The 121,896-nt window shown below is 45.2% G+C and overlaps 9 protein-coding genes and 1 long non-coding RNA gene across 11 annotated transcripts; all 10 read left to right on the forward strand.

Moving 5' to 3' along the window:
• The first annotated feature begins 3,294 nt into the window (after positions 1-3,294).
• On the forward strand, positions 3,295-6,409 carry LOC120910163 (zinc finger protein 432-like). The gene is made up of 3 exons (XM_040322044.1): positions 3,295-3,329; positions 3,442-3,583; positions 5,028-6,409. Exons 2-3 carry the CDS (start codon positions 3,460-3,462, stop codon positions 5,900-5,902), a joined length of 999 nt encoding a protein of 332 aa, XP_040177978.1. The 5' UTR covers positions 3,295-3,329; positions 3,442-3,459; the 3' UTR covers positions 5,903-6,409.
• A 6,984-nt stretch (positions 6,410-13,393) lies between these two features.
• Positions 13,394-16,820, forward strand: LOC120910524 (oocyte zinc finger protein XlCOF29-like). Its single transcript, XM_040322281.1, has 4 exons — positions 13,394-13,790; positions 15,856-15,975; positions 16,106-16,283; positions 16,816-16,820. The coding sequence occupies exons 2-4, from the start codon at positions 15,880-15,882 to the stop codon at positions 16,818-16,820; spliced, it is 279 nt and encodes a 92-aa protein (XP_040178215.1). The 5' UTR covers positions 13,394-13,790; positions 15,856-15,879.
• Positions 16,794-19,606, forward strand: LOC120910156 (gastrula zinc finger protein XlCGF17.1-like). The gene is made up of 2 exons (XM_040322037.1): positions 16,794-16,957; positions 17,514-19,606. Exons 1-2 carry the CDS (start codon positions 16,894-16,896, stop codon positions 18,551-18,553), a joined length of 1,104 nt encoding a protein of 367 aa, XP_040177971.1. The 5' UTR covers positions 16,794-16,893; the 3' UTR covers positions 18,554-19,606.
• Positions 19,607-30,973: 11,367 nt separating this feature from the next.
• LOC120910108 (zinc finger protein OZF-like) lies at positions 30,974-33,627 on the forward strand. The gene is made up of 5 exons (XM_040321979.1): positions 30,974-31,002; positions 31,118-31,259; positions 31,462-31,577; positions 31,660-31,807; positions 32,290-33,627. The coding sequence occupies exons 2-5, from the start codon at positions 31,196-31,198 to the stop codon at positions 33,369-33,371; spliced, it is 1,410 nt and encodes a 469-aa protein (XP_040177913.1). The 5' UTR covers positions 30,974-31,002; positions 31,118-31,195; the 3' UTR covers positions 33,372-33,627.
• A 4,637-nt stretch (positions 33,628-38,264) lies between these two features.
• Positions 38,265-53,698, forward strand: LOC120910525. The gene is made up of 8 exons (XM_040322282.1): positions 38,265-38,433; positions 39,748-42,011; positions 48,567-48,689; positions 49,081-49,113; positions 49,195-49,366; positions 49,483-49,580; positions 49,692-49,779; positions 51,140-53,698. The coding sequence occupies exons 1-8, from the start codon at positions 38,424-38,426 to the stop codon at positions 53,386-53,388; spliced, it is 5,037 nt and encodes a 1,678-aa protein (XP_040178216.1). The 5' UTR covers positions 38,265-38,423; the 3' UTR covers positions 53,389-53,698.
• A 6,648-nt stretch (positions 53,699-60,346) lies between these two features.
• On the forward strand, positions 60,347-60,796 carry LOC120910243. Its single transcript, XR_005741448.1, has 3 exons — positions 60,347-60,387; positions 60,469-60,640; positions 60,757-60,796. It is a non-coding gene; the product is annotated as an uncharacterized LOC120910243 (long non-coding RNA).
• A 161-nt stretch (positions 60,797-60,957) lies between these two features.
• On the forward strand, positions 60,958-89,522 carry LOC120910526 (zinc finger protein 850-like). The gene is made up of 8 exons (XM_040322283.1): positions 60,958-61,050; positions 61,162-61,249; positions 62,669-65,278; positions 76,735-77,592; positions 77,863-77,972; positions 85,884-86,054; positions 86,593-86,734; positions 88,145-89,522. Exons 2-8 carry the CDS (start codon positions 61,240-61,242, stop codon positions 89,113-89,115), a joined length of 4,872 nt encoding a protein of 1,623 aa, XP_040178217.1. The 5' UTR covers positions 60,958-61,050; positions 61,162-61,239; the 3' UTR covers positions 89,116-89,522.
• Positions 71,482-104,693, forward strand: LOC120909991 (zinc finger protein 260-like). Of its 2 annotated transcripts, none has more exons than XM_040321808.1 (7): positions 71,482-71,586; positions 74,676-74,846; positions 99,370-99,487; positions 99,604-99,698; positions 99,796-99,939; positions 100,075-100,192; positions 102,359-104,693. In XM_040321808.1, the coding sequence occupies exons 3-7, from the start codon at positions 99,409-99,411 to the stop codon at positions 104,209-104,211; spliced, it is 2,289 nt and encodes a 762-aa protein (XP_040177742.1). In that variant the 5' UTR covers positions 71,482-71,586; positions 74,676-74,846; positions 99,370-99,408; the 3' UTR covers positions 104,212-104,693. The 2 variants fall into 2 exon arrangements, with proteins under 2 accessions (XP_040177742.1, XP_040177741.1); XM_040321807.1 differs by lacking the exons at positions 71,482-71,586; positions 74,676-74,846 and adding exons at positions 96,966-97,167; positions 99,110-99,281.
• Positions 75,417-79,061, forward strand: LOC120910062 (gastrula zinc finger protein XlCGF57.1-like). The gene is made up of 3 exons (XM_040321912.1): positions 75,417-75,507; positions 75,616-75,754; positions 76,735-79,061. The coding sequence occupies exons 1-3, from the start codon at positions 75,445-75,447 to the stop codon at positions 78,177-78,179; spliced, it is 1,647 nt and encodes a 548-aa protein (XP_040177846.1). The 5' UTR covers positions 75,417-75,444; the 3' UTR covers positions 78,180-79,061.
• Positions 104,694-111,265: 6,572 nt separating the features above from the next.
• Positions 111,266-116,254, forward strand: LOC120910527 (gastrula zinc finger protein XlCGF26.1-like). Its single transcript, XM_040322284.1, has 7 exons — positions 111,266-111,340; positions 111,867-112,016; positions 112,160-112,301; positions 114,411-115,211; positions 115,404-115,547; positions 115,656-115,745; positions 115,824-116,254. The coding sequence occupies exons 1-7, from the start codon at positions 111,266-111,268 to the stop codon at positions 116,252-116,254; spliced, it is 1,833 nt and encodes a 610-aa protein (XP_040178218.1).
• Positions 116,255-121,896: the final 5,642 nt, after the last annotated feature.

A 121,896-nucleotide genomic window follows, 5' to 3' on the forward strand; every position in this document is an offset into this window, starting at 1 on the left:
TACATTTAGAGGGGAGTCTGAGTGTTAGTTGACTCAGACTGTATGATTTTTCACTAAATTTGGACTTCTGTTCCAGCCATGGCTGTACTGTGAGTGACCACTACTGTTGTCTGGGGTGTCGTTCTCACTCCAGGCCAAGGGTGGCAGCAGTCAGGTCAAGGTGTTTTGGGTGTTCCCCTTCGGCAGCCAATCAAGGGGAGTTGATCGTCCCGCTGTGCATGCTGGGGAAGAGTACTTAAGTGACAGACCTCATTAGTTCAGGGTCGAGGTCGCCGATCCTGGGTCTGTCGTCCCACCACCCCCTGTGTGTGGCCCTCCTGGCCGGGGGTGCTTGTTCAAGTGTTCCTGGCTCCGGGACCACGTTGGTCCGGGGTTGTGATCTACTGAGTAGGACTGGTAGTCAGACTGGGTCTACTTTTGCAGAGTGGTCCTGTGCTGTCCGTCCTGAGGGAGGAAGCCACTCGATGGAGAACCTGTCTTGGAGAGCACCAAGCACAAGGCTGGTATCTCAGGAGAGGCCTTGAACTTCATCGAAGGACTACTAAAAGGCTGAGTGATGGTCGCCTGTCAGTTCTGAGTTCACAAGAATTTACTCGAGAAATCCAAGTGCTTAATCCTGTGCTGAGAGGATTCTGGACCGAATATATCTCCACCTTTGGGAAGGTCTGTGGCAGAGACTTTTCCAAGTTTCCATGTGACACTCTGGCTGCTAGGTTAGTGAGAGAGGCCTATCCAGGTGCACAATACCCACTCTGGCTAGAGTGGCGATGAAAGCTTATTTGCTGGAAGCAGGAGTGTTTCCGAACAAAGCTATACACCTGAACCTGTTACCTATTACCCTTCCACCTCTTCAACTACTACTTTTATTCCTTTTACCATGTTGCGTAAATAAAGCAAAGAAAAAGTAGCCTAAAGTGTGGACATTGAAGTTTTTCTCAACTCTCATCTGATACCCTAAACGGCGAAGGAATAGAGGTAACATGCTGCCCAAAACAAACCAGCGGCTCCTTCGGGGGTAGTGCTACACATATATATATATATACTAGCTGAATACCCGGCATTGCCCGGTCTTCCTATCTTAACCTTTTGGGGAGATAAATGATAGTAATATAAATATACCCATCTTTTATATAAGGGTGTAGGTTAGGGTTAATTTAACTGTCATATATTTTTATTTGGCATATAAGTAATATGTGTACCAGGTATTATTGAAATATCTCCAGGCGTACAGAAGTTATGTGGGAACATACATTTCCCATTGATTTGCATGGGACTTTAAACAAAAACCCTGACCCTCACAAATGGGGGTAGTTAAGGGATAAATTAACTATCCTATAGTTTAAGTGGACATATAAGTAACATGTGACCAAGTGTTATCGAAATATCTACAGCCGTTTGGAAGTTATGAAGTAACATGTATTTCCCATAGAGTTGAATGGGACTTTAAAGAAAAACCCCGACCATGGCAAATGGGGGTGGGTAAGGGTTAAACCACCTATCCTATGTTTGCTGCTGACATATAAGTAACATGTGTGCCAAGTTTCATGTTAATATCTTTAGCCGTTTGGACGTGATGCTGGAACATACATACATACATACATACGCACGTTGAGTTTTATATATATATATAGATATATATATATATATATATATATATATATATATAATAATTTTGATTTAGTGTCCCCTTCATGAATATTTAAATACTATCAAATTGCTCAATTTTTTTCCCCTCTTGATTTTAAATGACATATAGGAGATAGGATGGGAGTAGAGATGACCCCATCTATAAGGATATACGATACATACACACAGGTCAATTGATGGAGACAAGGCCCAGATAGAAAGTCTCTATGGAAGACAGGAAGTGATGTAAGGTTATAAACAGGAAGTTCCGGGTGAGAGGTGAGTCGGGAGGAAGTAGAGAGGAGACATTGCTGGAACTGGCAGCAGAGGAGGTAATAAGATATTATTTTATATTTACACCCAGTAACCCCCCGGTCATGTCCGTCCTCTTCCTCCACAGCGATGTCTTTTTATCTCCAACAGAGGTCACACACACTATATATACACCCCAATATTACTACCCTAATAGCTATTTTTAGTATAAAAACGATTTAAAATATAGTCAAAAGTATAATAAATACATTGAAAATCCCCCCTCCTCAAGAAATGTGTAGGGTGCATAAATATATGTAAATGCCTATAGTATGATACAGTATTAGACATCCATACACGCACATTAGGAGAAGGTTTTTATTGCGTTGCAAAGCTATAATTTTGAGTATAGTAGTTTTTTTTTCAAGTGCTTGTTTTGAGGATGAATATATTTATTGTTTATTAACTCAACACAGTCACCATTCTAGACCTCCCTCGCTCTTTCCAAGTTCAAACTAAAAGGTTTGGATAGAGTTGAGCCTTTTGAAGGAATCTCCACTTGTCTATGAGTTATGATGATCATCTTGTATGGATCACATGAACACATCAATGAGGATGGAGGAGGACCTGAGTCACATGTCTGAGAGAATATTAAACCTCACCCTGGAGATCATCTACTTGCTGACCGGAGAGGTGAGGAGGATTCTGGGAGGTCACATGACATCACTCTTATCTCTATTAATAAAACACAGACCTGACCGGAGAGGTGAGGAGGATTCTGGGAGATCACATGACATCACTCTTATCTCTATTAATAAAACACAGACCTGACCGGAGAGGTGAGGAGGATTCTGGGAGGTCACATGACATTATTGTTGCTCTTTCAAAACAGAGTTGTCCTCCAGTGAAGTCTGGTGACCATTTAACGATCACAGTGCCTTCACCTCATTCCCTGAAACCCAAGAGAAACAATGACAAGAAGATTCTAGAAGTCACCAAGAAGATCATTGATCTGCTGACGGGAGAGGTGAGCGGTGCCGGGAATTCTGGGACATTATCCAGTAACAGACAAGGGATGTGTCTGGATGGTGACTGTATCATTGTGTGTGTCAGGTTCCTATAAGGTGTCAGGATGTCACTGTCTATTTCTCCATGGAGGAGTGGGAGTATTTAGAAGGACACAAGGATCTCTACAAGGACGTCATGATGGAGAATCAGCCGCCCCTCACATCACCGGGTAAGAGGAGACTTTATTGTAAAGGAGAGAGCAGTACAGAGGGTCCACCTAGATCCCCCATCATCTGATAAATACATAGAAACAATGTATTCAGTCAGTGTGTGTGTTTCCTACAGATGGATCCAGTAATGGGAACCCACCAGAGAGATGTCCCCGTCCTCTGTATTCCCGGGATTCACCACAGGAAGATCACACCATCCCTCACCATCATCAGGTAGGTGGGACTGAATATTCCAAAGTCTGTATGAGATGGTATTCTTCTACCTTGTCTCTTGTTTTAACGTTTACTTTTAAAAGATGTTATTTTCTTTCATTTTGGGGTTTAGGGTGAAGATCTGATTAATATGAAAGTTGAAGTTAAAGAGGAAGAACAGGAGACGTATGTGAGGGGAGCTGAGCAGTCTATGGAGGAGGTTGGGATGACAATGAGAAGCGAACAGGATGAACCTTCTCTAGGTATCAGCACAGGTTAGTAACAGACACTATGTAAGAAACAGTTGCTCCGTGGTTCAACTTTATTTCTACTAGAATAAAGTGTGGCGTTTAACCACTGGCCAAAGACCGGGCCACTTTTTGCGATTCGGCATTGTGTCGCTTTAACTGACAATTGCGCGGTCGTGCAATGTGACTCCCAAACACATCATTTTTCCCCCACAAATAGAGCTTTATTTTGGTGGTATTTGATCACCTCTGCGGCTTTTATTTTTTGTTAAGAGAATTAAACACTACAGAATAAAAAAACAAATACAAAACCATTTTAGATTTTGTTATAAAATATTGCAAACGGGTAATTTTTCTCCTTCATTGATGTACGCTGATGAGGCTGTGCTGATGGGCACTGAGAGGCGGAACTGGTGGGCACTGAGGTGACACTGAGAGGTGGCACTGATGGGTTCCACTGAAGGGCATTGATAGGTGGCACTGGTTGGCACTGAGAATTGGCACTGAAAGGTGGCAATGATGGGCACTGGTAGGTGAGACTGATTGGCAGCACTGCTAGTTGGCACTCATTGGCACCACTGGTGGGCATTGATAGGTCGCACTCGTGGGCATTGATAGGTGGCATTTATTGCACTGGGGGTCACTGGCGGACACTAATGAGGCTGAGGCAAAGAGGCACATCTCTTCCACTTGGGATCGATGTCCCTTACTTATGAACCGGTGATCGCCTTTTTTTTCTCCTCACAATTACTGAGCTTTGTTTACATCATATGATCAGCTGTCATTGATTGACAGCTGATCACGTGGCAAGGGGCCAAGACCAGCCCCTTACTTGGATCTGTGATCACCCGAGTCTTAGTGAGGCCGTGTGAGCGCCCTGCAGGGGGCGCGTGCAAAGTGGAGGACGTCTATTGACGTCCTCCCGGCATTTGAGGTCCGCTCTGTAGCCGTCATTCGGCTATAGCGCAGAGCCCTAGTGGTTAATATAACGTCATGTTCCAAACAAAATACTGTACATCATATGAAAGGTCCATCTCCATTCCTCAATATAACGTCATGTTCCCAACAAATGAGGAGGAGATACTGTACACCATATGAAAGGTCCATCTCCATTCCTCAATATAACGTCATGTTCCCAACAAATGAGGAGGAGATACTGTACACCATATGAAAGGTCCATCTCCATTCCTCCATATAACGTCATGTTCCCAACAAATGAGGAGGAGATACTGAGATTGCAGGCTTGGCTGGCTTAAATCAGGTTTGGTCTCCACCCAGAGACTGGCCACATTAATCACCTTGCAGGTGGACAGACAGACATGGAGAAGACCATATGAAAGGTCCATCTCTGTGTTTTTCATCCTTTATCTGGTTTGTTTTGTTATATTTCGGTGTCAGGATTCTATGAATCTGTTGACTGCTTGACCAACTTACATGACTCTTTAACTACTAACACTTTTAACTTTTTTAGATTTTTTAGCAGATGGACTCCAAGTCAGGAAAACTCTGGAGGAACATCCAATATTTGCTGGTTGTAAATCAGAAGATAATGGCTTAAGTCAAACTTCAATGTCTGTAAATTCAGTTACTCAAAATATACACGTCAGACCTTATTATTTGGAGAAATCAATAGAAGCATCTAATCCCGAAATATCTTCTGATCAATCACCTAATATGACTTCAGATATCCATTGGAGATCTCACAGTGCGTATACATCAACAGATCCATCTAATCCCAAAGAATCTGCTTTGACCCCAAAAGATGAGAGTTCGTTGTCTTGTTTGGGGTGCGGGAAATCTTTCACGAGGAGGTCTGAACTTTTCACCCATCTCAGATCTCACACCAGTGTGATCTTTACATGTTCAGAGTGCGGGGTGACTGTCTCTAAAAAGGGCGAACTTGATGCACACAGGAGAACTCACAGGAAAAAGAATTCTTATTCGTGTTCAGAGTGTGGGAAATGTTTCACTGAGAATAGAGCCCTAGTTACCCATCAGAGAAGTCACACGGGTGAACGCCCCTTTTCATGCCCAGAGTGCGGGAGAGGTTTCACTCAGAAAGGAAGCCTTCTCACGCACCAGAGAAGCCACACGGGCGAATGCCCTTATTCATGTTCAGACTGCGGGAAATCTTTCACTGTCAAAGGCAAACTGCTCGCACACCAGAGAAGTCACACGGGGGAGCGTCCTTTTTCCTGTGCGGAGTGCGGGAAATGTTTCACTCAGAAAGGAAGCCTTCTTTATCACCAGAGGATTCACACCGGCGAGCGTCCTTATTCGTGCTCAGAGTGCGGGAAATGTTTTATACATAAAGGAAATTTAATTAGACATCAGAGCACTCATTGATCCTGTTGACTATTGTGTGGGGACGTCTAACAGGAGGTTTTGGTCAGTCCAAAGAACTATATGATTATTTAAAGGGGGTTATCCCTGCAAAAGTCATTCCCTGGCAGCTTACCAGTCCTAAGATGTGGCGGCTGCATTTGGTTTTTTTTTTGTCTTTGTTTTACTTTATTTTCCCCTGCCAGTAAAATATTTCCTGCCTTAGGCTGAGAACGCTCACCTATTGTACTGTATCTCTGGAGGATCAACGTCATACCCTAGGCATGGTTTTGATTTGGACTACAGAATGTGGGTAGAGGTTGTGTAGTTCACCAATATAGCTGGGCAGGGATGATAACATTGTAGCAGAGGCAAGGAGCACAGGAAGTTCTCTAGATCTCTGAAAGGATCGACAAATATTTCTTTGCCACTTATCAAAGAGATATAACGAAACCCTTTTAACCACTTACAGACTGGGAGATTTACCCCCTTAAATGAACAGGCACTGCGGCGCGATCGTGCGACGCTGTACCCAAACAAAATTGCCGTTCTTTTTTTTCCCACAAATAGAGCTTTCTTTTGGTGGTATTTGATCACCTCTGCGGTTTTTATTTTTTGCGCTATAAACAAAAGATTTCGAAAAAAAAAATGTTTTACTTATTGCTATAATAAATATCTCATAAAATAAAATAAAAAAATGTCTTCATCAGTTTAGGCCGATATGTATTCTTCTACATAGTTTTGGTAAAGAAAATCACAATAAGCCTATATTGATTAGTTTGCGCAAAAGTTCTACCGTCTACAATATAGGGAATAGATTTATGGCATTTTTATATATTTATTTATTTATTTATTTATTTTTTACTAGTAATGGTGGCGATCTGCAATTTTTAGCAGGACTGCAACATTGCGGCGGACAGATCGGATACTTTTTTACATTTTTTTGGGACCAGTGACATTTATACAGTGATCTTTACAGTGCTAAAAAAAAATGCACTGATTACTAAATAAATTGTCACTGTCAGGGAAGGGGTTAACACTAGGGGGTGATCAAGGGGTTAAATGTGTTCCCTAGGGAGGTGTTATAACTGGTGGGGTGGGATGTAACTGACTGACTGGAGGAGGAGACATATCGCTGTTCCTGATCACTAGCAACAGACAATCTCTCTCTACTCTCCTGTCAAAACAGGGATCTGTCTGTTTACATTGACAGATCCCAGTTCTGGCTCTCATTCCCGGACATCGCCACCGCCAGCCACACGCATCGGGTCCCCGGCAGTGCAGTGGGTGCACGCTCATCTGCAATGGCTCTGAGGCCTTGTACACACGAGCAGACATGTCCGATGAAAACGGTCCGCGGACCGTTTTCATCGGACATGTCTGCTGGGAGCTTTTGGTCTGATGTGTGTACACACCATCAGACCAAAATCTGATGAACGCGGTGACGGCGGTGACGTATAAGACACCGACGTTCTCTAAGGCCGCGTACAGACGAGCATATATGTACGATGAAACCGGTCCGCCGGACCGTTTTCACCGTACATGTCTGCCCGGGGATTTCTGTATGGTGGCTGTACTCACCATCATACAGAAATCCGCGCGTAAACAATACGCGGGGCGTGTCCGCGCCGTCGCCGCGACGATGACGCGGCGACGTGGGCGGCCCTGCCAGTTCAATGCTTCCACGCATGCGTCTAAGTCATTCGACGCATGCGAGGGATGGCGGGCGCTCGGACATGTACGGTAGGTCTGTACAGACGACCGAACATGTCCGAGCGGGCAGGATTTCAGCGGGCTGTTTTAAAACAAGTCCAGAAATATTTGCCCGCTGGAAAAAGGCCTGGCGGGCAAATGTATGCTGGAATCCTGTCCGCTCGGTCCTACACACGACCGAACATGTCTGCTGAAACTGGTCCGCGGACCAGTTTCAGCAGACATGTTCGGTCGTGTGTACGGCCCTTTACACGCGAGTTCAATACTTCCACGCATGCGTCGAATCAATTCAACGCATGGGCAGGATTTCGGCCCGCTGGTTATACGTCATAACCAGCGGACATGTCCGATGAGTCGTACTAACCTTCGGACATGTCCGACGGACATGTTTCCAGTGGACAAGATTCTTAGCATGCTAAGAAACTTTTGTCTGCTGGAAACCTGTCCGCTAGGCCGGAAAACTGTCCACTAGGCCCTACACATGGTCGGACTTGTCCGTGGAAACTGGTCCGCGGACCAGTTTCAGCGGACATGTTCGGTTGTGTGTACAAGGCCTGAAAGGAGCTGACGTACACCTATGGCGATTTACAGGAACGACCCGACCTGCCGCAGTATAATGATGGGGGCTGGTTGCTATGTAGTTAATGGTATTTAACAGACCAGAAAGGGGCAAATACCCTGTTTCCCCGAAAATAAAACCTACCCCTAAAATAAGACCTAGCGCACTTTTCCAGGAGGACTGCAATATAAGCCCTACCCCGAAAATAAGCCCTAGTTTAAAATCCTATAACCCACTCTATTACAGTAGTACACAATGTACAATGTGTGTGTTTCTGTAACATAAATGCAGGGAAGAGAGCTCCGGCAGGTCACAAAAGCGCAGAGCGGCGCTATAATGAAGGTATTTGGCACAATTATATTACAGAAATACACACATTGTACATTATATACTACAGTAATAGAGTGGATTATAAGATTTTACAAGCATTTTAACTAAGTTCACACCGGGGATTCCTAACAGGCAGGTCAAGAGAGGGGAAGAGAAGACAGCTCATTACATGGTAAGACCTACCCCAAAAATAAGCCCTACTGTGTCTTTTGTTGCCAAAATTAATATAAGACCCAGGCTTATTTTCGGGGAAACACGGTAAGAGAAGTTCATTGTTGGGGTTTACACCTGTAACTAGTCAATGGACATGCAATTTGCTTCTTACCACGCAGTAAAAGAACTTTAAGTCAAACCCTCAGTAACCTCCGTATCTGCATGTACTGTACACTAATTCATTCTCAAAAGTCACAACCTGCTGTGTGTTTGTATAGGATATATGAAAAGACTTTGCATAAAGATAGGAACATGTCATCCGCCAGTGCGATTCGTTGTTGAGCCTTCCCAAGATGACGGCAAGCACATGCACATTGCTAGGAAAACCTATTGTTTGTTTGGTCGTTACTCAACAATGCTCTTTGTTTTACTTTACTGAAGAAGCTGGCTTGTCATTGGACCACCCAAGTGATATCATAGATTTATTATTATTTTATATTTTAACTTGAACGTACAGCATTCGATTTAGAATAAAGCTTGGTTTTATTTTGTCTTAATTATTCTCTAAACAGAAAAATTCCACATTCTGTCCCGAGTCCTTTATTTCTTCTTCATAGTTCTCAGCAGGGGTCAAGTCCTGGGGAAAAAAGTGTGGGAACTCCCACCCAAGATCCACTCCCCCACCAAAAAAAAAAATGATACGCTCATATGCATATATATTTCACAGAAAATGCTGGTGCTGGCCTGACTGGTCTTGGGGTGCTGGCTGGCTGGCTGGCCTCAGTGTACTCGGTGCTGGCCTGGCTGGTCTCAGTGCTGGCCTGGCTGGTCTCAGTGCTGGCCTGGCTGGTCTCAGGGTGCTGGCTGGCTGGCCTCAGGGTGCTGGCTGGCTGGCCTCAGGTTGCTGGCTGGCTGGTCAATCTAGATTTATAAATATATATTATAGCAGGGTACCAAAAGTGCTTTTTTTACAGCTCACTGCGCACACAGTGTCAGTGTCAGGGCAGAGTGAGTGTGACGGTGTGAGGAGAGGAAACGTGGGCTAGCCCTAGCGTTTCTGTGTGACTCTGCCTCCACGTGATGTCACGCGCAACGGGCCGCGTACTGAAGGACAGGTGGCAGGCGAGGTCGGAGCCTGGAAGAGGAGCTCCAAGTCTGCTCGGCTCAGTTCGCCTGCCCCTGACAGTGACTCGAGTCAAGTCCTTCACTATGCAGCAATGCTGGGCATCGCCTCTTAGTGAAGGATCGGTTCGGCTGCTCGTGGCTGCTCTAGTCAGCATGTTTTTCAGCATGTAGAAAAAACAAAGTTTTTTCCAACTTCATCATTAAAACGACGCTGCCCACACACGGTCATTTAAAAAAAATGCTCTAGTAAAGCGTGGTGACGTACGACGGCACTATAAAGGGGGAGTTCCATTCGGATGATGTCACCCTTTAGCTGATTCCTTGTTAGTAAAAGACGATTCGCGCTTTTCTGTCTGTTACAGCGTGATGAATATGCTTACTCCATTATGAATGGTAGTTTTACCAGAACGAGCGCTCCCGTCTCATAACTTGCTTCTGAGCATGCTCAGGTTTTTAACGTCGTTTTAGCCCACACACGATCATTTTTTACAACCCGAAAAATTACATTATTTCAAACTTTGTTAAAAAATGCAGCATGTTTGAATTTTAGTCGTTTTTCAGAACCCGAACAATGATGTGAAGCCCACACACGATCATTTTAAATGGCATTTTTTAAAAACGTTTTTTACATGCCGAAAAATGATCGTGTGTACGCGGCATTAAGGTCTTAGGAACCTCTGCTTAAATTATATCTCCAACTCACGGTATATTAGTGTGATCTGTAATTCGTACATTAGTGGTCAGGAAGGTAAAGTCATCTTTTTATATTGGTGGTCAGTAAGGAAATGTCCCCATGGTCAATGAAGAAGTGGCCTGTTACTTTGGTGGGGTCTTTGGGAGAAGAAACTAATTGGAATCAGTTACTCACCTGAAAAGATGAGAGGAAAGGATCTACTGGTTCCACTGCCAAAAAAGAACCCTTAAAGTAATTTTCTGGTCTTAGGGAACACCTGTCTTAAGGCCCGTACACATGATCCAATTTTATGGCCATAATTGTCTGACGGACGTGTTGTGTCAGATAATCCGACCGTGTATGCTCCATCAGACAAATGTTGGCTAAATTAACGACAACAAATGTTGGCTGTTCACGCTCACCAACTGTCTGGCAATAAATCTGTTAAGTCGGTATATCCAATCGGCCGTCCAACTAAAATCCAAAGTACAAACAGGCATGCTCGGAACCAAAGCTAAATATCACACAACAATAGCAGAAGTTTCCCAAAGGGTGGCAGTAAAGAGCTGAAAAAACACGTGGTTTGGTGAATGTTGGCTGAAAATGTTGTGCTGTCTGTATAGAGAACAAGTTCATGGCCAACACCCCTCCGACCAAAATCCACGGAAAAGTCCACTAAAAGTCTGATCGTGTGTATGAGGCTTAAAGTATATCTGCAACCAATGTTGGTCAGGAAGCAAGTGCCCCATTACCTTGGTGTTCGGTGAGAAAACATTGGTGGTCAGTAAAAAAAAACATTCTCTTACATTGATGGTCAATGAAGAAGTGCCCTGTTACTTTGGTAGTCATTGGGAGAAGTAACTCCTTAGATTGGTGGTTAGTGGTAGAAGACCCCTTAGAGGCAGATAAAACCCTAACTGGTATCACTTACTCACCTGAAAGGATGAGAGGAAAGGATCTACTGGTTTTCCCAAGGAGAAACCCTTAAAACAGTTTTCCGGTCTCAGGGATCACCTGTATAATATACAGTATATCTGCAACCATTACTGGTCAGTAGGGATGAGCCTGATGTTCGAGTCGAACGTACCCCCCCATGCAATTTTTTTTTAATTTTGGTTCGGGGGTTCCCCTTAATATTTATACCAAACCCAAAGGGCCCATGACTTTTCTTTCAATGAGTTTTATCTGTATTGCCGAGATCCGACAATTCATTATAGAGAGAGAGAGAGAGACTTGTAAAGCGCAACACATGCAAACTGAATCGCCTCTGGGCGCTGTATCCATTTCATGGGTAAGGAACCCCTTGACCTCAGAAGAGATGGGTTTTAATCTTTCTCCTGAAGGCCAAGTGGTCGGATGGTGGTTGGTAGTGCATTCCACAGGCGAGGTCCCTGGACTGCAAATCTTCGATCTCCTTTGGACTTGTATCTGGCCTTGGGTATCTGGAGGAGGTTTTGATTGGTGGATCGCATAGATATTGGGGGGCGTTTCCTTGAATACACTTATGTATTAGGCAGAGTGCCTTGAAAGTGATTCTGTCTTTTACTGGCAACCAATGAAGGGATCTCAGTGAAGGTGAGATTGATTCCCATGGTTTTTTCCCAGTCACTAGTCGAGCGGCCGTATTTTGAACGACTTGCAGACGAGTGATTTGGTATTTGGGGAGTCCTAGATAGAGGGCATTTGCGTAGTCGAGTCTGGAATTGATGATTGTTCCCACCACGACTGCAATGTCCTCTTTCGGGATAAAGGGCGTGAGTCTGCGTAGTAGGCGCAGCAGATGGTGGGATCCGCTGACTACTGACCCTATTTGTGCATCCATTGTCATGTAGGTATCGAAAATGACTCCGAGACTTTTGACTTTGGTGCTAGGGGTGATAGTTTTACCCAGAATGGGCGGGGGAGTCCATGTTGACGCGGGGTGATTTTTCTGGTTAGCGTGAAACAGGAGAAGTTCTGTTTTCGAACCATTGAGTTTAAGATAACTGTTGGTCATCCAGCTATCTATTAGAGTGAGGCATTTCTCTAGTCCAAGAGAATGATCCTTTTTGTTGCAGATGCGGAAATACAGTTGTGTGTCGTCTGCATAGGAGTGGTAAAGTAACTTCTGGTTACTGATGATTTCAAAGAGAGGGCAAAGATAGATATTATAGCCACGAGTAGTTTTAAATGGCTTGTTTTCCTTTAGAAATGTAATTTTGCTGCGGGACAGTTCTAAACACAGGAAACATGTGGCACTTTACAGGCATACTATAGACACCCCCAGGTAAGAAATTTAAAATAATATTTCACTTTTATTGTTTCACTTCAAGCATTATTAAAATCACTGCTCCTGATAGATGAAACGTGCATTTTATATACATCTATATAGATCAGACCAAAATTTGCGACAAATGAGGAGGAATGAGAGACAGACGGACATTGCTCCAAATCAGGGACAGTCCCTCGAAATCAGGGACAGTTGGGAGCTATGTTGGTGGTCAGTAAAGAAAACGTCCTCTTACATTGGTGGTCAGTAAAGAAAATGTCCTCTTGGTGTTTATTTTGGTGGTCATTGGAAGAAGAAACTGTTTAGATTGGTGGTTAGTGTTAGAAGGGTCTACTGGTCGATGGCTCAGCCAAGGTGCCCATAGGGTGGCGCAAAAGAGCTGAAAAACGATGTAGTACGTAACTACGTTCGTGTTTGTTGGCCGAAAATTGTGTGCCGTTTGTATGCAAGACAAGTTCCTGGACAACGCCCTTTGGACCAAAGTCTGAGTCTTTGTCTACAGAAAGTCTGATTGTGTGTACAAGGCTTAAGTGTACATGGAGACACTTAAATGGCCCAATAAATAGTTGTGCCTTAACTGTTTCAATTTCACTTCCCATTCTCCATTAATTAGTTTTGCATGTTTTTTTTTAATTTTGATATATAATAGAACTTTTTTTTCTTGTATTCTTTCCTTTTTTGGCCTTCAATTCAGGCGTGTACTGTATACAACCAAATTGAAGAACGCCCCAGAACGCAGCTGTCAATGTATTGAAAAACAACACAGGCTGCAGTTTTTTATATTCTCCACAAGGAGACGATCAAAGGCATTTAAATGGAACGCAAAGACACAGGAAGTGATATAAAGATCAGACAGGAAGTGATGTAATACACAGACAGGAAGTTCCAGGTGAGAGGTGAGTCAGGAGGAAGTAGAGAGAGGAGACAAGAAGGTATTATTTTAGATTTACACCCAGTAACTGGTACACATACAAATATATTTAGGAGAAATGATCGGGTGGTTGCAGAATTGGTAATCAATTGAGAAAGTTTTATACGAGGTAATGAGTTTGGAAAAATTAGGAGACAAATCTAGGTACAAAGTTACAAGGTAAGTCGCAAAAGGATCACAGATCGCATTTTTTATTAATCACGTGAATGGTTACAGTGTAGACACCCGTAATTTTTGGCTTATGATATATACTTTGTTTCTCTGTAACTTAAAGCGGAGGTTCACCCTAAAAACATGTATTTAACATTCCATTCAGCATAATTCCAACATTTACACTATGTAGTTTTTTTTTTTGCTGTACATACCGTCTTATTATTTTCCACCCGGCTTCCGGGTTCTCACTCCCGCGGGAGTAGGCATTCCTATGCAGAGGCTAGATGATTGATGCCTTGTGAAAAACTTCCCCCCCGGAGCATAAGGCGCGTCACCAGTTTTCCGAAAGTAGCCGAACTGCTAGTCGGCTCTATACGGCGCCTGCCGTGTAGAGCTGACTGCGCAGGCCCCATATAGAGCCGGCTACTTTCGGAAACTGGTGACGCGCCTTATGCGCCGGGGAGAAGTTTTTCACAAGGCGTCAATCATCTAGCCTCTGCTTAGGAATGCCTACTCCCGCGGGAGTGAGAACCCGGAAGCCGGGTGGAAAATAACAATAAGATTGGATGTACAGCAAAAAAAACGGCATAGTGTAAATGTTGGAATTATGCTGAATGGAATGTTAAATACATGTTTTTAGGGTGAACCTCTACTTTAAGGTGACCAGATTTTTAAAATGAAATCCGGGGACATTTTTTTTTACTAGTAATGGTGGCAATCAGCGACTCAATGCCTGTCGCCGCCGCTGCCCTCCTCACAGCCTGTCAAGTCTTACTCTACAGGCCCCGGCTACTACTGGGGGCCTGCCCTGAAAGTCTTGGGAGGGGGTGGACATGGCCTTCTGGCATAGTTCACCCTCTCTCATGGGGTCTCCCTTCAGGGGAGTCCCACCGAGTACTTGGGTGGGTCTGTTTCGGCAGACACTCCAGAGAACGGGGTCTGTCTGGTTTCTGCCAGATGGACCTAGTGAGTACCTCAGTCCCCGGCAAGGTCCTTCCTAAGGAAGATATTTTCTATCTCTGAAACCATTGATGGGGCTTATTTTGTCCCACTGGAATTAATGATGGGGCTTTTTTTAATCCCACCAACACCAACGATGGGACTAATTTTATCCCACTGACACCAATGATGAGACTTATTCTACACCACTGACGCCAATTATGGGGCTTATTTTATACCATTGAAACCAACAAGTACGACACTACAATGTCAACAGAAATTTGTCTTCATAAACCATTTAAGGTGCTCCCTTATTTACTGTATTTTCATTTGTTGGCAACTATGATCCCATAATTACCAAGTAATGCCTTGTACACATGATCGGTATTTCTGACGATAAAAAGTCAGATGGAATTTTTTCATCGGATATTCCAACTGTGTGTGGACCCCATCGAACCTTTTTCCGCTGGAGTTTAGAAATGGAACAATTTCGATCGTCTGTGTGAAACTCAGACGGAGAAAAAAACATGCATGCTCAGAATCAAGTCGACGCATGCTCGGAAGCATTGAACTTAATTTTTCTCGGCTCGTCGTAGTGTTTTACGTCACTGCGTTTTGGACGGTGACAGTGTGTATTCAAAACAACTTGAAGTGACTTCCTAATGAAAATTCCATCAGATTTTATCCCATCTGAAATTCCGATTGTGTGTACAAGGCATTAGACCGCTTTTGAAAGCATTACATTAGCTAATATGTTTTGTTTTCTATGAAGAAGGTAGCGTTGGAACCTCTGTCTGATTATTCCTATAGCCCCTTTGGATTTATTTTCCCTCATATCCTGTTATGTTTGACATTTACTGGAAGAAAAGTGAAGGAAATCTCCCTAACACGAACACAGGCACTGGAATATCTCAACAGAGGTTTTAACTCTCATTTATAGTTTTTAGATTGAGTGAAGAAAATGGTTAAGATTGTGTAGCGTTCTAGAGGGTTTTTCTGATATACTTTTGGAATAAAGTTAACCTAAGCCTGTAATATCATATAAGAAGCCATCTGAGATGAAGAAACTCTATGCAGACATTATTAATCCCGGTACAGTTCAGATAATTATCAGTTTATTATCCGTCTACAGAGCGGAGAGGCCTGTGTAAGTCACATGACCACATCAATGAAGATGAAGGAAGAGCAAAGTCACATGACGAGGAGGATATTGGATCTCACCCTAGAGATCATCTACCTGCTGACCGGAGAGGTGAGGAGGATTCTGGGAGGTCACATGACATCACTCTTATCTTTATTAATAAAACACAGACCTGACCGGAGAGGTGAGGAGGATTCTGGGAAGTCTGTTGTTATAATTATTACTTTTTCTCTTTACACAGGATTATAAAGTAGTGAAGAAAATATCTGGTGAACCATTAACACCCAGCAGCCGTATTCAGAGGACATCACCCATCACAGTGTCTCCACCTCACTGCTTGACAACAGAGGTAACCAGTGCCAAGAAGATTCTAGAAGTCACCAAGAAGATCATTCATCTCCTGACAGGAGAGGTGAGCGGTGCCGGGAATTCTGGGACATTATCCAGTAACAGACAAGGGATGTGTCTGGATGGTGACTGTATCATTGTGTGTGTCAGGTTCCTATAAGGTGTCAGGATGTCACTGTCTATTTTTCCATGGAGGAGTGGGAGTATTTAGAAGGACACAAGGATCTCTACATGGACGTCATGATGGAGAATCAGCCGCCCCTCACATCACCGGGTAAGAGGAGACTTTATTGTAAAGGAGAGAGCAGTACGCAGGGTCCACCTAGATCCCCCATCATCTGATAAACACATAGAAACAATATTCAGTCAGTGTGTGTGTTTCCTACAGATGGATTCAGTAATGGGAACCCACCAGAGATATGTCCCTGTCCTCTGTATTCCCGGGATTCCACACAGGAAGGTCACACCATCCCTCACCATCATCAGGTAGGTGGGAATGACCATTTAGACTTAAAAATATATTTTAAGCTGTGAAATTAAATTTTTCCATGTAATCTCTTGTACCTTTTTTAAAAATGTTTTTGGATCATCTTTGGTGTTTAGGGTGAAGAACTGAAAGACATCAAAGTTGAGATTAAAGAGGAAGAAGAAGAGACATTGGTGAGTGGAGATCAGCAGTCTATGGAGGAGGGGAAGATGATTATGAAAAGTAAACAGGAGGAATCCTCTCTACAAATAGACACAAGTAAGTAATCGACTTCTATGTATATAAAGTACACCATATGAAAGTTCCATCTGCTCTCTTCGAGAGAAAAAAACACGTACCCAACAAATGAGGAGAAGATACTGTACACCAAATAAAAGGTCCATCTCCATTCCTCAATATAATGTCTTGTTCCCAACAAATGAGGAGGAGATACAGTAAACCATATGAAAGGTCCATCTCCATTTCTCAATATAATGTCATGTTCCCAACAAATGAGGAGATACTGAGATTGCTGGCTTAAATCAGGTTTGGTCTCCACCCAGAGACTGGCCACATTAATCACCTTGCAGGTGGACAGAAAGACATGGAGAAGGTCATATGAAAGGTCCATCTCTATTCCTCAATCTAACGTCATGTTCCCAACAGATGAGGAGGAGATACTGTACACCATTTGAAAGGTCCGTCTCCAATGTTAAGGTCGCCCCCAATTCTAAAACAAAGCTAAGAGAAACTGTTTAGAGGTTTATCAGCATATGTTATTCCTGAATGTAGGACATGAATAGTTCTTATTAATTTTAAAATTGTTTCCCAACAGGTGGGCGCTATATCGGGAACACCCCAGAAGGACATCTCATGTTATCTTCAGGTTATAATGCAGAACATAATGGCATCACACAGGATTCTCCAGGAGTAAATCTGCTTACTCAAGATATACATTACAGACCTTATGATTTGGAGAGATCTATGGATCTGTCAAACCCTGACAGATCACATATTTTTACTTCAGATCTTCCACTTGGACCTCATAGTCTGTATAAATCAGCAAATTCATCTAATCCCACGGAATCTTCTTTAGGATTTGTAGGAGGTAACTCAGTGGAGGGAACATTGACATGTTCAGTGTGTCGGAAATCACTCTCTGAAAACGAAGCACTCTTCAAACAACAGAAAAATCACACGAGTGAACGTCCTTTCTCGTGCGCGGAGTGTGGGAAAAGTTTCACTGTAAAAAGAAGCCTTCTTGTACACCAGAGAAGTCACACCGGTGAGCGTCCTTTCTCATGCCCAGAGTGCGGGAAATGCTTTGCTGAGAAAAGAACGCTTCTTACACACCAGAAAAGCCACACGTGCGAGGTTTCTTATTTATGTTCCGAGTGCGGGAAATGTTTCATTCAGAAAGGAGACCTTCTTAAACACCAGAGGATTCACACCGGTGAGCGACCTTTCACCTGTTCAGAGTGCGGGAAAGGTTTCATTCAGAAATCAGACCTTCTTAGACACAAGAGGACTCACACAGGGGAGCGCCCCTATTCGTGTTTGGAGTGCGGAAAATTTTTTGGTAACAAAGGAAACCTTCTTAAACATCAGAGAACTCACACAGGTGAGCGTCCTTTTTCGTGCTCAGAGTGCGGGAAATTTTTTAATGATAAGGGAAACCTCCTTAAACATAAGAGAATTCACACGGGGGAGCGTCCTTTCTCGTGTTCGGAGTGTGGGAAATGTTTTAACGACAAAGCGAAACTTATTAGGCATCAGCGAAGTCACACGGGAGAGCGTCCTTATTTGTGTTCGGACTGCGGGAAATCTTTCACAAAGAAAGAAAGCCTCCTCAAACATCAGAAAAGTCACATTTGAAAGTTGGGGAGATGTAAGGAGATCTGATTGGACATTGAATTACACATTGCTGATGATTATGTTAACAAATGTAAGGCGGAACAATCCAGTTCATAGAAGTGTGTAATAAAACCAAATTCATTTTTTTAAAGGGTACATAGCATGGCAATAGTGTTATTGAGTTATAGGTGGAGTCTGTTCTTGAAGGCTGATGGAATATGATAAATGATAGAGACAGAATATTAACCAAAAATCCAGAAAAAACATGATACAAATGTTATAAATTGAGTTGCAGTGAGTAAAATAACGTCACTGATGAGAATATCTAATATAACCACCCAGGTGTATTCTCAGGTAATGCAAAATAACACTATAGTTACCCGTCAGATCTGAGAGAGAACGCAATGATGCACATGAACAGTTGAGTGTTATCAAAAGGTCTTTAGTTTATTGAACACAGATTCACAGTATTTATGCAGTTGGTAAAGACGAAAAAGCTTGGGTTAGGGAGGGACATACGTCATCTCTTTAGCAAGCATCTGCTTCCATCCTGACAATGCAAGTTCCTGTTTTCATCTCAATGATGTGTGTTACAGGCGCTCCGGTAATGACAGGCGCCGTAGTGCGTTCCATGCTGAAACGCATATGGCGCTCGCGCGATGATGTCATCGCCCGGCGCCGTGGTGCGTTCCAGCTTGGAACTCGGAAGTGTGCCGCTATCGACGGCAGTTTTCTGCGCACCAACTAGGAGCCATGTAGAGCTGACACGGGGGGGCGTCAGAGTGCGTGAAATCTTTTACTGAGAAAGCAAAACTTCTGATACATCAGACAATTCACACTGGTGAGCATCCTTTTTCTTGTCCAGAGTGTGGGAAGCATTTCAGTAAGAAAGAAAGCCTGGTCAAGCACCAGGAAAAACACACTTTTTATGATCAGACTGCAGGAAATGCTTTACACATAAAGGAAATCTAAATGCATATCGGAGAACACTGCTGATAAATGTATAGTGCAATATACCAAATGGAACTGTTCGGTCCAGAGAACTGTATCATTAAAAAATATTTTTTTATAGTACATCCTGGTGACATTTGTTGATAGGTGGAGTCTGTGGTAGTATGTGGAGAATGTAATGTGAATGGTGGAGTAGAACTGTCTGAAAATGTGGTGTGAATATTGGATGAGAGCTGTCGGAGAATGTAGTGTGGATGGTAGGTGGAGAGCTGTCGGAGAATGTAGTGTGGATGATGGAGGAGAGCTGTCGGAGAATGTAGTGTGGATGGTGGAGGAGATCTGTCGGAGAATGTAGTGTGGATGGTGGAGGAGAGCTGTCGGAGAATGTAGTGTGGATGGTGGGAGGATAGCTGTCGGAGAATGTAGTGTGGATGGTGGGAGGAGAGCTGTCGGAGAATGTAGTGTGGATGGTGGAGGAGAGCTGTCGGAGAATGTAGTGTGGATGGTGGGGGGAGAGCTGTCGGAGAATGTAGTGTGGATGGTGGAGGAGAGCTGTCGGAGAATGTAGTGTAGATGGTGGAGGAGAGCTGTCGGAGAATGTAGTGTGGATGGTGGAGGAGAGCTGTCAGAGAATGTAGTGTGGATGGTGGAGGAGAGCTGTCAGAGAATGTAGTGTGGATGGTGGAGGAGATCTGTCGGAGAATGTAGTGTGGATGGTGGAGGAGAGCTGTTGGAGAATGTAGTGTGGATGGTGGAAGAAGAGCTGTCGGAGAATTTAGTGTGGATGATGGAGGAGAGATATCGGAGAATGCAGTTTGGATGATGGAGGAGAGCTGTCGGAGAATGTAGTGTGGATGGTAGGAGGAGAGCTGTTAGGAGAATGCAGTGTGGATGGTGGGGGAGAGCTGTCGGAGAATGTAGTGTGGATGGTGGAGGAGATCTGTCGGAGAATGTAATGTGGATGGAGGAGAGCTGTCGTAGAATGTAGTGTGGATGGTGGGAGGAGAGCTGTCGGAGAATGCAGTGTGGATGGTGGGGGAGAGCTGTCGGAGAATGCAGTGTGGATGGTGGAGGAGAGCTGTCGGAGAATGTAGTGTGGATGGTGGAGGAGAGCTGTCGGAGAATGTAGTGTGGATGGTGGAGGAGATCTGTCGGAGAATGTAGTGTGGATGGTGGAGGAGATCTGTCAGAGACTGTAGTGTAGATGGTGGGAGGAGAGCTGTCGGAAAATGTAGTGTGGATGGTGGAGGAGATCTGTCAGAGACTGTAGTGTAGATGGTGGGAGGAGAGCTGTCGGAAAATGTAGTGTGGATGGTGGAAGGAGAGCTGTCGGAGAATGAAGTGTGGATGGTGGAGGAGAGCTGTCGGAGAATGTAGTGTGGATGGTGGAGGAGATCTGTCGGAGAATGTAGTGTGGATGGTGGAGGAGATCTGTTGGAGAATGTAGCGTGGATGGTAAATTATATCATGCGTATAGAGGAGTTATTGGCCACTGACAATAAAAACTTAGCTTTTCCCTTTCTTTCTTCTTTGGATTTCTTCCTATCTCCTAATCCCCTTTGGAAAAAGTGGCTGTTAGCGTACTACCATGTCAGACCTCTGCAGGTGCTTTTCTACCGTGAAGCGTTTCCTCCATAGTTCACAGAGTCTGTGATGGCACCGGATCAGACTTTCTTTTTCTATTCCGAATTCCCAAGGAGAAGTCGGCCAAGTGAGCCCGTAGTTGGCAGCTGTTCATACCGTTTTCTCGCACAATTGTCTCTGGACCTGCATTTGTTATTCGTAATGGATTATTATTGTTTTCACTTACTGTAACATTGTCATTGCAGTACTATGCTAATTTCCAATAATTGTCTACATACCACAGTCTTCGATACAAGTTTATAGTTTAATGACGGTAATAAATGTTCAGGGCCAGATTCAGAGAGACTTACGAGACTTACTTTGCGCGCATTCTTTTTTTTAACAGAAAGAGGTTTGCGCGCATTCTTAAACTGAGATACGCCTCACTGTTGCCAAGATACGACCGACGTAAGTCTCCTACGCCGTCGTATCTTGGGTGCATATTTATGCTGGCCGCTAGGGGCGTTTGCGTTGATTTATGCATGGAATATGTAAATGAGCAAGATATGCCAATTCACGAATGTACGTACGCCCGTCGCAGTAAGCTACGCCTTTTACTTAACACAAAGGCCGGCGTAAAGATAAAACACCTCTCTAGGTGGCGCAGCCCATGCAAGGTATGGACGTCGGAACAGCCGTCGTATTTTACGTTGTTTGCGTAAGCCGTACGTGAAAGGGGCTGGGCGTAGGTTACGTTCACGTCGAAAGCATTGAGCCGACGTCGTTTCGTAGGGAGTATTTGCAACGTGATTTTGAGCATGCGCGCGCATGTGCCATACGAACGGCCCTCATTTACATGGGGTCACGGTTAATTTAAATGTAGCCCGCCCACTACATGCCTACTTTGAATTAGGCAGGGTTACACCGGCCCATTTGCGCTACGCCGACGTAACTTAAGGAGCAAGTGCTTTGTGAATACTGGCCTTGCCTCACTATGTTACGTCGGCGTAGTGCAAATGGGATGCGCCAAAAGATACGCCTCTCTACGTGAATCTAGGTCTCAGTGTGTAGCCCCCTAATACTTACCCGACACACAGAACGGGGGTCTGGGTAAAGCATGAGTGCCCGGGTAGGTGGCAGGAGACCTGAGAAGAGGAGGATCAGAGCTGCTCTGTGCAAAACCATAACACAGAGCGGGTAAGTATAAAATGTTTGTAATTTTGAAGAAAAAAATGTGAGCCTTTAGTAACCCTTTTTTATTCAATCAACCAAGTTTCCAGACATGTTCTTGTTTTTAACTCTGATATAATATATGCTAATAAAATGAAGATCACATCATCCCGTCCCTTCTGTACTGTAATTGTACTGTCCCCCCCTCCCCTCTACATTGTAAAGCGCTGCGCTAACTGTTGGCGCTATATAAATCCTGTATAATAATAATAAATTGGCCCTCATAGAACTGAAAAATAATATAGGCTGCAGTATTTATAGTCTCCACAAGAAGGTGATCCTACGAATTGTCAATGGAACGCACAGACAGGAAGTGATGTGAGGCACAGAGAGGAAGTGATGTCAGGTATAAAAATGAAGTTCCGGGTGAAAGGTGAGTTTGGGAGAAAGTAGAGAGGAGACATTGCTGGAACTGGCAGCAGAGGAGGTAATAAAATTATTCTTATTTGAATTATTTTTCCCAACTTATCTCCACAGCCACATACACATTAGTAATTGTTAGGATCCGCTCCTCGAGCTCCCATAGGACCTCATACTAATAAGTTGAAGTTTCACCTGGGAGGCTTCATTCTCTTTTTTTCCTAGCTACATAGGATCATACCCTTAGGTACCGTAGGTTAATCCATTGCAATTTCCACCAGGTTGCGTAGATTGTGGGAAGTCCTTGGACCATCCAATGGACGCTGTGAGGATCGATTTCTTTTCCACATGTGTATGTAGTCATGAGATAGATCAGGGAAATGAAAAATTTATATCAAATACTTACTAATTACCTTCCTTCCATGGTAGCATGCTAAACTCCCCAGAAAGTGTAACGACTTCTTACCAGAATAGGACCAGCTGGGTAGGACTTTCGTCTTTTAGTAGGGGGTCCTATGGGAGCTCGGAGACCAAGCCTAACCTACATGTATGCTGCCATGAGTTAGTCGTGAAAACGCAAAATTGGTATCAAATACTTACCTTAATTTTTCTTTCGTGACTTACCTCTGTGGTAGCATGCTTCCCTCCCCAGAAAGTGTAACGACTTCTTACAAGAATAGGACCAGCTGGGTAGGACTTTCGTCTTTTAGTAGGGGGTCCTATGGAAGCTCGGAGACCAAGCCTAACCTACGTGTATGCTGCCATGAGATAGTCGGGAATATGCAAAATTGGTATCAAATACTTACCTTAAAAGGTAACTACACTTTTGTGGGGGGAAGCAAATTGTGTGATTGGCTCACCAATTTTCCCAGAAGTCTGCCTAGGATGCAAGTCAGATTTCAGGCATCACCTGCAATAAAGATTTCCTTTTTGGTGAGATGCTTCCAATAGGAACACGTCTAAAAGGATAAAGGTCCAGCAGATTTCCTCACTAGTGCCTTGCAGCTACCACAGCTGACTGGTAATTATGAAACCTCTCCAATTAGACCCACTAAGCCCAGAGGCACAGACAAACGCCCAGGGATTTCTTCAGAATAACAAAAGGTAGGAATCTACAACAAAGGTTGTTATAATCCTTGCAATGTACATAGATCCTATGTAGGAATGTTTTTTGCTCAACAAAAGTGGAGTTACACTTTAATTTTCCTTTCCTGACTTACCTCCATGGTAGCATGCTTCCCTCCCCAGAAAGTGTAACGACTTCTTACCTAAATGGGACCAGCTGGGTAGGTCTTCAGTTTTATAGTAGGAGATCCTATGGAAGCTTGAAGACCAAGCCTAACCTACATGTATGCTGCCACGGAAAAGAATCAGGAAAGAAAAATTATGGTATTTGATAACAGTTTTTCATTTTACACCCATCAACATCTTGTTGTGTTCATCCCCGTCCTCCATATTCTTTTATCTCCTGCAACTGTTTCACACAAATATTTTGAGTAGAAAGGATTGGGTGGTTTTAGGGAAAGAAATACACACAAGGTAACAAGCTGTGTCCCTTGACCTGAGGAAGGACTGATTTTAGACCAAAACTGTTGCTTTCTCCAAACACGTTTATTTTATCCCACTGATGCCAACAATAGGACTTATTTTATTTTACTGACACCAACAATGGTGCTTTATTCCACTGAGATCAATGATGGAGCTTAATTTAGTCTACTTGCGGGCATGGCCACTCACCCTGCACTTATGACCACCATTCCCGGGAACAGACGGGGACCGCAACCACGTGAGAATCAATCAGTGGGAGTAAACAATGCATCTTTGGTATTAGGGGAAGAAGAGTGCCACATTGCTGGTGTCAATAGGCAGGATAGTAACATGTTTTTGGTGTAAGTAGGAGGAATAGTGCCCCATCGCTGGTATCAGTGGGAGGAATAGTGCCCCATCGCTGGTGTCAGTGGGAGGAATAGTGCCCCATCGCTGGTATCAGTGGGAGGAATAGTGCCCCATCGTTGGTGTCAGTGGGAGGAATAGTGCCCCATCACTGGTGTCAGTTGGAGGAATTGTGCCCCATCGCTGGTGTCAGTGGGAGGAATAGTGCCCCATCATTGGTAGCAACGGGAGGAATTGTATCCCGTTGTTGGTGTCAGTGAGAGGAATAGTAACCCATCATTGGTGTCAGATTAAGGAATAGTTTCTAGAAGATTTGGTTCTTTCTACACGACATCAGCAGGAACGCTATTCTAAGACCTGGTTGCTTTGGAATTTTTTCTGGCTTCAGATGAGGGAATAACCCTCCTTGACAGTAACTTGAACAGCTAAGGGGGCACCCAAGGGTTCCATCTTATCCCCTCCATGCATTCTGCGAGCTCACACAGGGTTCACCTTCACACACATTTCACACTCTTTCAGCCTCCCCTCCTTCCCTACCTTATCATTAGTCTCTCTCTCTCTCTCTCTCTCTCTCTGCTCTCTTCTTTTTTTTCTCCCCCCTCTATCCAATTCTTTCCTTTTTCTTTTCTGGTTTCATGGACCCAGACCCTGGGGTCCAAAACCTTTCCTTAATATTTAAAGCTATAAAATCGATTAGGACAGGTCCGGGACTATGGATGGGGCAGTATATAAGGTTTAGGGTTCTGTAGACGGTGAGGCCGCCAGGAGTTAATATATTACTTTTAGCATTATTATGGTGGAATAGGAGAGATACTCTGGATGGCGACCCAATATGCTGCCTTTCTGAAGCAATGCTGTGTTCTAAATCTGAGATGTTTAATTTCAATGTTGTGTTATGTTTTTTGGAACACCCAGTTGTATGTCCTCGACTGTGTCCTATGATTAAATAAAATACTTGAGAAAAAAAAAAGGGATGTCAACCATAAAAGAATTGAGTCCCCGAGACCCCAACACTGTAGCACATATCGCAGATAGTCCCATGAGAAGGAATCAAACGTTTTATACAGTATGTGATACATTTGCCTATATGTCTCAGTGTACTGCTCCCTGTAGAGGTAGAAAGGAATTTCATGTGTGATTCATTGCTCTGACAGGTTATTGACGTGCTAATGTCCCCTCACTATTCTAAAGGTTAATTGATCTATTGTGTTGTGTAAAGAAGATCTGTGTTTACCCTTAAAAGATGAGTATTGTATCATCAGGCTAAATGATTAGAGAAGTAGTATGTTAATTATTCTGATTGCTTCAGTGTATTAATTAACTCCCCTGATGTCTTTATCTAAAGAAATGTGTCTGCATGGTCGGCTCCGACTTGTCTCCTATAATCTGTATGGGAAACCCCACTGTGTGAGGGGGGCGTTCCTAACAGGCTGTAACCACATATAAGCTGAGTTTTTGTGTCAATAAATCAGTCTTGGTTCCAGCATCCAGTCTTGACTCATGTGTGGGGAATCCTGTGATGTTCTTGTATGGAGAGGAGGGAAGGCTTGACGGGGATATCATACCGATACCATCACAATTGGTTGGTAGCAGTGGGATTTTCCCTTCTACTCTCCTTTACACCCGGGATTCCAAGCAGACACTGGAAGAACTACTGGAAGTTCGTGGAAGGATTGCTAGCAACAAAACCAAGCGGGTCATCATAGAAGAATCAATGGAGATAGACCAGGAGGACGGGATTGCAGCAACGCCAGCAGTACAAGAGATGGAGACACCAGTGATTCAGGAGGAGGAATCGCCAGCCAACAAGCTAATGAGAGAGAAGCTAGCGTGGTTCGGCCCGAACCCAACGCCGGATGTGGTGCTGAAAGTGATGGACCTGTTAGCGGAGGAGGCCAAACAAATAAGAGACGCAGAACTACAGAAGGATAAACAAATAAGGGACGCAGAGCTACAGAAGGCTAAAGAAATAAGGGACGCAGAACTACAGAAGGATAAACAAATAAGGGACGCAGAACTACAGAAGGCTAAAGAAATAAGAGACGCAGAGCTACAGAAGGCTAAAGAAATAAGAGACACAGAACTACAGAAGGATAAAGAAATAAGGGACGCAGAACTACAGAAGGATAAACAAATAAGGGACGCAGAGCTACAGTTAAAACTGGCAGCAGTCCAACAAGCAGCCGCACCTTCTACGAACAGTGAGTACAGCACAGCAGACGCAAGGAAGATTCCGTTTAGCGCTTTTAAAGCTTTTGATGAAAAGGACTGTGAGATTGATAACTACCTGGAGGATTTTGAGCGACAATGTAACCTGCACCGAATAGCTAGAAGAGAGTGGGTTGCAATATTGTCAGGCAAACTGTCAGGCAAAGCTTCTGATGCTTTCCGGACCGTGCCAGATCAGGATATCCATAGCTACGCCAGGGTTAAAGAAGCGCTCCTGGCTCGTTATGCAGTAACCCCAGAGTCCCACCGACAGAAGTTCAGGGACTCACGCAAAACCACAAAAGACTCTTACGTAGAATGGGCATGCCAGCTGTCCCTGTCGGCCTCTAACTGGGTTAACAGCAGCCAGGCCACCACCGCAGAGGACATTTTGCAACTAATGCTCCTGGAGCAATTTTACAATCACATCCAGACGGATGTCAAAGATTGGGTGAGAGATCGCAGGCCCATGACTCTACCAGAGGCCGCGAAGTTGGCGGATGAATATGCGGATACTCGCAAGACAAACCAGGTCACACCACGGGTACAACCTCCACAACCAACGGCGCCCTCACACCCACCAGCCGCTAGATACCAACCGCCTAACAGACCGATGACATCTAGCCCTCGCTACCCACGCCAGGAGGACAACGAACAACGCTGCTTCCGGTGCAAACAGTTGGGTCACTTCAAGCAGAATTGCCCCATGAATGACAACACCAGGTCAAATTGGTCTCAACCTGGGTACCGCCCACCAGCAGCAGCCCATTGTGTAGAATCGGCTTGGGATCTCCAGGAGCTGGGTCAGGAAGAACCATTGGGCACCCCTTACGAAGCCCTCATGGTACAATCTGTTATTACGGACAACAGGGAACACCATTGTCAGCTGGTCATGGGCGACAGCCATGAGCCGGAGGGGCCTTGGAGGGAGCTGGGCAGAAAGAGGCACCGCCAGCTACCCTCCAAGAAGAAGAGGTCCTGGAAGTCATATAACCAGCGGACCTGGGAGGAGAAGAAGCGACTGGAGGAGATGGAATCGCAGCGGGCGCCCCAGATGCGGGCCGAGATGTTCGCCAAGGGCCCACCGGTGGCCCCTTACACCACCACCCAGTTCCTGATGATGAAGGACCACGTGGAGAGCCTGCAGGACATGAGCAAGCAGGATCTGATCCGTGAGTACATAGAGCTGGAGGAGTGCATAAGCCGCATGGAGGAGGAGAACAACCACCTGAGGTCACAGCGGGCTGACCCCCCCAGGCTCCATGAACTGGAGATGGAGCTGGAGAAGCTCAAAGAGGAGAACCGGCGGCTGCGGAGGGAGCAGGGGGTGGCTGACCTTATGGGGCTCTGAGTCCCCTCTCCCCCCCCCCCCCCCGGACTCTGAGCACCAGTGCTACAGCATTTCAACAAATATAACTTTTTCTTTTTATGAATCTCCTGTGATTGTCACTTCAGAGCCATAACCTGCCCCCTCCCATAGCGGGACACCTAGATGGCGGCGCACAGACCCATTCGCTGTCTTCACACTGACTTCTGGTGACTTTGCAGATCGCACAAAGACTTGGGGACTGACCGGCGTGTGATCTGACGACCCGGTGACATACCTGAGTCTGAAGCAGTTGCCAAGGGAGGTCAGTCATGCCAAACGGAGTTAACCTCGGACTAAAAGCTCTAAACCCGTCAACCCTACTGGACCAGGAAAGGTCCAACCGGATTTGCCGGAGCAGGGAGCAAAAAGGGGGCCATTGTGATACATTTGCCTATATGTCTCAGTGTACTGCTCCCTGTAGAGGTAGAAAGGAATTTCATGTGCGATTCATTGCTCTGACAGGTTATTGACGTGCTAATGTCCCCTCACTATTCTAAAGGTTAATTGATCTATTGTGTTGTGTAAAGAAGATCTGTGTTTACCCTTAAAAGATGAGTATTGTATCATCAGGCTAAATGATTAGAGAAGTAGTATGTTAATTATTCTGATTGCTTCAGTGTATTAATTAACTCCCCTGATGTCTTTATCTAAAGAAATGTGTCTGCATGGTCGGCTCCGACTTGTCTCCTATAATCTGTATGGGAAACCCCACTGTGTGAGGGGGGCGTTCCTAACAGGCTGTAACCACATATAAGCTGAGTTTTTGTGTCAATAAATCAGTCTTGGTTCCAGCATCCAGTCTTGACTCATGTGTGGGGAATCCTGTGATGTTCTTGTATGGAGAGGAGGGAAGGCTTGACGGGGATATCATACCGATACCGTCACACAGTACATCCAGTTCCTATTTTCCTAAAACAGGGCAAACCGTAACCCTAAGGGAAAAGTGTATTTTTCTTCTTGGACCCTTTAAGATGTTCCCTTTATTTTTTTCCAAATGGTGACAAGCATGATCCAATATATACTAGACATGTGCACACTGAAATATTTTGTTTCGTTTTCGTCCGAAAAATACATTTATTTAGTTGCTCCCGAAATTCGTTTTCATTTATTTTGTTTTTCGTAAAACAAATGCATTCGTCCGAAAATCTAAATTAAGGTCGAATCTGTCATTGAAGGCTTATGGTGTCTGTCGAATGTTCTAAAAAAAAAAAAAAAGAAGATTCGATAGAATCTTTAAAAAAAAAAAAATTTTGACTCTTCATGTCTCTCTATGTCGAATCTTCATGTCTCTCTATGTCGAATCTTCATGTCTCTCTATGTCGAATCTTCATGTCTCTCTATGTCGAATCTTCATGTCTCTCTATGTCGAATCTTCATGTCTCTCTATGTCGAATCTTCATGTCTCTCTATGTCGAATCTTCATGTCTCTCTATGTCGAATCTTCATGTCTCTCTATGTCGAATCTTCATGTCTCTCTATGTCGAATCTTTTCTCTCTATGTCGACTCTTCTTCATGTCTCTATAATGTCGAATCTTTTCTCTTTATGTAGAATAATATTGGACCAATAGAGTTAAGGTTAGGCACATTCGACCGCAACGAAAACGAAAATAAAGCATTTGTTTATGTCGGATCTTTCGGTTTTCATTCTCTGTGCTTTCGTTATCGTTTGTTAAAACAAAAATACCTGACATTCGGACGAATGCACATGTCTAATATATACCAAGTCAGTCCTTTTTATAGCCCAACTCAACCTAAAATGTAATAGTTTTGAATTGTAAAAGGACAAATTAGGACCTCTGTAGGATTAGTTCACTCTACATCCCAATTTGGCAGATTTTTCACTCTCATTTTGTTCTGTTGGATTTCTATTACCTGGACAAGTCGTGAAGATAAATCTTCCAAACCAGGACACAGACAGAAGAATATCTCCACAGAATATCTAACATTTCTCCAGTGTATCTAAGCCTAGTTTCTGGTTAGAGTTGTGCTTTAAAGGTCTGTATATAGTATAATAAGCAGTCTGAATTAATAGAACTATGGAGGAACTCTGTGCAGACATTATTCATCCCGACACAGTCCAGATAATTCTCAGGTTTTTTTTTATCCATCTACAGAGAGGAGAGTCCTGCATAGACATGACTATTGGAAGAATGGATAAAGGCCAAAGCCATGTGACGGAGACGATACTAAATCTCACCCTAAAGATCATCTACCTTCTGACCGGAGAGGTGAGGAGAATTCTGGGAGGATCACATAATATCACTCTTATATCTATAAAATCCGGAATGGAGAAGTGAAGACATTTTTGAAAAGTCCATCGTTATAAATGTCACTTGATTTCTTCACACAGGACTATAAAGTAGTGAAGAAAAAATCTGGAGATCCTCCACCTCACTGCCTAACAGAGGTAACCAGTGCCAAGAAGATTCTAGAAGTCACCAAGAAGATCACTGAGCTTCTGACAGGAGAGGTGAGCGGTGCCGGGAATTCGGGGACATTATCCAGTAACAGAGAAGGGATGTGTCTGGATGGTGACTGTATCATTGTGTGTGTCAGGTTCCTATAAGGTGTCAGGATGTCACTGTCTATTTCTCCATGGAGGAGTGGGAGTATTTAGAAGGACACAAGGATCTCTACAAGGACGTCATGATGGAGAATCAGCCACCCCTCACATCACCGGGTAAGAGGAGACTTTATTGTAAAGGAGAGAGCAGTACGGAGGGGTCCACCTAGATCCCCCATCATCTGATAAACACATAGAAACAATGTATTCAGTGAGTGTGTGTGTTTCCTACAGATGGATCCAGTAATGGGAACCCACCAGAGAGATGTCCCCGTCCTCTGTCTTCCTGGGATTCCACACAGGATGGTCACACCATCCCTCACCATCATCAGGTAGGTGGGACTGAGCAATTAGAACTCAATAATGGTTCCAAGCTATGGAATGATTGTCTTGTATATATTTTCTTGTTCCTTTTTATGAATGTGTTCTGTCATCTTTGGGGTTTAGGGTGAAGAACCAAAAGAAATCAAATTGACCGTTAAAGGTGAAGAAGAAGAGAGGTTGGTGAGTGGAGATCAGCAGTCTATGGAGGAGGGGGAGATGATTATGAAAAGTAAACAGGAGGAATCTTCTCTACATATGGACACAAGTAAGTAATAAACACTAAATACAGAGGCAGTATTCAATTTTACATATACACCATATGAAAGGTCCATCTCCATTCCTCCATATAATGTCATGTTCCCAACAAATGAAATGTGTTTACATTATTAGTTAAAAGCAAATGTCAATCCAGTTCACTAAAAGAAAACTGAAACAATGTATTCAGTCAGTGTGTGTGTTTCCTACAGATGGATCCAGTAATGGGAACCCACCAGAGAGATGTCCCCGTCCTCTGTATTCCACACAGGAAGAAGATCACACCATCCCTCACCATCATGGGACTGAACATGTAGAGCCAATAAAAGTATTCTAAGCTATGAGAGGAATTCTTCGATGTAATCTCTTGTTTCTATTAACAAATGTATTTTGTCATCTTTGGGGTTTAGTGTGAAGAATTGAAAATCATCAAAGTTGAGTTTAAAGAGGAAGATGAAGATGAAGAAATGTTGATGATTGGAGATCAGCAGTCTATGGAGGAGGGGGAGATGATTATGGAAAGTAAACCGGAGAAATCTTCTCTGCCTATAAACATTGGTAAGAAACATACACTAAATGCAGTAAGAGAAAAAGAGAGATGACCACTGGTAGTAACCAATGTACCTACTACTCAAAATATTCCCAACAAATGAGGAGAAGATACTGAGATTGCAGGCTTGGCTGGCTTAAATCAGGTTTGGTCTCCACCCAGAGACTGGCCACATTAATCACCTTGCAGGTGGACAGACAGACATGGAGAAGGCCATATGAAAGGTCCATCTCCATTCCTCAATATAACGTCAGGTTCCCAACAAATGAGGAGGAGATACTGTACACCATATGAAAGGTCCATCTCCATTCCTCAATATAACGTCATGTTCCCAACAAATGAGGAGGAGATACTGTACACCATATGAAAGGTCCATCTCCATTCCTCAATATAACGTCATGTTCCCAACAAATGAGGAGGAGATACTGTACACCATATGAAAGGTCCACCTCCGTTTTATAACATCTATATCACAATTGTTTCCCAACAGATGGACAATATGGCTGCAATACCCCTGAGGAACATCGTATTTTATCTTCAGATTGTAATGCAGAAGATAATGACAATGCACAATATTCCCCAGAAGAAAATCTCGTTAATCAAATTACTCATCACACCGCTTACTATGTGAAGAGATTAATGGATCCCTCTAATCCTGAGGACTCCTCTGATAAATCACATATTTCATATACTGAAGGTTCTTTAGGCCATGAAGTGGTTCATACAATGGAGAGTTCATTGATAGGATTTGTAGTTAAGAACACTCTGACTGAAAACGGGACACTTTTCGAACATCAGAGAAGTCGCTCGAGGAGTGGGCCTCCATTTTCATGTTCAGAATGTGGAAAAAGCTTTACTGCAAAAAGAAACCTTCTGAGACACAAGAAAAATCACAAGGGTGAGCGTCCATTCCCATGTTCAGAGTGTGGGAAATGTTTTACTGTAAAAAGCAATCTTCTTACACACCAGAGAAGTCACACAGGTGAGCGTCCTTTCCCATGTTCAGAGTGTGGAAAACGTTTCATTGAGAAAAAAACACTTCTTACGCACCTGAGAAGTCACAGGAGCGAGTATCCTTTTTCGTGTTCAGAGTGCGAGAAATGTTTCCTTCAGAAAGAAGACCTATATAAACACCAGAAAATTCACACTGGCGAGCGTCCTTTTTTATGTGCAGAATGCGGGAAATGTTTCTTTCACAGATCAGACCTTCATCGACACCAGAGAACTCACACAGGTGAATGTCCCTATTCGTGTTCAGAGTGTGGAAAAAATTTCAACGACAAAGGAAACCTTCATAAACATCAGAAAATTCACACTGGCGAGCGTCCATTTCCATGTTCAGAGTGTGGAAAATGTTTCATTAGTAAAGGAAATCTTCTTAGACATCAGAGAAGTCACACGGGTGAACGTCCATTCCCATGCTTGCTGTGTGGGAAATCTTTCATTGAAAACAAGGACCTTCATAGACACCAGAGAATTCACACAGGTGAACGTCCTTATACATGTTCAGAGTGCGGGAAATGTTTTACTAAGAAAGAAAGCCTTCTCAGCCACCAAAAAAGTCACACCTGAAAGGAGTCAGAAAAGAGACCTCTATATAAACCACAGATGTCACACTATTCATATGAGAAAGTGGAACTATTCTTGTTCAGTGTGTTGGAAATGTTTCATTCAGAAAAACTCACTTGTTAGACACCAGAGGATGCTGGAAATCCAATAAGAAATTGGAGTACACTCAGCTTATGATTTTTCTGAACAATATACAGTGGCACTTTCAGTCCAAGAAATAAAAACTATATAATTTAAAAAAATATATAGGTGATATCTGTAGTAGTTAGTGGAGAATGTAGTGTGGATGGTGGAGGAGAGCTGTCGGTGAATGTAGTGTGGATGGTGGAGGAGAGCTGTCTGAGAATGTAGTGTGGATGGTGGAGGAGAGCTGTCGGTGAATGTAGTGTGGATGGTGGAGGAGAGCTGTCTGAGAATGTAGTGTGGATGGTGGAGGAGATCTGTCGGTGAATGTAGTGTGGATGGTGGAGGAGATCTGTCGGAGAATGTAGTGTGGATGGTGGGAGGAGAGGTGTCGGAGAATGTAGTGTGGATGGTGGTGGAGATCTGTCGGAGAATGTAGTGTGGATGGTGGAGGAGAGCTGTCGGAGAATGTAGTGTGGATGGTGGGAGGAGAGCTGTCGGAGAATGTAGTGTGGATGGTGGGAGGAGAGCTGTCGGAGAATGTAGTGTGGATGGTGGGAGGAGAGCTGTTGGAGAATGTAGTGTGGATGGTGGAGGAGAGCTGTCGGAGAATGTAGCGTGGATGGTGGAGGAGAGCTGTCGGAGAATGTAGTGTGGATGGTGGAGGAGAACTGTCAGAGAATGTAGTGTGGATGATGGGGGAGAGCTGTCTGAGAATGTAGTGTGGATGGTGGAGGAGAGCTGTTGGAGAATGTAGTGTGGATGGTGGGAGGAGAGCTGACTGATAATGTAGTGTGGATGGTGGAGGAGAGCTGTTGGAGAATGTAGTGTGGATGGTGGGAGGAGAGCAGACTGAGAATGTAGTGTGGATGGTGGAAGGAGAGCTGTCTGAGAATGTAGTGTGGATAGTGGAGGAGAACTGTCAGAGAATGTAGTGTGGATGGTGGAGGAGAACTGTCGGAGAATGTAGTGTGGATGGTGGAGGAGAGCTGTCGGTGAATGTAGTGTGGATGGTGGGGGAGAGCTGTCTGAGAATGTAGTGTGGATGGTGGAGGAGAGCTGTCGGTGAATGTAGTGTGGATGGTGGAGGAGAGCTGTCTGAGAATGTAGTGTGGATGGTGGAGGAGAGCTGTCTGAGAATGTAGTGTGGATGGTGGAGGAGATCTGTCGGTGAATGTAGTGTGGATGGTGGAGGAGATCTGTCGGTGAATGTAGTGTGGATGGTGGAGGAGATCTGTCAGGGAATGTAGTGTGGATGGTGGGAGGAGAGGTGTCGGAGAATGTAGTGTGGATGGTGGTGGAGATCTGTCGGAGAATGTAGTGTGGATGGTGGAGGAGAGCTGTCGGAGAATGTAGTGTGGATGGTGGAGGAGAGCTGTCGGAGAATGTAGTGTGGATGGTGGAGGAGAATGTAGTGTGGATGGTGGAGGAGAGCTGTCGGAGAATGAAGTGTGGATGGTGGAGGAGAATGTAGTGTGGATGGTGGAGGAGAGCTGTCGGAGAATGTAGTGTGGATGGTGGGAGGAGATCTGTCAGAGAATGTAGTGTGGATGGTGGAGGAGAGCTGTTTGTGAATGTAGTGTGGAGGGTGGAGGAGAGCTGTAGTGCGAGAATTTTCATAACTTTAGTAACCTCTTCATTTTCGATATGAGACCAGCATGCAAAAAAAAAAAACAGACTATCATTCATCTGATATTCTCATCATGTGCACGAGGCTTTATACTAAAAACTTGAAGAACACCCCCAAGAAACATCTGTCGTAGGGTGACCACGTGTCCCGGATTGCCCGGGACAGTCCCGTATTTTGCAGGTCTGTCCCGGGCACCTTCATTCCAGGACAATACAGTGTCCCGGAATAAAACTGACACAGCCACCTCCCGGGCCAATCTGATGCCCCCAAAAAAGGCCGCCACATCACCGCTTTACTCACTGACAGTACTTGCCCTGGCCGGGAATGCCCGGAGGAGCACAATCCCCGCCCCCTGCTCATAGTTGCCAACATTTTTAAAAAAAATTCAGGGACACTTTGCAGCACAGCTATTAATTAATTACCACACTGACTTCTCCGAAGCTCCACCCACTCCGCATAATCTTCGCCTGGCGAAGATTATGCATAGTGGGTGGAGCTTCGGGGAAGTGAGTGTGGTAATTAATTAATAGCTGTGCTGCAAAGTGTCCCTGGACAAATGTTGGCAACTATGATTGGAGAAATCATAAATCCCGCCTCTTGTGTCCAATCACTGTGCTGTGATTCGTTACAGCACAAGCTGATTTTTGGGAAGGGGGGGTGTCCCTGAATGGTAGTTTGGAAATGTGGTCACCCTAATCTGTCGGTGTACTAAAATACAACCTAAACTGCAGTTTTTATGATCTCCACAGAAGGTAATCCTACTATTGTGGTTGGAACGCACAAACAGGAAGTGATAGCATGGCTAACAGGAAGTGATGTCACATATAAACAGGAATATCCGGGTGAGAGGTGAGTCGGGAGGAAGTAGAGAGGAGAGATTGCTGGAACTGGCAGCTGAGGAGGGAATAAGATGTTTTATATTTACACCCAGTAACCCCCCCCCCCCCCCGTCATGTCCGTCCTCTTCCTTCATATCCTTTAGTTGTCAACATTTGTTGCAAGAAATACATTTGGGAGAAAAGATCGGGTGGTTGCAGAATTCGTATTTCATAATAATAATCAAGAAACACTTCTAGGCGCCAAGATATGAAGTAAGTCGGCGAATTATCGATCACATTGTTGCACTCTGATGTGTTTCTTTGTTGTTATAATATCGGAGCAGTTTGTTTCTTTATCACTATTGTCTCATATTGGAGTGCGTGTATAGACAGAGACATCCGCCATATCCCGTCTCCATGTATATGATAGAAATTTGAATTCTCTTGGCCCGAGTGACTTATTTGATCCTACCAACACCAATGATCGGACTTAATTTATAGAACTATCATAACGATGGGGCTTCTTTTATCCCACCGACACCAATGATGGGGCTTCTTTTATCCCACCGACACCAACGATGGGGCTTCTTTTATCCCACCGACACCAACGATGGGGCTTCTTTTATCCCACCGACACCAACGATGGGGCTTCTTTTATCCCACCGAGACCAACAATGGGGCTTATTTTACCCCAATAAATGCAACTATGAAGCTTAATTTATCCCATAGACCACTATGATGGGACTTATTTTTTCCCACTGACACCGATATTGGGGCTTATTTTATCCCACGACCACTATGACGGGATCCCAATTTGGGTTGATATTCATCCACATCCTCTTCTGTTGATATCTAGCAGTTGTACGAGAAGTGAAGGGAAATCTCCCCAACCAGAACAGACAGAAGAAGCCCTTCATGGAGGATCTAACATTTCCCCAATCAATCTAAGATTACAATACAGGGGTCCCCGACTTACCAACGCCCGACTTTACAAACTACTCCTACTTACGAAGGGGACGCTGCGGGGACCATCTTCCTTTCTGCGCATTCGCGGCCAGACGGAGCCTCGGAAAATGTTGGAAATGTCTGTAATTGGCATTCGACGTAACATTGGAAAACATCTGAAATGTCTGTAATTGTCGTTCTGCGCATGCGCGGCCAGACTTACGAACATTTCCGGATTACAAACAACAGGAAAGTCCCCCAACTCGTTCGTAAGTCGGGGACCCCCTGTAAAAGGTTTGTCACTTTCAGTGGGATTAACTCGTCCTGTAATATTATTATTATTATACAGGATTTATATAGCGCCAACAGTTTGCGCAGCGCTTTACATCAGGGAAGACAGTACAGTCACAATACAAATCAATACAGGAGGGATCAGAGGGTCCTGCTCGTTAGAGCTTACAATATAATATAAGATGCTGTCGGAGGTGTCAGAACTCTGTGCAGACATTATTCATCCCAGTACAGTCCAGATAATTCTCAGTTTATTATCCGTCTACAGAGAGGAGAGTCCCGTATAGATCACATGACCACATCAATTAAGATGGAGGAGGACCAAAATCACAAGACTAGGAGGATATTGGACCTCACCCTGGAGATCATCTACCTGCTGACCGGAGAGGTGAGGAGGATTCTGGGAGGTCACATGACATCACTCTTATCCCTGTAGTGAGCGGACTAGAAAGATGAGGAGGATTCTGGGAAGTCTGTAGTGATAATTGTAATTTTCTCTCTTTACACAGGATTATAAAGTAGTGAAGAAAATATCTGGAGATCCTCCACCTCACTGCCTGACAACAGAGGTAACCAGTGCCAAGAAGATCCTAGAAGTCACCAAGAAGATCATTGATCTGTTGACAGGAGAGGTGAGCGGTGCCGGGAATTCTGGGACATTATCCAGTAACAGACAAGGGATGTGTCTGGATGGTGACTGTATCATTGTGTGTGTCAGGTTCCTATAAGGTGTCAGGATGTCACTGTCTATTTCTCCATGGAGGAGTGGGAGTATATAGAGGGACACAAGGATCTCTACAAGGACGTCATGATGGAGAATCAGCCGCCCCTCACATCACCGGGTAAGAGGAGACTTTATTGTAAAGGAGAGAGCAGTACGGAGGGTCCACCTAGATCCCCCATCATCTGATAAACACATAGAAACAATGTATTCAGTCAGTGTGTGTGTTTCCTACAGATGGATCCAGTAATGGGAACCCACCAGAGAGATGTCCCCATCCTCTGTATTCCCGGGATTCCACACAGGAAGATTACACCATCCCCCACCATCATCAGGTAGGTTGGACTGAGCATGGAGACCTACAAATGCCTTCTGAGCTATGAGAGGACATTCTTCTATATAATCTCTTGTTCCCTTTTATAAATGTATTCGTCATCTTTGGTGTTTAGGATGGAGAAGTGAAAGACATCAAAGTTGAGGATAAAGAGGAAGAAGAAGAGACGTTGGTGAGAGGCGCTCGGCAGTCCATGGAGGAAGGTGAGACATTTATTACATTTTCTATATAACGCACACAAAAGTAAGTTGGGCAGCAATAGTCACCTTCAACCCAGAGCTGTTACCCACAGTACTTCTTCTCCACCACTAGAAGTCCACAGTCTGACATCCAGGATCATTTCACCCATTTTTGTTCTAGAGCAGGGGTCTCCAAACTTTTTAAACAGAGCCAGTTTACTGTCTGGGGGGGGGGGGGGGGGGGGGCCACTTTTGAGTAGCGTCCATGTAAGTAATCCCCCAGGCTTGTTGGTCAGCAGGAGTAAAACAAAAAGACCTGTGGTCAGTAGGAGAAATAGTGTCCCATGATTAGTATTGGTGGGAGGAATGTTGCCCCATCATTGGTGTCAGTGGGAGGACTAGTGCTGCATTGTTGGTGTCAGTGGGAGGACTAGTGCTGCATTGTTGGTGTCAGTGTGAGGAATAGTGCCCCATCATTGGTGTCAGTGGGAGGAATAGTGCCCCATCATTGGTGTCAGTGGGAGGAATAGTGTCCCATCATTGGTATCAGTGGGAGGAATAGTGTCCCATCACTGGTGTCAGTGGGAGGAATAGTGTCCCATCATTGGTATCAGTGGGAGGAATAGTGTCCCATCACTGGTGTCAGTGGGAGGAATAGTGACCCATCATTGGTATCAGTGGGAGGAATAGTGTCCCATCATTAGTATCAGTGGGAGGAATAGTGTCCCATTGTTGGTATCAGTGGGAGGAATAGTGTCCCATCATTGGTGTCAGTGGGAGGAATAGTGTCCCATCATTGGTATCAGTGGGAGGAATAGTGTCCCATCATTGGTGTCAGTGGGAGGAATAGTGTCCCATTGTTGGTATCAGTGGGAGGAATAGTTCCCCATCATTGGTATCAGTGGGAGGAATAGTGTCCCATCATTGGTATCAGTGGGAGGAATAGTGTCCCATCATTGGTGTCAGTTGGAGGAATAGTGTCCCATCATTGGTGTCAATGGGAGGAATAGAATATAGCCGTCTATCAGTATTTGAATAGAATAAAATAGAAAATTGAGTAAAACTGAATAGAATACAATAGTATATAACTGTTATTCTGAAAATCAATTCGATATGTTATATTTGAATTAAAATTGAACACTTTGAATCCAACCATTTTTTTTTTTTACTCTGGTCAAAAAGCGAATCAACAAATCGCAATTAGTAACTTAACGAATCGATCCAAAACTAATTTTTTCCGTTCTGCACACGTCTAGCTGTATAAATACATTTGTCTGATGACTAAGTCGTGAAGAAAACATATAACCAGTAACATTATATTTCATTGTTTGGAATTAGATGGACGCGATGGTCGGAGTACCTCGGAGGGACATCGGCTTCCATCTCCAAATAATACAGATGGACATTGTGTTCAGAGGACCTCTTTTGAGGGACATCGGCTTCTATCTCCAGATAATACAAATAGACACCATGGTCAGAGAACCTCCTCTGAGGGACATGGACTTTTGTCAACAAATGGACATCATGGTCAGAGAATCTTTGAAGGACATTGGCTTCTATCTCCACATAATACAGATGGACACCATGGTCAAAGGACCTCCTCTGAGGGACATCGGCTTCTATCTCCAGATAATACAGGTGGACACCATGGTCAGAGGACCTCCTCTGAGGGACATCGGCTTTTATGTACAGATAATACAGATGGACACCGTGGTCAGAGAACCTCCGCTGAGGGACATGGACTTTTGTATCCAGATAATACAGATGGATACCATGGTCAGAGAACCTCCTCTGAGGGACATCAGCTTCTATCTCCAGATAATACAGATGGACACCATGGTCAGAGGACCTCCTCTGAGGGACATCGGCTTCTATCTACAGATGGACGCCATGGTCAGAGGATCTCCTCTGAGGGACTTCGGCTTTTATCTCCAGATAATACAAATAGACACCATGGTCAGAGGACCTCCTCTGAGGGACATCGGCTTTTATCTCCAGATAATACAGATGGACACCATGGTCAGAGGACCTCCACTGAGGGACATCGGCTTTTATCTCCAGATAATACAGATGGACACCATGGTCAGAGGACCTCCTCTGAGGGACTTTTATCCCCGGATAATACAGAAGACAATGGAATCGCACAGAAGGTCCCTCACATTATACGTCGGACACCTCAGCACCCCCAACCATCCATGGATCCTTCCAGTCCTGAGGAACCATCCCACCAATCGCATACTAGGACTTCAGATGTCCATCTAAGTCCTCAGAGTGTAGACACATCTACAGATACTTCTAATCCCGAAGAATCTTCCATAAACCATGAAGGAGCTCATACGGGAGAAAGTCCACTGTCCTGTTCAGTGTGCGGGAAATCTTTCACTGAAAAGAGAAACCTTCTCACACACCAGAGAATTCACACGGGTCAGCGTCTTTTCCAATGCTCGGTGTGCGGGAAAAGTTACGTTCGGAAAGAAAAACTTGTTATCCACCAAAGAATTCACACTGGTGAGCGTCCGTATTCGTGTTCAGAGTGCGGGAAGTGTTTCACTGAAAGAGGAACGCTTCGTAGACACCTGAAATCTCACACGGGGGAGCGCCCCTATTCATGCTCTGAGTGTGGAAAAGGTTTCATTAGCAAAGAAGACCTTCTAAAACACCAGAGAATTCACACTGGTGAGCGCCCTTTTCCATGCTCAGAGTGTGGGAAATGTTTTAAAGAAAAAAGAACGCTTGTTATACACCAGAGAATTCACACAGGCGAGCGTCCTTTCTCATGTTCAGTGTGCGGGAAGTGTTTCAGTCATAAAGTAAGCCTTTTTAGACACCAGAAAATCCACACAGGTGAGCGTCCACATTCATGTCCTAAGTGCGGAAAATGTTTTGTTCGGAAAGAAGACCTTCTAAAACACCAGAGAGTTCACACTGGTGAGCGTCCTTATTCCTGCTCAGAGTGCGGGAAATCTTTTACTAAGAAAAGGACGCTTGTTATACACCACAGAGTCCACACAGGGGAGCGCCCCTATTCATGCTCAGAGTGCGGGAAATGTTTTGCTGAGAAAAGAATACTTCTTATACACCAGCGAAGCCACACGGGCGAACGTCCCTATTCATGCTCAGTGTGCGGGAAGTGTTTTAGGGAGAAAAGAAACCTTCTCACGCATCAGATCGTTCACACATGCGAGCGTCCCTATTCGTGCTCAGAGTGCGGGAAAAGTTTCAATCAGAAACAAAGCCTCCTTGCGCATCAGAAAATTCACACGAGCGACCGCCCTTTCTCATGCTCGGAGTGCGGGAAGTGTTTCATTCAGAAAGGAAACCTTCTTTCACACCAGAGAATTCACACGGGCGAGCGTCCTTTCTCATGCTCATCGTGCGGGAAATGTTTTGGCCGTAAAGCAAGCCTCCTTAGACACGAGAGAGCTCACACAGGGGAGCGTCCATTTTCATGTTCAGAGTGCGGAAGATTTTTCAGTGATAAGGGAAGCCTTCTTGAGCACCAGAGGATTCACACGGGGGAGCGTCCTTATTCGTGTTCGGAGTGCGGGAAAGGTTTTATTTACAGGAAAAAACTTTTAAGACACCAGAGAATACACACGGGCTGATTGGTCTTTCTCGTGGAAACATTTTGCAGAGATAAAAGCAAATCCAGAAAAGTCACCCGGGAGCAGGGGTTGACAAATTTGCTTGGAATCTAGGAGCCAGCTAAAAAAGTTAGGAGCCAGAAAATGCACCCCGTCCCGACGAGCTTGCACGCAGAAGCGAACACATACGTGAGCAGCGCCCGCATATGTAAACAGTGTTCAAACGCAATTTTGAAGCGTGACATGTTGGGTATGAATTTACTCGGCGTAACATTATCTTTCATAATATTAAAAAAAATGGGGATAACTTTACTGTTGTTTTATTTTTTAATTAAAAAAAGTGTAATTTTTTCCCAAAAAAGTGCGCTTGTAAGACCGCTGCGCAAATACGGCGAGACAGAAAGTATTGCAACGATCGCCATTTTATTCTCTAGGGTGTTAGGATAAAAAATATATATAATGTTTGGGGGTTCTAATTAGAGGGAAGAAGATGGCAGTGAAAATAGTGAAAAATGACATTAGAATTGCTGTTTAACTTGTAATGCTTAACTTGTAATACCAACGGCCACCACCAGATGGCACCAGCTCACAAAAAAAAACTTTTTTTTTTTTTTTGCCCACCTTCCAAGCCAAGTCGCCAGGACACTATTTCTAGTCGCCATGGCGACCTGGCGCCCGGGATTTGTCGATCCCTGCCCGGGAGGATCTATTTCATGAAGAAAACAATATGGCGTCACTTTGGTTCTGTAGAGATTGTGGTTGGAAGGTCTGGCGGTGTCATGGTCTTACCTCTTTGCAGGCTTCTTACATCTGACATGTGCTGGCGGCCATGTTTGCTTCCTGGGGTTCTTATAAACTTACCACACCCTGCGGCTCCTCCTTCCCACTGGGAGGAGCTGGATGCCTTGCATATATATAGGAGGGCTGTTGCTGCAGTTCCTTGCTTGGTCCTCTTGTATACACATGCTCCTGAGATTGTGCTGCTGCTCTTGGTTACCGACCCGGCTCCCACGGACGATCCTTCTGGCTTGTCTTACCACCTCTCTCTTGTTACGGACTCCGGCTTGGCTGACTCTCATCCCTGGCTATCGAACCCTGGCTCCGGTGGAAGACTCTGCTGACTGTTTGATCATCCGTTTGGACTTTAACCTTGCTGTTTGGTTTTTAACCACTTCCATACCAGCCCATTGTAAAATGATGTCCACAACGGACCTCTAACGATCCGGGTGGACGTCATATGACGTCCTGGGCTTTGCGGGTGGATATCTGAATGATGCCTGCAGCTAGAGGCATTATTCAGATATCCTTCTCTTGTGCCGGCGATTCTGCACAACGTAAGAACGATCATAGCGGCGGTTCCACCGCTAGATCATTCTTACAGGCGGCGGGATGGGACATCCCCCCCCCCCCTCCCGCCGCCATCCGGTGCTTCTCCGGGCTCTCCCGTGCCATCGGGGGCCCGGAGAACGAATCGTCCGGCGCTGGCAGGAAGCATAGAGATGACTGGTGACCAGATGGTCACCAGTCATCTCTATGACCGTCGGAGGACCCGGGCGCGATGTGATGACGTCACGCCCGGGTCCCCGTAAGTAAACAAAGCCGCAATTGCGGCTGCTAAGCAACAGTAATCATGAGATCGGTGAATTTTTTTTCACCGATCTCATGCTTTCCAGCCTGGAGGAGAGATGTGGGGTCTTATTGACCATCTCTCCATAAAGAGGACCTGTCACACACATTCCTATTACAAGGGATGTTTACATTCCTTGTAATAGGAATAAAAGTGATAATAAAAAAAATAGAATAAAAAAGTGTAAAAAATTAAATAAATATGTAAAAAAAAAAAAAAATTTTTTAACGCCCCTGTCCCCAGTATTTTGCGCGCAGAAGCGAACGCACACGCAAGTCCCGCCGACATATGTAAACGCCGTGCGTTAGAGTGCCAGCAACAATTCTAGCACTAGATCTCATCTGTAAATCTAAACTGGTAACCTGTAAAAAATTTCAAAGCGTTGCCCATGGAGATTGTTAAGTACCGAAGTTTGGCGCCATTCCATGAGTGTGCGCAATTTTAAAGCGTGACATGTTAGGTATCTATTTACTCGGTGTAACCTAATCTTTCATATTTTACAAAAAAATTGGGCTAACTTTACTGTTTTGTTATTTTTTTAATTAATGAAACAATTTTTTTCCAAAAAAAAGGCGTTTGAAAAATGATTGCGTAAATACCGTGCAAGATAAAACGTTTCAATGACCGTCGTTTTATTCCCTAGGATGTCTGCTAAAAAAACATATATAATGTTTGGGGGTTCTGCGTAATTTTCTAGCAAAAAAAATATGATTTGTACATGTAGGAGAGAAGTGCCAGAATAGGCCTGGTAGGGATGTGTGTTTAAAAGCCCGGTATGGAAGCGGTTAATAAAGCCTTCCTATTTCATTTATCTGTTGTTGTACGTCTGATTCATGCTTCCGTGACAGGCGGCCTGTAATAACGAATCCATATCTAGACCTAGCCAATGGCTGAGCTCCCTCATCGTTTCTCTCCATACAATCATTATTACATACTATATTACCAAAAGTATTGGGACGCCAGACTTTACACACACACACACATGGACTTTAATAGCATCCCTGTCTCTTTAGGTAACTCATAGTACTCTGGGAATCCTTTGTCATATATTATGTTTATATAAAAACAAAGCTATACACTATATTGTCTTTAGTATTGGGACGCCTGCCTTTACACGCACATGAACATTATTGCCATCCCAGTCTTAGTCCGTAGGGTGCAATATTGAGATGGCCCCGCCCTTTACAGCTATAAAAGCTTCAACTCTTCTGGGAAGGCCGTCCACAAAAACATCAATTGCCGCCACTGTGCCCATCAAACACAGCCACTGTGCCATAAAATTGCCCATCAATTGTCGCCACTGTGCCATGCCAAATGCAGCCACTGTGCCCATCAATTGTCGCCACTGTGCCCATCAATTGTCACCACTGTGCCATCAAACGCAGCCACTGTGCCCATCAATTGTCACCACTGTGCCATCAAACGCAGCCACTGTGCCCATCAATTGTCGCTACTGTGCCATGCCAAATGCAGCCACTGTGCCATCAATTGTCGCCACTGTGTCATGCCAAACACAGCCACTGTGCCCATCAATTGTCGCCACTGTGCCATGCCAAACGCAGCCATTGTGCCCATCAATTGTTGCCACTATGCCATCAAACGCAGCCAGTGTGCCCAGCAATTGTCGCCGCTGTGCCATGCCATTGTCGCCACTGTGCCCATCAATTGTCGCCACTGTGCCATGCCAAATGCAGCCCCTGTGCCATCAGATTGCACACCCCCCCCCGCCTGGCACTTACCTTTCTCGTCAGCCATCCTCGGATCCTCCTCCACGATCCCTTCGATGTCGCTTCAGCCATCAGGTTACCGGTAACCAGATCCGGTGAACCTGATTGGCCTAGACGCCTGTCAGTGTTAATCAGGGAATGCACACCCCCTGCGTCCCCTGGTTAACTATTTGGAAGCCGATTACCGCCGCTGGCTCTGATAGACACTTCCACAGCCAACCAGCTGCCGTTATTCAGATGGCCGGCGCTCGCCAGGGGGCCGGCCATCTGAATAGTGGGCGGCAGTGGCGACAATACATAGGTTCATGCACGCATGAATCTATGTATTGTTTTTCAGTGGCGGTGCAGGAGAGAGAGGGGGCGGTGCTCCTGCGCCCTCTATGGACGCACCGCCACTGGGCTATCCCCAAACTGTTCTCACAAAGTTAGGAGCATGAAATTGTCCAAATTGTCTTGGTATGCTGACGCCTTAAGAGTTTCCTTCACTGGAACTAAGGTGCCAAGCCCAACCCCTGAGAGGCCAAGCCCAACCCCTGAGGGGCCAAGCCCAACCCCTGAGGCGCCAAGCCCACACCATAATCCCCCCTCCACCAAAACAGACTTATCATTCATCTGATATTCTTATCATGTGCACGAGGCTTTATACTAAAAACTTGAAAAACACCCCCAGGAAGCATCTGTCGTAGGGTGACCACGTGTTTTGGATTGCTGCTCGGGACAGTCCCGTATTTTGCAGGTCTGTCCCGGGCACCTTCATTCCAGGACAATACAGTGTCTCGGAATGAAACTGACACAGCCCACCCCGGGCCAATCTGATGCCCCCAAAAAAGGCCGCCACATCACTGCTTTACTCACTGACAGTACTTGCCCTGGCCGGGAATGCCCGGAGGAGCACAATCCCCGCCCCCTGCTTGTGATTGGAGAAATCATAAATCCCGCCTCTTGTGTCCAATCACTGTGCTGTGATTCGTTACAGCACAAGCTGATTTTTGGGAAGGGGGGGTGTCCCTGAATGGTAGTTTGGAAATGTGGTCACCCTAATCTGTCGGTGTACTAAAATACTACCTAAACTGCAGTTTTTATGATCTCCACAGAAGGTAATCCTACGTATCGTGGTTGGAACGCACAAACAGGAAGTGATAGCATGGCTAACAGGAAGTGATGTCACATATAAACAGGAATATCCGGGTGAGAGGTGAGTCGGGAGGAAGTAGACAGGAGACATTGCTGGAACTGGCAGCTGAGGAGGTAATAAGATGTTTTATATTTACTCCCAGTAACCCCCCCTCCTTCATGTCCATCCTCTTCCTTCATATCCTTTAGTTGTCAACATTTTTTGCAAGAAATACATTTGGGAGAAAAGATCGGGTGGTTGCAGAATTCGTATTTCATAATAATAATCAAGAAACACTTCTAGGCGCCAAGATATGAAGTAAGTCGGCGAATTATCGATCACATTGTTGCACTCTGATGTGTTTCTTTGTTGTTATAATATCAAATTCCATTTCTCTTGGCCCGAGTGACTTATTTGATCCTACCAACATCAATGATCGGACTTAGTTTATAGAACTATCATAATGATGGGGCTCCTTTTTATCCCACCGACACCAACGATGGGGCTTCATTTATCCCACCGACACCAACGATGGGGCTTCTTTTATCCCACCGACACCAACGATGGGGCTTCTTTTATCCCACCGACACCAACGATGGTGCTTCTTTTATCCCACCGACACCAACGATGGTGCTTCTTTTATCCCACCGACACCAACGATGGGGCTTCTTTTATCCCACCGACACCAACGATGGGGCTTCTTTTATCCCACCGACACCAACGATGGTGCTTCTTTTATCCCACCGACACCAACGATGGGGCTTCTTTTATCCCACCGACACCAACGATGGGGCTTCTTTTATCCCACCGACACCAACGATGGGGCTTCTTTTATCCCACTGACACCAACGATGGGGCTTCTTTCATCCCACCGACACCAACCATAGGGGTTGTTTTATCCCACAGGCCTCAATGACAGGACTTATGTTATCCAACCAACTCCAATGATCGGACTTAATTTATATAACTATCATAATGATGGGGCTCATTTTATCCCACCGACACCAACAATGGGGCTCATTTTATCCCACCGAGACCAACAATGGGGCTTATTTTACCCCAATAAATGCAACTATGGAGCTTAATTTATCCCATAAACCACTATGATGGGACTTATTTTTTCCCACTGACACTGATATTGGGGCTTTTTTTATTACACCAACTTATTTTATCCCACGACCACTATGACGGGATCCCAATTTGGGTTGATATTCATCCACATCCTCTTCTGTTGATATCTAGCAGTTGTACGAGAAGTGAAGGGAAATCTCCCCAACCAGAACAGACAGAAGAAGCCCTTCATGGAGGATCTAACATTTCCCCAATCAATCTAATATTACAATACAGGGGTCCCCGACTTACCAACGCCCGACTTTACAAACTACTCCTACTTACGAATGGGGACGCTGCGGGGACCATCTGCCTTTCTGCGCATGCGCGGACAGACTGAGCCTCGGAAAATGTTGGAAATATCCGTAATTGGAATTCGACGGAACATCTGTATTCATCGAAATGTCCGTAATTGTCGTATTGCGCATGCGCAGCCAGATGGAGCCCCGGAAAACATCGTTGGGAATGTCTGTAATTGGCATTCAACGGAACATCGGAAAACATCTGAAATGTCCGTAATTGTCGTTCTGCGCATGCGCGGCCCGACTTACGAACATTTCCGGATTACAAACAACAGGAAGGTCCCCAACTCGTTCGTAAGTCGGGGACCCCATGTAAAAGGTTTGTCACTTTCAGTGGGATTAACGAGTCCTGTAATGTAATATAAGATGCTGTTGGAGGTGTCAGAACTCTGTGCAGATATAATTCATCCCAGTACAGTCCAGATAATTCTCAGTTTATTATCCGTCTACAGAGAGGAGAGTCCCGTATAGATCACATGACCACATCAATGAAGATGGAGGAGGACCAAAATCACATGACTGAGATGATATTGGACCTCACCCTGGAGATCATCTACCTGCTGACCGGAGAGGTGAGGAGGATTCTGGGAGGTCACATGACATCACTCTAATCCCTGTAGTGAGCGGACTAGAAAGATGAGGAGGATTCTGGGAAGTCTGTAGTGATAATTGTAATTTTCTCTCTTTACACAGGATTATAAAGTAGTGAAGAAAACATCTGGAGATCCTCCACCTCACTGCCTGACAACAGAGGTAACCAGAGCCAAGAAGATCCTAGAAGTCACAAAGAAGATCGTTGATCTGCTGACAGGAGAGGTGAGCGGTGCCGGGAATTCTGGGACATTATCCAGTAACAGACAAGGGATGTGTCTGGATGGTGACTGTATCATTGTGTGTGTCAGGTTCCTATAAGGTGTCAGGATGTCACTGTCTATTTCTCCATGGAGGAGTGGGAGTATTTAGAAGGACACAAGGATCTCTACAAGGACTTCATGATGGAGAATCAGCCGCCCCTCACATCACCGGGTAAGAGGAGACTTTATTGTAAAGGAGAGATCAGTACGGAGGGTCCACCTAGATCCCCCATCATCTGATAAACACATAGAAACAATGTATTCAGTCAGTGTGTGTGTTTCCTACAGATGGATCCAGTAATGGGAACCCACCAGAGAGATGTCCCCGTCCTCTGTACTCCCGGGATTCCACACAGGAAGATCACACCATCCCCCACCATCATCAGGTAGGTGGGAATGACCATGTAGACCTAAAAATGTGTTCTACGCTATGAGAGGACATTCTTCTACATAATCTCTTGTTCTAGCAATCCTATCATTTTGGGGTTCAGGATGAAGAACTGAAAGACATCAAAGTTGAGGTAAAAGAGGAAGAAGAAGAGACGATGGTGAGTGGGGATCAGCAGTCTATGGACAAGCAGGAGATGATTATGAAAAGTGAACAGGCGGAATCTTCACTTTATATCGACACATCACCGGGTAAGAGGAGACTTTATTGTAAAGGAGAGAGCAGTACGGAGGCTCCACCTAGATCCCCCATCATCTGATAAACACATAGAAACAATGTATTCAGCCAGTGTGTGTGTTTCCTACAGATGGATCCAGTAATGGGAACCCACCAGAGAGATGTCCTCGTCCTCTGTATTCCCGGGATTCCACACAGGAAGATCATAACTATGTACACCATGATCAGGTAGGAGTGACCATGGAGACCTACAAATGCCTTCTGAGCTATGAGAGGACATTCTTCTATATAATCTCTTGTTCCCTTTTATGAATGTATTCGATCATCTTTGGGGTTTAGGGCGAAGAAGTGAAAGACATCAAAGTTGAGGATAAAGAGGAAGAAGAAGAGAGGTTGGTGAGAGGCGCTCAGCAGTCCATGGAGGAAGGTGAGACATTTATTACATTTTCTATATAACACACACAAAAGTAAGTTGGGCAGCAATAGTCACCTTCAACCCAGAGCTGTTACCCACAGTACTTCTCCACCACTAGAAGGCCACAGTCTGACATCCAGGAGGATCATTTCACCCATTTTTGTTCTAGAGCAGGGGTCTCCAAACTTTTTAAACAGAGCCAGTTTACTGTCCGGGGGGGGGGGGGGGGGGGGTTGGGGCCACTTTGAGTAGCGTCCATGTAAGTAATCCCCCCGGCTTGTTGGTCAGTAGGAGTAAAACAAAAAGACCTGTGGTCAGTAGGAGAAATAGTGTCCCATGATTAGTATTGGTGGGAGGAATGTTGCCCCATCATTGGTGTCAGTGGGAGGACTAGTGCTGCATTGTTGGTGTCAGTGGGAAGAATAGATTCCCATTGTTGGTATCAGTTGGAGGAATAGTGTCCCATCATTGGTATCAGTTGGAGGAATAGTGTCCCATCATTGGTATCAGTGGGAGGAATAGTGTCCCATTGTTGGTATCAGTGGGAGGAATAGTGTCCCATTGTTGGTATCAGTGGGAGGAATAGTGTCCCATTGTTGGTATCAGTGGGAGGAATAGTGACCCATCATTGGTGTCAGTGGGAGGAATAGTGACCCATCGTTGGTATCAGTGGGAGGAATAGTGTCCAGTCATTGGTGTCAGTGGGAGGAATAGTGTCCCATCATTGGTATCAGTGGGAGGATAGTGACCCATCGTTGGTATCAGTGGGAGGAATAGTGACCCATCGTTGGTGTCAGTGGGAGGAATAGTGTCCCATCATTGGTATCAGTGGGAGGAATAGTGACCCATCATTGGTGTCAGTGGGAGGAATAGTGACCCATCGTTGGTATCAGTGGGAGGAATAGTGTCCCATCATTGGTGTTAGTGGGAGGAATAGTGCTCCATCGTTGGTGTCAGTGGGAGGAATAGTGTCCCATTTTTGGTATCAGTGGGAGGACTAGTTCCCAATCATTGGGAGGAATAGTGACCCATCATTGGTGTCAGTGGGAGGAATAGTGTCCCATCGTTGGTGTCAGTGGATGGAATAGAATAGAATATAGCCGTCTATCAGTATTTGAATAGAATAAAATAGAAAATTGAGTAAAACAGAATAGAATACAATAGTATATAACTGTTATTCTGAAAATCAATTCGATATTTTATATTTGAATTAAAATTGAACACTTTGAATACATTTTTTTTAACGAATCGATCCAAAACTAATTTTTTTCGTTCTGCACACGTCTAGCTGTATAAATACATTTGTCTGATGACTGTAAGTCCTGAAGAAAACATATAACCAGAAATTTTATTTTTCTTTGTTTGAAATTAGATGGACGCGATGGTCGGAGTACCTCGGAGGGACATCGGCTTCCATCTCCAGATAATACAGATGGACACCATGGTCAGAGGACCTCCTCTGAGGGACATCTGCTTTTATGTACAGATAATACAGATGGACACCGTGGTCAGAGAACCTCCTCTGAGGGACATGGACTTTTATCAACAAATAGACACCATGGTCCGAGAACCTCTGAGGGACATCGGCTTTTATCTCCAGATAATACAGATGGACACCATGGTCAGAGAACCTCCTCTGAGGGACATCGGCTTCTATCTCCAGATAATACAGATGGACATCGTGGTCAGAGGACCTCCTCTGAGGGACATCTGCTTTTATCTCCAGATAATACAGATGGACACCGTCGTCAGAGAACCTCCTCTGAGGGACATGGACTTTTATCAACAAATGGACACCATGGTCCGAGAACCTCTGAGGGACATCGGCTTTTATCTCCAGATAATACAGATGGACACCATGGTCAGAGGATCTCCTCTGAGGGACATCGGCTTTTATCTCCAGATAATACAGATGGACACCATGGTCAGAGGACCTCCTCTGAGGGACATCGGCTTCTATCTCCAGATAATACAAATAGACACCATGGTCAGAGGACCTCCTCTGAGGGACTCTTATCTCCGGATAATACAGAAGATAATGGAATCGCACAGAAGGTCCCTCACATTATACGTCGGACACCTCAGCACCCCCAACCATCCATGGATCCTTCCAGTCCTGAGGAACCATCCCACCAATCACATACTAGGACTTCAGATGTCCATCTAAGTCCTCACAGTGTAGACACATCTACAGATACTTCTAATCCCCAAGAATCTTCCATAAACCATGAAGGAGCTCATACGGGACAAAGTCCACTGTCCTGTTCAGTGTGCGGGAAATCTTTCACTGAAAAGAGAAACCTTCTCACACACCAGAGAATTCACACGAGTCAGCGTGTTTTCCAATGCTCGGTGTGCGGGAAAAGTTATGTTCGGAAAGAAAAACTTGTTATCCACCAAAGAATTCACACTGGTGAGCGTCCTTATTCGTGTTCAGAGTGCTGGAAGTGTTTCGCTGAAAGGGGAACGCTTCGTAGACACCTGAAATCTCACACGGGGGAGCGCCCCTATTCATGCTCTGAGTGTGGGAAAGGTTTCATTAGCAAAGAAGACCTTCTAAAACACCAGAGAATTCACACTGGTGAGCGCCCTTTTCCATGCTCAGAGTGCGGGAAATGTTTTAAAGAAAAAAGAACGCTTGTTATACACCAGAGAATTCACACAGGCGAGCGTCCTTTCTCATGTTCAGTGTGCGGGAAGTGTTTCAGTCATAAAGTAAGCCTATTTAGACACCAGAAAATCCACACAGGTGAGCGACCACATTCATGTCCTAAGTGCGGAAAATGTTTTGTTCGGAAAGAAGACCTTCTAAAACACCAGAGAGTTCACACTGGTGAGCGCCCTTATTCCTGCTCAGAGTGCGGGAAATCTTTTACTAAGAAAAGGATGCTTGTTATACACCACAGAGTCCACACAGGGGAGCGCCCCTATTCATGCTCAGAGTGCGGGAAATGTTTTGCTGAGAAAAGAATACTACTTATACACCAGCGAAGCCACACGGGCGAACGTCCCTATTCATGCTCAGTGTGCGGGAAGTGTTTAAGGGAGAAAAGAAACCTTCTCACGCATCAGATCGTTCACACATGCGAGCGTCCCTATTCGTGCTCAGAGTGCGGGAAAAGTTTCAATCAGAAACAAAGCCTCCTTACGCATCAGAAAATTCACACGAGCGACCGCCCTTTCTCATGCTCGGAGTGCGGGAAGTGTTTCATTCAGAAAGGAAACCTTCTTTCACACCAGAGAATTCACACAGGTGAGCGTCCTTTTTCATGCTCAGCGTGCGGGAAATGTTTCGGCCGTAAAGCAAGCCTCCTTAGACACGAGAGAGTTCACACAGGGGAGCGTCCATTTTCATGTTCAGAGTGCGGAAGATTTTTCAGTGATAAGGGAAGCCTTTCCTTAGCACCAGAGGATTCACACGGGGGAGCGTCCTTATTCGTGTTCGGAGTGCGGGAAAGGTTTTATTTACAGGAAAAAACTTTTAAGACACCAGAGAATTCACACGGGCTGATTGGTCTTTCTCGTGGAAACATTTCGCAGAGAAAAAAGCAAATCCAGAAAAGTCACCCGGGAGGATCTATTTCACGAAGAAAACAATATGGCGTCACTTTGGTTCTGTAGAGATTGTGGTTGGAAGGTCTGGCGGCCCGTAATAACGAATCCATATCTAGAACTAGCCAATGGCTGAGCTCCCTCATCGTTTCTCTCCATACAATCGTTATTACACACTATATTACCAAAAGTATTGGGACGCCTGACTTTACACACACATGAACTTTAATGGCATCCCTGTCTCTTTAGGTAACTCATAGTACTCTGGGAATCCTTTGTCATATATTTAGGTTTATTTAAAAACAAAGCTATACACTATATATTGTCTTCAGTATTGGGACGCCTGCCTTTACACACACATGAACTTTAATGGCATCCCTGTCTTAGTCCGTAGGGTTCAATATTGAGATAACCCCGTCCTTTGCAGCTATAACAGCTTCAACTCTTCTGGGAAGGCTGTCCACAAAAACATCAATTGCCACCACTGTGCCCATCAAACACAGCCACTGTGCCATAAAATTGCCACCACTGTGCCATGCCATCAATTGTCACCACTGTGCCCATCAATTGTCGCCACTGTGCCATGCCAAATGCAGCCACTGTGCCCATCAATTGTCGCCACTGTGCCCATCAATTGTCACCACTGTGCCATCAAACGCAGCCACTGTGCCATGCAATTGTCGCCACTGTGCCATGCCAAATGCAGCCACTGTGCCATCAATTGTCACCACTGTGTCATGCCAAACGCAGCCACTGTGCCCATCAATTGTCACCACTTTACCATCAAACGCAGCCAGTGTGCCCATCAATTGTCGCCACTGTGCCATGCCATTGTCGCCACTGCCATGCCAAATGCAGCCACTGTGCCATCAGATTGCACGCCCCCCCGCCTGGCACTTTACCTTTCTCGTCAGCCATCCTCGGATCCTCCTCCACGATCCCTTCGATGTCGCTTCAGCCAATCGGGTTACCGGTAACCAGATCCTGTGAACCTGATTGGCTGAGACGCCTGTCAGTGTTAATCAGGTAATGCACACCCCCTGCGTCCCCTTGGTTAAATATTTGGAAGCCGATTACCGCCGCTGGCTCTGATAGACACTTCCACAGCTAAGCAGCTGCCGTTATTCAGATGGCCGGTGCTCGCGGCAGCGGCGACATTACATAGATTCATGCACGCATGAATCTATGTATTGTTTTTCAGTGGCAGTGCAGGAGAGAGAGGGGGCGGCGCTCCTGTGCCCTCTATGGACGCACCGCCACTGGGCCATCCCCAAACTGTTCTCACAAAGTTGGGAGCATGAAATTGTCCAAATTGTCTTGGTATACTGACGCCTTAAGAGTTCCCTTCACTGGAACTAAGGTGCCAAGCCCAACCCCTGAGGGGCCAAGCCCACACCATAATCCTCCCTCCACCAAATGATTGGGACCAGTGCACAAAGCAAGGTCCATAGAGACATGGATGAGTGAGTTTGGGGCGGAGGAACTTGACTGGCCTATAGAAAGTATTGGGCCACCCTTCCAAATCATTTGGTGGAGGGGGGATTATGGTGTGGGGTTGTTTTTCAGGGGTTGGGTTTGGCCCCTTAGTTCCAGTGAAGGAAACTCTTAAGGTGTCAGCATTCCAAGACATTTTGGACAATTTAATAAAGTGGAACGTCGGATAACTCGCATAATCCGTTCCAGGAGAATTCTCGTAATCCAAAGTACTCGCATATCAAAGCGAGTTTCCCCATAGAAGTCAATGAATGGCATGCATTACCGCATTTGGCCAGAAGTGGGGGGGCGGAGAGCCTCGGAAACACTTGAAAAGGCCTGAGGACCGCTCGGCTGACCTCGGAAACACCCAGGAATGGAGTATTTCCGAGCATTTCCAAATGGCTCTGTTCGGCTCTGGCACCCCCGCACCTCAGGCCAAATGCAGTACTGCACACCCCATAAGCTTGAATTCTGATTTTTTTTTTTTGCGAGACAACACTCGCAAACCGAGTCAGAATTAAAAAAAAAAGTTGTTCTTCTTTCAAAATGCTCGTTAACCATGTTACTCGTAAACTGAGGTTCCACTGTACTCCCAACTTTGTGGGAAGAGTTTGGGAATGGCTCCTTCCTGTTCCAATATGACTGCACACCAGTGCACAAAGCAAGGTCCATAAAGACATGGATGAGCGAGTTTGGGGTGGAGGAACTTGCCTGGCCTGCACAGAGTCCTGAACTTGCTCAACCGTGTCTTTATGGACCTTGCGTTGTGCATTGGTTCCCTACAAAGTTGGGAGCATGAAATTGTCCAAAATGTCTTGGAATGTTGACGTCTTAAGAGTTCCCTTCACTGGAACTAAGGAGCCAAGCCCAACCCCTGAGGAGCCAAGCCCAACCCCTGAAAAACAACCCCCACAACCTAATCCCCCCTCCACCAAATGATTTGGACCAGTGCACAAAGCAAGGCCCATAAAGACATGGATGAGCGAATTTGGGGTGGTGGAATTGACTGGCCTGCACAGAGTCCTGACCCCAACCCGATAGAACACCTTTGGGATGAATTAGAGGACTGTGAGCCAGGCCTTCTCATCCAACATCAGTGCCTGACCTCACAAATGCTCTTCTGGAAGAATGGTCAAACATTCCCATAGACACACTCCTAAACCTTGTGGACAGCCTTCCCAGAAGAGTTGAAGCTGTTATAGTTGCAAAGGGCGGGGCCAACTCAATATTGAACCCTACAGACTAAGACTGGGATGCCATAAATTTCATGTGCCTGTAAAGGCAGGTGTCCCAATACTTTTGGCAAGTGTATCATGATCATGTTTGTATATTGCTGATAAATAGGGAGTACCTGTGGTTTGTGTTGTTAGGAAGCCGCCTTGTTCTCGGGTGTAAATTAGATTAAAGTGTGAATAAACGCACATCATAAAAAACAATCAATAAACGTTGTATTCCATGATGTTTATAGTCACTCAGTCTCTATGGGATGAGATGTGGATGGCGGAGGAGAGCTGTCGGAGAATGTAGTGTGGATGGTGGAGGAGATCTGTCGGAGAATGTAGTGTGGATGGTGGAGGAGAGCTGTCGGAGAATGTAGTGTGGATGATGGAGGCGAGCTGTCTGAAAATGTAGTGTGGATGGTGGAGGAGAGCTGTCGGAGAATGTAGTGTGGATGGTAGGAGGAGATCTGTCGGAGAATGTAGTGTGGATGGTGTCGGAGAGCTGTCGGAGAATGTAGTGTGGATGGTGGAGGAGAGCTGTCGGAGACTGTAGTGTGGATGGTGGGAGGGGAGCTGTCGGAGAATGTAGTGTGGATGGTGGGGGAGAGCTGTCGGAGAATGTAGTGTGGATGGTGGGAGGAGAGCTGTCTGAGAATGTAGTGTGGATGGTGGAGGAGAGCTGTCGGAGAATGTAGTGTGGATGGTGGGAGGAGAGCTGTCTGAGAATGTAGTGTGGATGATGGAGGAGAGATGTCGGAGAATGTAGTGTGGATGGTGGAGGAGAGCTGTCTGAGAATGTAGTGTGGATGGGGGGGGAGAGCTGTCGGAGAATGTAGTGTGGATGGTGGAGGAGAGCTGTCGGAGAATGTAGTGTGGATGGTGGGAGGAGATCTGTCGGAGAATGTAGTGTGGATGGTGGAGGAGAGCTGTCGGAGAATGTAGTGTGTATGGTGGAGGAGAGCTGTCGGAGAATGTAGTGTGGATGGTGGAGGAGAGCTGTCGGAGAATGTAGTGTGGATGGTGGGAGATCTGTCGGAGAATGTAGTGTGGATGGTGGGAGATCTGTCGGAGAATGTAGTGTGGATGGTGGAGGAGAGCTGTCGGAGAATGTAGTGTGGATGGTGGAGGAGAGCTGTCGGAGAATGTAGTGTGGATGGTGGAGGAGAACTGTCAGGGAATGTAGCGTGGATGGTGGAGGAGAGCTGTCGGAGAATGTAGTGTGAATGGTGGAGGAGATCTGTCGGAGAATGTAGTGTGGATGATGGAGGAGATCTGTCGGAGAATGTAGTGTGAATGGTGGAGGAGATCTGTCGGAGAATGTAGTGTGGATGGTGGGGGAGAGCTGTAGTGCACAAATTTTCGTAACTTACTGAAGTAAACCTCTTCATTTTCGATATGAGATCAGCATGCAAAAAAAAAAAAACAGACTTATCATTCATCTGATATTCTTATCATGTGCACAAGGCTTTATACTAAAAACTTGAAGAACACCCCCAGGAAGCATCTGTCGTAGGGTGACCACGTGTCTCGGATTGCCCGGGACAGTCCCGTATTTTGCAGGTCTGTCCCGGGCACCTTCATTCCAGGACAATACAGTGTCCCGGAATAAAACTGACACAGCCACCTCCCGGGCCAATCTGATTCCCCCAAAAAAGGCCGCCACATCACCGCTTTACTCACTGACAGTACTTGCCCTGGCCGGGAATGCCCGGAGGAGCACAATCCCGCCCCCTGCTTGTGATTGGAAAAATCATAAATCCCGCCTCTTGTGTCCAATCACTGTGCCGTGATTCGTTACAGCACAAGCTGATTTTTGGGAAGGGGGGGTGTCCCTGAATGGTAGTTTGGAAATGTGGTCACCCTAATCTGTCAGTGTACTAAAATACAACCTAAACTGCAGTTTTTATGATCTCCACAGAAGGTAATCCTACGTATCGTGGTTGGAACGCACAAACAGGAAGTGATAGCATGGCTAACAGGAAGTGATGTCACATGTAAAAAGGAATATCAGGGTGAGAGGTGAGTCGGGAGGAAGTAGAGAGGAGAGATTGCTGGAACTGGCAGCTGAGGAGGTAATAAGATGTTTTATATTTACACCCAGTAACCCCCCCCCCCCCCCCCGTCATGTCCGTCCTCTTCCTTCATATCCTTTAGTTGTCAACATTTTTTGCAAGAAATACATTTGGGAGAAAAGATCGGGTGGTTGCAGAATTCGTATTTCATAATAATAATCAAGAAACACTTCTAGGCGCCAAGATATGAAGTAAGTCGGCGAATTATCGATCACATTGTTGCACTCTGATGTGTTTCTTTGTTGTTATAATATCAAATTCCATTTCTCTTGGCCCGAGTGACTTATTTGATCCTACCAACACCAATGATCGGACTTAGTTTATAGAACTATCATAATGATGGGGCTTCTTTTATCCCACCGACACCAACGATGGGGCTTCTTTTATCCCACCGACACCAACGATGGGGCTTCTTTTATCCCACCGACACCAACGATGGGGCTTCTTTTATCCCACCGACACCAACGATGGGGCTTCTTTTATCTTACCGACACCAACCATAGGGGTTGTTTTATCCCACAGGCCTCAATGACAGGACTTATGTTATCCAACCAACTCCAATGATCGGACTTAATTTATATAACTATCATAATGATGGGGCTCATTTTATCCCACTGACACCAACAATGGGGCTCATTTTATCCCACCGAGACCAACAATGGGGCTTATTTTACCCCAATAAATGCAACTATGGAGCTTAATTTATCCCATAGACCACTATGATGGGACTTATTTTATCCCACTGACACCAATTATGGGACTTATTTTTTCCCACTGACACTGATATTGGGGCTTTTTTTATTACACCAACTTATTTTATCCCACGACCACTATGACGGGATCCCAATTTGGGTTGATATTCATCCACATCCTCTTCTGTTGATATCTAGCAGTTGTACGAGAAGTGAAGGGAAATCTCCCCAACCAGAACAGACAGAAGAAGCCCTTCATGGAGGATCTAACATTTCCCCAATCAATCTAATATTACAATACAGGGGTCCCCGACTTACCAACGCCCGACTTTACAAACTACTCCTACTTACGAATGGGGACGCTGCGGGGACCATCTGCCTTTCTGCGCATGCGCGGACAGACTGAGCCTCGGAAAATGTTGGAAATATCCGTAATTGGAATTCGACGGAACATCTGTATTCATCGAAATGTCCGTAATTGTCGTATTGCGCATGCGCAGCCAGACGGAGCCCCGGAAAACATCGTTGGGAATGTCTGTAATTGGCATTCAACGGAACATCGGAAAACATCTGAAATGTCCGTAATTGTCGTTCTGCGCATGCGCGGCCCGACTTACGAACATTTCCGGATTACAAACAACAGGAAGGTCCCCAACTCGTTCGTAAGTCGGGGACCCCATGTAAAAGGTTTGTCACTTTCAGTGGGATTAACGAGTCCTGTAATGTAATATAAGATGCTGTTGGAGGTGTCAGAACTCTGTGCAGATATAATTCATCCCAGTACAGTCCAGATAATTCTCAGTTTATTATCCGTCTACAGAGAGGAGAGTCCCGTATAGATCACATGACCACATCAATGAAGATGGAGGAGGACCAAAATCACATGACTGAGATGATATTGGACCTCACCCTGGAGATCATCTACCTGCTGACCGGAGAGGTGAGGAGGATTCTGGGAGGTCACATGACATCACTCTAATCCCTGTAGTGAGCGGACTAGAAAGATGAGGAGGATTCTGGGAAGTCTGTAGTGATAATTGTAATTTTCTCTCTTTACACAGGATTATAAAGTAGTGAAGAAAACATCTGGAGATCCTCCACCTCACTGCCTGACAACAGAGGTAACCAGAGCCAAGAAGATCCTAGAAGTCACAAAGAAGATCGTTGATCTGCTGACAGGAGAGGTGAGCGGTGCCGGGAATTCTGGGACATTATCCAGTAACAGACAAGGGATGTGTCTGGATGGTGACTGTATCATTGTGTGTGTCAGGTTCCTATAAGGTGTCAGGATGTCACTGTCTATTTCTCCATGGAGGAGTGGGAGTATTTAGAAGGACACAAGGATCTCTACAAGGACTTCATGATGGAGAATCAGCCGCCCCTCACATCACCGGGTAAGAGGAGACTTTATTGTAAAGGAGAGATCAGTACGGAGGGTCCACCTAGATCCCCCATCATCTGATAAACACATAGAAACAATGTATTCAGTCAGTGTGTGTGTTTCCTACAGATGGATCCAGTAATGGGAACCCACCAGAGAGATGTCCCCGTCCTCTGTACTCCCGGGATTCCACACAGGAAGATCACACCATCCCCCACCATCATCAGGTAGGTGGGAATGACCATGTAGACCTAAAAATGTGTTCTACGCTATGAGAGGACATTCTTCTACATAATCTCTTGTTCTAGCAATCCTATCATTTTGGGGTTCAGGATGAAGAACTGAAAGACATCAAAGTTGAGGTAAAAGAGGAAGAAGAAGAGACGATGGTGAGTGGGGATCAGCAGTCTATGGACAAGCAGGAGATGATTATGAAAAGTGAACAGGCGGAATCTTCACTTTATATCGACACATCACCGGGTAAGAGGAGACTTTATTGTAAAGGAGAGAGCAGTACGGAGGCTCCACCTAGATCCCCCATCATCTGATAAACACATAGAAACAATGTATTCAGCCAGTGTGTGTGTTTCCTACAGATGGATCCAGTAATGGGAACCCACCAGAGAGATGTCCCCGTCCTCTGTATTCCCAGCTAACATTGGGGCCCAAACTGTAGGGTGGTGCACATTATTGTAAAGGAGAGAGCAGTACGAAGGCTCCACCTAGATCTCCCATCATCTGATAAACACATAGAAACAATGTATTCAGTCAGTGTGTGTGTGTTTCCTACAGATGGATCCAGTAATGGGAACCCACCAGAGAGATGTCCTCGTCCTCTGTATTCCCGGGATTCCACACAGGAAGATCATAACTATGTACACCATGATCAGGTAGGAGTGACCATGGAGACCTACAAATGCCTTCTGAGCTATGAGAGGACATTCTTCTATATAATCTCTTGTTCCCTTTTATGAATGTATTCGATCATCTTTGGGGTTTAGGGCGAAGAAGTGAAAGACATCAAAGTTGAGGATAAAGAGAAAGAAGAAGAGAGGTTGGTGAGAGGCGCTCAGCAGTCCATGGAGGAAGGTGAGACATTTATTACATTTTCTATATAACACACACAAAAGTAAGTTGGGCAGCAATAGTCACCTTCAACCCAGAGCTGTTACCCACAGTACTTCTCCACCACTAGAAGGCCACAGTCTGACATCCAGGAGGATCATTTCACCCATTTTTGTTCTAGAGCAGGGGTCTCCAAACTTTTTAAACAGAGCCAGTTTACTGTCCGGGGGGGGGGGGGGGTTGGGGCCACTTTGAGTAGCGTCCATGTAAGTAATCCCCCCGGCTTGTTGGTCAGTAGGAGTAAAACAAAAAGACCTGTGGTCAGTAGGAGAAATAGTGTCCCATGATTAGTATTGGTGGGAGGAATGTTGCCCCATCATTGGTGTCAGTGGGAGGACTAGTGCTGCATTGTTGGTGTCAGTGGGAAGAATAGATTCCCATTGTTGGTATCAGTTGGAGGAATAGTGTCCCATCATTGGTATCAGTTGGAGGAATAGTGTCCCATCATTGGTATCAGTGGGAGGAATAGTGTCCCATTGTTGGTATCAGTGGGAGGAATAGTGTCCCATTGTTGGTATCAGTGGGAGGAATAGTGTCCCATTGTTGGTATCAGTGGGAGGAATAGTGACCCATCGTTGGTATCAGTGGGAGGAATAGTGTCCCATCGTTGGTATCAGTGGGAGGAATAGTGACCCATCATTGGTGTCAGTGGGAGGAATAGTGACCCATCGTTGGTATCAGTGGGAGGAATAGTGTCCAATCATTGGTGTCAGTGGGAGGAATAGTGTCCCATCATTGGTATCAGTGGGAGGATAGTGACCCATCGTTGGTATCAGTGGGAGGAATAGTGACCCATCGTTGGTGTCAGTGGGAGGAATAGTGTCCCATCTTTGGTATCAGTGGGAGGAATAGTGACCCATCATTGGTGTCAGTGGGAGGAATAGTGACCCATCGTTGGTATCAGTGGGAGGAATAGTGTCCCATCATTGGTGTTAGTGGGAGGAATAGTGCTCCATCGTTGGTGTCAGTGGGAGGAATAGTGTCCCATTTTTGGTATCAGTGGGAGGACTAGTTCCCAATCATTGGGAGGAATAGTGACCCATCATTGGTGTCAGTGGGAGGAATAGTGTCCCATCGTTGGTGTCAGTGGATGGAATAGAATAGAATATAGCCGTCTATCAGTATTTGAATAGAATAAAATAGAAAATTGAGTAAAACAGAATAGAATACAATAGTATATAACTGTTATTCTGAAAATCAATTCGATATTTTATATTTGAATTAAAATTGAACACTTTGAATACATTTTTTTTAACGAATCGATCCAAAACTAATTTTTTTCGTTCTGCACACGTCTAGCTGTATAAATACATTTGTCTGATGACTGTAAGTCGTGGAGAAAACGTACAACCAGTAACATTATATTTCATTGTTTGGAATTAGATGGACGCGATGGTCGGAGTACCTCGGAGGGACATCGGCTTCCATCTCCAAATAATACAGATGGACATCGTGTTCAGAGAACCTCCTCTGAGGGACATGGACTTTTATCTCCAGATAATACAGATGGACATCGTGTTCAGAGAACCTCCTCTGAGGGACATGGACTTTTATCTCCAGATAATACAGATGGACACCATGGTCAGAGGATCTCCTCTGAGGGACATCGGCTTTTATCTCCAGATAATACAGATGGACACCGTGGTCAGAGGATCTCCTCTGAGGGACATCGGCTTTTATCTCCAGATAATACAGATGGACACCATGGTCAGAGGATCTCCTCTGAGGGACATCGGCTTTTATCTCCAGATAATACAGATGGACACCGTGGTCAGAGGATCTCCTCTGAGGGACATCGGCTTTTATCTCCAGATAATACAGATGGACACCGTGGTCAGAGGATCTCCTCTGAGGGACATCGGCTTTTATCTCCAGATAATACAGATGGACACTGTGGTCAGAGGATCTCCTCTAAGGGACATCGCCTTTTATCTACAGATAATACAGATGGACACCATGGTCAGAGAACCTCCTCTGAGGGACTTTTATCCCCGGATAATACAGAAGACAATGGAATCGCACAGAAGGTCCCTCACATTATACGTCGGACACCTCAGCACCCCCAACCATCCATGGATCCTTCCAGTCCCGAGGAACCATCCCACCAATCACATACTAGGACTTCAGATGTCCATCCAAGTCCTCACAGTGTAGACACATCTACAGATACTTCTAATCCCGAAGAATCTTCCATAAACCATGAAGGAGCTCACACGGGAGAAAGTCCACTGTCCTGTTCAGTGTGCGGGAAATCTTTCACTGAAAAGAGAAACCTTCTCACACACCAGAGAATTCACACGGGTCAGCGTCTTTTCCAATGCTCGGTGTGCGGGAAAAGTTACGTTCGGAAAGAAAGACTTGTTATCCACCAAAGAATTCACACTGGTGAGCGTCCTTATTCGTGTTCAGAGTGCGGGAAGTGTTTCACTGAAAGAGAAACGCTTCGTAGACACCTGAAATCTCACACGGGGGAGCGCCCCTATTCATGCTCTGAGTGTGGGAAAGGTTTCATTTGCAAAAATGACCTTCTAAAACACCAGAGAATTCACACTGATGAGCGTCCTTATTCGTGTTCAGAGTGCGGGAAGTGTTTCACTGAAAGAAGAACGCTTCGTAGACACCTGAAATCTCACACGGGGGAGCGCCCCTATTCATGCTCTGAGTGTGGGAAAGGTTTCATTTGCAAAAATGACCTTCTAAAACACCAGAGAATTCACACTGATGAGCGTCCTTATTCGTGTTCAGAGTGCGGGAAGTGTTTCGCTGAAAGAAGAACGCTTCGCAGACACCTGAAATCTCACACGGGGGAGCGCCCCTATTCATGCTCTGAGTGTGGGAAAGGTTTCATTAGCAAAGAAGAACTTCTAAAACACCAGAGTATTCACACTGGTGAGCGCCCTTTTCCATGCTCAGAGTGCGGGAAATGTTTTAAACAAAAAAGAACGCTTGTCATACACCAGAGAATTCACACAGGCGAGCGTCCTTTCTCATGTTCAGTGTGCGGGAAGTGTTTCAGTCATAAAGTAAGCCTATTTAGACACCAGAAAATCCACACAGGTGAGCGACCACATTCATGTCCTAAGTGCGGAAAATGTTTTGTTCGGAAAGAAGAACTTCTAAAACACCAGAGCGTTCACACTGGTGAGCGCCCTTTTCCATGCTCAGAGTGCGGGAAATGTTTTAAACAAAAAAGAACGCTTGTTATACACCAGAGAATTCACACAGGCGAGCGTCCTTTCTCATGTTCAGTGTGCGGGAAGTGTTTCAGCCATAAAGTAAGCCTATTTAGACACCAGAAAATCCACACAGGTGAGCGACCACATTCATGTCCTAAGTGCGGAAAATGTTTTGTTCAGAAAGAAGACCTTCTAAAACACCAGAGAGTTCACACTGGTGAGCGCCCTTTTCCATGCTCAGAGTGCGGGAAATCTTTTAAACAAAAAAGAACGCTTGTTATACACCAGAGAATTCACACAGGCGAGCGCCCCTATTCATGCTCAGAGTGCGGGAAATGTTTTGCCGAGAAAAGAATACTACTTATACACCAGCGAAGCCACACGGGCGAACGTCCCTATTCATGCTCAGTGTGCGGGAAGTGTTTTAGGGAGAAAATAAACCTTCTCGCGCATCAGATTGTTCACACATGCAAGCGTCCCTATTCGTGCTCAGAGTGCGGGAAAAGTTTCAATCAGAAACAAAGCCTCCTTACGCATCAGAAAATTCACACGAGCGACCGCCCTTTCTCATGCTCGGTGTGCGGGAAGTGTTTCATTCAGAAAGGAAACCTTCTTTCACACCAGAGAATTCACACGGGCGAGCGTCCTTTCTCATGCTCGGCGTGCGGGAAATGTTTCGGCCGTAAAGCATGCCTCCTTAGACACGAGAGAGCTCACACAGGGGAGCGTCCTTTTTCATGTTCAGAGTGCGGAAGATTTTTCAGTGATGAGGGAAGCCTTCTTGAGCACCAGAGGATTCACACGGGGGAGCGTCCTTGATCGTGTTCGGAGTGCGGGAAAGGTTTTATTTACAGGAAAAAACTTTTAAGACACCAGAGAATTCACACGGGCTGAAAAAAAAAATCCAGAGAAGTCACCCGGGAGGATCTATTTCACGAAGAAAACAATATGGCGTCACTTTGGTTCTGTAGAGATTGTGGTTGGAAGGTCTGGCGGCCCGTAATAACGAATCCATATCTAGACCTAGCCAATGGCTGAGCTCCCTCATCGTTTCTCTCCATACAGTCGTTATTACACACTATATTACCAAAAGTATTGGGATGCCTGACTTTACACACACATGAACTTTAATGGCATCCCTGTCTCTTTAGGTAACTCGTAGTACTCTGGGAATCCTTTGTCATATGTTATATGTTTATTTTAAAAACAAAGATATACACTATATATTGTCTTCAGTATTGGGACGCCTGTCTTTACACGCACATGAACTTTAATGGCATCCCAGTCTTAGTCTGTAGGGTTCAATATTGAGTTGGCCCCGCCCTTTACAGCTATAACAGCTTCAACTCTTCTGGGAAGGCTGTCCTCAAGGTTTAGGAGTGTGTCTATGGGAATGTTTGACCATTTTGTTGGACGAGAAGACCTGACGAGCAATCTCCGCTCTAATTCATCCCAAAAAGTTTTCTATCGGGTTGAGGTCAGGACTCAAGTTCCTCCACCCCAAGCTCGCTTCTCCATGTCTTTATGGACCTTGCTTTGTGCACTGGTGCGCAGTCAGGAAAGGGCCATCCCAGTGGTGGCTGGTGTTCAAAATGTTTGGGGGGGGCGCAAACAAACGAAAAAACATCAATTGCTGCCACTGTGCCCATCAAACGCAGCCACTGTGCCCATCAATTGTCACCACTGTGCCCCTCAATTGTCGCCACTGTGCCATGCCAAACGCAGCCACTGTGCCCACCAATTGTCACCACTGTGCCCACCAATTGTCACCACTGTGCCCATCAATTGTCACCACTGTGCCCACCAATTGTCGCCACTGTGCCCACCAATTGTCGCCACTGTGCCCTTCACTGGAACTAAGGAGCCAAGCCCAACCCTTGAGGGGCCAAGCCCAACCCCTGAAAAACAACCTCACACCATAATCCCCCCTCCACCAAATTATTGGGACCAGTGCACAAAGCAAGGTCCATAAATACATGGATGAGCGAGTTTGGGGTGGAGGAATTGACTGGCCTGCACAGAGTCCTGACCTCAACTCGATAGAACACCTTTGGGATGAATTAGAGCGGAGACTGTGAGCCAGGCCTTCCCATCCAACTTCAGTGCCTGACCTCACAAATGTGCTTCTGGAAAAAACATTCCCATAGACACCCTCCTAAACCTTGTGGACAGCCTTCCCAGAAGAGTTGAAGCTGTTATAGCTGCAAAGGGCGGAGCCAACTCAATATTGAACCCTATGGACCAAGACTGGGATGCCATTAAAGTTCATGTGCGTGTAAAGGCAGGTGTCCCAATACTTTTGGCGAGTGTATCATGATTATGTTTGTATATTGCTGATAAATAGAGAGTAGCTGTGGTTTGTGTTGTTAGGAAGCCGCCTTGTTCTCCGGTGTAAATCAGATGAAAGTGTCAATAAACCCGCATCATAAAAAACAATCAATAAATGGTGTTTATAGTCATTCAGTCTCTATGGGATTCCTTTTCTGTATTCTGCAAAACACCTGGTTGATCCCGCTGCTCTCTATCGCCCCCTTGTGTCCATGTCCCCAATTCAGTTGGAGATTTTGCGGAGCAGTGTTGGCAGTTCTGCACATGCTCAGTTTTCAGTGAGTTTTCCATGCTGAGCGTGTCTTCCCTATTTAGGGTTGCAATCTGTCTGGGATTCACCGGGACAGTCCAGGTTTTGAATCGCGTGTCCGGGTTCTAAACTGCCTGAAACCCGGACACATTATTTTCTGGTACAATCGTTTTTATTGAGAAAGGCATCTCCCCCCCCCCCCCCTTTTTTTTTTTGCCACCCCTGACCTCTAGGGGGCCCGAATGGCATCCCCCTCCTTTTTTTTTTTTGTCAGCCCCCAAAGCCCCCCGACCTCTAAGGGGCCCAGTGTGGTCCCCAGGGCCCTGGATGGCATCCCCCTTCTTTTTTAAATTTTTTTATTGTTCGTCAGCACCCCAAGCCCCCCCTCGACCTTAATTTGTGGCGGCAGCACCCCCCCAGCTTCTCAATTCACGGCGGCCACCCCATTCTCAAAATACGCAGCAACAACCCCCCCCCCCCCCCGCTTCTCAACTTGCAACACCCCTCCCCACTTCTCAACTTGTGTCACCCCCCCGCTTCTCAACTTGCGTCACCCCCCGCTTCTCAACTTGCGTCACCCCCCCGCTTCTCAACTTGCGTCACCCCTCCGCTTCTCAACTTGCGTCACCCCCCCGCTTCTCAACTTGCGTCACCCCCGCCGCTTCTCAACTTGCAACACCCCTCCCCGCTTCTCAACTTGCGTCACCCCCCCACTTCTCAACTTTTGCAACACCCCTCCCCGCTTCTAAACTTGCATCACCCCCCCACTTCTCAACCTGCAACACCCCTCCCCACTTCTCAACTTGCATCACCCCCCCACTTTTCAACCTGCAACACCCCTCCCCACTTCTCAACTTGCATCACCCCCCCACTTCTCAAATTGCGTCACTCCCCCCCGCTTCTCAATTTGCGGTTGCAATTTGCCAGGACAGTCACGCTTTTTACTAAGCTGTCCCGGGATGGCCTTTTCCTGGTGTGACAGGAAGTCAGGTAAATCTGTGGGTGTTGTCACAGATGGGACATACATTTCTGCCTTGTTTAGACTATACACAGATGGTTATCGGGCGTCGGCTACAAACGTAGCCAGAGAAAGGCTAAAGGCCGTTGAAAAAACTTCAGCTGTTCAGAATGAGGCAATTAAGGCCTCTATAGGTAACCCAAAGGATTACCACTGAAGCCTGCATCATTCCTAAAGGCTTTGTGAGTAGGAGAGCAGCGTACTGAAAGTCTCCTGAGGAGGTGAGGAGACCATTGATTTTTCTGTGTGATAAAAATCAAAAGACTATTGTTTGTGCGGTATGACCAGCACTGTCTGCCCAGCAGTAGGCTGTGTTAGCCTTCATAGATAGGTTCCTGTGTGGAAGGCAGACGCCCAGAGTGGCCAGGGTTTATTTTATGTTTGATTTTGTTTATGCTGTTTGGATGCTTGCACTTGTTTTCCAGCAAGATGGAAAAATAAACCATAACCTTTGTTTTCAACCGTCTTCGACTGCCAGTCTGTATAAATTCAGTGTGTGGTGAACCCATCCAGGGGGTCACACACCCCGCTACAGAGCTAACCCCTCACACTGGGCAACATCCTGGAATCTGGACTGTGAGGACTGGTCACTGGGCTAAATCTACAATCAGAATGACATCTTGCCATACTACTTGTTTAAAATGTATTTGATTGAAAGTACTAATAAATATTTATGGTCGTTACCCTCTGACCGAGAGAGATGTGGATCACATAAACACGCGACAAGACTTACAACATAACTAGACCTGAAGTGTGCCTCGTGTAGGCAAACGCATTGCGTCTGTGACCTGCGCTTGTGGTGTCATTAAGTTACCACTGGTCAGTATGCCAAGAAAAGGGGGCATACCCAAGGTAAGTAATGGGTAGTTAATTGAAGAAGGATATGCTGAGAAGTGCCCTGAAAAAGGGAAGGGCGGGAGGGTGTAGAATGCGCAGACTCACGGAAATTAGGTGAACAGGGAAGAGTCGGCTCAGTGACGTGTAGTACCGCACACTGAACCTACAAAGAGCATGTGTGAGTGGGCTGCTTAAATACCCTCCGGGCTCCTCCCATAAACTCAGGCCACCATACTGGCCTTCTAAGGCCGGGTACTAACGAGCAAACATGTACGATGAAACCGGTCCGTCGGACCGTTTTCACCGTACATGTCTGCCAGAGGGCTTCTGTACGATGGCTGTACTAACCATCGTACAGAAGTCCGCGCGTAAACAATACGCGGGGCGTGTCCGCGTCGTCGCCGCGATAAATGACGCGGCGACGTGGGCGGGCCTGCCATTTAAAGGCTTCCACGCATGCGTCGAAGTCATTCGACGCATGCGAGGGACGGCGGGCGCTCGGACATGTACGGTAGGTCTGTACTGATGACCGTACATGTCCGAGCGGGCAGGATTCCAGCGGACGGTTTTAAAACACGTCCAGGAATATTTGCCCGCTGGGAAAAGGCCCAAATGTTTGCTGGAATTCGGCCCGCTCGCGCCTACACACGACCAAGCATGTATGCTGAAACTGGTCCGCGGACCAGTTTCAACATACATGTTTGGTCGTGTGTACGGGGCCTTATATGTTTAATTCTGTCAGCTAGTTATACTTTCATTCTTGAGAGTAGGTGGGTGAATTGGGCCAGACTGGTAGGGCCCCCAGTGCATTACTTTGCCCGTTAATACAGCCCTGGTAGGAAGAATGCAACTCTTAAGCCTCATACACACGGTCGGACAAATACGTGGATTTTTGTCCAAAGGGCGTTTTGTCCAAAGACGGCAGAACATTTTCAGCCAACATACACCAAACTAAACTACGTTGTTTTTCAGCTCTTTACCGCCACCCTTTGGGCAACTTCTGCTATTGTTGTCTGATGTTTAGCATTGGTTCTGAGCATGCGTGTTTGTACTTTGGATTTTAGTCCGACGGAACACATTTGTTGTCGGACAATTTGAGAGCATGCACGGCCGTCATTTGTTGTCGGAAATTCCGACAACAATTGTCGGATTATCTGACAAAACACGTCCATCGGACAATTGTTGTTGGAATATCCGATCGTGTGTACGGGCCTTTACAGTGGTGGTCGGAATGCCGTCCTTACAAACAGGTAATTATATCATTGGTGTCATGCTAATGGCTTTGCCAAGTGGTGTTTGACCTGAAATAAAGCCAGTACCATCATATGGAAGGAAAATCAACCACAGCTCAAGGAACCCCTAACAACCTCTGAAGGAACTCATCCATGGAATCCTGGTTGAGAATGGCTGTGATAGAGAATAGAGGAGGCTGATCGTGGTACTATTGTACCATGCAGTCTCGTGCAGGCAAACGCATTGCGTCTGTGACCTGCGCTTGTGGCGTCATTAAGTTACCACTGACGGATCGCAAGTGCAGTGCGTTTTGAATGCAGTGCTGTGAACGCGCAGGAAACGTGGATTTCTGGCACCCTGTTCTGGTGTGACCTGGACCTTACTGCGCCGCAGCCCCATTCTTTACGACTCACCCATAAGAATGAACGGAGTCGTAGAGAAAATGAGCTGGCTAATGTTATTTGTTAATTTTTTTTTTTTAGGGCTGTTACTGATCAAAATGTTTGTTTGATTAATCGATTTTTTTTAATCGATTAATCGACTAATTTCGATTAATTATAACGCACATACAGATCCAACTACTTTTAGCTGATCACCTTGCAGGCTGATTCCCAGTGCAGCTACCAACCACTGGAAAAATGGATAGCAGGATACAAAAAACACACAAAGGCAGCGCTCGATGGGAATAGCATTAAAACTTTTATAGTCTTCAAGTAGGTAACAAAATAAATATTGCACTGGAGATAAAATCGATGTAGCTACATAAACTGTAAAAATGGTGCGAGTAATACCAAACGGTACCAAAAGCAGTCATAAAAACATGTAGCTAAGTATGATACTGGTATAAAAATGTGTACAACGATACCACTGCTGAATCCAGATGAGGAGAGGTTAACATCAATCTGTCGGCATGTAGATGTCCCATGAAGGGAACTATCACAACTCCCAGTGGATGGCTGTAGAATCCCAGGTTGATAGAGGAAAGTGTAACAGCCCTTGCGTGTGGCAGATAGTAAGGTCCCGCCGGCATGGAGATATAAGGGCACAGCAAAGGAGCCCTTCAGATGGATACGGTAAGCCCCGCCGGTGTCCGTGACGACAACTGATCTCCGACGGAACTCCCTGAAGGCCCGGAAGCCGGCGGAGAGGTGAGTACCAATCAAAAAAATTTTGATCGATCAAAAAATTTAAAGATTAATCGATGAATTAATAGTTAATTTCCACAGCCCTAATTTTTTTAATTCATTAGCACCCAGAAGCATTGGTGGAAGTATTGAAGGACAATGTAGGGCGCAATTTGTATATTCTCCACAAGGTGGTGTTCACACTTGGCGTCAAACAGGAAGTGATGCCATCTACAGACAGGAAGTGATGTGGAAGTATAAAGAAGAACTTCCCGGTCAGAAGTGAGTCGGGAGGAAGCTGAAAGGAGACATTTCTGGAACTGGCAGTAGAGGAGGTAATTATTATTATTATTATACAGGATTTATATAGCGCCAACAGTTTGCGCAGCGCTTTACATCAGGGTAGACACTACAGTCACAATACAATTCAATACAGGAGGGATCAGAGGGCCCTGAGATATTAGACACCCGGTAACCCCTCGATTCGCTGCTACAAAGACAAATATATTAAGGAGAAAGGATCAAGAGGTGGCAGAACTTGAAATTGAAAAAGTTGCACACAAGGTAATGTGATTGGAAACACATTTACTGTAGGTACAAAGATACAAGGAGGTAAGTCGTTGGATGACTGCAGATCACATTGTTACCCTCCAATTGAGTTCTTACTTGTTACAGTGTAATGCCGCGTACACACGATCATTTTTCGGCATGAAAAAAACAGACGTTTTTCGGCATGTAGAAAAAACTTCATCATTAAAACGACGTTGCCCACACACCATCGTTTAAAAAAAAAATGCTCTAGCAAAGCGCGGTGACGTACAACACGTACGAAGGCAATAAAAAAGGTGAAGTTCCATGCGGATGGCGCCACCCTTGGGGCTGCTTTAGCTGATTCCGTGTTGGAAAAGGCGATTTGCGCTTTTCTGTCTGTTACAGCGTGATGAATGTGCTTACTCCATTACGAGCGGTAGTTTTACCAGAATGAGCGCTCCCGTCTCATAACTTGCTTCTGAGCATGCGCGGGTTTTTAACGTCGTTTTAGCCCACACACAATCATTTTTTACAACCCGAAAAACGACACAAATTGTCGTTTCTTTCAGAACCCGAAAAATGATGTGAAGCCCACACACCATCATTTTAAATTACGTTTTTAAAAAAAAAACGTTTTTTTCATGCCGAAAAATGATCGTGTGTACGCAGCATAAGACTTGTGTGTTACTTTATCTCTATATAATGGAATCTGGCCGTCTCTTGACCTGAGGAAGGGCTGATGTTAGTCAAAATTTATTTTAAGCCACTGACACCAACTATGGGACTTATTTTATCTCACTAGCCCAGGGGCTTTTTTTTTCTTTCTATCTTTTCCCCTTTTCAGAGAAGACAAAGGGCCAGATCCACAAAAACAGGCGTATATTTAGGCGGGAGTAGCGCATCTCATATGCGCTACGCCGCCGTAACTCAGAGTGGTTTGTAGGGTATCCACAAAGCACTTGCTCCCATATGTGCGCGCGTAACGTAAATCGGCCGGCGTAAGCCCGCGTAATTCAAAGTAGGCTTGGAGTGGGCGTGTTGTATGTTAATCTAGCATGACCCCACGTAATTGACGCTTTTTACGAACGACACATGCGCCGTCCGTGGACGTATACCAGTGCGCATGCGCGAAATCACGTCGCAAATAGTCAATGCTTTCGACGTGAACGTAACTTACGCAAAGCCCTATTCGCGAACGTTTTACGCAAACGACAGAAAATTCGACGCTGTCCCAATGTCCATACTTAACATTGCGTACGCCTCACTATAGCAGGGGTAACTTTATGCCGGTCCGACGCCTTACGCAAACGACGCATATAGATACGCCGGGCGCACGTACGTTCGTGAATCGGCGTATCTACCTAATTTGCATATTCTGCGCGGAAATCTCCGGAAGCGCCACCTAGCGGCCAGCGTAAATATGCAACTAAGGTACGACGGCGTAAGAGTCTTGCGTCAGTCGTATCTAAGCAAAAATATGGCATATCTTGCTTTCTGGATACAGAAAAAAGATACGCCGGCGCATCCTAGAAGTTACGCGGCGTATCAAACTTTCCACAATGTCCAGGTTTTGAAATACCGTTCACGTTTATGCTGTGCCGTAAGCATTAGATGCTCCATCTTGTTTATTTCTTCCACCATGTTAAGCCAGAGACCAATGGTCAGTGGTTGCAGGTATTAACAAGTAATGACATGAAAAATGCCATTTTGTAAATTGGTCATTAAAAACGATCGTGTGTAGACTCCAGAGCATTTTTCATGTGAAAAATGGGCATTAAAAATTTAGAACATGCTCTAATTTTTCGCGTTGTTTTTCACGTAGTCAAAAACGATCGTGTGTAGGCTTTAACGACTGGAAAAAAAACGTGCATGCTCAGAAGCAAGTTATGAGACGGGAGCACTCGTTCTGGTAAAACTAGCATTTGTAATGGAGTAAGCACAAATCGTCTCTCGCCAAACTTTTATCAACACGCGGTAACACGAAATCAACAAAAGCCGCCCAAAGGGTGGCGCCATCCGAATGGAACTTCCCCTTTATAGTGCCGTCGTACGTCACCGCGCTTTGCTAGAGCATTTCTTTTTCACGATCGTGTGTAGGCAAGGCAGGCTTGACAAGAATCACGTCAAGGAAAAACATTTTTTTCTAGGAAAAGTAAAGGTAAATGGGAGGAGGCAAGGTAATCGTCCAGAGCACGATGGGGCTTACGTTATCCCACTGACGCCAACGATGGGGCTTACGTTATCCCACTGACGCCAACGATGGGGCTTACGTTATCCCACTGACGCCAACGATGGGGCTTACGTTATCCCACTGACGCCAACGATGGGGCTTACGTTATCCCACTGACGCCAACAATGGGGCTTACGTTATCCCACTGACGCCAACGATGGGGCTTACGTTATCCCACTGACGCCAACGATGGGGCTTACGTTATCCGACTGACGCCAACGATGGGGCTTACGTTATCCGACTGACGCCAACGATGGGGCTTACGTTATCCGACTGACGCCAACGATGGGGCTTACGTTATCCGACTGACGCCAACGATGGGGCTTACGTTATCCGACTGACGCCAACGATGGGGCTTACGTTATCCGACTGACGCCAACGATGGGGCTTACGTTATCCGACTGACGCCAACGATGGGGCTTATGTTATCCCACTGACGCCAACGATGGGGCTTACGTTATCCCACTGACACTGATGACGTGGCTTCTATTACATCTAATTCCTCTTCTTTGCACCCTCAACAGCATATCCAACTCTTCTCAAGTGATTTCTGACCTAAAATAAAAGGTTTTAGTTGAGGTTGTGCTTCAAAAAATTTTACCTAACTAGAGAAGGAGTCTGGGAAGTCTGTAGTGATAATTGTTTCTTGCTCTCTATACACAGGATTATAAAATAGTAAGGACAATATTTGGTGATCCCTTAACACCCAGCAGCTGTCTTCCCAGGACATCACCCATCACAGTGTCTCCACCTCACTGTCTGACAACAGAGGTAACCAGTGCCAAGAAGATTCTAGCAGTCACCAAGAAGATCATTGATCTGCTGACAGGAGAGGTGATCGGTGCCGGGAATTCTGGGACATTATCCAGTAACAGACAAGGGATGTGTCTGGATGGTGACTGTATCATTGTGTGTGTCAGGTTCCTATAAGGTGTCAGGATGTCACTGTCTATTTCTCCATGGAGGAGTGGGAGTATTTAGAAGGACACAAGGATCTCTACAAGGACGTCATGATGGAGAATCAGCCGCCCCTCACATCACCGGGTAAGAGGAGACTTTATTGTAAAGGAGAGAGCAGTACGGAGGGTCCACCTAGATCCCCCATCATCTGATAAACACATAGAAACAATGTATTCAGTCAGTGTGTGTGTTTCCTACAGATGGATCCAATAATGGGAACCCACCAGAGAGATGCCCCCCTCCTCTGTATTCCCGGGATTCCACACAGGAGGATCACACCATCCCTCACCATCATCAGGTAGGTGGTACTAAGTAACTAGAACTCAAAATTACTTTTAAGCTATGAGAGGTCTTCTATGTAATATCTTGTTCCATTTTATAAATGTATTCTGTCATCTTTGGGGTTTAGGATGAAGAACTGAAAGACATCAAAGTTGAGGTTAAAGAAGAAGAAGAAGAAGATGATGAAAAAATGGCGAGGGGAGCTCAGCAGCCTATAGAGGAGAGTGATTCTTTATATTCACACCATGATCAGGTAGATGGGACTTAAAATATTTCTAAATTATGAGACAAAGTTCTTCTATGTTATCTGTTTTTTTGCAGTTTTTCCTGATGTTTTATTTTTATAATTTTTGGGGTTTAGGGTGAAGAACTGAAAGACATCAAAATTGAGATTAAAGAGGAAGAAGAAGAGACGTTGGTGAATGCAGATCAGCAGTTTATGGAGAAGGGGGAGAGGATTAAACATGAACAAGAGAAATATTCTCTCTATATCAACACAAGTAAGTAATAATCTCAAAATGCAGGAAAAGGTCACCATATGAAAGGTCCATCTCCATTCCTCAATATAACGTCATGTTCCCAACAAATGAGGAGGAGATACTGTACACCATATGAAAGGTCCATCTCCATTCCTCAATATAACGTCATGTTCCCAACAAATGAGGAGGAGATACTGTACACCATATAAAAGGTCCATCTCCATTCCTCAATATAATGTCATGTTCCCAACAAATGAGGAGGAGATACTGTACACCATATGAAAGGTCCATCTCCATTCCTCAATATAACGTCATGTTCCCAACAAATGAGGAGGCGAAACTGTACACCATATAAAAGGTCCATCTCCATTCCTCAATATAATATCATGTTCCCAACAAATGAGGAGGAGATGCTGAGATTGCAGGCTTGGCTGGCTTAAATCAAGTTTGGTCTCCACCCAGAGACTGGCCACATCAATCACCTTGCAGGTGGACAGACAGACATAGAGAAGGCCATATGAAAGGTCCATCTCCATTCCTCAATATAACGTCATGTTCCCAACTATCTGTTGGCTGGTGCAGATGATGCAAAGAATAATCAGACATATATGGATGGCTGTAGTTTACTTGGATTCATTTGTATTGAAGAGACATACAGCAGAGAGCATGGTGCTCATGTTAGCACACAAGATATAGAAGAACAACAACCATAGATAACAGGAAAATGCAGTAACAGATAGTTAACACAAAGAACATTATGATAGAGTATCTGTATATAGTGACATCTAGTGGTCATACTCCAAATACACAGGGAAATAAACCAAGCAATGTATAACATAGCATGAAACAATGTTCAGTCTCCAACACTATCTTCATCGATGTAACCAATATTATGCCAGAGCTTTATGAATCTGTTGAGTTATGTACCAACATATATGACTTAATGGATGTACGGGTTGAAGACTACGTGTAACACTGGTCTAAAAATTGCTTCCCAACAGGCGGAGATTATGTCCAGAACTCCTCGGATTTTAATGCCGAAGAAACTGGAATCACACAACACTTTCCAGGAGAAGATCCTGTTCCTCAGAATATACATCACAGACCTTCCCATTTACGGCTGTCAATGGATCCCTCTCATCCTGAGGAATCATTTGATCCATCATATGCTATGACTTCCAATATCCATCCAATATCTCACAGTGTCAATCGATCAATAGATCCATCTACTCCTAAGGAATCTTCTTCGAACCACGAAGGAGCTCACACAGGAGAGTCTTCATGGTCATGTTCCGTGTGTAATAAATCGTTCACCAAAAAGAGAAACCTCCTTGCGCACCAGAGAATTCACACCGGTGAGGGTCTTTTCCAATGTTCAGAGTGCGGGAAAAGTTTTGTCCGGAAAGAAAAACTTGTCATACACCAGAGAATTCACACCGGCGAGCGTCCCTTTTTATGTTCGGAGTGTGGAAAAGGTTTTGCCGAAAAGAGAACGCTTCAAAGACACCAGAGATCTCACACGGGGGAGCGTCCCTATCCATGTGGGGAGTGCGGAAAACGTTTCATTCAGAAAGAAGACCTTCTCAAACACCACAGAATTCACACTGGTGAGCGACCCTATACGTGTTCCGAGTGCGGGAAATGTTTCACTGAAAAAAGAACGCTGGTCATACATCAGAGAATCCACACGGGGGAGCGGCCCTATGCGTGTTTAGCGTGCGGGAGGTGTTTCTCTGAGAGAAGAATACTTCTTATACATCAGCGAAGCCACACGGGTGAGCGTCCCTTTCCATGTTTGGAGTGCGGGAAATGTTTCAATGAAAAAAGAAATCTTATTATGCATCAGAAAATTCACACAGGTGAGCGTCCTTTTTCATGTTCCGAGTGCGGGAAATCTTTCACCGAGAAAAGATCACTTCTTAAACACCAGAAAAGTCATACTTGCGGGTGTCCTTCATATCCACAATGTGGGGAAGGTTTCATACAAACAGGAGATCTTCAACATCAGGGAAGTCACTCATGCGAGCGCCCCTTTTTATGTCCTGAGTGCGGGAAAAGTTTCATTCATAAAGAAAACCTCCTTAAACACCAACGAATTCACTCAACCGATCGTCCTTACTCATGCTCAGAATGCGGGAAAGGTTTCGTTCAAAAAGGAAACCTTCTCTCACACCAGAGAATTCACACAGGCGAGCGTCCTTTCTCCTGTTTGGTGTGCGGGAAATCTTTCAGTCATAAAGTAAGCCTTCTTCGACACCAAAGAATCCACACAGGCGAGCGCCCATATCCATGTTCGGAGTGCGGGAAATCTTTCACCGACAAAGGAAACCTTCTTAAACATCAGAGAATTCACACGGGGGAGCGTCCTTACGCATGTTCAGAGTGCGGGAAAGGTTTCATTTACAGGAAAAAACTCATAAGGCACCAGAAAATTCACACGCGCTAACACCCTTTTCTTATGTTCAGCGTGCGGGAAACCTTTCAATGAGGAAGAAAGTCTTGTCAGATGACAGAAAATACACATTAAAAAGGGTTCTTTTCCATGTTTAGCATTTCCTCAAGACTGATGTCTAAATTTTCTGATGTCTAAATTTTCAAATTCCCGATTTCCCAAATTTCCGAATTCCCAAATTTCTGAATTTTACTGAAAAATGCAAAAAAAAGAAACACATTTTTCGTCAGTTCACATGTCTAGTAGGCACCAGCCTATGGGCCCCACATCAATAATCAAAATAATATTGATTTGATCTTGGAAGAAAACGACAATGAAGCTTTCTTAAATTGCTTCCAAAAGATTAATCAACTCAAAGAAACAACCACTTTACAATAAAGCCTCTCTAGAGAAAATACTGTATGTAGCCAATAAAAACGTAAAGTCCATAAACCATAGAAACCAAGTTCACATTACAGTTTGGAATTTATAATAAATTCATCTTCTTTCAGCTGTCAGTTTGTAAAAAAAAATTGTCACCACCTCTATATGTGCAATGTACAGTAGTGATGGTCATCTCCATCTAGCGCCCAACGTGGACACTACTTAGATCAACGTTATACAACTAGAGCTCAAGAAACCTCCAGACCCATTTGGGGTGGCCGGGAAGGAGTTGAGACCACAGTACTTATATGCTCAAAATATAGTGCTTATCTTTAATTCGTTAATGTAGTTATGTTTCCCTCACTATGGGATGTTAATCCATGACGTCGTTGCGCGACGTACAATGTTCATATTGTACTTGTACACCTGTCAAACTCAATAAAAATGATTGAAGAAAAAAAAAAGAAACCTCCAGAAACCTGTGAGGACCCAAGTTTTCGACTGCCGAGGGGCCTCCACCAGGGCTGGACTGGGACAAAAATTTGGCCCTGGACTTCATCCAGACTGGCCCACTTTGACAGGTCTCTCCCATGGCGGCCGGACAAATCCTGCACCCCCCGGCCACCAAAGCCCCCTCTCCCCCTTCACTAGCCACTAGCTGTTCCACTTTATTAGATTAGAACGGCTAATACTGGTATTCCTTTAGGCAGTACCAGTGGGGAAGCTAGATATTATTTCACCCGGGGCAAGGAATCAGTTCGGTGCCCCCCCTTATGGGACAAGATTAGGCAGAAGTGAGAAACTCCCAGGCCATAGCTGTTGAGTCAGCTGTCTGTCCCCTCCCCCATGCTCCTCTGTCGTCGTCCCTGCTCCTCTGGTCCTCCCCCTGCTTCTCTGTTCCCCCCAGGTGAGCGCTTTGGGAAGGGAGAGACAGAGGAGTGGAGGGGGGCAGCGGTCCGCTGTCACTGAAGCGGGCCCACTGAGCCATCGGCCCACCGGGAAACTCCCTGTAGTCCCAATGGCCAGTCCATCCCTGGCCTCCACTGAGTCTATTCTGGTACTGGAGGCCTAACTATGAGTCTACGTCAGAATTCCTTGATAAACAAAGCGAAAGTACATACTGTAAGGGGATAGTGCTGGTATATACTGTATACTCTTATATAAAGTCGAAAAATTTACAATACTTAATAAAAAATAAAAAAAAGTTAAAGTTAATGATCTAATAGAAGGGTTTTTTGTATGTTCTTAATGTTGTTTTTTTAAATGTGATACAATAAATGTTCCATCGTTTTTATTTCTGTTTTTTTTAACCCCGAGTGATATATTTATTATCTATCTTTAACCACTTAAAGTGGTTGTAAACCCACTTGTTGGACTTCTACCTATAGGTAAGCCTAGAATAAGGCTTACCTATAGGTAGTGGAAATATCTCCTAAACGTGCGCCGTTTTGGAGATATTTCACTTGTAGTCCGCCGCTAATCTTTACTGCGCGTGCGCGGGGAAGAAACAAAACCAAGTGCAGTTTCTTCCCCAGCCAGTGCTGTGAATCGCGGCTCCAGTGCGCATGCGCAGGAGTGATGTCACGCGGCTCCGGCGAATCACAGCGCCGGAGTCAGCAACCCCGGAAAGGAAGAGGAGGCAGAAGATGGACGCTGCCTACTATGGGGACATCGCTGGATTCTTTTCCAGGTAAGTGGCACATCATGGGCTAGTATGCGATGAATACTAGTCCATTATGCTTTTCATTTGCAGGCTGTACAGCGGACTAAAGAGGAAGTAAAATCCATCAGGGTTTACTTCCTCTTTAAGGATCACCTAACGACGATATACGTCGGCAGAGCGGCACGGCTGGGAATAAGCACGTACAGGTACCTCCCCTTTTAAGAGCCCAGCCGTGGGTCGTGAGCTCCATGACTGCGCCCGTGATCGCCGCCGGTGTCCCGCGATCAGAGTCACAGAGCTGAAGAACGGGGAGAGGTGGGTGTAAACAAACCTTTCCCCCTTCTTCCTATTGAGTGTCACTGATCGTCTGTTCCCTGTCATAGGGAACGACGATCAGTGATGTTACATGCCAAGCCACGCCCCCACACAGTAAGAATAACTCCCTTAGGTTTCACTTAACCCCTTCAGGTTAACCCCTTCACTGCCAGTGTCATTTTCACAGTAATCAGTGCATTTTTATAGCACTGTTTGCTGTAAAAACAATAATGGTCCCAAAATGGTGTCAAAAGTGTCCGCCATAATGTCGCAGTCACGGAAAAAAAAAAAAACGCTCATTGCCGCCATTACTAGTAAAAATAAAAATATTAATAAAAATGCCATAAAACTATCCCCTATTTTGTAGACGCTATAACTTTTGCGCAAACCAATTAATAAATGCTTATTGCGATTTTTATTACCAAAACATATAGAAGAATGCGTATCGGCCTAAACTGAGGAAAAAAATATTTTTTTTATATATATTTTGGGGATATGTATTATAGCAAAAAGTAAAAAATAATGATTTTTTTTCAAAATTATTTTTGTTTATAGCGCAAAAAATAAAAACAGCAGAGGTGATCAAATGCCACCAAAAGAAAGCTCTATTTGTGGGAAAAAAAGGACGCCAATTTTGTTTGGGTACAACATCGCACGACCGCGCAATTGTCAGTTAAAGTGACGCAGTGCCGAATCGCAAAAAGGGGCCTGGTTCTTTAGCTGCATATTGGTCCAGGGGTTAAGTGGTTAAAAAAAGGAAAGAAATTGTATGAAGATAGAGGATTTCACAAAGAGGCTACTTTTGCACCACACTGTAGGTGGGCAGATTTGACAATATGTGGACAACTGGTTTTCTTTTCAATATGTTTTATTTTTGGCATAAAAAGAAGATAAAAGTGTACAAATACACTATAGTGTCAAAAGTATTGGGCCCCCGGGCCACTAGTTAAGCACCCCTGCTTTACATCGCACATGAACTTTAATGGCATGCCAGTCTTAGTCCGTAGGGTTCAATATTGAGTTGGCCCTTAATGAAATCTATGCATTAAAGCGGTGGTTCACCCACAATAACAACATTCTAGCATTAAATTAAGCATAGTAGCGCGAGCTACAGTATGCCTTTATTTATTTTTTTAGCCCCGTACTCACTGTGCAATCCTATAGTGAAGATTCAGACTCCCCGCGGGGAATGGGCGTTCCTATCCAGAGGGAAGATGATTGACGGCCAGCTCTGGCACGTCACGCTCCCCGAAGATAGCCGGAGTAGGTCTCGGCTCTTCACGGCGCTATACGGCGCCTGCGCACAGACTATGCGCAGGCGCCGTGAAGAGCCAAGTCCTATTTCGGCTATTTCCGGAGAAGCGTGACGCGCCAGAGCCGGCCGTCAATCACCTTCCCTCTGGATAGGAACGCCCATTCCCCGCGGGGAGTCGGAATCTTCACTATAGGATTACACAGTGAGCACGGGGCAAAAAAAATAAATAAAGGCATACTGTAGCTCGCGCTACTATGCCTAATTTAATGCTAGAAAAAAAAAAAAATTTATAGGGCGAACCCCCTCTTTAAGGTGAAAAAACATCTGGTGTTGCCAGTACTAAAGTAATAAAAAGTAATATATATTGTAAATTATTATAAGAATATTATATTATAATATAGAACGAAATAAAGAAAGTTAGTGCAAATAATGACAGTAAAGAAAGTAATAAAGAAAATAAAAAAGGTTTTCTTGATGGACTTAGCCTTTAAAGGAACACTAAAGGCAAAAATGTTTTTTAAAAAAAAATAACAAACATGTTATACTTACCTCCACTGTGCAGCTCGTTTTGCACAGTGTCCCCGAACCCTGTCTTCTGGGGTCTCTTGGGGGCTGTCTCTGGTCCTTCCCGCAAGAGCTTTCCACCTTCATGCGAGCGAGCGAGCATGGTGGAAAGCTTTTGCGAGTGCTCCCGTGATACAGCGACGGGCATAGCTGTATCACTCGGCCCCACCCCCCCCGGCGCGCTGCATCATCGGATGTGATTGACAGCAGCGCAAGCCAATGGCTGCGCTGCTATCAATCCGTCCAGCCTAGCCAATCAATTGCCAGGCTGGGAACCGAAGAGGATCACAGGGACGCACGTGGGACTTTCGAGGGGTGAGGTAAGTAAAACGTGGGTTTGGGGGGGGCTGGTACCATCGGATGTTTTTTCACCTTAATGCATAGGATGCATTAAGGTGAAGAAACATTTACCTTTACAACCCCTTTAAGCATCTAGCTCACTGAAGTTGCACTTTAAGCAATGTTGGCTGCAATTTTTATATCCACAAGAAAAAGAACCTAGGTGTTGTCTGTGGAACGCACAAACAGGAAGTGATGTACATTAAAACAGGAAGTTCCGGGTGAGAGGTGAGTCGGGAGGAAGTAGAGAGGAGACATTGCTGGAACTGGCAGCAGAGGAGGTAATAAGATATTATTTTATATTTACACCCAGTAACCCCCCCCATCATGTCCGTCCTCTTCCTCCATATTCTTTTATCTCCAGTATTTCGTTGCACACAGATATACTTAGAAGAAAGGATCAGATAGTTGCAGCTCTTGTTGTTCATTGGAAATGTTACACACAAGAAAATAAGTAAAGCCTAGTGCACGCTATTCGAAACTCGAAGAACGATCCTATGTTTTTTTCCTGTTTCCTCTCCCTATGTTTGAAAAAGGATAATGCCGTTAATGGTATGAAAATTCTCGAATGACGGAGGACGACCTCCCACCTCCGTAGCCTCAGTCTATGTCCAGTCTGTGGTCACACTTTGTTTCCGATCATGCACGGACTTACTCGTTTGATTCTTATAGGATGATCACTGTACTAACTAAATTAAATTTGGATATTATAATAACTAACGAGAAAAATTTTCCAACATGTCCCTTCGGAAACTTTCACCTGAACAGTCCATGTTGGCTCTCCAAAGCAGTGACGGAACATCGAAGGGTGATTCTGAATACAGGTGTTTTCATCCGATTTTTTTTGTGATGTCCTAATGCAGAGTATAAGATTTCCTATCATCTGTGCCCAGTCTTGCCACACAGATTTAATCCAGCTCTGAGCAATCCTCTTTTATTGTTCAGTGAAAATTAACAGACTTTCAGATAAAAACCTGTCTAAATACAAAGTCCTTTCCTCTCTCCTTGCTTTGAGTGACAGGTTATTTACATATCTAGCTTGGACATGTTTATCATATGTTATGTTATGTTTATCATAATATGAGGTGATCCACAGGTCATTGTATATTACCAGGATGTGTTATGTGGGGGAGGGGTGGATTTCTCACTTTTTATACTGTGGATCACCTCATATTATGACTGGGCACAGATGATAGGAAATCTTATACTCTACATTGTGACATCAAAAAAATAATAATAATAATAATTTTGGGTTTACATCCACTTTAAGGATGAGCTGAACATACCTGGGGTCAGCTTGAGGTCGGGTTCACAAAACACGAGACATGTTTGGGTGACGATTGTGAACTCCACTAAAGTGAGAGAGCTGATCACATTGTCCTACAATGTAGGAGACGGGCAACTCCTGCTGGAGCTCCTGCTATTGTGTGAAGGTGTCCTGTGTTTGTACTTATGATAATGTATAATCTACTGTGTGCAGCTTGGTGACAACAAGTCTGGCCTGTAGTGAAATCCTGACGGGCACTGTGTCACATCGGCTGCTCTAAGGGATTAGTTAATTAGCTCATGTTAATTAGGTTCCTGGTTACAGGTGTATTGGTAGAATAATATGAGCAGAAGGGGGAAACCCCCTCCTCCTTCACTGTATATAAGACTTGTATTTTGGTTCTAATAAACAGTTCATGTTCAGCAATAAAGCAAGTATTGTCTTGTTTGTAGTTGTCAGTGGTTGGTATATCTAGATTCAGACTGGGAGGAAGTGGTATATGATGAAAGCACTTAAGCGGAGTGTGGGACGTTTCGTTACAATCAGGGGTCTCCAAACTTTCTAAACAAAGGGGCAGTTTACTGTCCATCGAGCATTAGGAGGGTCAGTCTGAGGCCATTGGGAGTGGATATTGTTCTGGCGATAGTGGCCTATCGGTGGTGTCAGTGGGCGGAATAGCACCCCATTGTTAGTGTCAGTGGGAGGAATAGTGCCCCATTGTTGGTGTCAGTAGCAGAAATGATGCCCCCATTGTTGGTGTCAGTGGAAGGAATAAAGCCCCATTATTGGTGCTAGTAGCAAGAATTATGCCCCATTGTTGGTGTCAGCGGGAGGAATAATGTCTTGTATTAGTGGACCTATGCCAGTGATGGTGAACCTTGGCACCCCAGATGTGTTGGAACTAAATTTCCCATGATGCTCAACTACACTGGAGAGTGCGTGAGCATCATGGGAAATGTAGTTCCAAAATCTGGGGTGCCAAGGTTCGCCATCACTGACCTAGGCTAATAGGCAAGGGATTTCCAAACAAATGATCACTTCTACAGGAAGCGGAAGAAGCCCCCCTTCCATGTGTCGCCTTTACCCGGCTCTCCTGTGCAATTGGGGAGCCCTGTACCACCGCCAATTGGATCCCCAGTGCACTCTAAGGGGAAGAAGGTACATCTGTACCCCTCTGTGAGGCAAGCAATGAGGATGTAGTCATTTACAGTTTCAGTTTGATGTTTACAAGCCGTTACCAATTTGTAAAGCATTTGGTTAAACCGACCTCACGTGGCGAATCCGCCGCAGAGATAACCATTATCCTAAACCAGACAGTCGACTGAAGACTAGGATATGTGGGTTATGGCAGCTATCTGCTACCATAACAGAGATATCCTGCTTCAAAGTGCCAACCTATATAGTTGTGCGGCGTCCAAACTCACATCTTATTCAGTTTGAGGTTGAAGCTAATCAGGGAAATCTCTCCAACTAGAACTCAGCCAAAGAAAACCTCAGTAAAGGATCTATTGCTTCTCCAGTTGATCTAAACCTAAAATAAAAAGTTTTGGTTAGACTTGTGCTTTTTAGTCAAATTCCTAAATGAGGCCTGTAATATAGAATATGGTGCATGTCGGAACTTTGTGCAGACATTATTCATCCCAGTACAGTCCAGATAATTCTCAGTTTATTATCTGTCTACAGAGAGAAGAGTCCCGTATAGATCACATGAGCTCATAAAGAGGAATGGACAAAGATCAAAGTCACATGACTGAGAGGATATTGAACCTCACCCTGGAGATCATCTACCTGCTGACCGGAGAGGTGAGGAGGATTCTGGGAGGTCACATGACATCACTCTTATCTCTATTAATAAAACACAGACCTGACCGGAGAGGTGAGGAGGATTCTGTGAATCTTTAATAATAATTGTTACTTTCTCTCTTCACACAGGATTATAAAGTAGTGAAGAAAACATCTGGAGATCCATTAACACCCAGCAGCCGTATTCTCAGGACATCACCCATCACAGTGCCTCCATCTCACTGCCTGACAACAGAGATAACCAGAGCCAAGAAGATTCTAGAAGTCATCAAGAAGATCACTGAGCTGCTGACAGGAGAGGTGAGCGGTGCCGGGAATTCTGGGACATTATCCAGTAACAGACAAGGGATGTGTCTGGATGGTGACTGTATCATTGTGTGTGTCAGGTTCCTATAAGGTGTCAGGATGTCACTGTCTATTTCTCCATGGAGGAGTGGGAGTATTTAGAAGGACACAAGGATCTCTACAAGGATGTCATGATGGAGAATCAGCCGCCCCTCACATCACCGGGTAAGAGGAGACTTTATTGTAAAGGAGAGAGCAGTACGGAGGCTCCACCTAGATCCCCCATCATCTGATAAACACATAGAAACAATGTATTCAGTCAGTGTGTGTGTTTCCTACAGATGGATCCAGTAATGGGAACCCACCAGAGAGATGTCCTTGTCCTCTGTATTCCCGGGATTCCACACAGGAAGGTCACACCATCCCTCACCATCATCAGGTAGGTGGGACTGAGCATGTAGGCCTAATAAGTTATTTAAACTTTAATATAACAGTTTTCTATGTAATCTAATTTTCTTACTTCAAATCTATATTATCTTATTTTGGAGTTTAGGTTGAAGAACTAAAAGACATCAAAGTTGAGGTTAAAGGGGAAGAAGAAGAGAGGTTGGTGAGTGGAGATCAGCAGTCTATGGATGAGGGGGAGATGATTAAGAAAGGTGAACAGGAGGAATCTTCTCTTTATATCAACAAACGTAAGTAAGAAAAAACCCTAAACGCATGAACAGTTAACATTAAGTATAAAGTTTGTTAAACTGTTGTCAGGGTATTTTATACGGAATATTAAACAGTATTATATTTAGGGGATAAGTAAGAATCTATGATTTAGGAGATTTCCACGTAGTTCCACAAATCAACCACGCAACCCAAATTCTGACACTGTTAAATTAGTTTAAAAAAAAAAAATCACATGTCCATCAAATTCACCCACCCAAAATATTGACATTTGATCCATGGGAAGAGATCCCAAAAGGTTATCGGAGATCTCCTTAGGTTAACCGTCTACAATAATCTTTCCTACAAATGTTATTGGCCATTTCTAAATATTGTATTTAGAAACCTTGATACTGTACACCATATGAAAGGTCCATCTCCATTCCTTAATATAACGTCATGTTCCCAACAAATGAGGAGGAGATACTGAGATTGCAGGCTTGGCTGGCTTAAATCAGGTTTGGTCTCCACCCAGAGACTGGGCACATTAATCACCTTGCAGGTGGACAGACAGACATGGAAAAGGCCATATGAAAGGTCCATCTCCATTCCTCAATATAACTTCATGTTCCCAACAAATGAGGAGGAGATACTGTACACCATATGAAAGGTCCATCTCCATTCCTCAATATAACGTCATGTTTCCAACAAATCAGGAGGAGATACTGTACACCATATGAAAGGTCCATCTCCATTCCTCAATATAACGTCATGTTCCCAACAAATGAGGAGGAGATACTGTACACCATATGAAAGGTCCATCTCCATTCCTCAATATAATGTCATGTTCCCAACAAATAAGGAGGAGATACTGAGATTGCAGGCTTGGCTGGCTTAAATCAGGTTTGGTCTCCACCCAGAGACTGGCCACATGAATCACCTTGCAGGTGGACAGACAGACATGGAGAGGTCCATCTCCATTCCTCTATATAACGTCATGTTCCCAACAAATGAGGAGGAGATACTGTACATCATATAAAAGATCCATCTCCATTCCTCAATATAATGTCATGTTCCCAACAAATGAGGAGGAGATACTGTACACCATATGAAAGGTCCATCTCCATACCTCAATACAGTGGAACCTCGGATTGTGAGTAACGCAGTTAACAAGCGTTTCGCAATATGAGCATTGTATTTAAAAATAACTGACTCCACTGTATAACATCATATTCCTATGTCCTATGTTCTTTGGTACATTGTCATGTTTTTTGTTTAAAGAATTGAGGTGAGGGAAGATCCATCTGTATTCTCACACTATGCAAACACCGTTGCCAAATAATATACCAAGTTTCATTAAAACGGTTGGGTTGTAGACCAACATATATGGCTCATCAAAGCAAGGCATGAGGAATACTTGTAACGTTTATTCAAAAATGTATTCCCATCAGGTGGACACTACGTCTGGAATACCTCAGAAGGACATATGATGTTATCTCCAGATTATAATGCAGAAGATAACGGGATTGCACAATATTCTCCAGGAGGAAATCCCGTTACCCAAAGCACACCTCACAGGCCTTACTATCCGGAGAGAATAATCAATCCTGCCAATGTTGAGGAATCTGCTATTCAATCACATGCTGGCAATCCAGACATCCTCCTGAGAGCTCACATTGTGGATAAACCAACATGTCCATCTAATCCCCAAAAATCTTCTTTAAGCCAAGAAGGCACTCACACAGGAGTGAGTTCATTATCATGTACAGCGTGCGGGAAATCTTTCAGTGAAAACAGAGCACTTCTTAGACACCAGAAAACTCACAGATCTGAGCGTCCTTTCTTATGTTCACAGTGCGGAAAATGTTTTATTGAGAAAGCACACCTCCTTATACACCAGAGGATTCACACAGGCGAGCGTCGCTATTCGTGTTCCGAGTGCGGGAAAAGTTTCATTCAGAGAGGAGGCCTCTTTAAGCACCAGCGCAGTCACACGGGTGAGCGCCCCTATCCCTGTACAGAGTGCGAGAAATGTTTCATTCAGAAAGAAGACCTTCTAAAACACCAGAGGATTCACACAGGTGAGCGCCCTTATTCGTGTTCGGAGTGCGGAAAGTGCTTCAACCTGAAGGGAAACCTTCGCAAACACCAGAAAATTCACAACGGCGAGCGCCCCTTTTCTTGTTCAGTGTGCGGGAAATGTTTCATTCGGAACACATCGCTTGTTAGACACCAGAAGATTCACACGGGCGAGCGTCCTTATTCGTGTTCAGAGTGCGGGAAATGTTTCATTCAGGAGGGAGAACTTATTATACACCAAAGAATTCACACGGGGGAGCGTCCTTTCTTTTGTTTCGAGTGCGGGAAATGTTTTGGCTATAGACAAGCACTTAGTAGACACCAGAGAATTCACACAGGCTAAGTTCGGTATATTGAGGGCATTACAAACATTTATTGAAGTTTTTTCGGCCTGTGTGGATTCAATTATAACAATATGGTTCTCTAAACAAAGAGTTGTGACTTGATCCCACGCTCACATTGGCGGCATCATAGAACTAACAAATATGGAAATTGAAGTGCCAGGCCACTGCTAAGAGGTCCGAATGCTACTTTCTTCCGCTAAACGTCAGAGGGACAATCCAAAGAGTAACCAACGCGTTTCTGCGTCCAAAAACACTCCCTTCGTCAGGGCTTAATTGAAAACAGTGTGAATGGGCTGGAAGTCAACTGGACTTTTTATTACCAGACAAATAAAATTACATACAGTGGATATAAAAAGTCTGCACACCCCTGTTAAAATGTCAGGTTACCGTGATGTAAAAAAATGAGACAAAGATAAATAATTTTAGAACTTTTTCCACCTTTTAATGTGACCTACAAACTGTACAACTCAATGCAAAAACAAACTGAAATTTTTTAGGGAGGTAAAGTAAAAAGAAAATAATGTGGTTGCATAAGTGTGCACGCCCTTATAACTGGGGATGTAGATGTGTTCAGAATTAAGCAATCACGTTCAAACTGACGTTAACTAGAAGTCAGTACAGACCTGCCATCATTTAGACCCCTTTCACATTGGGGCGTTTTTTCAGGCGCTTTAGCGTTAAAAAAAAAAGCGCCTGAAAGAAGCCTCACCTTCAAACCCAATGTGAAAGCCTGAATGTTTTTACGCTGAGGCACTGCGCTGGCAGGGCGTCAAAAAAAAGTCCTGCAAGCTGCTCCTTTGCAGCGCTTTAGGAGTGGTGAATACACCGCTCCTAAAGCGCCCCTTCCCATTGAAATCAATGCAAAGCACCTGCAGAGCGCCTTGGCAGCGGCGTTTTGTGGGTGCTTTTAACCCTTTTATTCGGGCACTAGCTGGTGTTAAAAGTGCCCCGCTATCGCTCGAAAACGCGGCGATTTACCAGCGTTTTTTGGGCACTGGCAGTGTGAAAGGGCTCTTAAAGCAATCAGGCTTTCACATTAGGATTGCAGATAAGGCTTCTTTCAGGTGCTTTTTTTTAGCGCTAAAGCGTCGGAAAAATGACCCAGTGTGAAAGTGTCTTATTTTCTTGATCATACATCACGGGACACAGAGCCTTAATTACTTAATGGGTTATGTAGTCACCACTGGTGATTGGATACTGGCAAACCCAATTAAAATTGAGTTCCTCCCCTATATAACCCCTCCCAAATGGAGAGTACCTCAGTTTTTTCACCAGTGTTAAGGTGGTTGGTCACGTTCAACATGTGATAAGAAGAAAAATGCTCTTTTGATGGTCTGGCTGCAGAGACCCAAGAGCTATAACCGGATCCATTCCTCTGGCTGATATCAAAGGCCTAAGATGGTTGGTACCCGTGTCTTGTGTTGAGAAAAATCGAGGTTTGCCTGTAATGTCTCTCTGTGGAGGTCTGGGCTCTGGGATCCAGACTTTGGTGTACTAATACATACGCGGCACAAAAAGTCTCTGGCAGAGTCTTCTACATGTCCAGGTATGAGTTTTTTTTTCTAATAAAACCCTTTGTAAACCTGAAGGTTGGCACAACTTGCCCGCCGTGATGGGTGAAAGCTGGAAACTACTGTTGGTCGCTTTCCTGCGGCGTGGATCAGGTAAGCAGAAGATAATTTTTCATTTATGTATTATCTTCTTGGAGTAGGATGTCTTTCCTGGTTTTTACCACTGGAGGGAGTAAGTGCAACCGTCAATATCACGGCGCTATTCAGCCGCTAGAGGTTGAGAAAGGGCTAAAACCATCGCAAAGCGCCTCTGCAGAGACCCTTTGCCAGCTGTATAGCCTCGGTGCCCATTGATTTCAATGGGCAGGAGCGGTATACACACCGCTCCAAAGATGCGGCTAGCGGGACTTTTTTTTACCGTCCTGCTAACATAGCGCTCCAGTGTGAAAGCCCTCAGAGATTTCACACTGGAGAAACAGCAGCAGCTGTTTAGGGTCGGTTTGCAGGCGCTACTTTTAGGCTTCTTTCAGACACTTTAGAGGCTCCTTTTTTAGCGCTAAAGCACCTGGAAAAATTCCCCAGTGTGAAAGGGGTCTTATTTTCCTTAAAAGATGCTCAAAGAAACTTTATCATTAGACCCCTGTCCTACTGGGGCGTTTTTCAGGCGCTTTAGCGCTAAAAAAAACGCCTCAAAGAAGCCTCATCTGTAATCCCAATGTGAAAGCCATAGTGCTTTAAGAGCCCTTTCACACTGCCAGTGCCCGAAAAACGCTGCTGAAACTTGATGAGAAGAATGTCACATTGGTGATAAATGGGAAGAATGTCCCTTTACATTGGTGGTCAATGTGATCCTTACATTGGGTAATATGTAGAAGAATGTCCCCTTGTAACTGCCATGAGAGCTTTTGCCCGGGAAAACCGGCCGTGTGTATCACAGTTTTCCCGACAGGAAAACTGCCGGGAAAAAAAGAGAACCAGCTCTCTTTTTTCCCGTCTGGATTCCCGGCAGTTTGTAACCTGGCAGTTTTCCAATGGGAAACACTGCAACGGAGCATACACACGGCCGGGATTCCCGACCAAAGCTCTCATGGCAGCTTTCCTGTTGGGAAATCCAGTCGTGTGTAGGGGAAAAATAGAGCAGGTTCTCGGTTTTCCCGGTGGTAAAACCCGTACGTGTGTACGAGGCTTCAGAAGAATGTTTCCTTACGTGGGTGGCCAGAATGCCCCTTGCATTGATGATCATTGGTAAGAATGTGCTCTTACATAGATGGCCAGTGGAAGTATGTCCCATGCATGGGTGGTCAGTGGGAGGAATGTCCCCTTACATTGATGACCAGTGGGAAGAATGTTTCCTTACATGGATGGCCATTGGGGAAAATGTTCCCCTACACTGGTGACCAGTAGGAAGAATATGCCCATACGTTGGTGGCCAGAGCATAGGATATTCCTTATATTGGTGCTCGGTGGAAAGAATGCCCACTTTTAGACAGCTGTAAAAATTTATGGTGCTAGTTGTTACGGGAACAGACATGCCAGTTGGTTGGTGTTTTTTTCCTTTCAGCAAGTTTGTGTGCGCCATTCATTGTGATTGAAAAAAATCTCGATCACTGGATACTGTTACCGACATTGAATGTACCGTATTTATCGCGGTATAACGCGCTCTGGCGTATACCGCGCACCCCCAATTTGGCCCCCAATCCTGTGGGAAAAAAAGATTTTTAGTTTTTTTGTACTTACAGTTTTGATGTCTTGCGCGGCGTCCATCTGCGGCCTCGTCGGGTCCGGCGTCCTTCTGCGGCTTCGGGTGTCCTCTTCGGCGGGTCCGGCGTCTGTCTTCGACGGGTCGGGTGTCCATCTTCGGCGGGTCGGGTGTCCATCTTCGGCGGGTCCGGTGTCCATCTTCGGCGGGTCCGGTGTCCATCTTCGGCGGGTCCGGTGTCCATCTTCGGCGGGTCGGCGTCCTTCTTCGGCGGGTCCGGCGTCCATCTTCGGCGGCGTCCTCTCGCTCGTTTCCCGCCACGACTTTGAATACTGCGCCCGCATATAGCGAGCGCAGTACACTCGTGAATCTTCGGGCAGGCTCGGGCGCCTCTCGCACTGACGTCCTGTACGCTCAGGACGTCAGTACGAGAGGCGCCGAGACTGGCCGAAGATTCACGAGTGTACTGCGCTCGCTATATGCGGGCGCAGTATTCAAACTCATGGCGGGAAAGCGGGTATCGGCGTATATCGCGCACCCACGATTTTGCCCTGATTTTCAGGGCAAAATAGTGCGCGGTATACGCCGATAAATACGGTACATTTTTTTTTTTATTTATTAAAGGACTTGCAAAAAGTGTGATATCTTTATTTTTTATTTTTTTTGTCAATGAGTAGAGGTAAGGTGAACTCCTTACTCATCTTTGTGTGTGTGTGTGTGGGGTGGGATCGGGGGGGCCCTCCTCATTTTTAAAGAAGGCTTTCAGATTCCGATAATGTCCCCCTGCCTGCAGACCCCCACAACCACCGGGCCTGGGTTGTGGGGAAGAGGCCCATGTCTACATCAACATGGGAACAAGCTCCTTTGCCAGAGGGGTTCCATGGAATTTGGGAGTTTTTTTTCTTCTTCTTCTTTACATGGGGTCCTCGTTAAAGTATTTTCCAGAATTGAAGGGTCTGCTATAGAATTTGGAGGGGACCTTACCCTTTCTTTTTCTTTTTTTTTTGGTGGGGTTGCTTCATTAACATCTATAGCCGACCCTCATCTAGGATAAGAATCTTGTATTGATGAATGGAATCCCTGGCGACTTTGTTTACAGACAGAAAGAAGTGTCCGAAGCTGTAAGCTGTTATTTACTTCCAATTTTCATAGCGTTTTTTTTTTTCTCTGTAAGGCAGGCCATACATTAACCAATTTTCTTTCCATCGACCATGGGTTGAAAATCGCTTGATTCCCTCATCAACACATTCAGTTGATGGAGGAATCTCTCCCGCTTTGCTATTGTATTGTCAGAGGGAGGTTTCCCCACCTTCAGAATACAATGATTATTGCTTCCAGCTATAGCATGAAAAAATCTGTAGATCGACTTCAGTACAACCAGCCTGCCCATAGAAGAATCAAAATCCGGTTCTGAACCCGCCAAATTTCGATCCATAACTGGCTTGAATGTCAGTGTTGCTATAATAGGTTGTTTACATCATACAGATGCACCAGTTGCGGCGGGGTCTGAATATACATCTACTGTATGTCCTGTAATATTGGGGGATGTCTAGCTCAGTAGTAGATGCGTTTTCAGTGAGTTCAACTTCAGTTGAAGGGCGTGGTAGCCAACTTTTATTGAACGTAACAGAAATGAAAGTTCATACTGTACATGCATGGGTTGCCTACACCGGGGTTCTTCTCACAAAAATTACAACAAAAACGAAAATGCCAAGCCACCTGGCTCCTAAGGCTCACTCAGCCTGGGTCGCAGTACAGACCCACTCCTGGTCTCTAGGAAGGGGCTCTCCTGACGCTCCAGGTTTTTACACCCCTCCAAGACTCACTGTCCCCTCTGGTACCGAGTACTTTCTCTTCCAGTTGTCTCAGCTATGGTCTCCCCGACTCTCTCAGTCCACCAACCTGGAACCTCTCCCACATGGAGTGCCGTCTTAAGGTTATTGCCTGGGTTTTTAAACAGTAGCACACCTCCCTTTCCACCTTCTCTGAGCTATGCTCAGCTCTGCCTTATAATGGGTGTGTGCACCTGGACATACACACACAACCTGCAGAACTTCTGGAAAGGCCAGACACAAGAGTGGAGTCTCCATCCCTCCCAATGCTCTTTGAAGTCTTCAAGTTTCCAGCCCCAATCCAGACTTACAAAATCCAGAGAAAACTTGAAGCATAGTTTTCTCTGCTCACAAATCTTCTGCTGGAACTTCTCAAACTGCCTCTTTGAGAGTCTTGTGTCCATTTTACCCAAATTTTTACTGAGACAGGGGCTTTCACTCTCACAGTCCCAATTAAATTCACCAAGGCCTCATGCACACGGTCAAACAATGTGCACAGCCTAGGACCTGCTAATGCTGCATACAGTCACCCATTGAGATGCATTAGAATAGGCGGTTGTACGAGGTCATTCTTTAGGGGTTATATAAAAAGTACCCACAATGCCACTGATGTATGTTCTGAGCACAGATATTGTGCATTCAGCGCATGTATCGGTATCCATGTTGGTACTTCATGAAACCCCAGAGCATGATCTCCTTTTCAAATTAAATGTGAGGGTAGCGGGTCCCGGGAATGTCAGTACACAGGCTCTGCACGACCATGAGCCATACTATTGACTGACTTGCTACCTCTGTTGGAAGTCTATTCCACACATCAACTACTTCTTCAGTAAAATAATACTTTGTAATATTAGTCTTGTACATTCACATCAGTCCCTACCCTCAAGGAGCTTACAATAGGTCCCCTAACTCACATTCATACATACACATACTAGGGCCAATTATTTAGACGGGAGACAATTATCCTACCATTATGTCTTTGGAGTGTGGAATGAAACTGGAGTATCTGGAGGAAACCCGCACAGGCACAGGGAGAACATGCAAACTGCAGCCAGGTAGTGTCATGGTTGGGATTGAAACCAATGACTCTACTGCTGCTGGGTACAGTGCAGTAGGATAAATGGTTCTATATGTAGGATGTATCAGATCTATAAACCAGAGGCTCTGGATGGACAGTTGGATAAATGGTTCTATATTTAGGATGTATCAGATCTATAAACCAGAGGCTCTGGATGGACAGTTGGATAAATGGTTCTATATTTAGGATGTATCAGATCTATAAACCAGAGGCTCTGGATGGACAGTTGGATAAATGGTTCTATATTTAGGATGTATCTGGTCTACAAACCAGAGGCTCTGGATGGACAGTTGGATAAATGAGTGAGTGAGAAACTTGTATAGCGCAACACATGCAAACTGAATCGCCTCTGGGCGCTTAGTATCCATTTTTTACGTATAATTAGCCTACAGAATAGATGGGTTTTGAGTTTTTTCCTGAAGGCCTGGTGATCCACTTCCATGCAGATACTGGTTGGTAGATCTTTCCACAGTCTAGGTCCTTGGACTGCAAATCTTCGTTCTCCTTTGGACTTGTATCTGGCCTTAGGTATCTGGAGTAGTTTTTGATCGGTGGAACGAAAAACGCGATGGGGGTTGTGGCATTTTAATTTTTCGCTTTAATATTGTGGGGCACTTCCCTGAACACACTTATGTGTCAGACAAAGTGCCTTAAAGGTAATTCTGTATTTTACAGGTAACAGTGGAGGGATCTCAGGGAGGGAGAGATTGATTCCCATGTTTTTTTCCCAGTCACAAGTTGTGCCGCTGTATTTTGAACGACTTGTAGACGAGCGATTTGGTACTTTGGGAGTCCGAGGTAAAGGGCGTTGGCATAGTCGAGTCTGGAGTTGATTATCGTTCCCACTACGACTGCCGTGTCTTCTTTGGGGATAAAGGGAACGAGTCTACATAGCAGGCACAGCAGATGGTGAGATCCGCTGACTACCGAACTTATTTGTGAATCCATTGTCATATTTGAGTCAAAAGTGACTCCGAGACTTTTTACTTTGGTGCTTGGGACGATGGGTTGTCCCAGAATGAGTGGGGTAAATGGTTCTATATTTAGGATGTATCTGGTCTATAAACCAGAGGCTCTGGATGGACAGTAGGATAAATGGTTCAATATTTAGGATGTATCCGGTCTATAAACCAGAGGCTCTGGATGGACAGTTGGATAAATGGTTCTATATTTAGGATGTATCTGGTCTATAAACCAGAGGCTCTGGATGGACAGTTGGATAAATGGTTCTATATTTAGGATTTATCTGGTAAATAAACCAGAGGCTCTGGAAGTACAGTTCTTATTATAGCACTCTACATATATATTGTACGTTCAAATGAGTCTCTGCCCTCAAGGAGCTTACAATCTAAGGTCTGTAACTCACATTCATACACACATACTAGGGACAATTTAGACAGGAGCCAGTTAATTTACCAGCATGTCTGTGGAGTGCGGGAGGAAACCCATGCAGGTACGGGGAAAACAGGCAAAATGTATGCAGCTAGTGTCATGGTCGGGATACAAACCTTCGACCCCAGGACTACTAGGCAAAAGTGTCAACCACCTCGCCAGTGTGCTGTTTGGGTTTTATATATGCAACTAAAGGTATTTGAAAAACAGCGTCGGCTGCAGTCTAGATAAAATCTCCTGAAGGTTGTAATCTCCTGCGTTCTTCTGAGTGAGACACACAACAATCGGTGATCTGAGATACTGACAGGAAGTCATCATGAAGACAGGAAGTGATGTCAGGCACAGACAGGAAGTTCCGGGTGAGAGGTGAAGTGGGGAGGATGAGGAGGGAGAGACATTGCTGGAACTGGCAGCTGAGGAGGTGAATCTAGGAGAAAGGATCGGGAGGTTGGAGAAGTCGTACTTTCTAGAACAATTTACATCCAAGGTAACAAGTTTGGAGTAATCGAGGACAACACTTATAGGTACAAAGACGCAAGGTAAGTCGGAGAACGACGGATGATAACGATCACATTGTTACAGCAACATTTTTCTTTTGTTGTCATATTAGAGTAGTTTTTTTCTACTTTCTCACTGTTCAAGTAGGTGGATTTTTGCTTTCAGTAGTGCAGGTCGGCATTCTGGAGACATCCGTCATTTCCAGTCTCCTCGTATATATTGTTTTATCTTTGTAACCAGATATTTATTGGCCTGGTGATAACCCAAAACTGTTCATGCTGCTTTGAAACAAGTATTTATACTTAGCCAGTATTGTCCACGTAAGGCTCCATTCACACCTTAGCGTAGTGCAGCACCGCAGTTGTTTTTAGCTTCTTTTTATGGCTTATTTTTGGAGCGGCACCATTCATTTGCATGGGCCTAACCTCTGCTTCAAAAAAATATTCAAGAGAAGGCCATGTACCAAATTTTGGCACAAACGTGAATCTCTGGTTTACTTTCAGTGAGAGTCATAAGCAAGGTCTGCAAGAAGATAGAAGAAGCATTTCGAGGTGTCAGAACTATGGAGGAAATTATTCATCCCAGTACAATCCAAATAATTCTAATTTCTCTATAGCATGGTTTCTCAACCAGGGTTCCATGGAACCCTGGGGTTCCTCAAAGGGTGGCTAGGGTTTCCTTGAACAAGGAGCAATTTCTGCCTCTCAGATAAGTTCCCACTTATACCATTGATCTTTTTAGCTATATGTAAGAAGGTAATTCTTCCCAATAGCAATAGGAGGAAGGAGATGGACAGCCGCACTCCGAAATAACTTTTCAAAAAAGTTGTCTTTTATTTTCAAGCAGGAACATGCATAATCACCACAACCATAAACCAGGACAGCCGACTAGTTTCGCACTCTTGCTAGTGCTTAATCATGGCCATCTCCTTCCTCCTATTGCTACTGCTACGTGCATTACCAGCACCTTGGTAATCCGACCGTCCCTGATTGTCTATAGGGCTCACCTGGAGCGGTGAAAATCTTCTAATTCTTTCCAATGACCTCAAGTGCGAGGAACATTCTTCCCACTGACCATCACACTAATGTATCATGAGTTGTAGATATATGCCGCATACACAAGCTCGGAATTTCCGACAACAAATGTTCGACGGGAGCTTGTTGTCGGAAATTCCGACCATGTGTAGGCTCCATCGGAACATTTGCTGTCAGAATTTCCGACAACAAAAATTGGAGAGCTGGTTCTCAAATTTTCCGACAACAATATCCGTTCTCGTAAATTCCGATCGCGTGTGGACAATTCCGACGCACAAAATTCCACACATTCTCTGAATCAAGTACGAGACGGAAGCGCTCGGTCTGGTAAAACTCGGTCTGGACATAGCACATTCGTCACGCTGTAACAGACTGAAAAGCACGAGGCTGAAAAGCGCAAATCGTCACTCACCAAAATACTACTAACACGACTGGTAGTGAACTTCCCTTTAATAGTGCCGTCGTACGTGTTGTACGTGACCGCGTCCTTGGCGATGAGAATTTCCGACAACATTTGTGTGACCGTGTGTATGCAAGACAAGTTTGAGCCAACATCAGTCGGAAAAAAAATCCATGGTTTCGTGGTCGGAATGTCCGATCGTCTGTATGCGGCAAAAGTAATTTTTAGCAGAAGTTCCCTGAGAACTGAAAGTTATTTAAAGGGTTCCAACGTTTTGAAAGGGTTGAGAGAGGCTGCTCTACATCCTGTATAGATCACATCCTGAATAGATCACATGACCTTCTGAATGAGGATAGACAAAGACCAGAGGCTTGTGACTTTGTCATTATTAGACCTTACTCTTGAGACCATCTTGAGGGGTTAGGAGGATTTTGGGGAGGTCACATCACATCATTATTATCTCTCTCATAAAGAAACAAACCTAACTGGAGAAGTGAGGAGGATTCTGGGAATCTGTAATAATTGTTGTTACTTTTTCTCTATACACAGGATTATAAAATAGTGAAGAAAACCTCTGGTGATCCATTAACACCCAGCAGTCGTCTTCACAGGACATCACCCATCACAGTGCCTCCACCTCACTGTCTGACAACAGAGGTAACCAGTGCCAAGAAAATTAAAGAAGTCACCAAAGAGATCACTGAACTGCTGACAGGTGGAGGTGAGCGGTGCCGGGAATTCTGGGACATTATCCAGTAACAGACAAGGGATGTGTCTGGATGGTGACTGTATCATTGTGTGTGTGTCAGGTTCCTATAAGGTGTCAGGAGGTCACTGTCTATTTCTCAATGGAGGAGTATTCAGAAGGACAGAAGGACTTCCCCAAGGACATCACGATGGACAATCGGCAGCCCCTCACATCACCGGGTAAGAGGAGACTTTATTGTAAAGGAGAGAGCAGTACGGAGGGTCCACCTAGATCCCCCATCATCTGATAAACACACAGAAACAATGTATTCAGTCAGTGTGTGTGTTTCCTACAGATGGACCCAGTAAGAGAAAACCACCAAAGAGATGTCCCCGTCCTCTGTCCCGGGATACCAAACGGGAAGATCCCACCTTTTCTCATGACGATCAGGTAGGTGGGACTGAGCATGCAGACCTAAAAATTCTGTTATTATTCTAATGTCTTTTTTTTTTTTTTCAAAACGTCATCTATCATATTTGGGTTTTAGGGTGAAGAACTGAAAGCCATCAAAGTTGAAGAGGAGGAAGAAGAAGAGATGTTTGTGAGTGGAGCTCTGAAGTCTATGGAGGAGGATGATTCACCGTTTTCCCAGGATTCTACACAAGAAGATAACTATACAGAGTATGATCAGGTAGACGGGAATACTCAATAGAAACTCAAAAAGTATTCAAAACTATAAGATGACATTCTGCCAGGTATTGTCAGAAGTTACTATTTTCCAACTGTAATAATTTATCTGTTATAATTTATCATTCATGGGGTTTAGAGTGAGGAACTGAAGGACATCAAAATTAAAATTAAAGAGGAAGAAGAAGAAGAAGAAGAGACAATTAGCAATGAAGCTCAGTCTGTGGTGAATGACCCTTCTCTTTATATTGACACATGTAAGTAATGAACACGATGCAGAAAGTGTTGGCATTTTAAGTTTCCTTCTATGATTTTGTTACATTGTTTGAAAAATAAGGTCACAAAAAAAGTTGCAAAGTGGCAGTTGGTCCAGAAGAGACAGAAAACCTGTATATGTCCTTATGGTCAAATTTCCTTCAAAAGTCTCTTTTCTGAATCTCAAAAGCCAATCTCATAACTCTCCAAATCAAATGAGGAGGAGATACTGTACACCATATGAAAGGTTCATCTCCATTCCTCATTATAATGTCATGTTCCCAACAAATGAGGATGAGATACTGTACACCATATGAAAGGTCTATCTCCATTACTCAATATAATGTCATGTTCCCAACAAATGAGGAGGAGATACTGTACACCATATGAAAGGTCCATCTCCATTCCTCATTATAATGTCATGTTCCCAACAAATGAGGAGGAGATACTGAGATTGCAGGTTTGGCTGGCTTAAATCAGGTTTGGTCTCCACCCAGAGACTGGCCACATTAATCACCTTGCAGGTGGACAGACAGACATGGAGAAGGCCATATGAAAGGTCCATCTCCATTCCTCAATATAACGCCATGTTCCCAACAAATGAGGAGGAGATACTGTACACCATATGAAAGGTCCATCTCCATTCCTCAATATAACGTCATGTTCCCAACAAATGAGGAGGAGATACTGTACATCATATAAAAGGTCCATCTCCATTCCTTAATATAATGTCATGTTCCCAACAAATGAGGAGGAGATACTGTACACCATATGAAAGGTCCATCTCCATTCCTCAATATAACGTCATGTTCCCAACAAATGAGGAGGAGATACTGTACATCATATAAAAGGTCCATCTCCATTCCTTAATATAATGTCATGTTCCCAACAAATGAGGAGGAGATACTGAGATTGCAGGTTTGGCTGGCTTAAATCAGGTTTGGTCTCCACCCAGAGACTGGCCACATTAATCACCTTGCAGGTGGACAGACATACATGGAGAAGGCCATATGAAAGGTCCATCTCCATTCCTCAATATAACATTATGATCCCAACAAATGAGGAGATACTGTACACCATATGAAAGGTTCATCTCCATTCCTCAATATAACGTCCTGTTGCCAACAAATGAGGAGATACTGTACATCGTATGAAAGGTCCATCTCCATTCCTCAATATAATGTCATGTTGCCAACAAATGAGGAGGAGATACTGTACACCATATGAAAGGTCCATCTCCATTACTCAATATAACGTCATGTTCCCACAAATGAGGAGGAGATACTGAGATTGCAGGCTTGGCTGGCTTAAATCAGGTTTGGTCTCCACCCAGAGACTGGCCACATTAATCACCTTGCAGGTGGACAGACAGACATGGAGAAGGCCATATGAATGGTTTATCTCCATTCCTCCATATAACATCATGTTTTCAACAAATGAGGAGGAGGAGGAAGGTCCATCTTCATTCTTACAGTAAGGCCCCATACACACGAGAGGATTTATCCGCGAATACGGTCCAGCGGACCGTATCCGCGGATAAATCCTCTCGAGGATTTCAGAAGATTTCTATGCGATGGCGTGTACACACCATCGCATTGAAATCCGCGCCGAAATCCTCTGGCGATGACGTGTCGCGCCGTCGCCGCGATTATGACGCGGCGACGGGCGCGACGCTGTCATATAAGGAATTCCACGCATGCGTCAAATCATTACGACGCGTGCGGGGAATCCCTTTGGACGGATGGATCCGGTGAGTCTGTACAGACGAGCGGATCCATCCTTTGGGATGGACTTCAGCAGATGGATTTGTTGAGCATGTCAGCAAATATTCATCTGCTGAAAATCCATCCCAGGGGAGATTTATCCGCGGATAAATATCCACCGGAGTGTACACACCATAGAATCGCTGAAACCCATTCGATGGGATTTATCTGCGGATAGATTCTATGGTGTGTACGGGGCCTAACAATGTCATCATTGCACAATGTCACCCAGTGGGTGTATTCTATTCTTTTTTGGGGTTTGCATTCCTCTTTCTCTATTATGATTGCACCCAATTCAATGTCGGAGCTTTGAAAAAAGGTGTATGTTGTAGTAACCGATTTGACTCCTTTATGCCAAACATGAAATTTTCTTCTAACTCTAATGTACAACTTGCTTTCCAACAGATGGAAACTATTTCGGGAACTCCAATGAAAGACGTCCTGTATTATCTCCAGGTAATAATTCAGAAGATAACGTCACCACACAATCTTCTCCAGGACTGAATCCCACAACTCAAAATATAACTCGATCCCACATCCATTTGGAGAGATCCATGGATTCCTCTAACCCTGTGGAATCATCTACTAATTTAAATACGGTTACTTCAGATTCATTTGTACGAACTCATGGTGCGGAGAAGCCAACAGATCCATCTAATTCCAAAGCATTTTCCTTCACCCCTGAAGGATTTCACACAGGGGAGCGTTTATTCACATGTATGCAGTGCGGGAAATCTTTCAATCATAAAAGAAAGCTTGTTAGGCACCAGAGAATTCACACGGGTGTGCGCCCCTATGCATGTTCCGAGTGCGGCAAATGTTTTTCTGTAAGGGGAAAACTTCACATACACCAGAGAATCCACACAGGTGAGCGTCCCTTTTCATGTTCAGAGTGCGGGAAATGTTTCTCTGAGAAAGGGAAACTTCATTTGCACCAGAGAAGTCACACGGGGGAGCGTCCTTATTCGTGTTCGGAGTGCGGGAAAAGTTTTAATCAGAAAGGGAACCTTCTTAAGCACCAGAGATGTCACACGGGCGAGCGTCCCTATTCGTGTTCAATCTGTGGGAAATGTTTCATCGAGAAAAACGCACTTCTTATACATCAGAGAATACACACAGGCGAGCGTCCCTATTCGTGTTCAGAGTGCGGGAAATGTTTCATTCAGAAAGGTAACCTTCTTAAACATCAAAAGCGTCACACAGGCGAGCGTCCCTTTTCGTGTAAAGAGTGTGGGAAGTGTTTCACTAAGAAAACCGCTTTTATTACACACCAGAGCACACACACAGGCGCGCGTCCCTATTCCTGTTCGGTGTGTGGGAAATGTTTCCTTATGAAAAATGCACTTGATAGACACAGCAAGATTCACACAGGTGAGGGTCCTTATTCATGTTCAGAGTGTGGGAAATGTTTCATTCAGAAAGCCAACCTTCTTAAACACGAGAGATGTCACACAGGTGAGAGTCCCTTTTCATGCTCAGAGTGCGGGAAATTTTTTACTGACAAAAATATACTTCTCATCCACCAGAGAAGTCACACAGGTGAGCATTCCTATTCATGTTTAGAGTGTGGGAAAAGTTTTGCTCATAAAGGAGAGTTTCGGAAGCACCAGAAAAGTCACATGAATGAGCCTCCGTATTCGTGCTCGGAGTGTGGGAAAGTCTTCACTGACAAAACATTATTTCTTACACACAAAAAAGATCACCAGGGCGAACGTTCCTTTTCATGTCCAGAGTGCGGGCGATCTTTCACTCAGAAAGGAAACCTTCTTAGACACCAGAGAATTCACACAGGCGAGCGCCCTTTTTCGTGCTCAGAGTGCGGTAAATGTTTCATTCAGAAAAGAGACCTCTTTAGACACCAGAGATGTCACACTGGTGAGCACCCTTTTTCATGCTCTGAGTGCGGGAAATGTTTTACTGACAAAAATGTCCTCCTCCTACACCAGAAAATTCACACGGGTGAGCGGGACCATACGTGCTCGGTGTGCGGGAAATGTTTCATTCAGAAAAATTCACTTATTAGACACCAGAGGGTTCACACGGGTGAACGTCCCTATTCGTGTTCAGATTGCGGAAAATGTTTCATTCAGAAAGTAGACCTTATTGACCACCAAAGGATTCACACTGGGGATCGCCCTTTTGCATGTTCAGAGTGCGGGAAAAGTTTCAGCTACAAAAAATCACTTAGTACGCACATGAGAACTCACATGTTCCAGGTAATCATTAAAGAGGAGGACATAGAAATGACGATCCTCTAAATTTTTTAAATAATTTTTTTAGCTACACTTGCAGCATTGTTCTGTATTCAGATACTCACCTGCTTAGTGGATCTATAGTTGTCCTGCTGCGACCCCCTGATCAGATGAAGCAACCCCGATCCTCTGCTGCCATTTTGGACCTCCTTAGTCATCAGAAGCCGGTTGCCTCTTCTGGGTTCAAACAGCCACCCTTTGATCGATGGCTGTAAATTCCTACACCTTCGGCCTCCTGGTATGTAATGATGAATACCAGGAGGCCGTGTCAGCAGGGCCACACCATTTTCATGAGAATGGCGGCAGGTGGGCCAGGACTAAGAGGGTAACAGTTGAGTAGGGAGCTTCACATGCTCTGGGGGATGACGGTTCGCTTTAACTATAAAGTCATTTAATCCTTTTTCTCTTCACTTATAAAAGGTTTAATTTAGTTATGCGCTTTGTTGTAATCACTTATTCTGAAATAAACCAGAAAGCTCTGCACTTTGCATTATTTTGAGTCCCTTTTGTTCCAGCTGTCAGAGAATGTAGAGTGAATGGTGGAGGAGAGCTGCCAGAGAATGTAGTGTGGATGGTGGAAGGAGAGCTGTCGGAGAATGTAGTGTGGATGATGGAGGAGAGCTGTCGGAGAATGTAGTGTAGATGGTGGAGGAGAGCTGTCGGAGAATGTAGTGTAGATGGTGGAGGAGAGCTGTCGGAGAATGTAGTGTGGATGGTGGGAGGAGAGCTGTCGGAGAATGTAGTGTGGATGGTGGAGGAGAGCTGTCAGAGAATGTAGTGTGGATGGTGGAGGAGAGCTGTCAGAGAATGTAGTGTGGATGATGGTGGAGGAGAGCTGTCGGAGAATGTAGTGTGGATGGTGGGGGAGAGCTGTCGGAGAATGTAGTGTGGATGGTGGGAGGAGAGCTGTCGGAGATGTAGTGTGGATGGTGGGGGGGAGAGCTGTCTGAGAATGTAGTATGGATGGTGAAGGAGAGCTGTCGGAGAATGTAGTGTGGATGGTGGGAGGAGAGCTGTCGGAGAATGTAGTGTGGATGGTGGAGGAGATCTGTCGGAGAATGTAGTGTGGATGGTGGAGGAGAGCTGTCGGAGAATGTAGTGTGGATGATGGAGGAGATCTGTCAGAGAATGTAGTGTGGATGGTGGGAGGAGAGCTGTCGGAGAATGTAGTGTGGATGGTGGAGGAGATCTGTCGGAGAATGTAGTGTGAATGGAGGAAAGATCTCAGAGAATGTAGTGTGGATGGTGGGAGGAGATCTGTCGTAGAATGTAATAAGGTGATGGAGGAGAGCTGTCGGAAGAATGCAGTGTGGATGGTGGGAGGAGAGCTGTCGGAGAATGTAGTGTGGATGGTGGGGGAGAGGTGTCAGAGAATGTAGTGTGGATGGTGGGGGAGAGCTGTCAGAGAATGTAGTGTGGATGGTGAAGGAGAGCTGTCGGAAAATGTAGTGTGGATGGTGGAGGAGATCTGTCGGAGAATGCAGTGTGGATGGTGGGAGGAGAGCTGTCGGAGAATGTAGTGTGGATGGTGGGGGAGAGGTGTCAGAGAATGTAGTGTGGATGGTGGGAGGAGAGCTGTCGGAGAATGTAGTGTGGATGGTGGGGGAGAGGTGTCAGAGAATGTAGTGTGGATGGTGGGGGAGAGGTGTCAGAGAATGTAGTGTGGATGGTGGAAGGAGAGCTGTCGGAGAATGTAGTGTGGATGGTGGAGGAGAGCTGTCGGAGAATGTAGTGTGGATGGTGGAGGAGAGCTGTCGGAGAATGTAGTGTGGATGGTGGGAGGAGAGCTGTCGGAGAATGTAGTGTGGATGGTGGGGGAGAGGTGTCAGAGAATGTAGTGTGGATGGTGGGGGAGAGGTGTCAGAGAATGTAGTGTGGATGGTGGGGGAGAGGTGTCGGAGAATGTAGTGTGGATGGTGGAGGAGAGATGTCGGAGAATGTAGTGTGGATGGTGGGAGGAGAGCTGTCGGAGAATGTAGTGTGGATGGTGGAGGAGAGCTGTCGGAGAATGTAGTGTGGATGGTGGGGGGGAGCTGTCGGAGAATGTAGTGTGGATGGTGGGAGGAGAGCTGTCGGAGAATGTAGTGTGGATGGTGAAGGAGAGCTGTCGGAGAATGTAGTGTGGATGGTGGGAGGAGGGCTGTCGGAGAATGTAGTGTGGATGGTGGGAGGAGAGCTGTCGGAGAATGTAGTGTGGATGGTGGGATGAGAGCTGTCGGAGAATGTAGTGTGGATGGTGGGAGGAGATCTGTCGGAGAATGTAGTGTGGATGGTGGGAGGAGATCTGTCAGAGAATGTAGTGTGAATGGTGGGAGGAGATCTGTCAGAGAATGTAGTGTGGACGGTGGAGGAGAACTGTCGGAGAATGTAGTGTGGAGGAGAACTGTCGGAGAATGTAGTGTGGATGGTGGAGGAGAGCTGTCGGAGAATGTAGTGTGGATGATGGGAGAAGGGCTGTTGGAGAATGTAGTGTGGATGATGGAGGAGAGATGTCGGAGAATGTAGTGTGGATGGTGGAGGAGAACTGTCGGAGAATGTAGTGTGGATGGTGGAGGAGAGCTGTCGGAGAATGTAGTGTGGATGATGGGAGGAGGGCTGTTGGAGAATGTAGTGTGGATGATGGAGGAGAGATGTCGGAGAATGTAGTGTGGATGGTGGAGGAGAGCTGTCGGAGAATGTAGTGTGGATGGTGGGAGGAGAGCTGTCGGAGAATGTAGTGTGGATGGTGGAGGAGATCTGTCAGAGAATGTAGTGTGGATGGTGGAGGAGAGATGTCGGAGAATGTAATGTGGATGGTGGAGGAGAGCTGTCGGAGAATGTAGTGTGGATGGTGGAGGAGAGCTGTCAGAGAATGTAGTGTGGATGGTGGGTGAGAGCTGTCGGAGAATGTATTGTGGATGGTGGAGGAGAATGTAGTGTGGATGGTGGGGGGAGATCTGTCGGAGAATGTAGTGCGGATGGTGGGAGGAGAGCTGTCGGAGAATGTAGTGTGGATGGTGGGAGGAGAGCTGTCGGAGAATGTAGTGTGGATGGTGGAGGAGAGCTGTCGGAGAATGTAGTGCGGATGGTGGGAGGAGAGCTGTCGGAGAATGTAGTGTGGATGGTGGGAGGAGAGCTGTCGGAGAATGTAGTGTGGATGGTGGAGGAGAGCTGTCGGAGAATGTAGTGCGGATGGTGGGAGGAGAGCTGTCTTGTTCTGCCTGCTGAGCCACAACCCAAGCTGTGTCCTCTGACATCAAAGTTGACAGCATGAAGATTTATTAGACCCTTTCTGATAAGACTTCTCCATACTGTAGATGAGTGTATTCGGGTCCTAGTTGGGTCTGCCAATCCTCGGCCAAAAGCAGTCTTCCAGTTACAAAGAGAAGAAAGGTTTTCCAAAAATAAATTTTGAAGGTCAAAAACAAACATTTCTATAGACACGCAATGCACATCTAAATCCCATAGGGGAGATTTCCCTTCACTTTCTGTGCCATAGCCAATACAGGAAGTGAGGGGAAATCTTGGGGTGTCACTGGAACTAATGTCCCCATTGGAAGATTTCTCCTCTATTCCTGTTCTAGTGTCAACTCAAAATGTGGGACTTTCTTTTACTTTGATGATAATGGTAAATGTGACAGATAAAGAGGGCGAATCTCCCTACTGGGGGCACAGACAGTAATGAAAACCTGACAGGGGGTCTAATCCCTCTCATCTCTATCCAAAACTGAAAGAATTGCCTTTAGCTTCACTTTAAGTGCCATGGACTTTCTGCCCAGCCACAATGAACGTTCTACCTGGCCTTTTCCACCACAATGAACTTTAATTGTTTAAAAAATAAAAAAAATTATCTCAGAATTTTATTTATATTTTCATTATTTAGTCTGAAATATTTATGAATTTTTAATTCACAATCAAATTATTTTTTATGAAACTTTTTTTTTTTTTATTGATTGTTTTTTAACTGTGTTGTAATATAATAGATATTGAAGAATGCACAACGAAGCAGAAGTCAGGCAAGAAACGACGTAGGCTGTGGTTTTAGTATTCTCCTCCAGGTGGTCATCCTAGGTATTGTCAGTGGAACGCAGAGACAGGAAGTGATGTCACTTATGAATAAGAAGTTCCGGGTGAAAAGTGAATTGGGAGGAAGTAGAGAGGAGACATTGCTGGAACTGGCAGCAGAGGAGGTAATAAGATATTATTTTTTATTTACACCCAGTAATCCCCCCGTCATGTCCGTCCTCTTCCTCCATAGTCACCGTGATGTCTTTTATCTCCATAAGATGCCAATACACATATATAGAGTATTGTAATATTTACATATATACATCCTAAATATAGAGCCATTTATCCAACTGTCCATCCAGAGCCTCTGGTTTATAGTCCAGATACATCCTAAATATAGAGCCATTTATCCAACTGTCCATCCAGAGCCTCTGGTTTATAGACCGGATACATCCTAAATATAGAGCCATTTATCCAACTGTCCATCCAGAGCCTTTGGGCCAGATTCACGTAGATCTGCGGCGGCGTAACGTATCGCATTTACCTTACGCCGCCGCAAGTTTTACGGGCAAGTGCTTGATTCACAAAGCACTTGCCTGTAAAGTTGCGGTGGCGTAGCGTAAATCCCCCGGCGCAAGCCCGCCTAATTCAAATGATCCGGGTTGGGGGCTTGGATCATTTAAATTAGGCGCGTTCACGCGCCGAACGTACTGCGCATGCGCCGTCCCGAAAATTTCCCGACGTGCATTGCGCTAAATGACGTCGCAAGGACGTCATTGGTTTCGACGTGAACGTAAATGGCGTCCAGCCCCATTCACGGACAACTTACGCAAACAACGTAAAATTTTCAAATTGCGACGCGTGAACGACCGCCATACTTAACATTGGATACGCGACCTAGGGGGCATGTTTACCTTTACGCCGCATATCTCTTCCGGAAACGGCGTAAATCTACTTCGACGGGCAAACGTACGTTCGTGAATCAGCGTAACCACTCATTTGCATATTCTACGCCGACCGCAATTGAAGCGCCACCTAGCGGCCAGCGTAAATATTGCACCCTAAGATATGACGGCGCAGGCCGTCGTATCTTAGGCATGTTTTAGTGTATCTCAGTTTGAGAATACATTTAAACATACGACGGGCTTAGATTCGGAGTTACGTCGGCGTATCTGCTGATACGCCGGCGTAACTCTTTGTGAATCTGGCCCTTTGTTTTTTAGCACTGATTATGAGGTCTGCCTGAAGGACAAAAGCCACAGAAGGTTAGAGGCTCTGGTAGCTCTTTCTTGTGCCAGACAAGTTAGTGAGTGGCTCTTATGCTAAATTCCATAAAATGCCTGCATAGGAACCCCAGGATTTGGGTTATGAAAGAGAGGGACTGTTACTGGATGGCCATCCTAATGGATCTCCAGTACAAATGGAAAATGGCCAGTCAACTGCAACCATCCTAGAGGAAGTACAAAATGCAGCACTTCAAAGAACCTCAGTTGTATGTCAAATAATCGCAGATCTGCCTTTCCCCTGGCAGCGTGGACCAGTGAAATTACCCATTTCAGATTTGTGGACTAATTTGATGGTGCGGTGTTGTAAATGTGACTCACGTAATACTCCTGCAGCTGTACCTCAGGTACCAAATTTTGTTACACCCCCAAATTTCGCAGCCTCTTTCAGAGGTCCATCATATTTGTGACTTACCTTCTAATATTTATCTCAAGCTTGCCTTGTCTCTCCCTCTTATTTTGTGGCCTAACCAAGCTGCTTACATGTTGCACAACAACTGTAGGATATTTCTGGCTATTGTCTCTGAAATTATAATCTTTATTTTAAGATAAAACCTGCCTTGGCTTGCTCTCTTTCGTTTTGACCTAATCAAGCTGCTTACATTCTGTCTAGCTACTTTACAATAGTTGTGGCTATTGTCTAGGAAATAAGATACATCTAGCCTCATCTCTCTCTTTTACAGTGCGGCTTAATCAGGCTGCTTACATATAGTCCAGCCACTGTACGATATTTTGTGGCTATTGTGTCTATAATAATACAATTCATAGACCAGACACAGCCTACCTCTTATTGTTGTAACTGAACACAGACTTAACTGGGGAGGTGAGGAGGATTCTGGTAAGTCTTTAGTGATAATTGTTACTTTCTCTCATTACATGGAATGATAAAGTTGTAAAGAAAATATCTGATGACCCATTAACATCTGTCGTCACACCCAGCAGCTGTCTTCCCAGAACTTCACCCATCACAGTGCCTCCACCTCACTACCTGACAACAGAGGTAACCAGTGCCAAGGAGATTCTAGAAGTCACCAACAGGATCGCTGAGCTGCTGACAGGAGAGGTGAGCGGTGCCGGGAATTCTGGGACATTATCCAGTACCAGACAAGGGATATGTCTGGATGGTGACTGTATCATTGTGTGTGTCAGGTTCCTATAAGGTGTCAGAATGTCACTGTCTATTTCTCCATGGAGGAGTGGGAGTATTTAGAAGGACACAAGGATCTCTACAAGGACGTCATGATGGAGAATCAGCCGCCCCTCACATCACCGGGTAAGAGGAGACTTTATTGTAAAGGAGAGAGCAGTACAGAGGGTCCACCTAGATCCCCCATCATCTGATAAACACATAGAAACAATGTATTCAGTCAGTGTGTGTGTTTCCTACAGATGGATCCAGTAATGGGAACCCACCAGAGAGATGTCCCCGTCCTCTGTATTCCCAGCTAACATTGGGGCCCAAACTGTAGGGTGGTGCACATTATTATAAAGAAGAGAGCAGTACGGAGGATCCACCTAGATCCCCCATCATCTGATAAACACATAGAAACAATGTATTCAGTCAGTGTGTGTGTTTCCTACAGATGGATCCAGTAATGGGAACCCACCTGAGGAAAGCCCCCATTTTCTGTGTTCTCAACAATACATCATCCCTCACCATGATCAGGTAGATAAGTAGAACCAAAAGTGATTCTGAACTGTATGAGATTATACTCTTCTATGTAGTCTCAGCCTTTTCTATTTTAAAGATTTTTATTTCTATCATTCGGTTGCTATAGCACAAGGAACAGATGTATATCAAAGTTGAGGTCAAAGAGGAAGTAGAGGAGACGACTGTGATGGGTTGCCCACAAACTACAGAGAAAGTTGGAATGACGATGACCAATAAACAAGAGGAACCTTCTTTAGATTACAGCACAGGTGACTACTGAATGCCATTTACGGAAACTATGCAGATAGATGGATTGATTGTTTAGGGTATGTAGACCTTCACATCTCTAGGTAAGATGATCTCTACAAGGACGTCATGATGGAGAATCAGCCGCCCCTCACATTCCCCGGGTAAGAGGAGACTTTATTGTAAAGGAGAGAGCAGTACGGAGGCTCCACCTAGATCCCCCATCATCTGATAAACACATAGAAACAATGTATTCAGTCAGTGTGTGTGTTTCCTACAGATGGATCCAGTAATGGGAACCCACCAGAGAGATGTCCCCGTCCTCTGTATTCCCGGGATTCCACACAGGAAGATCACACCATCCCTCACAATCATCAGGTAGGTGGACTCGGTGTATGGAACACAGAAGTGATTCTGAACTTTGTGAGATGACGTTCTTCTACGTTATCTCTTGTTACCTTTTAATACATTATTTGATCATCTTTGTGGTTTAGGGTGAAGAACTGAAAGACTTTAAAGTTGAGGTTAAAAGGGAAGAAGAAGAGATGCTGGTCAGGGGAGCTCAGCAGTCTATGGAGGGGGGTGGTCTCCCATATTCCAAGAAATTCACAGAGGAAGGTCTAACCTACACACATTATGATCAGGTAGAGGAGACTGGGCCAAAAGAACTTAAAAACGCCGGAATTATGAGAGGACATTTTCTTTTTTTTTAATGTAATCTCCTGTCATTGGAAGTTTATTTTATTTTTCAAATGTAATTTTTTTTTATTATTTTTCGGGGGTTCAGGATGAAGAACCGAAAGAAATCTACACTGAGGATAAAGAGGAAGAAGAAGAGAGGTTGGTGAGGGGAGATCAGAAGTCTATGGAGGAGCGGGAGATGATTATGAAAAGTAAACAGGAGGAATCTTCTCTACATATGGACACAAGTAAGTAATAAACACTAAATGCAGAAATAGTTCACATTTAGATTTTACATCTGTGTATAGAGTATGTAGTTGCTTTCCATATAGGTACATCTTCATTTCATAATGTCATGTTCCCAACAAATGAGGAGGAGATACTGTACACCATATGAAAGGTCCATCTCCATTCCTCAATATAATGTCATGTTCCCAACAAATGAGGAGGAGATACTGTACACCATATGAAAGGTCCATCTCCATTCCTCAATATAACGTCATGTTCCCAACAAATGAGGAGGAGATACTGTACACCATATGAAAGGTCCATCTCCATTCCTCAATATAACGTCATGTTCCCAACAAATGAGGAGGAGATACTGTACACCATATGAAAGGTCCATCTCCATTCCTCAATATAACGTCATGTTCCCAACAAATGAGGAGGAGATACTGTACACCATATGAAAGGTCCATCTCCATTCCTCAATATAACGTCATGTTCCCAACAAATGAGGAGGAGATACTGTACACCATATGAAAGGTCCATCTCCATTCCTCAATATAACGTCATGTTCCCAACAAATGAGGAGGAGATACTGTACATCATATGAAAGGTCCATCTCCATTCCTCAATATAACGTCATGTTCCCAACAAATGAGGAGGAGATACTGTACACCATATGAAAGGTCCATCTCAATTCCTTAACACAGTGGAACCTCGGATTGTGAGTAACACGGTTAACGATCGTTTCGCAATACAAGCACTGTATTTAAAAAAAAATCCTGACTCCGGAGCAGGATTCAAGCCAAAGCCAAAGCTGGAGTCGAGCAGAGCCGAACAACGCCGTTCGGAAATGCTCTGTTTCCAAGCCTTTCAAAGGTTTCTCGAGTTCAGCCGAGGTGTCCTCTGGTCTTTCCTTGTGTTTATGAGGCTCTCTGGCGCCCCCTCCCCCCCAACCTCTGGCCACATGCGGTATTGCATGCCATTGAAGTCAATGCAGAACTAATAATTTTTGTTTCCATTGACTTCAGTGGGGAAACTCGCTTTGATATGTGAGTGCTTTGGATTACGAGCATTCTCCTGGAACGGATTATGCTTGTAATCCGAGGTTCCACTGTATAACATCATGTTCCCAACAAATGAGGAGGAGATACCATCTCCATTCCTCAATATAACGTCATGTTCCCAACCAATGAGGAGGAGATACTGAGATTGCAGGTTTGACTGGCTTAAATCGGTCGGGTTTGGTCTCCACCCAGAGACTGGCCACATTAATCACCTTGCAGGTGAACAGACCGACATGGAGAAATCCATATGAAAGGTCCATCTCCCTTCCTCAATATAACGTCATGTTCCCAATAAATGAGGAGATACTGAGATTGCAGGCTTGACTGGCTTAAATCGGGTTTGGTCTCCACCCAGAGACTGGTCACATTAATCACCTTGCAGGTGGACAGAACGACATGGAGAAGTCCATATGAAAAGTCCATCTCCATTCCTCAATATAACGTCATGTTCCCAACAAATGAGGAGGAGATACTGTACACCATATGAAAGGTCCATCTCCATTGTATCCTTTATCTGGATCGTATTCATAATTTTTCTGCTCCGATTGCATTCAATTCCATGCCAGAATTCTGAGAAAGTTTAAAGCTGTAACAATATACAGTGGAACCTCTGATTACGAGCATAACCCATTCCAGGAGAATTCTCGTAATCCAAAGGACTTGCATATCAAAGTGAGTTTCCCCATAGAAGTCAATGGAAACAAAAACAATTTGTTCCGCATTGACTTCAATGGCATGCAATGCCGAATGTGGCCAGAGGTGGGGGGCGCCGGAGAGCCTCAGAATCACTCGGAAAGGCCCGAGGACACCTCGGCTGAACTCGGAAAAGCTTGTGAACGGAGAATTTCCAAGATTTTCCCAACGGTGCCATTCGGCTCTGCTCGGCTCCGGCGCGCCCCCCCCCCCCAACTCAGGCCAAACGCGGTATTGCACACCGAGTTAGGATTATTAAAATACAGTGCTCGTATTGCGAAATGCTCGTTAACCGCAATCCGAGGTTCCACTGTACATGAATGCAAAAAAAGAATACTTATAACATTTAGTTTAAAACTTTCTTTCCACCAGGAGGACACAACGTCGGGAACGCCTCTAAGGAACATCTCATTGTATCTCCAGATTTTAAAGCAGAAGACATCCACATAGTGAAATATTCTCCATCTCCAGGAGTAATTCCCGTCACTCAAATCGTACATAACGGATCTTACCCTTCGGAGGGATCCATTGATCCCTCTCATTCTGAGGAACCTTCTGATAATATAAACACTGGAACTCCAGATCTCCATCTACCATCTCACATCGAGGAGAGGCCAACAGACCCATCTGGCCCCAAGGAGTCGTCTTTTAGCCACGAAGGAGTTTACACAGGAGAGCATTCCTTGTTATGTTCTGTGTGCGGGAAATCCTTCACTGAAAACAGAAAACTTCTTAGACACCGGAGAATTCACATAGATGAGCGTCCCTATTCATGTCCGGAGTGCGGGAAATGTTTAACTGTAAAAGAGAAACGTAAACACCAAAGAATACACACAGGTGAGAATCCTTTGTCGTGCTCCGAGTGCGGAAAAGGTTTCACTGAGAAAGTAAAACTTCTTTTGCACCAAAAGAGTCACACTGGTGAGCGTCCTTATTCATGTTCAGAGTGCGGGAAAAGTTTCATTCAAAAGGGTAACCTTCTTAAGCACCAGAGATGTCACACGGGTGAGCGCCCTTATTCATGTTCAGCCTGTAGGAAATGCTTTTTTGAGAAAAACGCACTCGTTATACACCAGAGAATACACACGGGCGAGCGGCCCTATTCGTGCCCAGAGTGCGGGAAATGTTTTGTTCAGAAAGGAAACCTTCTTAAGCACAAGAGATCTCACACGGGTGAGCGTCCTTATTCTTGTTCGGAGTGCGAGAAATGTTTCACTGAGAAAAATGCTCTTCTTGTACATCAGAGAATACACACAGGTGAGCGTCCGTTTTCATGCGCAGAGTGTGGGAAAAGTTTCACTAAGAAAACAGCATTTCTTGTACACCAGACCAGACACGCAAGTGAGCCTCTCTGTTCGTGTTCAGAGTGCGGAAAACGTTTCTTTCATAAAGGAGACCTTCGTAAGCACCAGAGAAACCACACGGCTGACCGATCTCATTCATGTTCAGAGTGCGGGAAATGTTTCAATCAGAAAGGAAATCTTCTTCGACACCAGAGAGTTCACACGGGTGAGCGTCCTTTTTCATGTTTAGAGTGCGGGAAATGTTTCATTCAGAAAAGAGACCTCTATAGGCATCAGAGATGTCACACACGCGAGCACTCTTTTTTGTGCACAGAGTGCGGGAAATGTTTCACTGACAAGAATATACTACTTCTACACCAGAAAATCCACACAGGGGAGCGTCCCTTTTCATGTTCAGAGTGCGGTAAATCTTTCAATCAAAAGGGAAACCTTCTTAGACATCAGAGAATTCACACGGGCGAGCGTCCTTATTCATGTTCAGAGTGTGGGAAGTGTTTCATTCAGAAAAGAGACCTCTTTAGACACCAGAGATGCCACACAGGTGTGCATCCTTTTTCATGTTCGGAGTGCGGGAAATCTTTCACCGACAAAAACGTACTTCTCCTCCACCAGAAAATTCACACGGGTGAGCGGGACTATTCTTGTTCAGCGTGCGGGAAATGTTTCATTCAGAAGAATTCACTTCTTCGACACCAGAGGATTCACACGGGCGAGCGTCTCTATTCGTGTTCGGAGTGCGGGAAATGTTTCGTTCAGAAAGGAGACCTCGATGACCACCAGAGGATTCACACGGGGGATCGCCCTTTCGCATGTTCAGAGTGCGGGAAGTGCTTCAGTTACAAGAAATCACTTATTTCCCACCAGCGGATTCACAGGGCGCAGCCCATCAGGAATAAATCGGAACTGTTCTGAGCCTCGGTTTTCTGGATTTATTTTAGATTTAAGCTTCATTTTTATTGTGATAATCATTTAGATTTTTTTTAAATAAATCCTAAATCTCTACCCAATGTGGTCTTCCGAGTCCTTTTTTTGGTACAAATGAGCATAATTCTTCGTGATTGGTGATTGGAAGGAGAATGTGCGTTTATCGAGAGTCGTCCATTGGTGTTTTGTTACTTACAGTGGGGAAAATAATGATTTAGATCCTCTGCAGATTGTGTAAATTTGACCGCCTACAAAGACATGAAGGGGCAGATCCACAAAAGAATTACGCCGGCGTATCTCTTGATACGCCGGCGTAATTTCAAATTTTGCGCGTCGTATCTTTGTTTTGTATCCACAAAACAAGATACGACGGCATCTGGGATCGATCCGACAGGCGTACGTCTTAGTACGCCGTCGGATCTCAGGTGCATTCTTTCGGCGGCCGCTAGGTGGCGTTTCCGTTGATTATGCAAATTAGCTAGTTACGGCGATCCACGAACGTACGTCCGGCCGGCGCTTTTTTTTACGTTGTTTACGTTCAGCTTTTTCCGGCGTATAGTTATAGTATAGTTACTATATGGTGGCGTACTCAATGTTAAGTATGGCCGTCGTTCCCGCCTCGCATTTTAAATTTTTTACGTCGTTTGCGTAAGTCGTTCGCGAATAGAGATTTGCGTAGAATGACGTCACCGTCGTAAGCATTTGCTTGTTCCGGTTTAATTTCGAGCATTGTGCACTGGGATACCCCCACGGACGGCAATTGCGCCGTTCAAAAAAAAAATCGTTTACGTCGGGTCACGACGTATTTGCATAAAACACGCCCCATTACATCGTTTTGAATTCCGCGCCCTTACGCCACCAAAGATACACTATGCCGCCGTAACTTACGGCGCGCATTCTTTGTGGATTTGAAAAAAAATAAAAATAAGTTACGGAGGCGTAGTGTATCTTAGATACGCTGCGCCCGGCGGAGAAATGCGCGGAGGTACGTGAATCTGCCCCGAAGGGTTTATAAATTATCATAGGTGTATTTTAACCTCCTCCCACCCGGCCACTGTATATACTGTGTGTGTATATATATATATGGCTGGGAGGGAGCTTTCTCCTGAGTGGACGTTCAGGAACGTCCCTCAGAAGGAGGGGTTTCGCTCATGCGCGTGCCCACGCAGCAGCGCGATCCCTATGCGCTCGTGTCACCCGGACACGGCGCATCCCTGTTCGGCAGGAGGGCTCTCTGATTGGCCCTCCTGATCACATGACGGCTGTGTTCAATCACAGATGTCATGTGATGTAAATAGAGAGCCGGTTGCTAGGTGATCGGCTCACCTCTCCTTACACAGAAGTTGTCAGTGAGGAGAGGAGAGCGGATCTCTGCAGCCGGTTTGTGGTCAGTGAGTATGAGACGTTTTTTATCGCTTTTTATACACTGATCACCGGCCTAGTGTCCCCCACATATCTAACAGTAAAATCACATGTCCCAATGATCATCTGCACACATATGTCCGTGATCACCTGCACACACCTGTACATGATCATCTGCGCACATCTGTACATGATCACCAAAATAGTGTCCCCAAAACACATGTCCACACACATTAAAAACCCCTGTCCCCCACATATGTAACAGTAAAGTCACATGTCCCAATCATCATCTGCACAGAAATGTCCGTGATCATCTGCGTACATCTGTACATCATCACCAAAATAGTGTCCCCACACAGTAAAAACACCTGTCCACCACATATGTAATAGTAAAATCATATGTCCCAATGATCATCTGCACACATATGTCCTTGATCACCTGCCTACTAGTGTTGCTCACGAATATTCGCATTGCGAATATTCGACTCGAATATAGCATATTCGAGAAATCGCGCTATATTTCGAAATTCGCGGTGAATATTCGCAATTCCGAATATTCGATTTTTTACAATTTTTTTTTTGAATCAGATCACATCCTAGATATCTCCATCGACGTCTAAAAGCATTGCTGGTATAATTAGAGACCCTGGGCCGAGTAGCTGAAGCGTTCATTGAATTTTCCAGAAAGATCGCAATGCGATTATTCGGCAAACGCAATATCGCGCGATTATTTTCCTCGCCCCGATCTTCCGCATCAGAGCGATTTTTACAGTTTCATTTTTAAAACAGATCACATCCTAGTGATCTCCATAGACGTCTGAAAGCATTGCTGGTATGATTAGAGCCATTGGGCCGAGTAGCTGAAGCGATCATTTTATATTGCCGAATATTCGCAATGCGAATATTCGGCAATAGGAATATTGCGCGATTATTTGCTCCGCCCTTTTGCATCAGAGCCAATCAGAGTTCTCCTTCCACACTCGTCACAGGTTAGCAACCAATAGGAACCTGCCTGCATGGACATTATATAAGCTCACTCCCAGCACCATTTCATTGCAGATTCAGAAGCTTGCTATAGAGTGTGGAGGCTGTTTCTGTGTTCCTGGTTTCCTGGTTTCCTGTGTCTTTGTTCTTGATTGATTTAGATCATCACCAGCATTGCTATTTAGTGATTCCAGTGGATCTTTTCCAGTATATCAACTGCTTTTTTCAAAGCAATAGACCCAAGAGCTTTTTTCAAAGCTACGTTTTGTGCTGTTTTGTGCTGTTTTTTTCATTTGTGTTACTGTTTGATCCTGCAATCCTCCCTGTTCAGTTATATTTGCAAGAGATTTCAGAACACATATTGATCTGAGCTTTATAAAAGAGCTTTTCTAAAAGCTAAGTTTTGTTCATCTTGTGTTACTGTCAGATCTTGCAGGTTCACTGTTCAGTGATATTTGATAGGCATCTCAGTTCAAATTTTGTTTAGTTTTCCCTAAAGAGCTTTTATAAAAGCTAAGTTTTGTGTTCAGTTTAGTTAAATTTTGTGTAGTAAGTGTACACACTGTTAGTGTACATTTATTTCATCTAGCTTAGCTTAGTGTGTGTTTAGTGTCTGTGTTTTGTGTTTAAAAAAAAAAAAAAAAAAAAAGTTAGTGTTTGTTTAGTGCTTTTTTTTTTTTTCTTTAATTTTGTAGTCCTTGTCTGGTGTACTACTTTTCTTATAGTTTAGTAGCTGTCTGTGTACGTCTTTGTCTGCGTGCCTGTCTTGTAAAAAAAACACAAAAACACATTTTGTTCACATTTTCCCCCCCAATAAAGTTTAACCCCCCCACACACATATCAGCAATTATGAGCGGCATCCGTGGCCGTGGCAGTAGGGGTAGGGGAGTTACTCCCAGTGCTGGATCGCTGCCAGCACGGGGTACCTCTCGTGCCCCTACTAGTGGTAGAGGATCGGGTGCAAGGGGAGTACGCCTGATCCGGGAGTTCTTCCCATCGGGCAGCCGCCCGATATTGCCATCTCAGGCTCAAGTAGTGGTGGACTACATGGGGCACAGCAGTGCCACTGAGTCGTCGGTCCCGACTCACAGTAGTACCACCATTACACCGTTGCCTGTACTACCCCCCCCAAGCCCCCAAGAGTCCAGCATCTTACTGTTCGACAGCGACAGTGATAGGGATCTCTTGGGGGAGGCCATGCATCAGGCAGACCTCCAGCTCTGTCCTGATGGTCAGGACCTTTTTGAAGGGATGGATGAGGAGGATGGGATACCTGCTGGCAGTATCCCAGAGACATCCCTTCAAACTGGTGCTGCTGTTTTGGTGCAGGAAACAGCAGCACCTAGTCAGACCCAGGCGTGGGTGAGGGGACAGCGGAGCCAGGCTAGAGGCTCCATGTCACGTGGTTCCCTCAGACCAACACATCTCAGCCCTTGGTCTGACATCTCTGGGGGCGAAGAGGGTGACCCATCATGGTTGCCATCTGACGCGTCGGCTCACTACGTCAGTGACGACGGGGAAGGTAGGCACCCTGGTGAAACGGTGCGCCAGGTCACCACCAGGGAGACCATCGTCAGGGTCTCCACTGGTGATGGCAGCAGGAGGTGTCAGGAGGAGGAGCAGCAGCAGCAGCAGCAGCAGCAGGCAGCTCCACCTGTGCGCACCGAATCCCAGCAGGTGCAAGTAAGCGTCACCCCATCTGACAGGAGGGCGGTGCTGAAGTCACCTGTCTGGAATTTCTTTACCCTGGTGGCAGACAACCCTACCGTGGCCATCTGCCGGATTTGTAAAGTGAGGGTGAAGAGAGGGAAGTGTTTGGCTCGGGTGGGTACCACAGCCCTGAACCAGCACCTCAGGATAAACCACTGGGCGTTGTATGAGGAGATGAAGCGTGGTGGTGGTAGCAGCGCCACCACCACAAGTGAGCAGGGTACAGCAGCCCCTGCCACATCTTCATCTGTTTCCAGCAGGTCATGCCCCCCCGCTCCCTCTAGTAGAGGTACTGGTACCGGCAGCCAGACCTCTACTTCCACAGCACCCTCCACGTCTGTGTCCCGCACTGCCGTCCGGCGCCAGGCGTCGATTTCAGACGCCTTTGACCGCACCACTCCCTTCCCCCCTGGAGACCGACGTGTGCGTTCCCTCAATGGGCTCCTGGCAAGGGTTATTGCCCAACATCTGCTGCCCTTCAACATAGTTGACAGCAACCCCTTCAGGCAGATGTTGGAGCAGGCCCAACCCCAATGGCGTGTCCCCAGCCGCCATTTCTTTGCCAGGACTGGTGTCCCTGCCCTACACCAGCACATTGTTCAGAATGTAACCCTGTCGCTGGATCACGCTGTCAGCGACAGGGTTCATCTGACAATGGATGGCTGGACCAGCAGGCATGGGCAGGGACGCTACATCAGCTTCACGGCCCATTGGGTTTCCCTCCGAGGCGTCGGTGAGGGATCGTCGGCAACCGATCTTGTGGTGCCGCCCCGGGGTGTCCAGGGGAGAACTGCTGGTCTCCCTCAAGCCACTGTCTCCGCAGCTGCTGAGCCTCCCAGCAAGCGCCCCCGTAGCTACTCAAGTGTGGGGCACGTGCGCTGTCAGGCCGTGCTCCAGCTTGTTAGTTTAGGGGACCGGAGACACACTGCAGAAGAAGTGCTGAAAGCACTTCAAGCTCAGGTCCAGAAGTGGCTGACACCCCGAAGGCTCCAGCCAGGTATGGTTGTCTGCGATAACGGCAGCAACCTACTCGCCGCCCTCCATGCTGGCAGTCTGACGCACGTGCCCTGTCTGGCACATGTCCTCAACCTGGTGGTGCAGAAGTTCCTGCGCACTTATCCAGGGTTGAGTGACATTGTGGCAAAGGCGCGTAGGATTGCCAGCCACTTCAGGCGCTCCCCAACCGCTACCGCGTCCCTGTCCAAATTGCAGCGGAAGTACAATCTGCCCCTTCACAGGCTGATTGTGGACAGTGTGACGCGGTGGAACTCCACCCTCCACATGCTGAAGAGGTTGTGGGAGCAGCAAAGGGCGGTGAGGGAGTACCTGATGGAACTAGGCACTCAGAGGGCTTCACCACAACTCCCTTTCATCGCCTGTGCGCAGTGGGGGCAGATAAACCAGGTCTGCCAAGTGTTGTCCTCCTTCGAGCAGGCGACCAAGATGGTCAGCAGTGAGCAAATTGGCCTCAATAGCGTGCTGCCAATACTGTTCATGCTGGAGAGGACACTAGATCGCCTGCTCGAGGCTGGGGAGAGTGCCTTGGTGGAGCAGGAGGAGTCAGCAATGCTCCA

Source organism: Rana temporaria, chromosome 8 (genome assembly GCF_905171775.1).
Source record: "Rana temporaria chromosome 8, aRanTem1.1, whole genome shotgun sequence".
Classification (NCBI taxonomy): domain Eukaryota; kingdom Metazoa; phylum Chordata; class Amphibia; order Anura; family Ranidae; genus Rana; species Rana temporaria.

What these genes read in the sequence shown, in the direction of transcription:
- LOC120910163 (XM_040322044.1), top strand. Translation starts at nt 3,460, where the DNA reads ATGAAAGTTGAAGTTAAAGAGGAAGAACAGGAGACGTATGTGAGGGGA. An exon ending in TTCTCTAGGTATCAGCACAG is followed by an intron (nt 3,584 to 5,027) that starts GTTAGTAACAGA and finishes TAACTTTTTTAG; the next exon opens with ATTTTTTAGCAGATGGACTC.
- LOC120910524 (XM_040322281.1), top strand. Translation starts at nt 15,880, where the DNA reads ATGACCACATCAATGAAGATGAAGGAAGAGCAAAGTCACATGACGAGG. An exon ending in TCTACCTGCTGACCGGAGAG is followed by an intron (nt 15,976 to 16,105) that starts GTGAGGAGGATT and finishes CTCTTTACACAG; the next exon opens with GATTATAAAGTAGTGAAGAA.
- LOC120910156 (XM_040322037.1), top strand. Translation starts at nt 16,894, where the DNA reads ATGGAGGAGGGGAAGATGATTATGAAAAGTAAACAGGAGGAATCCTCT. An exon ending in CTCTCTACAAATAGACACAA is followed by an intron (nt 16,958 to 17,513) that starts GTAAGTAATCGA and finishes GTTTCCCAACAG; the next exon opens with GTGGGCGCTATATCGGGAAC.
- LOC120910108 (XM_040321979.1), top strand. Translation starts at nt 31,196, where the DNA reads ATGGAGGAGGGGGAGATGATTATGAAAAGTAAACAGGAGGAATCTTCT. An exon ending in TTCTCTACATATGGACACAA is followed by an intron (nt 31,260 to 31,461) that starts GTAAGTAATAAA and finishes TGTTTCCTACAG; the next exon opens with ATGGATCCAGTAATGGGAAC. An exon ending in AACATGTAGAGCCAATAAAA is followed by an intron (nt 31,578 to 31,659) that starts GTATTCTAAGCT and finishes TTTGGGGTTTAG; the next exon opens with TGTGAAGAATTGAAAATCAT.
- LOC120910525 (XM_040322282.1), top strand. An exon ending in TTGATCTGCTGACAGGAGAG is followed by an intron (nt 48,690 to 49,080) that starts GTGAGCGGTGCC and finishes CGGGATTCCACA; the next exon opens with CAGGAAGATCACACCATCCC. An exon ending in TTATATCGACACATCACCGG is followed by an intron (nt 49,367 to 49,482) that starts GTAAGAGGAGAC and finishes TGTTTCCTACAG; the next exon opens with ATGGATCCAGTAATGGGAAC.
- LOC120910526 (XM_040322283.1), top strand. An exon ending in GCATCAGAAAATTCACACAG is followed by an intron (nt 77,593 to 77,862) that starts GTGAGCGTCCTT and finishes ACTCATGCTCAG; the next exon opens with AATGCGGGAAAGGTTTCGTT. An exon ending in GGAAATCTTTCAGTCATAAA is followed by an intron (nt 77,973 to 85,883) that starts GTAAGCCTTCTT and finishes CTCTTCACACAG; the next exon opens with GATTATAAAGTAGTGAAGAA.
- LOC120910062 (XM_040321912.1), top strand. Translation starts at nt 75,445, where the DNA reads ATGGCGAGGGGAGCTCAGCAGCCTATAGAGGAGAGTGATTCTTTATAT. An exon ending in TATATTCACACCATGATCAG is followed by an intron (nt 75,508 to 75,615) that starts GTAGATGGGACT and finishes TTTGGGGTTTAG; the next exon opens with GGTGAAGAACTGAAAGACAT. An exon ending in TTCTCTCTATATCAACACAA is followed by an intron (nt 75,755 to 76,734) that starts GTAAGTAATAAT and finishes GCTTCCCAACAG; the next exon opens with GCGGAGATTATGTCCAGAAC.
- LOC120909991 (XM_040321808.1), top strand. Translation starts at nt 99,409, where the DNA reads ATGGAGGAGTATTCAGAAGGACAGAAGGACTTCCCCAAGGACATCACG. An exon ending in CCTTTTCTCATGACGATCAG is followed by an intron (nt 99,699 to 99,795) that starts GTAGGTGGGACT and finishes TTTGGGTTTTAG; the next exon opens with GGTGAAGAACTGAAAGCCAT. An exon ending in TTCTCTTTATATTGACACAT is followed by an intron (nt 100,193 to 102,358) that starts GTAAGTAATGAA and finishes GCTTTCCAACAG; the next exon opens with ATGGAAACTATTTCGGGAAC.
- LOC120910527 (XM_040322284.1), top strand. Translation starts at nt 111,266, where the DNA reads ATGTATATCAAAGTTGAGGTCAAAGAGGAAGTAGAGGAGACGACTGTG. An exon ending in CCTACACACATTATGATCAG is followed by an intron (nt 112,017 to 112,159) that starts GTAGAGGAGACT and finishes TCGGGGGTTCAG; the next exon opens with GATGAAGAACCGAAAGAAAT. An exon ending in TTCTCTACATATGGACACAA is followed by an intron (nt 112,302 to 114,410) that starts GTAAGTAATAAA and finishes TCTTTCCACCAG; the next exon opens with GAGGACACAACGTCGGGAAC.